Source organism: Hemiscyllium ocellatum, unplaced genomic scaffold, assembly GCF_020745735.1.
Source record: "Hemiscyllium ocellatum isolate sHemOce1 unplaced genomic scaffold, sHemOce1.pat.X.cur. scaffold_1026_pat_ctg1, whole genome shotgun sequence".
NCBI classification, from domain to species: domain Eukaryota; kingdom Metazoa; phylum Chordata; class Chondrichthyes; order Orectolobiformes; family Hemiscylliidae; genus Hemiscyllium; species Hemiscyllium ocellatum.
This window is the reverse complement of record NW_026867645.1, coordinates 1-139,625: the sequence shown is the minus strand read 5'-3', so window position 1 is coordinate 139,625 and position 139,625 is coordinate 1. Positions and strand designations below refer to the sequence as shown.

The 139,625-nt window shown below is 44.5% G+C and overlaps 25 non-coding genes across 25 annotated transcripts; all 25 read right to left on the bottom strand.

The window, feature by feature from the left end:
- Positions 1-29,259: 29,259 nt before the first annotated feature.
- On the bottom strand, positions 29,260-29,333 carry trnai-aau (transfer RNA isoleucine (anticodon AAU)). Its single transcript has one exon. It is a non-coding gene; the product is annotated as a tRNA-Ile (tRNA).
- A 30,920-nt stretch (positions 29,334-60,253) lies between these two features.
- Positions 60,254-60,335, bottom strand: trnal-aag (transfer RNA leucine (anticodon AAG)). The gene has a single exon. It is a non-coding gene; the product is annotated as a tRNA-Leu (tRNA).
- Positions 60,336-63,173: 2,838 nt separating this feature from the next.
- trnal-uag (transfer RNA leucine (anticodon UAG)) lies at positions 63,174-63,255 on the bottom strand. The gene has a single exon. It is a non-coding gene; the product is annotated as a tRNA-Leu (tRNA).
- A 2,823-nt stretch (positions 63,256-66,078) lies between these two features.
- Positions 66,079-66,160, bottom strand: trnal-uag (transfer RNA leucine (anticodon UAG)). Its single transcript has one exon. It is a non-coding gene; the product is annotated as a tRNA-Leu (tRNA).
- A 2,831-nt stretch (positions 66,161-68,991) lies between these two features.
- On the bottom strand, positions 68,992-69,073 carry trnal-uag (transfer RNA leucine (anticodon UAG)). The gene has a single exon. It is a non-coding gene; the product is annotated as a tRNA-Leu (tRNA).
- Positions 69,074-71,904: 2,831 nt separating this feature from the next.
- On the bottom strand, positions 71,905-71,986 carry trnal-uag (transfer RNA leucine (anticodon UAG)). The gene has a single exon. It is a non-coding gene; the product is annotated as a tRNA-Leu (tRNA).
- A 2,831-nt stretch (positions 71,987-74,817) lies between these two features.
- Positions 74,818-74,899, bottom strand: trnal-uag (transfer RNA leucine (anticodon UAG)). The gene has a single exon. It is a non-coding gene; the product is annotated as a tRNA-Leu (tRNA).
- Positions 74,900-77,730: 2,831 nt separating this feature from the next.
- Positions 77,731-77,812, bottom strand: trnal-uag (transfer RNA leucine (anticodon UAG)). The gene has a single exon. It is a non-coding gene; the product is annotated as a tRNA-Leu (tRNA).
- A 2,831-nt stretch (positions 77,813-80,643) lies between these two features.
- On the bottom strand, positions 80,644-80,725 carry trnal-uag (transfer RNA leucine (anticodon UAG)). Its single transcript has one exon. It is a non-coding gene; the product is annotated as a tRNA-Leu (tRNA).
- Positions 80,726-83,555: 2,830 nt separating this feature from the next.
- On the bottom strand, positions 83,556-83,637 carry trnal-uag (transfer RNA leucine (anticodon UAG)). The gene has a single exon. It is a non-coding gene; the product is annotated as a tRNA-Leu (tRNA).
- A 2,830-nt stretch (positions 83,638-86,467) lies between these two features.
- Positions 86,468-86,549, bottom strand: trnal-uag (transfer RNA leucine (anticodon UAG)). Its single transcript has one exon. It is a non-coding gene; the product is annotated as a tRNA-Leu (tRNA).
- A 2,830-nt stretch (positions 86,550-89,379) lies between these two features.
- On the bottom strand, positions 89,380-89,461 carry trnal-uag (transfer RNA leucine (anticodon UAG)). The gene has a single exon. It is a non-coding gene; the product is annotated as a tRNA-Leu (tRNA).
- Positions 89,462-92,292: 2,831 nt separating this feature from the next.
- trnal-uag (transfer RNA leucine (anticodon UAG)) lies at positions 92,293-92,374 on the bottom strand. The gene has a single exon. It is a non-coding gene; the product is annotated as a tRNA-Leu (tRNA).
- Positions 92,375-95,205: 2,831 nt separating this feature from the next.
- trnal-uag (transfer RNA leucine (anticodon UAG)) lies at positions 95,206-95,287 on the bottom strand. Its single transcript has one exon. It is a non-coding gene; the product is annotated as a tRNA-Leu (tRNA).
- A 2,831-nt stretch (positions 95,288-98,118) lies between these two features.
- Positions 98,119-98,200, bottom strand: trnal-uag (transfer RNA leucine (anticodon UAG)). The gene has a single exon. It is a non-coding gene; the product is annotated as a tRNA-Leu (tRNA).
- Positions 98,201-101,031: 2,831 nt separating this feature from the next.
- On the bottom strand, positions 101,032-101,113 carry trnal-uag (transfer RNA leucine (anticodon UAG)). The gene has a single exon. It is a non-coding gene; the product is annotated as a tRNA-Leu (tRNA).
- Positions 101,114-103,944: 2,831 nt separating this feature from the next.
- trnal-uag (transfer RNA leucine (anticodon UAG)) lies at positions 103,945-104,026 on the bottom strand. The gene has a single exon. It is a non-coding gene; the product is annotated as a tRNA-Leu (tRNA).
- Positions 104,027-106,857: 2,831 nt separating this feature from the next.
- trnal-uag (transfer RNA leucine (anticodon UAG)) lies at positions 106,858-106,939 on the bottom strand. The gene has a single exon. It is a non-coding gene; the product is annotated as a tRNA-Leu (tRNA).
- A 2,831-nt stretch (positions 106,940-109,770) lies between these two features.
- trnal-uag (transfer RNA leucine (anticodon UAG)) lies at positions 109,771-109,852 on the bottom strand. Its single transcript has one exon. It is a non-coding gene; the product is annotated as a tRNA-Leu (tRNA).
- Positions 109,853-112,684: 2,832 nt separating this feature from the next.
- On the bottom strand, positions 112,685-112,766 carry trnal-uag (transfer RNA leucine (anticodon UAG)). Its single transcript has one exon. It is a non-coding gene; the product is annotated as a tRNA-Leu (tRNA).
- A 2,831-nt stretch (positions 112,767-115,597) lies between these two features.
- trnal-uag (transfer RNA leucine (anticodon UAG)) lies at positions 115,598-115,679 on the bottom strand. The gene has a single exon. It is a non-coding gene; the product is annotated as a tRNA-Leu (tRNA).
- Positions 115,680-118,510: 2,831 nt separating this feature from the next.
- On the bottom strand, positions 118,511-118,592 carry trnal-uag (transfer RNA leucine (anticodon UAG)). The gene has a single exon. It is a non-coding gene; the product is annotated as a tRNA-Leu (tRNA).
- A 2,832-nt stretch (positions 118,593-121,424) lies between these two features.
- Positions 121,425-121,506, bottom strand: trnal-uag (transfer RNA leucine (anticodon UAG)). The gene has a single exon. It is a non-coding gene; the product is annotated as a tRNA-Leu (tRNA).
- Positions 121,507-124,336: 2,830 nt separating this feature from the next.
- trnal-uag (transfer RNA leucine (anticodon UAG)) lies at positions 124,337-124,418 on the bottom strand. Its single transcript has one exon. It is a non-coding gene; the product is annotated as a tRNA-Leu (tRNA).
- A 2,831-nt stretch (positions 124,419-127,249) lies between these two features.
- Positions 127,250-127,331, bottom strand: trnal-uag (transfer RNA leucine (anticodon UAG)). The gene has a single exon. It is a non-coding gene; the product is annotated as a tRNA-Leu (tRNA).
- Between the last annotated feature and the right edge of the window lie 12,294 nt (positions 127,332-139,625).

Genomic DNA, 139,625 nt, shown 5'->3' with positions numbered 1-139,625 from the left:
GACCCTGGTACCCGGAGGCAGCACACCATCTTGGGGTATCTTGTCTGTCCCCGACAAGTGAGGCTCCTATCAGTATCACTATTCATTAAGAGGATCTGGCAAACCTGAGACTGAGAGGACAATCTGCAGTGGTTCTATATTTGGAAATGAGAGTAATGTTCAATTGATACACTGAGAAATTCATGGCCAGTGTCTGGTCCTGAGCAATGGAATAGTAAAGGCAGCAAGACCAGCGGATACCGTAAAGCGAAATCGTGAGTTTGATAAAGAAAATACAGTGCAATAAACTCAGGTGAAGGCATTCAAAAGTATAGAGTGTGCAAGGAGGCTCCTTAAAAAAGAAGGACAAACAATGGCCATTATTCATCCTTGGAGATGGTGTTAAGGAAAAGCCACAAGGTATTTAGCAGTAAAGTTAGAACAAGAGAGTTACTGGGGAAACAGTGGGGTCTGTTAGAAACCAAAGGGACAATCGGCACATGGAGCCAGAGGAAGTAGGTGAGGTCTTCAATGAATACTTCCCATCTGTATTCACACAGGAGCAATGCATTGTTTCCGGGGATTTCAGTAGGTATGGTGAGATTCTCAAACATGTTAAGATCAATAAGGAGGAGGTATTAAATGTTTTCACAGGCATAAAGGTAGAGGAATCCCCAAAACCCAATGAAATGTATCCCACGCTGCTATGGGAGGTAAGGGAGGACATTGCTGGGGCCCTGGTATTTCATATTTCATACTTTGCTGGATGATTGGAGGATAGCTAATGTGGTTCCTATGTTCAAGAAGGGCAGCAGGGACAGGCCAGATAATTAAAGAGCAGATAGTCTGACAGCATGGGGAGGGAAATTATTGGGAACAATTCTGAGGAGCAGAATGAATCAAAATTTGGAAAGGCAGAGATCAATTAGGGATACGCATAATAGATTTGGTAGAGTAAGATCCTTTCCCAAATTCAGCTGAGATTTATATTTGAAATTACGATTGAGGATTTTGATGAGGGCTGTGCAGGTGATGGAGCTCATTACATCGTTTGACGAGGTCCCACATTGAAGGTTGGTCCAACAGACAGGATCCACAACTGGTGGAGGGCTGTTTTACGATTGAAATTCTTTCACCAAATTTGTACCACAGGGATCTGTGCGGGAGCGATTGCTGTTTATTATATATATTAATAACTCTGATGTGAAAGCAGAAGATGTCATTAGTAGGTTTGCAAATGACATGAAAGGTGAGGATGTTGTCCATAGTGAGGTGGATGGTGCCAGGTTGTAGTCTGAAGGTAGAAGCTGGGACAGAACATCAAGTTAGGAACTTAAGTAGAAACATCAGGAAAGAGCACAGCAGAGAGTGATGGAAAACTGATTGATTCAAGTGCATTTATTTCAAACTAAAAGGCCGAACAATGAAGGCAAATGAAATCGGCGTATGGATGAGAACATGGGACTGGAATACCATAGATATGGCAGAATCACAGCTGAGAGCGGGACAGGACTGGGAGCTAAATGTTCCAGGATACAGATTCCATAGGGAGGATAAAACTGGAAGTGAGAGATGAGAGGGTGGGGCTTTTGATCAGTGGAATACCACGGTAGCACTGAGGGAGGATATTCCTGGGGAAAGCCCATTGAAGCTATAGTAGTGCAATTGAGAAATGGGAATGCATCATCATCAGTTTGATATGACTGTACTACAGGCCCACAACAGTCAACGAGATTTTGGGGTTGGAATGGTCAGGGATTTTAACTTTCCAAACCTAGTCTGGGACTGCCAGAGTGCTCACAGCTTGAATGGGTGGGATTTGTTCGGCATGTACAAGAAAAATGTCTCAGTCAAAATGTAAATGGTTGGAATGCAGGAAGGGGTAAAACCCGCCCTCTCCTTGGGGAACATGGTAGGGAAAGGGACTGAGGCATTAGTGGGGCAACACTTTTGCAAAGTGAGCAGAATTGTATTAGTTTGAAAATAGCGATGGAAAAGCACAAGCTTGGTTCACAAGTTGAAGATCAAAATTCGTCTTGCCGCAATCCAGAAGGTCTTAGTGAAGAGGTTTTGGCAATTGATTGTGGAGGCTATTTGCAGGTAAAGGGACGTCAGGCAGGTGGGAAACTTTCAAAAGAGCGATAACATGCGAGTTCAGGGACACCATAGTTCTGTGAGTGTGAAGGACAATGCTAACACAAGTGAGATACACTGGATAAATGGGGGGTATTGAGGATCTGGTCAACAAAAAGTGGGTACATGTCACATATAGGCAGCTGGATTAAGGGAATCCATTGAAGAACATAGCGGGTGGAGTAATTCACTTAAGAGGGAAATCAGGAGTGCACAAATGGGACCACAAAAAGCATTGGCAGATCAGGCTGACGAAAATCCAAAGAGATTCTTCAAGCATATTTTCAGGAGATTAACGAGTGGCAGAGTATAGCTCCTTGACAACGAATGGAGCCATCCAAGTGTGGAAACACAGGAGATGGGTGAGATCCTGAACAAAACTTTCACATTTGAACTTAACTTGGAGAAATACTGGGAAAGTCAGGGAATAAGGAACAGTAACGTCTTCAAAAGACTCCACTTAACAGAACAGGAGGTACTGAAACTTCTGAAATGCATATAAGATGGACAAATCCTTGGGAATTAATCAGGTATATCCCAGGATATTGCGGGAAGCTCAGGATGAAATTGTCGGGTCCCATAAAAGAGATATTTCTATCACTGATAGCCATGGGTGATGAGCTGGAAGCCTGGAGGGGGGCTAAGGTTGTGCCAGTACTTAGGAAAGGCTGCAAGGAAAAGTCAGGGACATCAACGCCAAATCGTTTGATGTCAGCGATGCAGACGTTGTTGGAAGCAATTCTGCGGGACAGGAGTTACATGCATTTGCAACGACAAGGATTGATTAGGGATAGTCAGCACAGCTTTAGAACGCTGCATAGAATTCTGATCATCCTGATCTGGGAAGCATTTCCTGAAATTGCAAATGGAGCAAAGATTGACGAAGATGTTCCTGATACTGGATGGTTTGACAGAATCGGAAAGGCTGGATAAGCTGGAAAATACATGGGGGAATGAGATAGATTTGGCAGAGAAGTTTATGTAGAATGAGAAGAATTTTCTACAGCACACAAGTACAAAAAAGCAACTGGAGAGACACTAGGGCTCCTCAATGATCAGTGAGGCCATCCAAGTGTCGAACCACAGGAGATGGGCGAGAGCCTAAATGAGCGTTTCATGTCAGAATGTACTGTGGACAAAGACTAGGAAACAAAGGGAAAGAAACAGTGATGGCTTGTAAAGAGTCCCATTACAGAAGAGGTGGTGCTGGAGATCTTAGAACACAAAGGTAGAGAAAGCCCTAGCTCCTGAAGAAGTGTATACCAGAACATTGTGGCAAAGTAGCAGCAGGGATGCGAACAGAAATATTTCTTTCATTGTCCTTCACATTTCCACTGGGTGTAGGTGGCTGAGGGGTGACCTTATAACGCTTTATAAACCCATGAGGGGTACAGGTAGCCAATGTCTTTTCCCAAGGGTAGTGGAGTCCATAACTAGATGGGATGGAACTGCAGAAGGATAAGGTGTTAGCAATTCTGGAAAGTGTAAAAAGTGGGCCACTGGGCCAGATGGGATGTGTTCTTGGCTTCTCTGGGAGGCCAGTAAGAAGATTGCTGAGCCTTTGGCTTTGATATTTATGTCGTCATTGCCTTCAGGAATAGTGGCAGAAGGCCAGACGACAGCAAATATTGTCCCCTTGACCAGGAAGGGGAATAGAGACAACCCTGGGTAATTATAGAGCTGTGAGTCTCACTTCGATTCTTGGTAAAGTGTTGGAAAGGCTTGTAAAAGCTTGCATTTATAATCTGGAGATGAATACGTTGATGAGAGATAGTCAGAACGGTTTAGTGAAGGGTAAGTCATGCCTCACAAACCCTGTTGAATTCTTTGAGGTGACCAAACAGGTGGATGTGGGTAAAGCAGAACTTGGTAGTGCAGATGAGCAGAGAGATCACTGTGTCCATATACATGGATCATTGAAAGTTGCCACCCAGTTTGACAGGTTGTTAAGAAGGCATTCACCATGTGAGCTTTTATTGGTACAGGGATTGAATTTCGGAACCAGGAGATAATGCTGCAGCTGTACAAAACTCTAGTGCGGCCGCATTTGGAGTGTTGCCTATAGTCCAGGTCACCGCATTAGCAGAAGCATGTTAAAATATTTGGAAAGGGTTCCGAGGAGTTTTACTACGATGTTGCCTGGTACGGAGGGAAGGTATTATGAGGAAGGCTGAGGAACTTGAATCTGTTTGTGTTTGAGAGAAGAGTTTAAGGCCAATTTATTGAGACATATAAGATAATCAGAGGGTGACATGGGTTGGACAGTGAGAGCCTTTTCCCTCAGATGGCGATGCCTAGCACGAGGGCAAATAGCTTTAAATTGAGGTAGTAATAATATTAATAATAATTAATAAACCTGGGACAAATGCCAGAGGTAGATTCTTTACTCAGAATAGTCAGAGCATGGAATGCATGGCCTGAAACAGTGGCAGACTCGAGAACTTTGTGGGCATTTAAACGGTCATTGGACAGGCATATGGGTGAGAATGGAACAGGGAAGGTTAGATGGGCTTCAGATTGGCTCCACAGGTTGGCACACATTCTGGGCCGAACTGTACTGTCATGTTCTATGTTCTGTGTTCTGGAGGGCATTGTTGGAGATGGGAGAGGAAAAAACTGAAAAGGGTTAAGAGGAGAAGATTTTCCACACAGAGTATGGTGCAGGTATGGAATGGGTTTCCAGGGGAAGTGGTAGAGAAAAGTACAATAACAACATCTAAAAAACATTTGGGTAGGTACATGGAGAGGAGAAGGTTTAAAGAGATATGGGTCAAGTGCAGGGAAATGCGACTCGGTCAGGGAGTCTGGTCAGCATGGAATAGTTGGATCGAAGGAACCGTTTCCTTGCTGCATGACCCTGTCTCCTATTATTGGAGGAGGATACTATTGAGATAAGGCATGTTATAGACACTGAAGCAAGTTACAGCGATAGGGAAAGTAGTCTGGAATGCAGTACAATTCAAGTAAGTAGAGGGAGTATAGGGAGGGGAGGAGGTTACTGGGACAGGAACTGTTATAATAGTTACAATTTATTGAAGCTACTCGTCACCAAGACATGCCATAGATAGTGTGTTGCAGAGTAGTGAGTGTTATCACAACAGAACTTACTATAGGTGTGTTGATTGAGCTGAACGGTGCTCCCCCTCCATCACTGTATCTAGTTCGTGTTTTGTTAGCCGATGTTTGGAGTTCTCTCTTTGCTCACTGCTCTATTCACTGTGTGTGATCTTACCTCACTGCAGGATTTATTGAAGACTCCAAATCTCCCTTCCTTTTGTCTCCCTGGCTGATCAACCATCTTCAATGTGGCGATGGACGATATACCCAGCAACTGGGAAGTCTATTGAGTCAGGCCCTTCCTAATACCTACAGGAGTCTGAGGAATACACAGTATGGGAAAATAGACTGATCCCATGAGGGATACACATGGAGAATGGCACTAAGTCCAACAGAGATCTGAAAAACCCTGTCTCCATCCCTGGCCCGTGCTGCTGCGTCTCTCTGGAATGAGGACTTCAATTGGCTCAGGATCTGGAGTAGCTGCAAGAGTGAGAGATGCTGACAGAGGCAGCAATTAGACCCTCACAGTGAGGGATACCACATGGAGTGAGACTGAGTGATATCACCAGAGGGCAGGAAGATTTCATAATGAAACAATCATGTAGGAAGAGTAGGTTTAGTTACCTGATGACCTGGTATCAGTGCTCAGGAATGAGCAACCTTTGAGCAGGTGAAGTGATGGCCTCGTGGTATTATTGCGAGAGCATGTATCCGAAACCTCACCCAATGTTCATTGGAGGCAGGTTTGAATCCCACCATCAGAAATGGTGGAATTTGCAAACATCATTTTTTTAAAAATTGCAATTAACAATCCATGAATAAGTATGAAATCATTGCTGATGTCCAAAACAATGTTGTTCATCAAAAATACACTCGGGGATATCTGCTATCCTCACGTGGTCTGTACGACATCCCCACAGCAAAGTGTTTGCCTCTGAAATGGCTGAGCAAGTTACTCAGCTTAAGAGCAGCGAGGACTGGGCAAGAAAGGCTGGTCAGCCAGAGACACCAACATCCCATACCCGAGTTTAAAAATAAACCATTCGGATGGTCCCACTGGAAGTGTGCTGGGACCAGTGTCTTGGCCAATCACGTCGGTAGGTTTAGGGACAGGGCTTTAAACTGACAGAGAGGATGCAGGGACAGGGTTCAGGTGAAAGGAGCTTTCCAAATCCAAATAAAAAAGGTGAAGCTTTGGAACAGCATGGGAATGTGGCTGAAGACACGCAGAAAGGAACAGGATGGGAACAAGTCTAACTAAAACTGTACGTCAGCGAATCAATTTGTGACAGGAAATTGTAGGAAACAGTAAATTATGTTTTTTTTTGTGTAATGGACAAAGTCTCTGCCATAAGGTAGATGGATTTGTGACACAGAGATAAAAGAGAATTAGACACTAGGGTGACGTGGTACAGGGTGAAAAAAGGTGGACATAAATATTCAATAGTTCACAACCTTGTGCAAACTCAGGCATAGTGGACAACGCTAACAATAATTGATAACAAAGGCATTACAGAGAAAGCATTTGGCCGCAGATCATGAAGTAGAGTCAGTCTGAATGTAAATTCTGGCTACTACTTGCCAAGGACACAAGCTGCAGAACAGTTTTAGCCATCGAACAGCATTTCATTGCTCATCACTGCATTAAACAGGAACTCATTGGAATTTTTAATAAAGGCATAATGACAGTTCAGTGAAAATTCAAAATTCTTATAATCTTGACAATCACACTGACAACAGTGATATTGGAAGGGACGTTCGGATATTTTTTTTCTGTGTATCTTTAAATAATACATTGTGCAACTGGTGAGGGATGTCACTGTCTCAGAGCGACTGTTGTGTGATAAAACTTAGTGAATGAGTCATGTCACCTGGAGAGATCCTCTGGGGAATTGTGATAAAGTGCAGTTTAAAGAAATATAAAATTTTAAAGTGAATCACAGAAAGGACAAGCTACAACTAAAATCAAAAATTGCCAATTATATGAGTCTGAGAGGTGAACTGACCAAGTTAAACAAGCTAAACAGATTGAAACATGTGTGTGTGTAAATGGACAGTGGTAAACATTTGAAGGAACAGTGTAAATCACTCAACAAAAGGATATTCCATTGAAACAGACAAAACCTCAATAAGACACTCACACCCGTCCCTCACTCAGTACAAAATGGATCATATTAGATTATGAGACTGAGAAGATCATCAAAAATACTTAAAATTTAAAGTCTGGTTGAAGATTTGTAGCTCGGGTGTCCGTTGTTATGGTTCTGTTCGCCGAGCTGCAAGTTTTTGCTGCAAACGTTTCGTTCCCTGGCTAGGGAACATCATCAGTGCTATTGGAGCCTCCTGTGAAGCGCTGCTTGGATGTTTCTTCAGGTATTTATAGTGGTTTGTTCTTGCCGCTTCCGGGTGTCAGTTTCAGCTGTAGTAGCTAGAAGCGGCAAGAACAAACCACTATAAATACCGGAAGAAACATCAAAGCAGCGCTTCACAGGAGGCTCCAATAGCACTGATGATGTTCCCTAGCCAGGGAACGAAACGTTTGCAGCAAAAACTTGCAGCTCGGCGAACAGAACCACAACAAGTACTTAAAATCCTGAAGTGCGAGAGTGTTTTAGGAGTAAGTTTTAAAGAGGTTGCAAAGGGTCTGTTAGCAGGAGGAGGGCAGTTGGAAGAGGAATCCCTGTGAGGGTATAATGTCACAATAGGAACAGGGAGAGGTGAAGGTGCTGGAGGTGGTGAGAGTGTTACAGAGATGGTCAGGGCCTGAAGAGTGTTTCAAACTAAGTACGGGTTGTTGCAGCTGGAGGGGTTTGAAGAGGTAGGGAGGGACATATGTATTTTATTTATTCATTTATGGGATGTGGATGTCAGTGCCTGGACTAGCATTCTTTGACCCCACTTTTACTTACCCAGAGGACAGCTCAGAGTCAGCCCTCTTGCTGTGGGTCAGGAGTCACATGTTGGCCAGACCAGCTGAGAATGTTTGTTGTCCTTCCCTAAAGCAGGTAAGTGAACCTGATGATTTTTTCCTACTGATCAGCAATGCATTTATGGTGGCCTCGCCAATGTCTTGTACAGATACATGACATCCCAGCTCCTACTTTCAATATCCTGCCCAATGAAGGTAACCATCCCAAACGCCTACTTCACCAGCCAGCCTGCCTGTGATGCAACTTTCAAAGAACTGTGCACCTGCATCCCTGTGTCTCTGACTGACAACACCACCCAGGGCACAAACATTAGCTGTACAAGTCCCAACCTGGTTTGTTTCACCAAATGGAACACTTCACATTTATCTAATTAAACTCTATCTGCTATTCTTCAGCCCACTCTCCCAGCAGTACTGTTAATCTTGTATCATAGATTACCTTCTTCACTATCCACATTACCACCAATTCCAGTGTCACCCAATCACCTTACTTACCAGGAAACCAATATTCCCATCCAAACCATTTACCCAAATGACAAACAACAGGGGACCCACTGAACCGCTGTTCACATGCTTCCCTTCAGAAAAACAACATGTCTCCCATCACCGTCTGTCTCCAACCATGAAGCCCAATTTTGTATCCAGTTGACTCGCTCCTCCTAAAGGCCATATTCTTTTACACTGATCTAAGCTTATTACCCCATTTAACATACTAACACAGAATAGTACAGAACAAGATGCTTCGGCAATGATGCCATGTCAACCTTTTATCCGACTGTAAGACCAAACTAACTTCCATATCCTTGATTTTACTATCATCCATATGCCTATCCAAGAGTCTATTAAATATCCCGGAAGTATCTAATTTTACTACCACCATTGTCAGTGCATTCCAACCACCTATCATTCTCTATCCTTTTATCAATCCTCCATTCACCTTAAAGTTACACCCCTTGTAATAGCCATTTATGCCATAGGAGATAAAGTCTCTCACTATTCACTCTCTCTGTGCCTCTCATCATCTTGTTCACCTCTACCACGTCGTCCCACCCCTTTCTTCACACCAATGAGAAAAGCCTTAGCTCCCTCAATCTTTCTTCATAAGAAATGCCATCCATTCCAGGCAGCATCCTGATAAATCTCCTGTCATCCGTCCTGCAAAGAGGAGACCAGAACGGAACACAATATTCCAAGTGTAGTCTCACCAGGATGCTATAAAGATGCAAAAAAACCTTCCCTTGATAACGAAAGCCAACACAACATATGCATTTTAACAACACTATCAACGTGCGTGGTGATTTTGAGGGATCTATGGACATGGACCCCTTAATCTCTCTGATCTCCACACTGCCAAGCATTCTGCCTTCCGCCCTGAATTCTGTATTCAAATTCCACCTTCCAGAATAAATCACTTCACACTTTTCCAGCTTGAACTCCATCTGCCACTTCCAGCCCAGCTCTGCATCCTGTCAATGTCCCATTGAAACCTACAACAGCCCTCCACATTACCCACCACTCCACCAGATTGGGAAACTTACTAAACCACTCTCTAACATCCACATCCAAGTCACTTATAAAAATCACAGAGAGCAGAGTCCCAGAGCCGACTGTTACAGAACCCCACTGGTCACTGAGCTCCAGGCTCAATACTGTCCATTTACTGCCATACTCTGACTTTTCTGGGCCATCCAATCCTGTATCCAAACAGACAGATTTCCCTGTATCCCACACCTCCTTATTTTCTGAATGAGCTTCAACATATTCTGCCATATCGTCAAAGAATTCAAAAAGATTTGTGAGGCATGACCTGCCCTTCACAAACGCATGCCGACTGTCTAAAAGTTAACTACGGTTTTCCACGTAGTCATATATTCTGTCTGTCAGAGTCCTCTCCAATAATCTGCACACCACAGACATTAGACCAAATCTGTAATTCCCAGGATTCTACCTCCGTAACATGGCCCGGACTCCACAAATCTTCCCTCCTCTGCCACATTCCTCAAAAGGGCACTGGAAGGTGGTGGGGGTTACAGAGATAGGGAGGGATATCAGGACAGGAGGATTTTGCAGACATTATGAGATTTGCAGTGCCAAAAGTAAGATTCAGTAATTGTGAGGTTACATGTTTATGAACGCATTTGAGGGGGGAGGTAGGGAGGATTGCAGCGAAATGAAAGGTTTCACAGTTCAGGTGTTTTGTTAGGACTGCAAGAGGTTACTGAGTTGGGGAAGGTTTAAGCACTGGTGGATTTTACATAAACATGATTTTTATTGCAATGGCAGGACCAGGATTCAGGAAGCTGGAGAGTATGGGGTCTGAACGAGGTTACACAAATGGGAAGAGTTGTCAGGAGTGGAGGTGTTTACAGAGACAGCAATGGTCTGATCTGGAGCAGAGGACCCAGATTGGGAGGGATGTCTGGACTGCAAGTGGTTTTACAGGGAGGGAGGACCATAGAGCCACAGGAGGTTACAGAAATGTGGAGAGCTGTAGGGCCTGCAGGAGTTCATGGAGATGTGGAGGTTGGGAGGGATGGATCAATTTACAGAGATAAGAATAGTGGTAGGAGAGTGCTGATTTATAGAGACAGTGACTATTTAGGGAATGGAACAGATTACAGAGATAATGTAGGTAGTATAGATTGGAAGAAAAACCACACATATGGAGAGTAGTCGGGACGGAACGGGTTTAGAGATATCGAAATTCTTAGGTTCTGGTGTTATTTCGACATGGAGGATGTGGAATCGGACAGATTTCCCTGGGGATGAGAACAGCAATTTTGATTGGAGACAGTTAGGACCTCTCCTATCGTTTTCTGTAGTTATGTTCAAACTAATACCATTGCGGTCACTGGACCCAAAGTGCTCTCCAACTGACAGTTCAGTCACTTCCTCATCTCATGTTCTCTGGGGAGATCCAATGTTGCGCCCACCTGAGTAGAGTAGGACCATCTACATATTGGTCAAGGAAACTTTCTTGGGCCCATTTCTCAAATTGTTACCCATATGGGTCTTTTATTCTCTGAGTGCACAAGTCAATCCAGGGGAAATTCAAACGTCCCATCAATACTACTCTCTTATTCCTTCAGCTATCTACAATCTCTCTACACATCTGCTCTTCTCATACCGGCTGGCTATTTGCGAGTCTGTAACACAGTCCCAACAAAGTGACCGCTGCCTTCTTCTTTCTAACTTCTAACCATATGGCCTCATTTGATGACTTTTTAGGATTATCCTCTCTGACCACTGTTGTTATGTTGTCTCTTATCTAAAGGGCAACTCCCCATCCTCATTTACTTGTCTTTCTCTCACACTTGTACCTTCTGTATCCTGGAACACTGAGCTGCCAGTCCTACCCTTCTCTCAGCCATGTTTCTGTTATGGTTATACTATCCCAGTCCCCAGAGCCGATTCATGCTCTGAGCTCACCTGCCTTACCAGTCAGGCCTCATGTGTCAAAATAAATGTCCTTTAAACCAAAAGTCTTTTCCCTCCCTTGACTGTGCCCCTGGGTATCCCGAATAGGAAACTTGCTCTCGGTGGCTGGTATATTTTCCTCTGACTGGCTGATAGTCTCTCTCTTTTTCAGAATCCCAATCGCTTGGCAAACCAGGTTAAGCCCTCCAGGTAACACTAGCAAATCTCCCTCCCAGGTTGCTAGCACCCCTCTGGTTCAAGTCTAACCCGTCCATTTGTCTAGGTCACCTCTACTGCAGAAGAGATCCCAATCATCCAAAACGTAAACACCTTCCCCCTCCACCAGCTCCTGAGGCACTCATTCATCAGCTTATCTTTCTATTTCCGTATTCACTGGCGAGTGGCACTGGGAGTAATCTGGAGCTCACTGCCCTTGTCATCCTGCTTTTTAATTTCTTACCCAACTCCCAATACTCACTTGATCACAACACACCTAACTGTATCTATGTCATGTGTACTGATATGCACAATCACTGGGTGTTTGCCCTCCACCTGGAGAAAAGGGCAAAATCTGACCTCCCCTTGGGAAACAAGGTAGGGAAAGGGACTGAGGTGTTAGTTGGGGAGCACTTTGACAAAGTGAGCACAACTATATTAGTTTGAAAACAGTTATGGAAAAGGACAGGCCTGGCCCAGAAGTGAAACATCAAAATTGGCCTGCCCCAATCCAGAAGGTATTGGTCAAGAACTTTTAACAGTTGATTGTGGAGACTATTTGCAGGTAAATGGACCTCAGACAGGTGGGAAACTTTCAAAAGAAAGATAAAATGAGAGTTCAGGGTGAGGATACTTCTGTTAGTGTGAAGGACAATGCTGATTACAAGTAGAAAATTCTGGATGACTGGGGTTACTGAGGTTCTGATCAAGAAAAAGGCTTTCCATGTCATATATGGCCAGCTGGATTCCTCGAAGAACATTGTGGGTGCAGTAATACACTGAAGAGGGAGAGCAGGAAGGCAAACAGGAGACCTGAGAAAACTTTGGCTGGTAATGCTGAGGAAAATCCAAAGGGATTCTTCATGAATACTAACGAGAGAAGATTAACTAGGCACAGAATGTGTCCCCTTGAAGATCAATGGGATAATCCATGTGTGGAACCACAGTAGATGGGTGAGATCCTTAACGAAAATTTCACATCAGAACTGAAAGACTGGGGTAGTCAGGGAAATAAATTCTTCAAAAGACTCTGCATATCAGAACAAGAGTTGCTGGAGATTTTAAAATGCGCAAAGAATAGACAGATCCCCGGAGCTAATCATGTATATCTGAGGACATTGGGGGTAACTTAGGAAGAAGTGCCCCTTAAAGAGGTATTTATATCAGTGACAGCCACGGGGGATGACCTGGAAACCTGTTCAAGTAGTGTCTCACAAACTTGACTGAGTTTGTTGAATAGGTGACTAAGAACCTAGATGATAACAGAACAGGAGACTTTGTCTATACTGACCACAGCAATGCCTTGGACAGGGTTTACCATGGAACACTGGTTAGTAAGGTTAGATTACATGGGAGCAGGGAGAGCTATCCAACTGGATACAAAATTGGCTTGACAGTAGGAGAAAGAGGGTGGTGGGAGAGGCTTGCTGTGCAGACTACGGGCCTATCACTAGCGGTGTGCAAAAAGGAACAGTATCAAATCCACTATTATGCATCATTTACAGAAATTATTTCGGTAAGAGCATAGGAGTCATTGTTAGTAAGTTTGTTGATGAAAGTCCGGATAGAACACGGGTTATTGTGCGCAGGGAATATAGTTATCGAGGGGATCTCGAACAACAGCCAGTGGGCCAAGGAATGAAAGATGGAGTTGAATTCAGGTGCTGGATTTTGTTAAAACAAACTATGGAGGACTAACACTTTTAATGGTCGGACACTGGGCAGTGTTGGCGAACAGAGAGAAAGACCAAGGAGTACAGTTACATTGTTCCTTGGATGTGGCATCACACGCGGACAGGGTGGGGAAAGGGCATTTAGCAGACTTACTCTCATAGGTCACAGCAAAGACTACATGAGTTGGTACATCATGATAAGGCTATATAAGGCATTGCTGGGTACAGTTGGAGTATTGCATAGAATTCTGATCCTCCTGCTTTAGGAAGCATTTCCTGAAACTGTAAATGGAGCAAAGATTGACGAAGATGTTACTGATACTGGAGGGTTTGACAGAAACTGAGAGGCTGGATAAGTTGGAAAGTGACATAGGGAGATGAGTTAGAATTGACGTTTTAGGTTAATGAGAATGCAAGGAAATTCTACAGCACACAAGTACAAAAACAACTAGAGAGACACTAGGGCCGCGCAAATATCAATAAGGCCATCCATGAGTGGTATCACAGAAGATGGGTGAGACCCTAAATGACCATTTAATGTCAGAAATTACTGCGGACAAGTCAGTTAAAGACAGAGTGATGGCTTGACAAGAGTTCCATTTACAGAAGAGGTGGTGCTGGAGGTCTTAGAACACAAAGGTAGAGAAAGCACTACGTCCTGAACATGTGTATCCCAGTACATTGTGGCAAAGTAGTGGCAGAGACCCGAGCAGAACTATTTGTATCATTGTCTACGAGGAACAGAGGTAAGGTGATTCGCCACGTCTTTACCCCAGGGTAGTGGAGTCCATAACTAGATTGGATCGAAGTGCTGAAGTAGGAGGTGTTAGCAATTCTGCAAAGTCTAAAAATAGATAAGTCCCCAGGGCTGGATGTGATTTATCCTCGGATTCTCTGGGAATCCAGGAAGGAGATTGCCATGCTTTTGGCTTTGATGTTTCTGTCGTCATTGTTTACAGGAATAATGCCAGAAGGCTGGAGAAGAGCAAATTTTGTCCCCCTAGAATAGATTACTTGCAGTGTGGAAACAGGCCCTTCGGCTCAATAAGTCCACACCGACCCTCTGATGAGCAACCCACCCAGACCCATCCCCTTACATTTGTCCCTTCACCTAACACTATGGGCAATTTAGCATGGCCAATTCAATTAAACTGCACATTTTGTACTGTGGGAGGAAATCGGAACACCTGGAGCAAACCCACACAGACACGGGGAGAATGTGCAAACTCCACACAGACAGTTAGCTGAGGCAAGAATTGAAGTCGGGTGTCTGGTGCTGTGAGGCAGCAGTACTAACTGCTGCGCCACCGTGCCACCCCAAGCAGGGGAGTGGAGACCATCCTGGTAGTTATAGACGTAAGAGCCTTAACTTGATTCTGGCTAATGTGTTGGAAAGGCTTGTAAGGGATAGGATTTATATTCATCTGGAGATGAGTAAGTTGATTAGGGATAGTCAACACGATTTTGTGAAGGGTAGGTCGTACCTCAAAAACCTGATTGAGGTCTTTATGAAGGAGAATCAAGACAGAGTTGGATGAGAGTAAAGCGGTTGATGTGGTGTATATGTATTTCAGTAAGGCGTTTGTTAAGGTTCCCCATGTTAGGCTATTGCCGATAATACGGAGGCATGGGGTTGTGGGTGATTAAATAGTTTGGATCATTAATTGGCTCACTGAAAGAAGACAGAGGGTAGTGATTAATGAGAAGATTGATCCTGGAGTTCAGTACTATTAGATACTAACAGAATGTGTTTTGTGTCCACTGTTGCTGTCATTTACATAAATGACCGAATGAGGGCATTGAAGGATGGGTTAGTAAATTTGCAGAAGACACTAAGGTTGGTAGAGATGTGGATATTGACGAAAGATGTTGTAGGTTACAGAAAGGTATAGATAATCTGCACACCTGGACTGAAAGTTCGCAAATGGAGTTTAATATGGAAAGGCGTGAGGCGAATCACTCTGGAGGGAGTAACAGGAATACAGAGTACTGGGATAATAGTAAGATTGTTGGTAGTGTAGATGAACAGACAGATCTCTATGTCCATGTACATAGATCGTTGCAAGTTGCCACCCAGGTTTAAGGAGCATTTCAGTGTGTGAGCTTGTATTGGTAGAGGGATTGAGTTCCGGAACCATTAGATCATACTAAACCTGTACAAAAATCTGGCGTGGCCACATTTGTTCAGGTCATTGCATTACAGAATGGATGTGTAAGCTTTGGAAATGATTCAGAGGAGATTTACTAGGAAGTTACCTGGCATGGAGGGAAGGTCTTATGTGGAAAGGCTGAGGGAATTTAAGATGCTTTTGTTCAAGAGAATGTGTTTGAGGTCAATTAATTGAGATATATAAGATAATTGGCAGGAGAGATGGATTGGACAGTGAGAGCCTTTTCTCTTGGATGGCGATGCCTAGCACGAGGAGAGATAGCTTTAAATTGAGGCAGATATTAATCTTAATAAATAGATATGGGATAGATGCCAGCGGTAGGTTCTTTACTCAGAATAATTGGTGCCAACTTTAAAGGTATTTAAACGGTCTTTCTGTGGGCAAATGGACAGGAATTGGAATGGAGTTCATTCGATTGGCTTCAACTTTGGTCTACAGGTTGGCGCAAAATCGAAGGCAGAGGGGGCTGTATTGCGCTGTCATGTTCTGTGTTCTAGTGGGCATAAATATGAGATGGGAGTGGAAATAGATAAAAGAAATTTTAGGAGAAAAGTTTCTACACAGAGGATGGTGCAGTTATGGAATAAGCCACTAGAATGAGCTTTCTAGGGGAAATGGTAGAGAAAAGTACAATTACAACATGTAAAAGTTGGGCAGGTACATGGGGAGGAGAAGGTTTGAAGGGATACGGGTCAAATACAGTGAAACGCAACTCGTTCATGGACTCTGGTCAGCATGGACTGGTTGGGTTGAAGGAACAGTTTCCGTGCTGCATGCCTCTGTCTCCATTTATTGGAGGAGGAGACTACCGAGATAAGGAATGTTGTAAACAGTGAACCAAGTTACAGCGATAGGGATGGTAGTCCGGAATGCAGTACATTTCAAATATGTGGAGGGACTATTGGGCTAGGAGGAGGTTACAGAGATAGGAACTGTTATAGGAGTTACAAATTATTGAAGACATAGAGATCTGGAAAATCTGGAGAGAGAGAGAGAGAGAGAGAGAGACAGCAACAGAGACAAAGACAGAGAGACAGAGAGAAAGCGAGATCAAGAGCAAGAACGAGATACTATGTGATATCACTAGAGTCCTGGAAGATATCAGGAACACATCATTGTGTTGGAAGAATAGGTTTTGCTTCATGATGCATTGGTATAACTGGTTAGGAATAAGCAACCTGTGAGTAGGTGAAGTGATGGCCTCGTGGTATCATGGATAGAGCATGTATCCCAAACCTCAGCTAATGTTCAAGGGATGCAGGCTGGAATCCCACCATCAGAAACGGTGGAATTTGAAATCAATAATTTTAAAAATAGTAATTAACAATCCACAAATAATTGTGAGACCATTGCTGATGTACAAAAAACCCAAACACTTGTCCTTTCGAGAATGATATCTGCCCATCCTCACGTGGTCTGCACGACGTACCCACAGCAAAGTGTTTGCTTCTCAAGGACCCTTTGAAATGGCCAGCAAACTACTCAGCTCAAGGGCAGCTAGGTCTGGGCAAGAAAGGCTGGTCAACCAGAGATACCTACAACCCATACCTGATTTAAAAAAATAATCTATTCGGATGGTCATACTGGAACCGTGCTGGGACCAGTGTCCTGGCCAATCATGTTGGTATGTTTATGGACAGAGCTTTCAACTAACAGAGAGGAGGCAGGGATAGGGTTCAGGTGAAAGAGCTTTCCAAATCCAAAGAGAAAAGTGTAGCATCAGAACACAATGGCAATGTGGCTGAAGACAAGCAATAAAGAACAGGATGGGGCAGAGTTGAACTAAAATTGTACATTAGTGAATAGCTTCGTGACGGAAAATTGTGGGAACGAGTAAGTTATGTTTTATTTTGAATACAGAACGTCGCTTCAACGTCGACGGAGTTAAGACTCAGATAAAAGAGATTTAGACAACAGAGAGACATGGATACAGGGTGAACAAAAATATTCAATTGGTTCACAATCTTGTGCAAACTCAGGCAAAATGGGTAACACTAACAATAATGGATAACAAAGGCGAAAGCATCTCACCACAGATCATGAAGTAGAGTCTATCTGAATGTAAATACTGGCTACTACGTGCCAAGGACACAAGCAGCAGAGCAGTTTTAGCCAACGAACAGTATTCCATTGCTCATCACTGCATTAAACAGGAACTCAGTGATTGTTAACAAAGGCTGGGGGATAATTCAGTGAAACTTCAATTTTCGTATAATCTTGTCAATCACACTAACAACAGTGATATTGGAAGTGGGGTTGGGAGATTTCTTTCAGTGTTTCTTTCATAACAGATTGTGCAACTGGCTAGGGATGTAACTATGTCAGACCGACCGTTGTGTGCTGGAACTGAGTGACTGAGTAATGTCACCTGGTGAGATCCTCTGGGAAATGGTGGTAAAGTGCAGTTTAAAGGAATTTAAACTTTTAAAGTGAATCACAGAAAGGACAAATTACACCTAGAAACAAAAATAGCCAGATACATGAGGTTGAGAGGAGAACTGACCAAGATAAACAATCTAAACAAACTGAAAAATGTGTCTGTAAATGAACAATGGAAAACATTTGAGGGACAGTGAAAAATACTCAACAAAAGGACATTCCATTGAAACATGAAACCTCAGCAAGAAATTCCCACCCATCCCTCACTCAGGGCAAAATGGATCATATTAGATTATGAGGCTAAGACGATCACCAAAAACGTCTTAACATCATGAAGTAAGAGAATATTTGAGGAGTAAGTGGTAAAGGGATTGCAAAGGGTCTGCTAGCAGGAGGAGGGCATTTTGAATGGGAATCATGATCAGGGTTTAATGATGCGACAGGAACAGGGAGAAGTGAAGTTGCTGGAGGTGGTGAGAGTGTGACAGAGAGTGGTTCGGGTCTGAACCGTGTTACAAAGCCAGTACAGATTCCTGAAGATGGAGGGGTTTGCAGAGATAGGGAGGGACACGTGTATTTTAATTTATACATTGATGGGATGTGGGTGTCACTGATTGGACCAGCATTCCTTGTCCCACTGCGAATTGCCCAGAGATAGCACAGGATCAGCCATATTGCTGTGGGTCTGGAGTCACATGTTAGCCAGACCAGGTTAGAATGTCAGATATCCTTCACTAAAGGAGGTAAGTGAACCTGATGAGTTCTTCCTACATATCAGCAATGCTTTTACGGTGACCTCTTGTACAGATGTAACATGGTGAAAACAAGGGCAGCAGATGCTGGAAACCAGAGTCTAGATAATCGTGGTACTGGAAAAGCACAGCAGGTCAGGCAGCATCTTGACATCCCAGCTCTTACTCTCAATGCTCTGCCCAAAGAAGGTAACCATCCCAAATGCCTGTTTCACCAGCCTGTCTACCTGTGACACCACTTTCAAAGAACTGTGTACCTCATCCATGTGTCTCTGACTGACAACAGTATCCAAGACCCGAACATTAACTTTACAACCCACTCTGGGTTATTTTACCAAAATGGAACATTTTGCATTTATCTAATTAAACTCCATCTGCTATTCTTCAGCCCACTATCCCAGCAGTATTTTTCATCCTGTTGAACCACAGACAGCCTTCTTCACTGTCCATTTTACCACCAATTATCCAGTTTACCATACAGAACATAGAACACAGAAAGTACAGCACAAGACCCTTCGGCCATGATGCCATACCAACCTTTTACCCGACAGTAAGATCAAACTAACCTACACACCCTTCATTTTACTATAATTCACGTGCTTAACCTAGATTCTATCAAATGCACCATTACACCCATCGACCACTCTCTGTGTAAAGAACCTCGATCTGAAATCTCCCCATACACATCCTCCAATCACCTTAAAATTATGCCCCCTTGTACCATGCATGCCATGGGATAAAGCAGTTTCTCACTATTCACTATCTCTGCCTCACACCCTCTTATTCACCTATACCAATTCGTCCCTCAACCCTTCTTCACCCCCAATGAGAACAGCCTAAGCTCACTCAACCTTTCTTCATAAAACATGCTCTCCAGTCCAGGCAACATCCTGGTAAATCTCCTCTTCACCTTCTCTGAAGCTTCCACGTCCTTCCTGTAATAAGGGGATCTGAACTGAACATAATATTCTCAGTGGCGTCAAATTAGGGCTCTCTAGAACCGCAGAATAACCTCATGGCTTTAAAACTCAATCCCCCAGCTAATGAAAGCCAATAAAACATATTCCGTCTGAACAACGTTACCAGCTTGGGTGGCAAATTTGACAGATATCTGGTCATGAAATCCAAGATCGATCTGTTCCTCCACACTATCCAGTATTCTGTATTTATCCCCGTATTTGGCAAAATGAATCACTTCACAATTTTCCAGATTTGACTTCATCTGCCACTTCTCAGCCCAACTCTACATCCTGTCAATGTCCCATTGCAACCTCCAACAGACTTCCACACTACTCACCACTCCGCCAACCTTCGTCTCATTGGCAAAGTTTCTATCCCACTCTTCCACTCACGCATCCAATTCATTCTTAAAGTCACAAAGAGCAGAGATCCTGTAACCTCTCCCTATATAAAACCACTGGTCACCGAGCTCCAGGATGAATGCTTTCCATCTGTCATCACCCTCTGTCTTCTATGGGCCAGGAATTCTTTATCCAGGCAGACAGGTTTCCCTGCATCCTAAGCTCTGTACTTTTTCAATGAGATATAAATGCATTTTGTCACATTCTCAAAGGGCTCACTAAGATTTGTGAGGCATGATCTGTCCCTTACAAGTCATGCTGACTCTCTGTAATCAAACTATGGTTTGCCAAGAAATCATGAATCCTGTCTCTCAGCGTCCTCTCCAATAATCTGCACATCACAAACAGAAGACTGACAGGTCTGTAGTTCCCAGGATTATCTCTACTCCCTTTCTTGAAAAACGTACGGCTGATTCACCTAACATGCTCATCTTCAATTGGTGCGTGGAAACCGAAGCACCTGTCGGGAACCCATGGAGAGAATGTGCAACCTCCACACAGACAGTCGCCTGGGCCTGGAATGGAATTCGCGTCCCTAGTGCTGTGAGGCAGCAGAGCAACCCACTGAGCCTCCGTGCTGGCCCATGTAACTCGCTAAAGCCCTGTTTCTGCTCCTTGGTTCCTCTTCATCTTGACGAGATGTTCTACATCCCTTGGAACCTTGTCAAATGCTTTGCTGAAGTCCATATAGACAACGTAGACTGCTCTGCCTTCATCTGTCGCTTGGCCAACTCCTCAAAGAGTCAATCCAGTTTGTGAAACATGGTTTCCCACTCACAAAGCTGACTATCTCTAATCAGCCTTGCCTTTCCAAATCCATGCAGCTCCTTTCCCACAGAATCTCCACCAAAAAGTTACCCAGCACTGGGCTCACGGGGTTGTAATTTCCTGCTGTTTCCTGCAACCCTGAAGTGATGGAACAGCATTAGCTGCCCTGCAGTCTTCTGGTAACTCATTGTGTCTGTTGATAATATAAATATCTCTGTTAGGGACACTGCAATCTCTTACCTAGCTTCCCACAATATTCTAGGATAGATCGAATGAGCTATTGAGGATTGATCTACCTTTACTTATTTTAAGATTCTTGCAATTTGTCTTCTCTGTTGAGGATTAGTGAGCGGCACGTTGGCACAGTGATGTGCAGTACTGCCTATCATCCCCAGAGACCCGGGTTCAATTCAACGCCTCAGGCGACTGAATGTGTGGAGTTTGTGCGGTGTCTGCGTGGGTTTCCTCCCACCATCCAAAGATGTGCGGGTCAGGTGAACTGGCCATGCTAAATTGTCCGTAGTGTTAGGTTAGGGGTATGGGTGGGTTGCGCTTCGGAGGGTTGGTGTGGACTTGTTGGGTCGAAGGGCCTGTTTCCACACTGTAAGTAATCTAATCTAATCTCCTTACAATTCACCAAGACATAGCTATTTATTTCGCCGAGCTTCCATGTCTTTCTTCACATTAAATTCTGACAACACTACTTTGTCTAATTTCTCAATCACCTTCTGATAGTTAAGGTGCCCTTTTCTCTACCAAGTTAAACGATAGCCCTTCTTGAAACTTGTGTAAATGTTTCCGAAAATTCAAATAAACCGTATCCTTGGCACAGCCACTCCTACAACCGTATCTATTCTTCCATTTATACTCACAACAATAAAAATACAATCCAACAGGCTCAAAACCACGTTCACTTTTTATTAAATGCGTTTCTATTGACATACCCTTTCTAACACATTCCAGATCCCGACTGACTGTCAGGCTAACACGGTTTGGTTTCAGACTGATAGCAGAAAGGGTTATGGGGGTTCTTGTTTCTCAATCTGAAAAAGGTAGCTTACAGGGTCAACAGGTCATAGACGCTTTGGAAATTGGGAGGTTCATGGTCACTGAAGGACATTATGGAGATAGGCAGTAATGTGCGGACTGTATGAGATTATCGACGATAGAGAGTGCAGTGGTGACTGAAGGACATGATGGAGATAGGGAGTGATGTGGGGCCTGAAAGAGGGCAAAGAGATCTGGAGGGCTGTTGGGCCTGAAGGAGGTTGTACAGATCAGGAGGAGCATGGGGACTGAAGGAGATTACTCTGAATGGGATGGTCGTCGGGTCTGGATGAGATTATGGAGATAGGGAGGGCCGTGGTGTATATTGGAGGTTATGGAGTTAGGGAGGTTTGCCGTGAATGATTCAGGGTACATAGATAGGAAGAGTAGTGGGGACTAAAGGAATTTATGGACATAGGGAGAGCTGTGGGGACTGAAGGAGGTTATATAGATCGTACGTTTATAGAGAAGAGCAGGTATCAACCATTTGACTACAGAGTCGGTCCCACCATTTAATATGATCAGGACTGATCATCTAACCCAGTACAGTATTCCTGCTTTCACACTTACTCTGATATTATAGTGACTACTGGCATTTAGTGATACAGCGGGCTGTAGTAACTGGGACGGGTGGTTGGGGTCGGGGGGGGGGGGATGTCTTACAGACATAGGGAGGTTTGCGGAAGCTGGAACAGGTGACATATACACTGAGGGTTTTAGGAATGGGAGGACTTTACAGGGATTTGGAGGAATGCACGAATGGGACGTGGTAACAATCACAGGGAGGATTTTGGGAGCTCGATCTGTAACGGGTACAGCTGAGAACAGAATTGAGTCAAACAGTGAGGGCGGGCAGGGACAAGGTAGGACTAATCAATTAAGCTGCATTTATTTTAATGCAAGGGGCCGAACAGGGAAGGCAGATGAACTCAGGGCATGGTTAGGAACATGGGACTGGGATCTCATAGCAATTGCAGAAACATTGCTCAGGGATGGGCAGGACTCGCAGCTTAATTTTCCAGGATACAAATGCTACAGGAAGGATAGAAAGGGAGGCAAGAGAGGAGTGGAAGTGACATTTTTGATCGGGGATAGCATTACAGCTGTGCTGTGGGAGGATATTCCAAGAAATGCATCCAGGGAAGTTATTTGGGTGGAACTGAGAAATAAGAAAGGGATGATCACCTTATTAGGATTGTATTACAGACGCCCCAATAGTCAAAGGGAATTTGCCAAACAAACTTGTAGGGAGACCTCAGCTATCTGTAAGAATAATAGCGTAGGTATGGTAGGGGATTTTAACTTTCAAAACATTGACTGGCACTGCCATAGTGTTAAAGGTTGAGATGGAGAGGAATTTCTTAAGTGTGTATAAGACAATTTTCTGATTAAGTATGTGGATATACCTACTAGAGAAGGTGCAAAACTTGACCGACTCTTAGGAAATAAGGCAGAGCAGGTGAGTGAGGTGATAGTGAGGGAGCACTTTGGGGCCAGCGACCATAATTCTATTTGTTTTAAAACAGTGATGGCAAAGGATAGACCAGATCTACAAGTCGATGTTCTAAGTTGGATAAAGGCCAATTTTGGAGATATTAGGCAAGAACTTTTGATAATTGATTGGAGGCAGATGTTCACGGATAAAGGGACGGCTGGAAAATGCGAAGCCTTCAGAAATGAGATAAAAGAGTCCATAGAAGAATGTTCCTGTCAGAGTGAAAAGGAAGGCTAGTAAGTATAGGGAAATCTGGATGACTAAAGAAATTGGGTGTTTGGTTCAGAAAAAAGAAGGAAGCATATGTCAGGTATAGACAGGATAGATCGAGTGAATCCTGGGAAGAGTAAAAAGGAAGTAGGAGTACACTTAAGGGGAATTCAGGAGGGCAAAAGGCGGACATGAGATAGGTCTGACAAGTAGAATTAAGATGAATGCAAAGGGTTTTTACAAATATATTAAGGAAACAAGGGTAACTAGGGAGAGAATAGGGCCCCACAAAGATCAGCAAGGCGGCCTTTGTGTGGAGCCGCAGAAAACGGGGGAGACACTAAATGAATATTTTGCATCAGTATTTACTGTCGAAAAGCATATGAAAGATATAGACTGCAGGGAAATAAATGGTGACAGCTTGCAAAACATCCAGTTTAGAAGGGAGGAAGTGCTGGATGTCTTGAAACGGTTAAAGGCGAATAAATTCCCAAGAAATGATCAGGTGTAACCGAGAACTCTGTGGAAAGCTAGAGAGGTGATTGCTGGGCCTCTTGCTGAGGTATTTGTATCATCAGTAGTCACAGATGAAGTGCTAGAAAACAGGCGGTTGGCAAAAGTGGTGCCACTGTTTTAGAAGGGTGGTAAAGACAAGCCAGGGAACTATAGACCGGTGAGCCTAAACTCAGTGGTGGGCACGTTCTTGGAGGGAATCCTGAGGGACAAGATGCACATGTATTTGGAAAGGCAAGGACTGATTGGGAATAGTCGACATGGCTTTGTGCGTGGGAAATCATGTCTCACAAACTTGATTGAGTTTTTTGAAGAAGTAACAAAGAATATTGAGGAGGGCAGATTGATAGATGTGATCTATATGGACTTTAGTGAGGCATTCGACAAGGTTCCCCATGGGAGCCTGATAAGCAAGATGGAATACAGGGAGAACTAGACATTTGGATCCAGAGCTGGCTCAAAGGTAAAAGACAGAGAGTGGTGGTGGAGGGATGTTTATCAGACTGGAGATTGTGACCAGTGCAGAGACACAAGGATCACTGCTGGGCCCTCTACTGCTTGTCATTTACATAAATGATTTGGAGGCGAGCTTAAGAGATATAGTTAGTAAGTTTACAGATGACACCAAAATTGGAGGTGCAGTGAATAGCGAAGAGGGTTACAACAGGATCTGGACCAGATGGGACATTGGACTAAGTGGAAGATGGAGTTTAATTCAAATAAATGCGAGGTGCTGCATTTTGTGAAAGCAAATCTTAGCAAGGCTTATACTCGTAATGCTAAGGTCCTAGGGGGTGTTGCTGACCAAGAGACCTTGGAGTGCAAGTTCATAGCTCCTTGAAAGTGGAGTCGCAGGTAGATAGGATCGTGAAGGTGGCATTTGGTATGTTTTCCTTTGTTGGTCAGAGTATTGAGTACAGGAGTTGGGAGGTCATGTTGCGGCTGTACAGGGCATTGGTTAGGCCACTGTTGGAATATTTTGTGGCCTTCCGTTCTCCATCCTATCAGAAAGATTTTGTGAAACTTGAAAGGGTTCACAAAAGATTTACAAGGATGTTGGCAGAGTTGGAGGATTTGAGCTATAGGGAGAAGCTGAACAGGCTGGAGCAGTTTTCCCTGGTACTTCGGAGGCTGAGGGGTGACCTGACAGAGGTTTACAAAATTATGAGGGGCATGGATAGGATAAATAGACAAAAGTCTTTTCCGTGGGGTCAGAGAGTCCAGAACTAGAGGGCATAGATTTAGTTTGAGAGGGGAAAGATAGAAAACAGACCTAAGGGGCAACTTTTTCACGTAGAGGATGGTACATGTATGGAATGAGCTGCCAGAGGAAGTGGTGGAGAATAGTACAATTGCAACATTTAAGACGCATTTAGATGGGTATATGAATGGGAAGTGTTTGGAGGAATATCGGCTGGCTGCTGGCAGGTGGGATTAGATTGGGTTGGAATATCTGGTCGGCATGGACGGGTTGTACCTAAGGGTCTATTTCCGTGCTGTACATCTGTATGATTCTGTCACTCATGGAGGATATAGAAATAAGCTGTGCGGTTGCGTCTGGAGAAAATTAAGGGCATAAAGGTTTGTAGTTACCGAAGGAAATTACATCATTCGGGACCAACAGAGTTTACAGAGACTGAGTGCGTTCTAGAGACAGGAAGAGTTCATAGTCATCATTAGAAATGCAGAAACTAATTTATGAGAGAAGCAGGGTCACTCTGTTTTATGCACAGAGACGAGGAGGAGTCTAACAGCTGGAGGAGGTTACTAAGGTAGAGAGCTTTTTTCTTGTCATGACGGGAAGGTTACAGAGGTCATGAACGTAGTAGGAGTTCAAAAATTTCACAAATACAGGGAGGTCTTTTTTCTGGTCTGGAAAGGACGACACTGACCGGGATGGCTTCAGGAACTGAAGAGTTGTTTTTCGTCCGTTAAGGAGAGATGTGACAGAACCCAGGATTAAAGGCAACGGCAGAAACTTGAAGAGTTGTGCTGGTAGTAGGAGCTGACAGGGATAAACAGGGTTGTTGGGGCTGATAGAGATAGGGGAAGGTGGTATCTATGAAACAGACAGTGGAGAAACTGACCGACATAGGGAGGGTTCTGTGGAACAGATGAATTTACAGACAAGGTGGTGATAATGAAGCCTGAGATTTTTGTCATATTCCTTGCCCAGCATTGTTCCGACATCATGTCCTCAGGTTCTGAATTAAAGCCCATGAACTCCTCCCTGTGCTGCTGACTGCGTGAGTGATCTTACCGGCTGTAGGATTTACTGAAGGCTCCAGATCTCACTCTCCATCTGTCTCTGGATGACCAACCATCTTCAATGTGCTGATGGACGAGACAGGAATTGGGAATTCTGCTGAGTCAGTGACATCAAAAATACCTGCAGGAGACAGAGAAATAGACAGAATGGGAAATTATTCCAATGCAATCAAGGCAAAACATAGAGAATGGCACTGAGTCCCACAGAGATCTGGAAAATCCCAATCTCCATCAATGGCCTGTGCAGTTGCTTCCCTCTGGATTGGAGAATGTTGTTGGCCCAGGATCTGGAGTACCTGCAAGAGCGAGAGACACTGACAGAGGCAGTAATTAAACCCACACAGTGAGGGATATCACATGGAGAGAAACTGAGTGATATCAGCAGAGTGCAGGAATGTATCAGGATCACACAATAGTATCATCAGAAGTGGTTCTGACCAGTGAGCACTGCTACCAGTACTCAGGGAAGACTGAACTATTTTATTGGAATAGGCTCCTCTGGTACCAAGATTATGCAGTGTGCTATAAACGGACACAGATGAGGAGGGGGACAGGTCTGAGGTGAATGGAAATTCGGAAGTCCAAAGAGAAAGGTTGAAATATTGGAACACCATGGAGATGTAGATGAAGACCAAAACAGAGAAACAGTAAGGGAGTGAGTTTAATTAAAATACGACATTGTCAAACAGATTTGTGACAGGAAATTATTGGTTAACATAAAGTAAGTGCCATTTACGCACCTCACAATTCCTCATACGCCACAAGTGACAACACTTCCGCACCTCACATCATCGCTGATGTCACACACTCAGTGAATTCAGCGGCCCCCACTGCCGTGTTTGCCACCACGTCCACCCCCATCAACAACAATCACCTGCATTGTGCTGACACCCCCCAGGTCCCACTGTCAGCATCCCCGTCCCCAGAAACCTGAGGGGAACACCACCCTGCTCAAGACTCCACGCCCATTCCCCCTAACACCACACTCACTCCAGTTACAGGCTCGGTCTCTTCCCCAAGCTCCACACCACGCCAGATCCCAGCTCCCAGTCTTGGCGAGTTTTCACGATTCTCTCTGACCTCAACCAGAAGGAGGATGAATGACCAGTCCTCAGGAAAGGCCTCAAATTTATCACCCTCTGTCTAAGGGTTAATGAATTTAATACACGCCGTGACATCGAACACTTCTTCTGACGCCCACGAGCTTACTTTCACAATGTAGACACTCGCCAACCTCCGAGGATCCCATTGCTCACCTCCAATGCACTCCATCCACCAGGAGACCCCGTGATGTCCTATTACCTGCCTACAATTTCTTCATTTCCAACTACCGCTGAGACATGAACCACCTCAAACTGGATATCCATGGATTCTTACTGTTCCCGACCGAGGCAGTTGCTTTGGTGTCAGCAACAGCGCAGAACACACTTGCACGTTCTGCTCAATATCACATATTTCTAATGCAATCTTCATTTGGTGGGGCAGTGCAGAACGAGAGGGTACAAATCTGGTGTGGGAGGGTGAGAATTCGAAAGGCAATGAGGAGCAACGGCTTCACGCAGAGGGTGGTGCGTGTCTGCAATAAGTTGCCAGACGAGCTGGTGATGACTGGTACAATTCCAATACTTTTAAGGAATTTGGACGTGTATTTGAATAGGAAGGCTTTAGAGAGACATGGGTCAAGTGCATGCAATCGCGGCTGGATCAGTTGAGGATATCTGTTCGGAATGGACGAGTTCGATCAAAAACTGTGTTTCCAGTGCTGTCCATATCTATTGGCTCTATGATATTGCATGTGAAATGATAAAAAATTGTCGAAGTTGTTAAATTCAAACAACGTCAGATAGTTTTATTTTCAATTATTTTAATTACCTTTTTATTTGTATTTCTTTCATTGTTCTGTACTTTTTATTTCTTGATTGTCTCCCTTTCTGTCGCTTTCCACTCTGTCAATACATTTTTCCTCTCCTCTTCCCGCTTTGCTACGCTTCTCCCCTGTTTTCCATTTAGTCTGCTTCACACATCCCCCACATATTTTGCCACATAGCACTGGCTTCAGCCTTGGTCATTCGCAGCTCCTAATCACCCTTTAATCTCTCCGTGCTCTGTCATTATCACCTTTGCATCTGGAGCCCTGACTCACCTTCTCTCAGCATGGTGTAAATAGCTCCCTAATTCTCCCCTTTTTTAAATCTTTAACAAAGGGTCAGTTATACTCGAAACGTCAGCTCTTTTCTCTACTTGAAGATGGTGCCAGATCTGCTTAGATTTTCTAGCATTTTCTCTTTTGGTTTCAGATTCCAGCATCTGCAGTAATTCGCTTCCATTAATGGCTCTGTGATATTGCTGGGGATATGATAATTCCAGTGTCGATGCATAAGAGGTGAACAAGCGAATGAATTCCCTCTGGAAGTCGCGTGAAAAGTAGTAACAGAGATCCAGGAAAATAAGATGAACGAATCTTTGATTTCAATTGAAGCCTGACCTCTGCTTCTCCTCCGAGACTGTGCCAGGTCGACTTCATACTGCATATATTTCATGTTTTGCATTTCTTTGTGAAAACAATTGAGACTGATTGATTTGCTGCAGACAACATCCAAGAGTCATCATGGGTACGGCGATCGAGTTGTGCATCTATCCCTGTCAAATGTTTTATTGCGCTGGCGAGGTTTTCTGTTTGGTGATTTTATGGTTCACAATGTTTGGAAATACAGCAACGCAGCTGAGATCCGGCGTGGGACCAACGAGTTGCTGTTCCAAGACAGCGATGACTGGCTTTCGAATGAATACACATCTGAATCGATCATGTGACAAGTTCTTGCAGGAGGTGAAACTTAAAGCCGCAGCAAACTTGGGCACAGGGTAACTAACGACACAAGCGCTTCACCTGGCCAGTGTGGGGATTGAACTCACGACCTTGGCGTTATTAGCGCCACGCTCTAACCAGCTGAGCTAACCGACCAACGCAGCCGAGCTCCCAAAGCAAATGCCTACATTGCCCGTGCTCACAATCAAGGCGTCTATTCATTTTTTGATTTGATGTCGATCGCCCGCTCGTCTGAGGTATTTCCTTTCGTTGCAAAACTTTTCAACAAAAAAATAGCATTGACTTTTCGAACGCGTACACTCGAGCTAACCATTTGCTCTGATATCCAAAATTAAGCACAATGTCCGGACGCCTGCAATTTCAATTGCAATGCCACCGGCTCAGCTGCAGCTTGTCATGCTGACAAATATCGTCTGGAGAAACGTACATTCGACGATCGCTCACTGTGCTTCTGTAAATTCACATACCTTTGGAGTCAGGGTTTTGTGCTGCTTATAAACTGCTGCGAACCTTATGCCAAATGCATTTGAATTGTAATCTAACAGTGGGATTCTTTCTGCTCCCGAAGGCCGCAGTTGCTTTAGAGTGAGCAACAGCGCAGAACTCAATTGCTCGTTTTCCTCAATGACTCATGTTGCTTATGCAATCTTCGTTTGACAGCATAGTTAGCAAGTTATCATGCCTTCCTGCAGCGTTTGTCAGCGACAGATCAGCTGCTAAGATGACTGCTTCAGACAGCATGCTACATCCTACATTTGAAAATGGAAAAGGTGCAACGTTTACAGGCTGAACGCCCTCTCACTATTTTGTCTGGCGCGTCAGAGGCTGGGAGCTGATCTTATGGATGTTTCGCAATCATGAGGGGCATGAATCGGATAAGTAGATAAGTTCCTTTCGCTCAGGTGGGGCAGTGCAGCACGACAGGGTATACCTCTGTTGTGGGCGGGTGAGAATTCACGATCTTGGCGTTATTAGCACCACGCTCTAACTTCTAACCATTTTTACACAATTATATCACTGGGGTGGGTAAACTGAAGTCTACTCCAGTACTGGCAGACTTAGAATTTGTCACATGCAGTGACGGTGTGTGTGACAAAGACATGGAGGGTGTGTAAGATGTAGTGTGGGAGGATGTATGAAAAACATGGGGAGGTTGTGTGAGACTACAACAGGGATGATGTATGTGACCAGACAGGCAGCGTATGTGTGACAAAAACAGGCACTATGTCCTCAAATATGAGAGAGTTTTTAGATAATTTATTTATGTTCGGACTTGCCATTGAATGTTTTGATGGACAGTTTGCATGTCCAGCTGCTATATTATTTGTTTCTAGAAATGTTAGCCTGAAATAAATTAAGTATGATCCCTCAGCACTGATCCTCCGACAGCACCCACTCTCCCAACACTGAACGGGCGCCGATGGCACTTACTCTGCACTGGACCTGTGACAGTACCCTCTCTCTCAGTCCTGACCCCCCAACAGTGCCTGCTCCTTCAACACTAACCCTCTGAATGTGCCCACTCCCTTAGAATTTATTCTATTACAGTAACCGATCCTTCAGCAATAACCATCTGAGAGTTTCTGCATTCTCAGTTCTGATGCTCTGACAGCGTCATCTCTCACAGCACTGAATCTCCAAAAGCGCCTGCCCTTTCAGCACTCACCTTTTGCAATGGAAAGAGAAAGCGCCGTTCTGGCCCTCTGACAATGCATGCTTTCTTGGCTCCCGTTTAGAGCCTGGTTCTGGTGTACTATTTTACTCACTTGCACAGTGTTCAGAAGTTTCGAAGCAACCAAAGATATCATCTGTGAATTGCTGCGCCAAATGATAATAGCAGTCTCCTGCGAGTGAGGGAAACAGAGGGAGGTGAACAGAAAAACTATTTGACCCTATCAACGTTGATAAATCCTGCCTCATCCTCAACACAAGTCCATAACCTGCGGCCAGACGACCTTTTATTAACAGTCACAGGCCACATTGGATTTGTTACTAGGTAATGGATTGGCCCGGTGTTAGATGTGAAGGTAGGTGAACAATTCAGTGATCGTGAACACAGTTCTGTATGTTAACTTAAGCAATAGAAAGGGATAGTTATGTACTGCAGGGAAAGATGTATATCTGAGGGAAAGGCAATTAGGATGACATTTGGCAAGATTTAGTTTGCACTAGATGTGGAAAGAAACGGATGGTATGAGCACAATTGAAATGTGGAGCTTATTAAAGGAACTGATATTGCATGTACTTGATGAATATGTGCCTGTCAGTTATGAAGGAAGTTGTCGAGCGAAGCAGCCGTGGTTTACTAAAGAACTTAAAGCTCATGTCAAGAGAAAGTAGGAGGTTTATGTTAGGATTTGTCTTGAATGCTCAGTTAGGGCGATTGAGAGTTACAAGTTAGTGAGCAACGAGTTGTACAGAGAGTCCAGAAGAGACAGGAGAGGACATGAGAAGTCGCTTGCGGATAGAATCTTAGAAAACCCTAAGGCTTTAGACATGTATATGAGGAATCAAAGAACGACGAGAGTAAGATGAGGACTAGTCAAAAATAGGAGTGATGAATTGTGTGTGGAGTCAGAGGAGGTAGGAAGGCTCCAAACGAACATTTTTCGTTCGTATTCATATTGGTTTCAGACAACGGTGTAGAGGAGAATCTGAGATACATGCTACTAGACTGGATGGAAATGTGGTTTACAAGGAGGATTTGTTAACAATTCTGGAAAGTGCGAAAATAAGTATGCCCCCTCGGTCAGCTGGGATCTATCCAAGGATTTCCTGGGAAGCCAAGGGGGAGATTGCAGAGCCTTTGCCTTTGATCTTTATTTCCATATTGTCTACAGGAATAACATTCGAAGATTGGAGATAGCAAAAGTTGTTCCCTTGTTGAAGAAGGGTCATACAGATGACCCAAGTAATCATGACCAGTGAGCCTTACCTTTCTTGTAGGATAGAATATGGAACAGAGTATGAGAGATAGGATTTATAATCATTCGGCCAGCATTAACTTGATTTCAGAGGGTCAACATGGTTTCGTGAGTTTTTCGACAAGGTGACCAAGCATGTGGATGAGGCTAGGGGACTTGACGTGGTGTACATGACGTCTGTAAAGCCTTTGATAAGATTCCACATGTCAGGCTGTTGGAGAAAATGCAGACCCATGGGATTGACGATGATTTAGCAGTTTGGATTAGAAACTGGCTTTCTGTGAGAAGGCAGCAAGTGGTGGCTCATGAAAAATATTTAGCCTGGAATCCGGTAACGAGTGGTGTGGCACAAAGATCTGTTTTGGTACCAAAGTTGTTTGTCATTTTCATAAATGACTAAGACGCAGGCATAGGGTGAATGGGTTAGTAAGCTTGCAGATAACAGTAAAGGTGGTGGAGTAGTGAGCAGCGTGGAAAAATGTTGCAGGTTGCACGGGAGCTGGGATAATTTGCAAAATTGGTCTTAGAGGTGGCAAATAAAGTTCAATGCAGCCAAACGTGAGGTGATTCCCTTTGGGAACAATAACAGGAAGGCAAAATACTGAGTTAATGGAAAGATTCTTAGCAATGTGGATGCGCAGAGTAACGTTGGAGTCCATGTACGTAGTTTCCAGCCAGGTTGTTTTCTTTTTTTTTTGATTACTTACCGTGTGGAAACACGCCTTGCGGCCCAGCAAGCATTAACTGACCCTTCGAGACAGGACACACCTAGACCCATTTTTCTACACTGACCCCTTTACCTAACTTGCACATTTTTTGGATTGTGAGGGGAAAACAGAGTAACAGGCAGAAACCCACACAGACAGTTGCTTGTAGGAAGAATTGAACCCGGGTGGTTGTGGTAGCGATGCAGCTGAACTAACCACTGTGCTACTGCGAAAGAGTACGTCAGCGTTGGTTTTATTGGTAGAGGATTGAGTTCCTGGGCATTATACAAAACACTTGTGTGGCTCCACTTAGAATATTTTGAACTGCCTGGTCGCCCCATTCCAGGAAGAATGTGGAAGCATTGGAAAAGTTGCTGATGAGATTTAACAAGATATTGTCTGTTCTGGATGAATAGTCTTATCAGGAAAATCTGAGAGACTTGGGTCTATTTTCATTGAAAAGAAGTCTGAGAGCGGATTTGATACAGAGTTGCAAGGTTTATGAAGATGTGCAGCTCAGTTTGAGGTTTAGGGTGCAGGTCTGCTCGCTGCGCTGTTGTTTTGAATCAAATCTACAGCTCAGCGATCAAAACTACTCCAGGGAGTTATAAGAGGATTAGATAGGGTAGACTGTGGAAGCATTTTTCTGAGGAAGTTGTACGAGTGTTCATAACTACAAATTGAGGTTTTATAGGTTTAAGCCGGATGTCAGAGGCAGGTTCTTTGCTCAGTGAGTACTAACGGTGTTGAATGCCCTGCCTGTCAATGTCGTTAACTCAGCTAAATTATGGAGATTAAAACAATCCTTGGATAAACACATGGATGATGCTGGGATAATATTGGGGGATGAGTTCAGATTAGTTCACAGGTCGGCGCAACATCGAAAGCCAAAGAGCCTGTGCTGCATTGTATTGTTTCATTGTTCTATGTTCTAAAGCAAAATCTCCACATCGGGAGCTCGAAACCCATGGCATCAATTAGGATTTCACCAGTTTCCACATTTCCCCTCCCTCCACCTGACCTCACTTCAAAACTTCCAGCCCAGCACCGTCCTTCTGACTTTTCCCATCCGTCCCATTTCCTTCCAACCCATGTGCATCACCCTCCCCTCCAAACTATCAACTTTACAACCACCTCCGTGCACTTATTGCTTGCCCACCCACTCTGCTTGCCCACCCACTCAACCTGTCACTAACCATTTCCAGATTCCACTGTCCTCATTGCAAAATGTCCTCCCCCCTATTGTGTATCGTCAGTAAAACTGGGCACATTTCATTCTGCCAATTGCATCAAGTCATTAAGGCAGATATAAATCGTTGAAATCCTATGACTCACCATTCCAGCACTTTACTAATTACATTTTTACAACTTGAAAATATGCAATAATGCAGATTCTGTTTCTTGCATTAAATAAACAACAGACAATCCTGGCCTTTTTTTAACATTTCACCGTGAACTCCGACCTTGAACTATGGCTTTTGATAATGTCTCTTATGGAATGCGAGCAAATATTTGATCAGCTCTGCTCGAAATATTATCAAAGGATTCTGACAAATTTGTCAAGTGTGTTATCCATTCAACAAATGATGTTGACTCAGTTTGACTCCAATCATCTTTTCTCAACGTCCTGCAATTTCTTTCTTCACAATTGTCTCTCGCAGTTTCCAAATGACAGATAAGATATTGGAACATATGGAAACCATTCATCCCATCAGGTCTGCTCAACCTTTTAATGAGGTCATGTCTGATTTGGTTCATTCTTAACGGCACTTGTCCACCTTATCCCCACTCTTCTTGATCCCCAAACTGACTAATTGTGCGGCCGTCTCAGCCTTGATTATACTCAGCCTTGACAGCCCTTCATTGTAAAGAATTCTGCAGATTTGCTACTCTCTGAAAGACAGAATGTCCTCCTCATCTGTGTCTTAAACGATTAACAGTTCCCTTGAGAGTAGGCTCTATATACTCTCCGCAAATTTCGTTTTTCATTAAATATCTTTAGCCGCAGTCCTCTGGAAACTGACACTGATCGTTGGCAAAATTTTCTCGAGAACATCAACCCACCCATCCGCACTGCGCCCTCCACCATCATTATAAACAGACCATGAAAATCTCCAGTTAAACTTCTTTGTTCCAAAGAGAAGAATCCCAACCTCAGTAATTTATCGACAAAAGGGGTTTGCTCATCGCTGGACATAATGCAAGCGGAGGATTGCGAAGAGGTTTTGGGAAAATATCGCCAGTTGGCAGGTTAAAAAAAAAAGGAAAAATAACAATAAACGCATGTCCGCAGCTTTCGAATCTCTTTGGGAAGCGAAACCACAGGTGAACGAAGATGGAATATCCAACTTAACACAGCCAGTCTTTAAGAGGCCGCGACGTTGATTATGTTGTTCTCTCAACATCAACCAATCTGAGACATTGAAAGGATTTTCATTCCTGCGCGTCAGGAGTTCAAACCTCGCCACGGCTACAAGACCACCAGAAGACTCGGGTGCAAATAAGTTTGAAAAAATACTCGAAGAGAGCAGGAATCCTGTTGTAGAAACGTTGGTTGCTGTGACGTGGATGTGTTTCCAGCGGGTACAGGATTCACTGCAGTGAATGTCCCAGGATTTATTTTGCAAAAGAAAAACTGATACAGGACATCAATCACTTCGTGAAGGACAGGCTGAAGTTTGAATTCGTGAAAAGCCTGTTTTTGGATCGTGCAATGAGTAAGTTTACCCGTCTCAGTTGCGTAATGGGTCAACACTTTCATCCATTAACCGAAAGGTTGGTGTTTTGGGACGTTCCAGGGTCGGATCTCTCACTGCTCATACTTCATTGGCTTTCTTTCCTGCACAGCTCCGGGTTTTTAATGTGGTCAGGAAAATGTTCCCCAAACAGGAATCTTATCCAGAATCGCAAAGGAATTTCTGTATCGTTTTAATGACTAATGCAAAGGATTGTGGATGTTGGGAATCTGAAAAAAAAGAAAATTCTGTGGAATGTCAGCAGGTTTGTCTGTACTACTGGGAGAAAACGGAGTTCTGATTACGTTCTGAAAAAGTTTTGAAACGTTGAATCGCCTTTTCCCAACCCAGATCCGGTTCGACCTGCTGAGTATTTTTCTGTATTTTCCGCCGTAGTTTAAGCTGGTTATAGATCCCACCTATCGGGGTGAAACACCCAGACCCACTTTGTCCAGACATTTCATCGATTTGAAAGCTGTGGGTTTTGAATTCAAATAACCAAGCAATGATTCACTGCAGCTAAGCTCCCCAGGGACAGAGACCTGCAAATGAGAACCCAGTCCGTCCATTTGTACTTGTGGCCGAGTGGTTAAGGCGATGGACTTGAAATCCATTGGGGCATTCCCACGCAGGTTCGGAGTCCTGTAAACTACGGAGAATTTGGGTAGCCTTTCATTTCTGGCGACTCAGATCACTTCATGAATGGTGCAATTCTCCAGTTCACTCAATGAACTGCACAGATGTACACTTGTTTGGCCAAATTTGTTTAGACTCGTTACGACACAGCCTAAACCCTCCAGCTTACAATAAAACCAGTATCACAAAAATGATTTATGCTGTACAGGAATCTGCAACAATTCTATTGGCCAAGAACTACACGAAGTAAAAATTCAACACTTCATTTCTTAAGTAAAAGAGAGATAAATTAACAGACCAATGTATTTGTATTACCCATTTTGATGTTCCATTCGATAATGCTATTCAGATAAAACTCCCAGTTAAGGTTTACAGAACAGCACTTCTTTATCAAAACTAAGCAGCTGTAGGTTCTTGTCTTCGGATCTTCCTGTCTCTTCTTTGTCCCTGTTGGGAGATTCTGTGTCAAAGATCACGGATCGAAAAGTTATTTTCCAGATATATATTTTTTCAAGAAGATTGTTACATGCAAGGTCTTGGCAGTCCTCCTCTCACCAGTTCAATGTCCCCCGTCTCATACCCCAGAGCATCTGACTGGGTCCCTGTTTTTTTTTAAAGACTTTCAAGAGACACAATTAAAATTTGAATTGAAATTTATACATTTTCTGATTAAAATTTAAACTGAGTGGCCAAACTCGAACTATTTATGTCTCCAGGCAATGAACTAATAGAATTTTTCGACCCAGGATTACGTTGTTGTCTTATTGTGAACACTTGTTGCTGTGTCTGGTTGTTCTGCTGCTTTTAAATCTCTTAAACGTGCACTAATATGTTTAAAACACCTCGCCCCTACAGGAAACAATGAACCATCATAATGAAGATATGTTTTCATTTTAATTTTTAAATATTTTACCCGAACATATCGATAAATTTTATACACTTTCGACTTTGTTTTTTCCTATATATACATATAAAACATGAAATAAAGACAATCCCATCTGAACACCATCAGTTGAACCTGCGATAACGCGTCTGTGATTTCATTCTACTGACCCACAACATGTACGATTTTTAAAATGAACGTCTCTTCCATAAGAAGCCAACGGGATAGTCTCATATTATTACATATATACAACGTTTTAACGGGTTGTGGTCTGTGTACATAACCTCTCCGATCCATTGTTAATGGCACATACATTAAATTTGTAACAACATTACCAAACTCAATAGTTTTTTTTTCGATTGTGCAGCATTTCTTCTGATAGATGTTGATTTTCCATGAAAAGTTATCAACTGGCAGTTCTTCCCCATGCTCATTTTTCCCGTTGGAGTACACCTCCAACTCTAACGTCACGACCATCGATGGCTACTTAAAAGTTTTTTAGACGTTTGGCGTAGGTAATACTGGTTTAGTGGTTAATATCGACTTCAAATGGTCAATTGCCACGTGGCATGTTACTGTCAACCGAAAAGTAGTGTTCTTCTTCAGCAAATCGGTTTACGATGCCACTACACTAGTATAGTTTGGAACAGACTTCTGATAGAGTCCGCTGAGTCTGAAGAATTAAAGAAACTCTTTCTTCGATGTTGATCATGGCAATTCCTCAGAAGCCTTCGTCCTCACGTTCCGGAGGGTGCTCAACCTGCCATGACCGATGTTACATCCCAAGAACATCACCTTTGCCTTCGTGAATTCTGTTTTATTTATGTTTGTCATCAGTTTTGCTTCTCGTGGTGGTTCAAAGAGCTCTGCCAACAGACCCTTGTGATCATTCCTTGAATTGTTAAGGATCACTCCATCGCCTAAATAGATTACACAATTTGTCAACCCGGCCATAACTCTGTACAAGTGTCTTTGGGTGTGGTGGGCTTGTTCTTCATTCAAAAGTGCATCACTTTAAACTGACATAGCCTATATGGAGTTACAAGCGCAGAGATTTGTTCACCAACTTTGACAACGGTACCTGCCAGTAGCCACGCATTATGCCCGACTTGGTGATGCAACTGGCTTGTCCGACTTTCTGGATGCAGTCCTCCAATCTAGAAATTGGATATGAGTTCGATTTTGTAACGGCGTTGACCGTTCCATAATCCCCACAAAATTCAACACAAATCATCTAGTTTGGTGACTAAGACAATCAGCGAACTCCACGCGCTCTTGCTTGGTTCAATGATGTTCTCGTCAAGCATGGTGTTCATCTGCATCTTGTCCTGTCAGCCTTTGAGACGATTAAGTCGAGAGGGATACTGCTTTATCGCAGCAGAATTCCCTCCATCTACTTCGTGTTCAATTGCTTTCGTTCTCCCCATGTGATTCTTGCATGTGCCCTGACTCTGTAGGAATAAAAAATCTTTCAACACTTTTCTATGCTCCTGAGACAGACAGCTTTCTAATCCATCCCACTCCTCAAAGACTTCATTATTTTAGAATCCGTTTTGAGGTCCATCAAAATTCAAAGCAACTGAATTCGATTCCTCACTCTGCTGGGCAGTAACGAACAACTCTTCCTCCAGTTCTTCCTTTGTTGTGTAATACGTTTTCAACATGTTCACATGACATATCCAATACAGTTTTATTTTCTATCTGACATCTTTGCTAAATAGTTCAACTGACTCAACTTTTTTACAGTGACCACTAAACCTAACTTTAAAGGGATCACCTATGATTGGTAACAGTACTGACAAGTTATCCCCGTGGGAAAACTTCTGAGTCCCAGATTTTTATCTGCCACCTGTGTAATTCTACGCTGCGCCATCTTTGGGTGTTGTTTTGCTGAATCACCGACAAATTTAGTCTCTCCCTCAATTCCGTTACATGATTTAATTGTGTGATCTTCGACTTTGACCCTATCATTTGTTTCTTTAATTAATTCCAAAGGGCAATCACTTCATGTGCGAATATGAACTTAAAAGGAATTGACTAAGTGGATTCGTTTGGAACATTCTAAATGGCAAACAATACGAATGGGATATCATTTTCCCAATGATGCGGGTAATCTTGACAGTATGCTCTCTTCATGGTCTTCAAGGTCTTAAGCCATCTTTCTAAAGCTCCCGAGGATTCAGGAAGGTATGCACTAGATTTAAAGTGTTGTATCTCAGCTATCAATAACCACCTTAAACAGTCGAGCAGTAAAATTTGACCCTTAGTCCAACTGAATCTGACTAGTTAGGTCATAGCGTGTGAAGCAAGTTACTAACTCCTCTACCAGAATTGTGGCCTTGATACTCCGGGAAGGAATTGCCATTGGAAATATGGATAGCGCATCCATTGTAGTCAACAATCACTGGTTCTGACATTTAGTTCTCGGGAGGGGATGCACGCAATCAATTATAATCCACCAGAAAGATTCTCCAACTGTGGCAATTGGCAAAAAAGGCGCGTTTTTATTGTCGCCTGAGGCTTACCTGCCATTTGACATATGTGACACTGTCAGAAAAAGCCAACCACATCCCGTGTGCATTCCAGGCCAATAGAAATATTTAGTATTTAGCTTGCGTGTGTCGTTACCCTCGGTGACCCCCTGCAGGTAGTTCATGTGCTATGCATAACACTTCCCCTCTATGTGGTAGCTGCAACACAGTCTTGTGTGCTTCGGCCCACTACACGAATCATATCAAGTAGTGTATCAGCTGACCTCAACTCAACTCTTTCATCTTTCTTTTTACTTGTCACTTGGTGCTGTGACTATTGAGAGTGGGATCTGTTTAACACACAGTCTGGGAAAATAGAAAAATATTTCTGTTTTAACACCTCAGTTTCTTCGTCTTCCTTGGGTTTCTCCACAATAAGGGGAGTCACTTCCAAATTGGATCTTGCCAAATCATTTACAAGCACAAACTGAATTCATGGAACTGACACTCTGTCTATCACGCCCAGCGTAAATTTCCCCGGCATAAATTGGCGCTGCAACCAGATCTTACATAAGAGAACGCTAAATGTCTGCCCATATATCCCACAAATTATGACACTCATGGGAAAAAGATATGAAAGGGTACATATTCGCCCATCTCTTACTACCAGCGACTGGTTAGATCCTGTCCCTCTCAAAATTATAGCTTCTTGTTCTTCTCCCCCGTTCTTTCTGAGTAAACGTTACCACAGCGGCAGATTCTTTGTAGAGATCATGTAATAACTGCATAACCAGCCCCTGCCGAGGCGGCACATCCGTCTGCAGCTTCTCAGCTCTTCTTGCGGTCTCATGTATTACCTACATTAATGTCACCAGTTTAGCTTCTTCAAACACTTCTATTTTCCACAACACCTTTACTTAACGACAAGTACTGTGTCTTTCCGTATTCAACTTTGCCAGAATGGAAACAGCTGAGGCCTTTCACCTCCTTTCCACTCTCTTGGACTTCTTTTTTTCCTGCTCTCATATCTTCCAAGTGCACCCGGTTCTTGGTTTAGTAATGCAGAATCTCCACTTCTGCCAATTTCGATCCTTCACAGTACGAATATCTGTTCAAAAGCTTGTCTTATGCACCAGCATGTACTCATCTACTAATTCTGCTCCACTTCTGACTTTCCGAAATCTTTTTTCTTCCACGTGAATTCTTGCAATCTCTAAAAGTGTGTTTTTGAACTCCTCCAGCAGAATTATCTTTCTAGTAGCCTGAAATATCCTCTCTTTATCCAAATAAGAATCCATCCATCAAAAGTATTGTGTTTATTTCTTTTTAACTCAACATAAGTCTGACCAGTGTTTCAGAAACGCTCTCGATTTACTTCTGGTACCAGTTCAGAAGCACTGAAAGTAACCTATTTTAATCATTCATAATCTTTTCACACCTCACGTAATATCATACCAAATCCCTTCCTCGCTCTGACTTCGAGTTTAGCCTGAACTCGCATTACCCATAAATCTTCGGACTATTCCATCTGCCTAGCCATGTTTTTCCTTGAAATGAAGAAGGCTTCAACATCATCCTCATCAAAATGTTGTGGAGTTGTGACACATTTACATATATCACTAATTTCTCTTTTAATTTCCATCCTGTTAACTTGACTTTGCTGACAAAGTCCCAACTTCTCAAGTTCAAATTTTCTCTTTCCTTCTCTCTCTTCTCTGTTCCTTTCTTATCCCCCTTTGCTCATCCAAGGAATTTCTCTCTCTTTTTCCTCCCTCTCTATCTCCCTTCTCTCTGTTTCTCTGTCTCTCTCCTTCTCGTCTCTCACTTTTCTCATTCTTCTCCCCCCTTTCTTTCTTTCTCCCTCTCGCTTTCCTCTCTCTCGCTTTGTTTATCTTCTCACTCCATTTTCCTCGAGACTAACTTAATTTTTTCTACCTCAACTGCACTAAGTTGTTTTTCCGTCATAGCTTAGTGCTTGTGTAACTCCTTCAACTACTTTATTTTGTCTGTGGTTAATCACAAATCTAACTTATTTGCTAATACTAAAAGTATGGCATTTTCTTTCATTCTAAACTTTCTTGGCAAATTTGAGAAACATCTTCAAATCTCAGAACGTCTGTTGCAATTTTAAGACATTTCTCTCTCTTATATTTAATCAACCACAAGTCTCCAAATATAATCACTTTGTCTCACTTGCGTTTTATTTAAAGATCTAGTATACTAACCTGGAAGTGTTTCAATTTGCTGGGAATTTTCGTTTCCCATAATCTATTCAAAGTTGTCCAAACAGGTTCAAATCCAGGACGATCTCCAAGATTGTTAGGACACAAGGTAAACACTCCTGTGAAATTTTAAACCAGCAACACAGAAAATAATTATCCCTTGCAGGAATCTAAAATTTCGAGTGGCTGAGGGCTACTTAAAGTAAAAATTGACAACTTCATTTCTGAAAATATAACAGAGAATATTTAACGAAACACTATTGACAATTTCTTTCTCCAAACTATCTTTTAACTTCCCTTCGATAATACGAGTCCGATACATTCCCCACTAAGATTGACAAACAACACTTCTCATCTTAAAAACTAGCAGCAGTCGGTGCTTGTCTTTGGAGCTTCCAATGTCTTCTTTTCCCTTTGTTTGCAATTTTTGCGTCACCAATTACTGAACCAAAAGGTACTTTTAAGAGATATTTCTCAGCAGTCTTCTAAATGCTGGATCTTAGCAGTTCTCTTCTGAACTGTTCAATTTTTCCGGTCTTATACCCAAGAGCGTTTGATTGTTTCATTGGCTTTTAACATTGTCAATAAAATCAAATCAAACTTGTTTGGAATTAATCTTTTTCAGGGTATATTTTAAAATGGTTGGCCGAATGCAAATTTGTTTTTCATTTCCAGGCAATGATATAATTGAGTTCTTCAAACCAGTGTTACGTTGTGGCGTTTTGAGAACACTTCGTTCTGTGTCCGGAAGTTCTGCTACTATTAAGTCTCTGAAAGGTGCACCGATATCTTCATAAGACCAATGAGCCAAGTGTTGGTAAATGAGTCGAGAACAATGCGCAAATAGGCCTAAAGACATTCTCTGTGCTGGAGAAATCTGTGAACCTACGGTGAGCTCCTATGCTGAAGTGCAAGGACAACGTCTGCAAAATATACCTGAGCCATGAAGGAGTGGATTCGACTCTCCCCTGATCTTTCTGTCAGACATGATATCCTTTGGAACGTTCGGACTCGGTATACAGTGCACATTTTTTGAATTAGTCCCTTGGGTAATCAGGAAGTTAAAATCCTGATCATAGACCAGCTGAGTGCAATTCCCTCGCTTCTCAATAACCAACGTGTTATATAACCCTGGTCCATCCTTCATATACTGCCTGCGTTTGTGTAAAACAGATCTTTGTCCTCGCAGCCTGGCGCTCAGAGGGAGATGCACGTGCGACGGGACAAAACTAGAAAGAGACGCGACATGGAAGTGTGTCATCTGTCAATTGTTTAGCCTGATGATTTGTTTTTGCCGGCTGCTGTCCTATCAAATTGGGTTTGGGTTTGTGGGTTTTTTGGAATTTGCAAGTTACACATGAGTACCGTGTGTGACTATTTAAGCGCACTGTCCATGTTCACAACAACGGTTCACATTGTCTGGAGAAGTGTCTGGAGTTCCACCTAAAGCTGCCGTTTTCCGAGAAACTCACGGACGTGAAACACAAGGAACTGGTAGAACCTGAAGACCTCTTCCCCTCTGGAAGTAGGTTTGCCTACTTCCAGAAACTCAACCGGTGCTACAAATCTTCTCAAACCTCTGTCCCTGTTGGGATTGTGCTTGTGTGACTCCCTCTGTGGGTGAAAAAGTGGATCGATTCATCAAAGGTATTTCAACACAGTGAGACCATGTCAAACCTCTCTCCATTTGTTGTGTCATTTAAGATCACAGGGATAATCCCATTTACACTTGACCTGGAGACATCAGAAAACGCAAATCTATGGGTCAAATGGAAACGGGGACTAGAATACATGGATAAGTATCAACAAAACAGCATAGAGGGCTGAATGGACAATTGTCACGTTGTCACAAATAATGTAGGACAGGGAGAAACTGGTCTGCAGGGAAAATAATCAGAACTGAAATGTCAAAAGCAGTGTAGGTTTGCTCACTGAGCTGAAAGTTTGAGATCCAGACATATCATTACATGGCTAGGTAACATCATCAGTGGAACCTCTAAGTGTAGCGAAACTGTTGTCTCCTTGCTTTCTATTTATACATTTGTCCTGGATGGGGTTCGTGAGGTTTGTGGTGATGTCATTTCCCTTTCGTTTTCTGAGAGGTTGATAGATGATATCTAGATATATGTATTTGTTTATGGCATTGTGGATGGAGTGCCAGGAGGAAGAAACTGAAAGCAACCGACGTCACAGTCGAAAGAAACGACAACGGAGAACTACAAACTTGCAGATACAGAAAAACGACAAACACTGACCAAATACTTAACTGCACCAGCAACCATCCCAACACACACAAACGAAGTTTGTCAGAACACTATTCCAACGAGCCACCATACACGGCAGCACAGGCGAACTTCGGACAATAGAGGAGAACCACCTATACAACGTATTCAAGAAGAACAGACACTCAAAAAGTACAGTCCGCAGATTCCTCGAGAACAAACCACGGCAAGCAGACCAAACACAGCCAGAAACACTAACCACCTTACCATCCATCAAAGAAGTTTCAGAAATGACAGCCAGACTTCAGATCCCTCGGAATCCTAGTAGCAAACAAACACACCAACACTCTCAAATAAAAACGAACAAACTTAAAAGACCAAGTACAACTCATGGACAAAACCAACATCATCTACAAAATTCCATGCAAGGACTGCCACAAAGACAACGTAGGACAAACAGGAAGAAGGTTAGCCACCAGGATACACGAACACCAGCTATCCACAAAAAGACACGACCCTCTCTCCATCGTAGCCCTACACACGGATGAAAGAAAAACATTTCGCCTGAGACAACACATCTATCCTGGTACAGGCTAAGCAAAGATATGCCAGAGAATTCCTAGAGGCTTGGTACTCCAAACACAACGCCATAAACACACACGTAGATCTAGATACCATCTGTCAACCACTCGGAAAACGAACAGGAAATGACATCATTACAAATCCCGGGAACTCCATCCAGCACAAACATATAAATAGAAAGCTGGAGACAACAGCTTCGCTTCACTGCGAGGTCGTTACTGATGATGTTACCTAGCCAGGTAATGAAACGTCTGGATCTCAAACCTACATCTCAGTGAACAAACCTACACCCGAAACCTCAACCTGAGCTACAAACCTTACAACAGCAGTGTTATTGATGAAAGGGACGACCGGGTCTGTTGTTTTCTGTGGTTCTCTACTGTTTCTGATTCAGTGCTCCCAGCGCTCTGGCTCAACTTCGATTTCCAGTCGAGGAATGGGAATTTTCCTGTGCTCGTTTGTCGTAGTGGCAGCATTCCTAAAGCAGGAAATGATGGATGTGGCTGAGAAGTGGTCATGTTTTGTCAAGAAACACGATTCAGGTTAACATAAGACAAAGAGCTGCGGATGCTGGAAATGTGACACAAAAACATGGAATGCTGGAGAAACTCAGCGCCTGGCAGTATCCATGGAGCAAAGCAGAGCTAGTGTTTCAGATCGACAGAAGCAGGTTCGTTCGGTATTTCAACATTGTAATGCAGGCACATTTTCAGTATTATGTGTGGGATCATCATATTTATCAAAAATTCTCATTAGTTGACAACCGTCACTTTTACAAATTTAAAAGGTTTGTTTTGGCGGTAATGCTGCTTCCGTTTCCATGAGCTGGTGACAGGCTATGCTTTAATGGTTACCTTTTCTCTTTTCCTTTCTGTCACTTAGCAGCCATGTCAAGTGGACAATTGACCCTTTCAGTGTCTTCCACAATGTGAGTTTCCATTTGTCTTTCTATGTCTGTTCATTGTCACCTTCTTTCACAGTCTCTGCCCAAATCCCTCATTTCCCATTTCTGGTCTTTGGAAACTCTGACTGCAGAAGACAGTGTGAAAGTGCAGCTGATGAGGCAATTTCTCCTCCCGCTGACTGGAGTGTGGAGAACTGAGCTCACATTCTCTAGATAATATATCTGTCACTTAGGCCTGAGTCCTTCGACATGTTTTCTTTTAAGTTCCAAATGCAATTCATAATATTTTGCTTTTGGTGTAAAATTAATGAACAGTTACAGCAGAGAATGATCAGCGTGGGATATCCGCAGTGATTCCTGCCTCACCTCGTTCTTCCCAACAAACTGAGAATGAAGGACGGAGAATAAACGAGGAGGTGAAACAAAAGCGCTTCTAGAACCGAGGTAAGAAACTCCAAATAGAATTAGCAGAACAAAACAATGAGGTGTCAAAGAGGTCCTTACTCGACGTGATTGTTCGGTGTTCGAGATGGGGAAGCTATCCAGCCTGAGGCACCTTCATGACTCTTGTTGCTGACTGAATCAGAAAGAAGAGGTTTCACGAGACCTCCACTTGTCTCACTTTGCTGTCCCCACCTCCTCCCCTGACCAGGTTTACATTTTCCTGCTCTTCTATGAGGTAAATGATGCAACGCCATTTTGTGTCTATCACTTTCTCAGTTCCAGTTCCAACATTGCTTCGATTTCAGAGCACATGTGAAGGTTAGACTGCAAATCCATTCATTCCTGTTGCGAAATGACTGAGTCGCTAACATGCGAACTGCACCAAAGCATGATTCAGGATTTCTGATGTTGGTTCATTCGCGTTGAAAAACAGCAGACAAAATCAAAATGAGGCCTTTCAGAGACTATCTTGGGATTCATTTGACAAAGAGGCGACATCAACAATCCGTGGTGCACTGTGACACCAGCAAATAAATGTTACTTTGTTTTCAAACCGGGTTGCGTTCGCACTGTAAACAAACGCGGTACTATTGTTACAGAAAGGGTGAGGGCACGGAAACTGCACTCCTTATCAGGATGATAATTGCTGCTGTACACTCCGGCGCACGTTCAGTCCAAGGTATGAGAGCAGCTTAACAAAGTTTCAGACAGTAATTAATTGTAATTCCTTTCCATTTCACTTCTACAGCAGGTATGGATTGTTTGCATCCAATTAGAAGGAGTATGGTAGTAGATACACGGAGAAACTACCACGGCAAATCCCGCGCCAATCATCTCACTGTTTTTTCAGTGTTGTCGGGTCTAAATCCGAGCAATCCATCGTTAGCAGCAGCATGACGATTCGTCGTGCTCATGAGTTGAAAGGTTCAAGAAACTAACTCATTCCCTCCTTCTCCGGGGTATCTTTTGATGATCAGTGAATCATATCTCATTGATAGAGACATGTTTCTAAAAATGTCAGGTTCTAAGCAGACACCTGCAATCGGTCGTGAACAAGTAAAGAAGCGGAGTGAGGAAGTCAAATGAAAGTGCATGGCAATGATGACTGGAACGCATGAGGCAGGAAGTTATCGTGGAGCTGGTGGTGTTAGGCTCAGTGCTGATGCTAATGGGTCTGCCTACACTGCCCAATGTTGATTCTGGCTCACACTCACTCCAGGTCAATTCACCACAATAACCCTCTTCCTCTTGGTGTGAGGATCCCTCTGTGTGTGTGAACGCCGTCAATGGGCCAAGAAAGGATGGACACAATCTCCTTATTCTATCAGTTTAAACAGGTGAACAGTACAGTTTGAAACCAATGTAAGTGCACATTAACTTTCCCTGTACATTTTCAATGGAGAATGTTGAACTGTGAAATGTCTGTTCAAAAGCGGGCATTGATTGCAATTCTCAACAAAAAAGAAAAACATTTCCAAACTTTTGTGATGAAGTGGTTAAAGAACTACAAGTGTGGATGTGTAAACGCATTTCTAGTGGAGGCACTGTGACTCGGTTCGTTAAAGTGATTCTCTAGTAAACAAGAGAACTTGGGATTCAAATGCCAGTTGTGGATGTCCAATCTTTCAAAGGCTCATTGTTTCATCTTCTTCAAATGTCATATTGCTGATCCCGCAGCTTTCTGATTTGAGCTCAGCCTGTTGTGATTTGATGCTCCTAGAGTTATTCCCTCCTTTTTTCTCCACCAATGAATGTTGTTTCTTGCTGACTGTTAATACAAACTGGAACCTCTTTCCATTGTCCCACAAAAACTTCTTTTCTTCTCTTCTGTTACGCTTGCTCTTTCACTCCCAGATTTAGTGGGAATAACGAGATGAGGCAGCAGACACTGCAGATTTGTCGGGAAATGTTGTGGCCATAGCACAGACACCAAGAGCTGATCATCTTCATTCTCTGCAGTCACCGATCATTCATCTTTCACCAACACTAAATACATCATTGTCATCCTATATTTCGAATGAAACTGCTTTTATTTCCGGGGGAAAAGATGTTGTATTTAGAATTCGAAAGACTCATAACATGTTGAATAAATAACGTCTCCTTACCACAGCAACTCCCCTATTTCACTGCCTCCGAATGTGAGACATTTCAAAGACCAAAAACGGGAAACGAGGAATATGAACAGGTTGAACGTCAGAAAATGTGAAACAGAGTGGTGCATACATCACACAAAGAGACAAATACAGACTCCATTGATTTATACGAAGGGAGAACCAATTCCCCATTCGACATGGCTGCTGAGTGAGAGAAAGTAAAAGAAAAATGTAACAATATATGTCCAAACCTTCAGCAGCTGAACGGCTATGGAAACAGCATTACAGTCGATGAAACCATTTTAAATTTGTCTAAATGACGTGTGTCAGCGAATGAGAAATTCTGATAAAAATGTTGACAAAACTGGTCATTTCCCCGCCATCATGATATGGAAATCTGTAACTAATCTGTTTCTGTAGATCTGAAACATTAACTCTGTTTCTCTCTGCAAATGCAGCAAGGCGCATAATCTATCAGTCAATCCCTGATTTTGTTTTAGATTTGCATCAACCGTAGTTCTTTATTTTATGTTAGCATTAATCACGTTTGGTACAAAAGCGAATCATTTCTCAGCTCCCACTTCATTTCCTGTTTCACAAACACTGTCATCATAATGGGCGGGAACTGCCGTACTCCCATCTCCAGATTGGGAACTGAACGTGCGCCGTGGCAGTGAGTGAGTAGATACATAATGGTTACTTCACCAACGAGGGCGGCAGAAAACACTGTCTCCTATCTAAATGACACTGCTTTCGCATTTTGCTTTCGGATCAGTCTCACTGCAGATCGGTTTCCCCCGTCTTACATTTTTTACAGCTTTTAAAAATGACCACTTGGCCCATCACGCTTTGTGGCTCAGTGACATCATTCTATTAAAATCATAGTTTTCGTTTTGCCACATAATCTTGTTTATTCTGATATTTCCAGTGCAAATGCAATGAAATTCTCCCTGTGATCTTAAGTGATAGAATAATGGGACTGAAGTTTGACATGGTCATACCATGTTGTAGGAGAAAGTGAGATGCTGGAGATCAGAGCTGAAAGTGTGTTGCTGGAAATGCGCAGCAGGTCCTTGGATGCTGCCTGACCTGCTGCGCTTTTCCAGCAACACATTTTCATATTATGTTGTAACCCCCTTGAGAAACTCATCCTCATTTTCAGCCACAGTGGAAGATATACGGACACATCTCCCCAGAGGGGCAGAGGTCCCAGGATTATATACGTTCCATCTACTTCATGTTTAAACTTTCTTCGACAAAACGCAGCTTTAGGTTGAACGCAAGCCCATTTTCCAGTTAATATAAAACGTTGCAGTGTGCTGTGATATAAAATCGACAGTGAGCTGTAATAATCCCACAGGTTGTTCATGTGTAATGTTCAATTTCCCAAAATCCACCGACCTGTGGCACCTGGGAATCTGAAAGAACAGCGACAAGCAAATAACCTTCATTTAAATCAACGGACACACGGCAAACTCGAAACACTTTCACGTCGGGTCTCGTTTTGCTTTTCTGCCTGTCTCATCTCCATCTCCTTCTGACCATCCAATTCCGAAGTCACTGAGCTGTTTGATATAAACACAGGAAGATCGTAAATCCAATGATTACCTGAAAGCGGGGCTATGGAATATCAAACAACGAGTATTGAGAAGGTATGTGCTTGCACACAGCAGGGTAAAGAGATACCAGGATCTTATCTTCCCGATTCTCATAGAATGCAGTTTGGCAGTTATACCCAATCCCAATGTTCCAATCGATGCCATATCTGGAACACAGATCGGGTAGAATCAGTTCCACCCCTTGCCATCTCAGGTACATTTTGCAAAAGTTGTCCAGTAACTGCAGTTGGTCACAGGTCTACAGAACAGAAAATGTCTTTTGGCACTTGCACTGTTCACGTCTCTTTTCCAATTTTGTGGTCCACAAGTTCAAACGTATTTGCACATGTACATTTGCAACTGAACGGTTTGATGAGTGCGCTGGAGATTTGCACCAATCCTTACCTGGATCAATTGAATCCTCACGCCCTGATTTGATCCCAAACAATAGGATGGCTGGAAACTTCGGTTTTCTCTGCACTCAGTCGTAGTCGGCAGGATTCCAGCCTCCCTGGGGAATTCCCAATGCATTTCAAGTCGAACACTTTAACTATTCGCCCCCGGCGGCTGAACCACGCCAGCGGTATACCTTTCCAGTTCTCTCTTCCCGCGTGGAGCTGAGGCAGAGTTAATCATTGCTGGGTTCATTTGAATTCAAAGATCAAAGCTTCCGAAAGGGCTAAATGTCGGTATATGGTGGGACTGGATCCTCCATGCCAATAGATGGAATGGACATAGAGGTAAAAACAAAAGCAGAAATTGCAGGAAAAATAACTCAACAGGTCTTGCAGCATCTGTGGAGACAGATTCAGAGACAATGTTTCAAAGTTTCTTCAGATCATTATCAGAAGTTTGCTTTCCCCCACAGGTAATGCAAAACCTGGTGGATTTCCCCAGAAGTTTCTGTTTTTGTTTCAGTGTCCTGAAATCCGCAGTCGATAACATTAGTCATTAAAAGAATACAGAAACACGTTTGTGGTTCCGGATAAGATTACTGTTTTAGGGAACATTTTGCTGACCCAATTTAAAACCAAGAACTGTGCAGGAAAGAAGGCGGATGAAGTGAGAACAGTCATAGATCTGCGCCTTCCGTTTACCAGCCGCAAGTGTTGACCAATTTCGGCAGAGAGACTGTTGAATCCAGAGCTTGCATGGCCCTCTAAAACTGGCTGTTACTGATTTCAAGTTTGGCCTGCCACTCCCTGAATGTCAATTTTCCTCTATGAGTATTACTTGCCCAAAATAAAGTCTGATATATTCATTGTGGAGACAAGGTCACAGTCTGATCGCACCCTCTGCAGACACATTCATGTCACCAGTAACCGGCTCTTCTATAACCAGGACTGTATCCGTTTGAAACATTCTGTGTCTTGTCTGTACCAGAGCTTTCTCAGTGTTCCAAAACCGAGATGATGTTTAAATTCCTGATGTCTAGGAATGAGGATCCTTTCAATATCTCAGATCTGAGCATGTCTGAAGAACATCTGAGTCAATGGCCCGGCCTCTTAACGAAGGGAAAGATGTCTGGACTGTCTCTGCTCAGTTGGGCGGTTCACACTGCATTTCCCTCTAATTCTGCTTCGCAATCTGGTCGTAAAGATTCACAAAAGTGCACATTAGATTTCCTGTTGTATTTCGTTACAAAAAATCCACCTGCCAACTGACAATGTTTTCCCAAATTCACTTCACAAACCTCCGCCTTACAACATTACCAGGCATGAGGAAATCCCCTTTTCTGGACAGATTGCCGAGGGAGGTAAGGTCTTTTTTTGGAGGAAAGGTGAGCCGGATATTTCCACTGACTGTTCATAATGACGTTGGAAGGACTAGTGAGGATGGGCAATTTGATAAACAGTAGGAAGTGTTGTCACTCACCAGGGCCAGTTACCTGAGCACTGGGATTGAAGATTTTTGAATGGAAGGCAGCACGTGCGCAGAATAAATGCAAGGATTACTGCAGATATTCGACAATCGAGCAGTATCCGTCGAAAGAGAAACAGGAGTGTATTTGTGGTTCAGACCTCGAGTTTCCTAAATGTAGACAAATGTCCAGAACTGTTTGATGCGACTGGGTTTTGAAGTTTGAAAAATAATTCGTACTGCAGGAGGTAAGTCGAAACTCAAGTTGCGAAGTTGTAGCCGATAGAATTCGAACCAATGCAGAGAAACCCCGGAAGGATTGCTAACGCATCACCTTATCCCCTCAGCCGCAGCTACGTGGGGCGTGGTGACCCTTAGCATTGTTTCTGGAATGGAGGCTTCCAACCTGAAAGACTGCTTCCTGGCTTGCTCTGTCTGCACAATGATCTCAATATTTGCTTTCCATATATATTTGTTAAGAACAGAGGAGGCTGATGAGAGGTGAACTGAACGACACACATTGATGTTGGATAGAGCGGATGGGAAGAATCCATTTTCATGCGCAGTGAGATTAATAAACTTGGTAACGGATCGAGAAAGAAAGATGTCGTTTCATTTGTATAGTGTCTGCCAGCGACAAATGGATCACAGATGATGAAGTATTTTTGAAGCAGAATCGTCATCGACAAATCGAATTCGTAAATCAGTGCAGATTGTTTAACCAGAGGTCAAAAACAAAAATAATTCCAATGCTCAGAATTGCCACTGGACACAAGAGTGAGTGCAGACCAACTTTAGAGATTTGTTTTGCTTTGATTTAAACGGGGGATAGTGCAGGACCAGAGGATCTAATGTTCGAGGAAGGGGTTGCCCATTTAAGACAAAAATGAGGAGGATATTCTCTCTTTCAGAGGGCAGCAAATTTGTTGATTTCCTTACAACAGAGGACTGACAAGGCTGGGTACATTCACGACTGAGGTAAAGAGACATTTACGCACTTTGGGAATCAAGTACCATGGGGTTAAGGCAGAACGGTGGAGTTGAGGATTAAATCTTCGAGTAAAAAGTGAGGTCTGCAGATGCTGGAGATCAGAGCTGAAAATGTGTTGCTGGTTAAAGCATAGCAGGTTAGGCAGCATCCAAGGAACAGGAAATCCGACGTTTCGGGCCAGAGCCCTTCATCAGGAATGAGGAGAGTGTGCCAGACAGGCTAAGATAAAAGGTAGGGAGGAGGGACTTGGGGGAGGGGCGATGGAGATGTGATAGGTGGAAGGACGTCAAGGTGAGGGTGATAGGCCGGAGTGGGGTGGGGGCGGAGAGGTCAGGAAGAAGATTGCAGGTTAGGAGGGCGGTGCTGAGTTGAGGGAACCGACTGAGACAAGGTTGGGGGAGGGGAAATAAGGAAACTGGAGAAATCTGAGTTCTTTCCTTGTGGTTGGAGGGTTCCCCGGCGGAAGATGAGGCGCTCTTCCTCCAGCCGTCGTGTTGTTATGTTCTGCCGATGGAGGAGTCCAAGGACCTGCATGTCCTCGGTGGAGTGGGAGGGAGAGTTAAAGTGTTGAGCCACGGGGTGGTTGGGTTGGTTAGTCCGGGCGTCCCAGAGGTGTTCCCTGAAGCGTTCCGCAAGTAGGCAGCCCGTCTCCCCAATATAGAGGAGGCCACATCGGGTGCAGCGGATGCAATAGATGATGTGTGTGGAGGTGGAGGTGCAGGTGCAGGTTTGGAGGTCCACCTCCAAACGGACCCCACCACCAGGGATATATTTCCCTCCCCTCCCCTATCAGCATTCCGCAAAGACCACTCCCTTCATGACTCCCTCGTCAGGTCCACACCCCCCACCAACCCAACCTCCACTCCCAGCACCTTCCCCTGCAACCGCAGGAAATGTAAAACTTGCGCCCACACCTCCTCCCTTACTTCTCTCCAAGGTCCCAAGGGATCCTTCCATATCCGCCACAAATTCACCTGCACCTCCACACACATCATCTATTGCATCCGCTGCACCCGATGTGGCCTCCTCTATATTGGGGAGACGGGCCGCCTACTTGCTGAACGCTTCAGGGAACACCTCTGGGATGCCCGGACCAACCAACCCAATCACCCCGTGGCTCAACACTTTAACTGTCCCTCCCACTCCACCGAGGACATGCAGGTCCTTGGACTCCTCCATCGGCAGAACATAACAACACGACTGTTGGAGGAAGAGCGCCTCATCTTCCGCCTGGGAATCCTCCAACCACAAGGAATGAACTCAGATTTCTCCAGTTTCCTCATTTCCCCTCCCCCCACATTGTCTCAGTCGGTTCCCTCAACTCAGCACCGCCCTCCTAACCTGCAATCTTCTTCCTGACCTCTCCGCCCCTACCCCACTCCGGCCTATCACCCTCACCTTGACCTCCTTCCACCTATCACATCTCCATCGCCCCTCCCCCAAGTCCCTCCTCCCTACCTTTTATCTTAGCCTGTCTGGCACACTCTCTTCATTCCTGATGAAGGGCTCTGGCCCGAAAAGTCGGATTTCCTGTTCCTTGGATGCTGCCTAACCTGCTGTGATTTAACCAGCAACACATTTTCAGAGTTGAGGATTAAACAAATCAGCCAGGATCTCATTGAACATTGACGCTGACGGGATGGCCCAAATGGCTTCCATCTGCACCAATGCCATTTCTGTGAATTTGAAAATGCTGGAGACCATTGTAACGGAAGTAAAGCAGATAGTTTAGAAAAGATGATTGTAAACTCAGTCAACATCTTTCGTTGAAAGGAAAATCACACTTTGGCAATTTGCCAGAGATTTTTTGCTGACGTGAGATGAGAATTTTATCAAGGAAGCAGATAGATGAACTCTATTTCTATTTCTAGCAGAGACTCAATATGGGGCCAAATAATAAAACGTCGTTGAACAAGTTAAGAGTTCATGGTGTTGTGTAATAAATGCCTTTTGACTGTCCATTATTTACTGAACACACGCCACCGAATCATGTGTAATTTTTAAAGTTGTAAAATGTAAATCGTGAAATGCAGTAATGTCAGGCATATGGCTTCAATGATCTTTCTCTGTATTAACGACCTGATGAAGTGGCAGAGTGAAATTTGTCCAGTTTTGCTGATGAGGCACAATAGATTGCAGGACATCTTGTGATGAGGTTGGGGAATCTGCAATGCGCTATACTGTATGTAGGTCGTCTGGGTAAGGAAAAAAAAATGACAGATGCAGTTTCCTGTCGGGTATGTGAGGCCATGAATTCGGTAGGAAGAGTCAAAGTCCGAAAACTATTAAAATCGAGAGAAACTGCAATAAAATGTGTTGCAGAATAATCTGGATGTTCTTACGCATGAAACAAAGATGAGCAACTGATTTATTATTTTCTGGCAAAAAGATCCATACCCTTCTCTAATTTTTGCAATGAGATGGTTTTCCAGGAAATCACTGGAACTAAGGAATCTGTAAATTAATCGAAGACCATGATAAGTTTCGTTTTGTTCGATGGGACATATTTGATGCATCATTTAATGTTCTCTGAACTTTTTTTTACAAAAGAGCCGAGACTGGGCGAGTAAAATTAAGATCACTGAAGATTATTGCCATCCTTTATTTATCACACACAATTTTTTTTCTCATATGTTTTATTTCACATCATAGTTGCTGTGAGTGGGCTTGCAAACTACACCCGCTGGTGACTTGTTTCCTCACAATTTCTCATATCTAAACAAACAGATTCTACATTCTTACAATTGGACTATTTTCGATAGTCTTGTGTCCCATATCTCAGGAGGAATCCACTGCACTTTTATCGTGTTCAGAGGATGTTCATGAGAATGTTCTCAGGACTGAGGCATGGATGTGGAGTTAGGTTCGCACGCTTGAGCTGGGAGGTTCATTTCAGAAGTTTCGTCACTCTGTTGGTAAATCTTCAGTGGGCCTCAGGCGAATCACTGAACATGATTCCTGTTTTCTATTTATATGTTTGGGTTTCTTTGGGTTGGTGATGTTATTTCCTGTTGTGATGTCATTTCTTGTTATTTTCCTCAGGGGGTGGTAGATGGGGTATAACGCGATTTGTTTGTTGATAGTGTTCTGGCTGCAATTCCAAGCTTCTTGGAATTCCCGATTGCGTCTGTTTGTCTTGTCCTAAGATGGATGTGTTGTTCCAGTCGATGTGGTATCCTTCCTCATCTGTAAGGATACTAGTGAGAAGGTCATATCGTTTTGTGGATAGTTGGTGTTCATGTATCGTCGGGCTACTTTTGTGCCTGGTGTCCAATATATTGTTTGTTACAATTCTTGCACGTTATTTCGTAAATTGTATTAGTTTTGCTTGTGGTCTGGTTGTGGTCTTCTAACTTCATTAGTTGCTGTTTTACTGTTTGGTTAATGTGATTCTATTCTCGGTGGAGTTTGGAGAGATGAACAGGCATCTAACTGAAAAGTGCAGAATACTGAATGTCCTGGGCAGAGTGGATGTTGGGAAAATGTTTCCATTAGTTGGAGATACTCGGACCTGAGGGCATAGACTTAGAGTTAAGCGAAGACCAAATTGGACAGAGATAAGGATAAAAGTCTTCATCAAATGAGTGGTGAGATTATGGAATTCATTGCCACAGAAGGCCGTGGAGGCCAGGCCGATGAGTATGTATAAGACTGAGATAGATAGATAGGTCCTTGAGAATCAAGGGATACGAGGAGAAGCGGGAGAAGAGGTGAGGAAACGTATCATGCAAGATTGAAATGTATAGACGACTTGATGATCTGAATGGACTAATATCTGCTCCTATATGTTATGGTCAAATATGCTAACTAAGTGCCCAAACTGTGTGTTCTGCAATGTTTGTTGTGTCAAGTTGCATTTTGCCTCAGTTTAGATACACAGCTTGTTATCACCTGCAGATTTCATTTCTAGTTACTTGATCTTAAATCCACACCTTGATTACCTGAAAACGCTGGAAAATAATCAGACACTCAGAGGGCGAGGGGGGTAGGTGGAGGGAGAGGGGGTGCAGAGTGAAAGAGAGAGAGAGAGACGTCAAGATGATTTCAATAGATCTGGGAATGCTAGACATTGAACAGGCTTTAACAATAACTGGTTGGTATCAAGAAAAAAACAAAGCTCTAAGTTAGGGTGGAACACAGGAGCAATGGAATATCAGAGCCATTAAGCCCGGAGAAGAGAAATAAAGTGTGTGCCGGGGCCAGCTTCCAACTGAAAGAAAATAAAGGACATAAACAATTGGAAACAAAACAGTGGAAAGTATGTAAATTCTGAATTTGTTGCACATGGTTTTGAATCCATGAAGCGAGGAAGTGTGGAGGAAGGAAGCTAGAGAACTCATTAGTTTGTCACCTGGACCCACTCTCTATCCTGTTTCAAGCAACACATTATAAATTAGACCACGTGGCCCAAAGGTCGAGGTGCTCACTGGCTGTCAGTCTCTCTTCTCCGGTTGTGCCTGAACACTTGCAACCTTTGAGACAGAACGTTCTGGGGAATCTTTTTTCCTGAGTTTGGCTTCTGCTCAATTAATCTGTTCTCCTCTAAGGTTCTCAGACTTTCTTTCGTTAATTTCTTTCCTGAGCTGACAATGTCACTTATATCTTCTTTCGCAGGGGATTGGATAGAGACCTCAACGAAACAGCACATCAAAATTTGAAAGAGTGACCCTTCTGCAGGGGCTGAAAATAACCAGCCTTCAACTGTCAAAGGAAAAACTGTCAAGTGATAACCAGATTTGACCTACAAAGAATGAAACCTGAAAGCAACAACACCCCCAGATTTTATGGACTACATAAAGTGCACAAACTAGACATCCCACTCAGACCCAATTTATCACTACCAGGGACACCATCACACAAACTGGCTAAAGAACTGCAACAGAAATAAAAACACCTGATCAGCGGATCCAGACACTCTATACAGTCAACGCTGGAATTCTTGGACATCATCAGAAATATCCATATAGACAAGGAAGAAACTATGGTCTCATTCGATGTAACGGCATTGTTCACTTCTATCGACAAAACCCTAGCCAGAGAAACAATAGCCAACCTGCTGGACATACAGAACAGACAACAGGGCGTTGAATCTTTCACACGGATGGCATACTTAAACTACTAGGCCGGTGCCTCACAACACGCTTCATATTCAACAACCAAATATATGAACGGTACACCAATGGGCTCACCCATCTCTGGACTCATAGCAGAAGCGGTAATGCAAAGCTTAGAACAAACTGTCTAACCGCAAATTCAACTCTGGGTCAGATATATGGATTGCACCTTTGTAATCATTAAAAACACAGAAATAGAGAACACACACCCGATCATCAACTCCATCCTCACAGGAATCCGATTCACGAGAGAAGAAGAAAAGGACAATCAACTCCCATTCCTAGACGTGATGGTACAGAGAACACCGAACAGAGAATTCACTACAAAGGTATACAGGAAAGTCACTCACACAGACCAAGTCCTGAACTATGAAAGCAACCACCCCATCACACACGAAATAAGTTGCATCAAAACACACTTCAAAAGGGCAACAACACACTTCAGTACACCAGGACTGCAAAAACACACTGATACAATGTTTTCACCAAAAACGGATAACCCCGCAATTTCATCAACAGATGCCTAAGGGAAAGGCAACGGAACGAGGACATGCCACAACGCAAATGACTAGCCACACTACCATACATCAAGAGTGTTTCAAAACTGACAACCAGATTACTGCGACCACGCGGACTCATAGCAGCACACAAACCCACAGCCACTCTCAGACAAAGACTCACCAGAACGAAGAACCCGATACCCAGCATGAGCAAAACCAACACAGTGTACAAACTCTCAGGCAAGGACTGCACAAAACACTACACAGGACAAACAGGAAGACAAATAACGATCCGCATCCATGAACACCAATTAGCCACGAAACAACGCGACCAGCTATCCTGAGTAGCTACACACGCAGATGACAAGCAACATGAGTTTGACTGGGACAACACTACTATTATAGGACAAGCCAAACAGAGATCAGCCAGGGAATTCCTAGAGGCAATGCACTCATCCACAGATTCAATCAATAAGCACATCGACCTGGATCCAATACACCGACCACTGCAAAGGACAGCTGGAACTGACAACCGGAAGTGGCAGAGACAAACCACTATAAATTCCGGAGGAAACATCACAGGAGCGCTTCACAGGAGGTTCCCAAGCACTGAGGATGTCACATAGACAGGGGATGAAACGTATGCAACAAAAATTCGCAGCCTGGCCAACAGAACCACAACAACGAGCACCCGAGTTACAAATCTTCTCGCGAAGTTTTAACCCCAGTCCTGTTTCTCAAGGATGTGGAGGGGACCGGGTTTGAGAGTTGGGTTTGAGTTTCGCTGTCTTTGCTCTCGCTTCTGGTCTTACACATCCTCCGCCGTTTTCCTTCACTCACTCTTCATCTTGCACTCTCTCTATCTACCAATCTCCATGTCTCTGAATTACCTGAGGCTTGGTTTTGCTTCTGTCATGAAGAGATCACAGGCATTTGTTCGTGGAAAACAGCAGGGATGAAGACACAAGCTGCTGTTAGGGCAACATATGGAGTGATGTGTTCGCAGATTGTTTCCAAGACAACAGATTGGGAATGGGGTTGTAGGTTTTTGATAGGGAACAGAATGATTTAACAGGCCATCAGTCGTAGAACAGAGTGGGGAATGTTTCACAGGTAATTCCTGGGGAGGCAGAGTGGGGATTGAGTTACACAATGTTGCGACGTAAGCAAAATGGGGCTGGGATCACATCATATTGCTACGAAAACAGTCACGAAACGGGATCACAGGCCAATGCCTGGATTACAGGTCGATGATGGGAGAAAAACGTGCGGTTGGGTTCAGAAAATTGATAGGGAAGCAGGTAGAGAATGGGTTCACAGACCGTGTCTCTGAAAACAATCGTGCATATGGATACACAGACCATGGACATCACAGTGCGGATGGGATCACACGTCGTTGGTGGTAGAAGAGAGTTGAAATGGATTTCCAAGCCGTTGCTGCGAGAAAAAAATGGGAATGGGTTCACAGGCCGTTGCGAGGGGTAGAGTATGGGGAAGGTTCTTGTGATCGATATGCAGCGGGGATGCTGTCACAGGCAGTTGGGAGGAGAACAGAGTCGGGGTGAGGTTTCAGCCGTTACTAGGGAAATAGGGAGGACTGAGTCACAAGTCATTGCTAGGAGCACAGAACTCGGCCAGAGAACAGTCACGAGATGTGGCTACAGGTCTTTCATGTGAGAAAAGAGTGGGGAACGATGCACAGTTTGTTGTTAGGGGAGCAGAATTGGAATGTGTTCGCAGACTGTAGACAGGGAACGGATCAATTATGATTTCACACGCCGATGTCTCCAGGGCGGAAATGAAGGAAATGGGAGAAACTCAATAACATATTCACTGGAATGATTTTCCAATTCATCAGAAAGCCAAATCACGATGAATCAACTCACCGCAGGAGTTTGTTTAACAACAGCGATGAAATGACAGTTTCCATTCTTGTCGAGAAACAACTCAACTTGCCTGGGACATAAAGCATCAGTCGAGCTGTTTGTGGCCTTCTGCCCGGGAGGTGAACACAGTCATGACAGCTGAGAAACTACGCAAAACTCAGCACGGTTCCACACCACAGTTAATTCCCCGGGAAGCAAATCAAACATTTTTGTGAACAGAAGTGCAGCGGGAATGGAAACAGCATTTTAAGAATGCAGTGACGTTGCAGCTGATGAGTAGAAATGGCAGTGGCAGGATTCGAACCCACGCCCCTGTCGAGACTGGAGCCTTAATCCAGCGCCTTAGACCGCTCGGCCACACAACCAGCTGCGCCGACAGCCCATTTTCTTGCATTTCCAATTGAGCTCCTGCATGACAACAGATGGAAAGTCACGTGAAATGGGTTCCATGATCCCTCTCCGACTCGCACGGCTGCTTGGATGTGCGGGCTACAATATCAATTTCGCAACAAATAATGATAGCTCATCAATCCGGATAAAAATCAATGGTAAGCTGAGGCTATCTTCTCAGACTCTTTTCAGCTACAAATGTATCTGTGAGTGCGTGAGCATACATGTTCGCTTATGATTTGGTCAGATAACCATGAACTGCTTGACATTACTGCAATTTCGATTCTTACTTTGCTAAATGATTTCACCCATTGCTCGAAACAGGACAACTTTCACGTTTACACGGAACATGAAACACACCGGACTACAGGGAGAATGCACAAAGCTGAGCAGGCCGTGTTCCACATCATACCGTGCAGCATAGTTTCTGTCACTGTGTCTGTTTTGCAGAATAAGAGTCCCAAAGAATGTTCTCCAGCCTAAAACCGGAGGTAGCATTACAATCCGAGAACGACAGATCACATTGTGAGGATGCTCTGACCTCGGGGCCAGTTCGAGATGCCATTTTCCTTGCCTTTTACCTAAACCGTGCAATTGGCTGCAGGGATGTTCACACCTGGACATGAGCCACATCGATACAACTGAGTTGGAAACCTGCGTGGGAATCGACGAGAAGCGACTCAAAAAATCTTGCTAAATTCCATGGTGCTTATTAGAAATGCAGTTTCTGTTCACCTCAATTTAAAAGGCAGTTTCTGAACAGAGGAACTGAAATCAAAAGCTAATTATCTCACCCCACCCCCATTCCGGGAGTGGTGCTAACTGCACTTGATTGCTTTTTGTTCTCGATGTGAAGAGCTCTCACGCCTGAGTCACCTTCACGCCTCTTGTTGCTGAGTGACTCAAAAAGAAGGAGTTTCAACAGAGCTGCAACTGCCTCACTTTCCCAGTCGCTCTCCCCGTTTACATTTTCCTGCTCATCAGTGATTTAATGAAAACCAAAAGGATGCGATGTTATTCTGCAGCCTCTTTGTCGATTCCTCCGTTTAAATTCCAACATGGCTTAGATCTCGGGGCGCACCTTAATGCTAGCTTTGAAAGCACAGGTCCAGAGCTTCCTCTGAGAGTGCAATTTCTTTCATTGCTGTTGCTGATTGAATGAGCCACTAACGTGCGAACTGCTCCAAAACATGATGCAGGACCTCTGGTGCCAATTCTCGCACTTTGAATAACGACAGACAGCTTCCAAATGAGGCCTTTCAGATACGACTTTGGGGTACATTTGGCAGACAGAATAGTTCAGGAATCCGTGGTGCACTGTGACACCAGCGCATCACCTTCTTCCCTGTCTTTGAACCGGGCCGCCTCAGCAAGGAATGCAAATGCAGTATTGCTCTTCGTGGAAGGATCGGTAACTACACTCTCAAACTGAATGGCACATGATCAGAAGCAGTTTGTAGAATATCTTTACAATGCTCTGCACAGTAATCAAATGGAAATGCATTGCATTTCACTACGAGAGCAGATTTGTTCAAGCAAATTCGAAGGCAGGTTTGCAGATGGGAAAGCAAGCAGGAAAGCTCCGTTCTTGTCCATGTAAAAGGCTGCAGATGAAGAACAAAACAGTTTCGACCGCGGGAACCTATCTTGCGGAAGGTGAACGTGCTGATCACTATGCTACAGAAACAAGCCCACAGCCGCCCCTGCTGCAGCTCAGTGGTATCCGACACTGAAAGTTGAAGACGTTCTACCTTTCACCTTTCTGTTTCCAAATGCTCGTTGTTTCATGGGAGTTGTTTCATTTTGGCTGTGTGGTATGCATGGACGAGATACACCGAAGTATCTGTTTTCACGCGGTGTAGCCCAATAACGTTGTGTTGCTTACACCGGCTTTAAAAGGATAACTTTTTAGCCGAGCTGGCCGTCGCAGTCTGTGGCACAATCATTTAGTCTGTTCGACTGCTCACTGCAAAGGTAGTATTGTGAAACACTGCAGAAACGAAGGACTTCCTTACTTTTGCTCCGACTGACCATACTCTGTGAAATTTTCCCAGATTCTCAGTTGAGGAGTTTTTGCAGCTGGAAATTACCTCAGAAAGCCTGTTAATTCGTAATGTATTGAACGAATCGCAAAACAGAAAACATTTGGCACGCAACACAAACAAAACTGGCAAACCAAATGCATTTTCAGATACAGTGAGCATGAATGCTAAATGTGAGACACTCCGAGGGCATGAGCCGTAAAGTAATCTCACAACTAACAACAGGGCAATTCCAAATTACTTTTCAATGATACTTGAGCCTCAGTGCACCACCATATCACAGACAATGCTGAAAAGAGAGAAAGAAAGAACATAATAAGAATGGGCCACAAAAAGTGAATTTCACCAATCACAGTCTCGATTAGATTACCTTTCCCTTCAGGGGTCTCCGGGACAGAAACGAAGGAAATTGGAGAAATTCAATAGCATATGACATCAAAATTCATCGGAACGATTTTCCCACTCGCCAGAAAGCCAAATAACGATGAATCGACTCACCGCAGGACTTTGTTTCACAACAGCGATGAAATAGCAGTCACCATTCGGTTCCAGTAAAATCTCAACATGCTTGGAACGTAAAGCAACAGTAGAGATGTTTGCAATTTTCCACGCGGGAGACGAACACGATCGTGACAGCAGAGGAAATTTGGCACTTTCCCACTCGACAGTTAATTCCCAGGGAAACAAATCGAATTTTGTTCCGAACGAAACAACATCAGTGGTGGCAACAGCATTTCAACAAGCTGCACCGTTGCAGTCGATCAGTAGTAATGGCAGTGGTGGGATTCGAACCCACGCCCCTGTCGAGACTGGAACCTAAATCCAGCGCCTTAGACCGCTCGGCCACACTACCAACTGCGCCAGTTCCCCATTTTCTTTCACTTCCAATTGAGCTCCTGCATAACAACAGATGGAAAGTCAAGTGAAAAGGGTTCCATGATCCCTCTCGGACTCGCACGGCTGCGTGGATGTGCCCGGCTACAATATCAATTTCGCAGCAGATAATGATAGCCCATCAATCCGGATAAAAATCAATGGTAAGCTGAGGCTATCTTCTCAGACTCTTTTCAACTACAAATGTATCTGTGAGTGCGTGAGCATACATGTTCGCTTATGATTTGGTCAAATAACCATGAACTGCTTGACATTACTGCAATTTCGATTCTTACTTTGCTAAATGATTTCACCCATTGCTCGAAATAGGACAACTTTCACGTTTACACGGAACATGAAACACACCGGACTACAGGGAAAATAAACAAAGCTGAGCAGGCCGTGTTCCACATCATACCGTGCAGCATAGTTTCAGTCACTGTGTCTGTTTTGTAGAATAATAGTCCCAAAGAATGTTCTCCACACTAACACCGGAGGTAGCATTACAATCCGAGAACGACCGATCACATTGTGAGGATGCTCTGACCTCGGGGCCAGTTCGAGATGCCACTTTCCTTGCCTTTTATGCAATTGGCTGCAGGGATGTTCACACCTGGACATGAGCCACATCGACATCAACTGAGTTGGAAACCTGCGTGGGAATCGACGAGAAGCGACTCAAAAAATCTTGCTAAATTCCATGGTGCTTATTAGAAATGCAGTTTCTGTTCACCTCAATTTAAAAGGCAGTTTCTGAACAGAGGAACTGAAATCAAAAGCTAATTATCTCACCCCACCCCCACTCCGGGAGTGGTGCTAACTGCACTTGATTGCTTTTTGTTCTCGATGTGAAGAGCTCTCACGCCTGAGTCACCTTCACGCCTCTTGTTGCTGAGTGACTCAAAAAGAAGGAGTTTCAACAGAGCTGCAACTGCCTCACTTTCCCAGTCGCTCTCCCCGTTTACATTTTCCTGCTCATCAGTGATTTAATGAAAACCAAAAGGATGCGATGTTATTCTGCAGCCTCTTTGTCGATTCCTCCGTTTAAATTCCAACATGGCTTAGATCTCGGGGCGCACCTTAATGCTAGCTTTGAAAGCACAGGTCCAGAGCTTCCTCTGAGAGTGCAATTTCTTTCATTGCTGTTGCTGATTGAATGAGCCACTAACGTGCGAACTGCTCCAAAACATGATGCAGGACCTCTGGTGCCAATTCTCGCACTTTGAATAACGACAGACAGCTTCCAAATGAGGCCTTTCAGATACGACTTTGGGGTACATTTGGCAGACAGAATAGTTCAGGAATCCGTGGTGCACTGTGACACCAGCGCATCACCTTCTTCCCTGTCTTTGAACCGGGCCGCCTCAGCAAGGAATGCAAATGCAGTATTGCTCTTCGTGGAAGGATCGGTAACTACACTCTCAAACTGAATGGCACATGATCAGAAGCAGTTTGTAGAATATCTTTACAATGCTCTGCACAGTAATCAAATGGAAATGCATTGCATTTCACTACGAGAGCAGATTTGTTCAAGCAAATTCGAAGGCAGGTTTGCAGATGGGAAAGCAAGCAGGAAAGCTCCGTTCTTGTCCATGTAAAAGGCTGCAGATGAAGAACAAAACAGTTTCGACCGCGGGAACCTATCTTGCGGAAGGTGAACGTGCTGATCACTATGCTACAGAAACAAGCCCACAGCCGCCCCTGCTGCAGCTCAGTGGTATCCGACACTGAAAGTTGAAGACGTTCTACCTTTCACCTTTCTGTTTCCAAATGCTCGTTGTTTCATGGGAGTTGTTTCATTTTGGCTGTGTGGTATGCATGGACGAGATACACCGAAGTATCTGTTTTCACGCGGTGTAGCCCAATAACGTTGTGTTGCTTACACCGGCTTTAAAAGGATAACTTTTTAGCCGAGCTGGCCGTCGCAGTCTGTGGCACAATCATTTAGTCTGTTCGACTGCTCACTGCAAAGGTAGTATTGTGAAACACTGCAGAAACGAAGGACTTCCTTACTTTTGCTCCGACTGACCATACTCTGTGAAATTTTCCCAGATTCTCAGTTGAGGAGTTTTTGCAGCTGGAAATTACCTCAGAAAGCCTGTTAATTCGTAATGTATTGAACGAATCGCAAAACAGAAAACATTTGGCACGCAACACAAACAAAACTGGCAAACCAAATGCATTTTCAGATACAGTGAGCATGAATGCTAAATGTGAGACACTCCGAGGGCATGAGCCGTAAAGTAATCTCACAACTAACAACAGGGCAATTCCAAATTACTTTTCAATGATACTTGAGCCTCAGTGCACCACCATATCACAGACAATGCTGAAAAGAGAGAAAGAAAGAACATAATAAGAATGGGCCACAAAAAGTGAATTTCACCAATCACAGTCTCGATTAGATTACCTTTCCCTTCAGGGGTCTCCGGGACAGAAACGAAGGAAATTGGAGAAATTCAATAGCATATGACATCAAAATTCATCGGAACGATTTTCCCACTCGCCAGAAAGCCAAATAACGATGAATCGACTCACCGCAGGACTTTGTTTCACAACAGCGATGAAATAGCAGTCACCATTCGGTTCCAGTAAAATCTCAACATGCTTGGAACGTAAAGCAACAGTAGAGATGTTTGCAATTTTCCACGCGGGAGACGAACACGATCGTGACAGCAGAGGAAATTTGGCACTCGACAGTTAATTACCAGGGAAACAAATCGAATTTTGTTCCGAACGAAACAACATCAGTGGTGGCAACAGCATTTCAACAAGCTGCACCGTTGCAGTCGATCAGCAGTAATGGTAGTGGTGGGATTCGAACCCACGCCCCTGTCGAGACTGGAACCTAAATCCAGCGCCTTAGACCGCTCGGCCACACTACCAACTGCGCCAGTTCCCCATTTTCTTTCACTTCCAATTGAGCTCCTGCATAACAACAGATGGAAAGTCAAGTGAAAAGGGTTCCATGATCCCTCTCGGACTCGCACGGCTGCGTGGATGTGCCCGGCTACAATATCAATTTCGCAGCAGATAATGATAGCCCATCAATCCGGATAAAAATCAATGGTAAGCTGAGGCTATCTTCTCAGACTCTTTTCAACTACAAATGTATCTGTGAGTGCGTGAGCATACATGTTCGCTTATGATTTGGTCAAATAACCATGAACTGCTTGACATTACTGCAATTTCGATTCTTACTTTGCTAAATGATTTCACCCATTGCTCGAAATGGGACAACTTTCACGTTTACACGGAACATGAAACACACCGGACTACAGGGAAAATAAACAAAGCTGAGCAGGCCGTGTTCCACATCATACCGTGCAGCATAGTTTCAGTCACTGTGTCTGTTTTGTAGAATAATAGTCCCAAAGAATGTTCTCCACACTAACACCGGAGGTAGCATTACAATCCGAGAACGACCGATCACATTGTGAGGATGCTCTGACCTCGGGGCCAGTTCGAGATGCCACTTTCCTTGCCTTTTATGCAATTGGCTGCAGGGATGTTCACACCTGGACATGAGCCACATCGACATCAACTGAGTTGGAAACCTGCGTGGGAATCGACGAGAAGCGACTCAAAAAATCTTGCTAAATTCCATGGTGCTTATTAGAAATGCAGTTTCTGTTCACCTCAATTTAAAAGGCAGTTTCTGAACAGAGGAACTGAAATCAAAAGCTAATTATCTCACCCCACCCCCACTCCGGGAGTGGTGCTAACTGCACTTGATTGCTTTTTGTTCTCGATGTGAAGAGCTCTCACGCCTGAGTCACCTTCACGCCTCTTGTTGCTGAGTGACTCAAAAAGAAGGAGTTTCAACAGAGCTGCAACTGCCTCACTTTCCCAGTCGCTCTCCCCGTTTACATTTTCCTGCTCATCAGTGATTTAATGAAAACCAAAAGGATGCGATGTTATTCTGCAGCCTCTTTGTCGATTCCTCCGTTTAAATTCCAACATGGCTTAGATCTCGGGGCGCACCTTAATGCTAGCTTTGAAAGCACAGGTCCAGAGCTTCCTCTGAGAGTGCAATTTCTTTCATTGCTGTTGCTGATTGAATGAGCCACTAACGTGCGAACTGCTCCAAAACATGATGCAGGACCTCTGGTGCCAATTCTCGCACTTTGAATAACGACAGACAGCTTCCAAATGAGGCCTTTCAGATACGACTTTGGGGTACATTTGGCAGACAGAATAGTTCAGGAATCCGTGGTGCACTGTGACACCAGCGCATCACCTTCTTCCCTGTCTTTGAACCGGGCCGCCTCAGCAAGGAATGCAAATGCAGTATTGCTCTTCGTGGAAGGATCGGTAACTACACTCTCAAACTGAATGGCACATGATCAGAAGCAGTTTGTAGAATATCTTTACAATGCTCTGCACAGTAATCAAATGGAAATGCATTGCATTTCACTACGAGAGCAGATTTGTTCAAGCAAATTCGAAGGCAGGTTTGCAGATGGGAAAGCAAGCAGGAAAGCTCCGTTCTTGTCCATGTAAAAGGCTGCAGATGAAGAACAAAACAGTTTCGACCGCGGGAACCTATCTTGCGGAAGGTGAACGTGCTGATCACTATGCTACAGAAACAAGCCCACAGCCGCCCCTGCTGCAGCTCAGTGGTATCCGACACTGAAAGTTGAAGACGTTCTACCTTTCACCTTTCTGTTTCCAAATGCTCGTTGTTTCATGGGAGTTGTTTCATTTTGGCTGTGTGGTATGCATGGACGAGATACACCGAAGTATCTGTTTTCACGCGGTGTAGCCCAATAACGTTGTGTTGCTTACACCGGCTTTAAAAGGATAACTTTTTAGCCGAGCTGGCCGTCGCAGTCTGTGGCACAATCATTTAGTCTGTTCGACTGCTCACTGGAAAGGTAGTATTGTGAAACACTGCAGAAACGAAGGACTTCCTTACTTTTGCTCCGACTGACCATACTCTGTGAAATTTTCCCAGATTCTCAGTTGAGGAGTTTTTGCAGCTGGAAATTACCTCAGAAAGCCTGTTAATTCGTAATGTCTTGAACGAATCGCAAAACAGAAAACATTTGGCACGCAACACAAACAAAACTGGCAAACCAAATGCATTTTCAGATACAGTGAGCATGAATGCTAAATGTGAGACACTCCGAGGGCATGAGCCGTAAAGTAATCTCACAACTAACAACAGGGCAATTCCAAATTACTTTTCAATGATACTTGAGCCTCAGTGCACCACCATATCACAGACAATGCTGAAAAGAGAGAAAGAAAGAACATAATAAGAATGGGCCACAAAAAGTGAATTTCACCAATCACAGTCTCGATTAGATTACCTTTCCCTTCAGGGGTCTCCGGGACAGAAACGAAGGAAATTGGAGAAATTCAATAGCATATGACATCAAAATTCATCGGAACGATTTTCCCACTCGCCAGAAAGCCAAATAACGATGAATCGACTCACCGCAGGACTTTGTTTCACAACAGCGATGAAATAGCAGTCACCATTCGGTTCCAGTAAAATCTCAACATGCTTGGAACGTAAAGCAACAGTAGAGATGTTTGCAATTTTCCACGCGGGAGACGAACACGATCGTGACAGCAGAGGAAATTTGGCACTTTCCCACTCGACAGTTAATTCCCAGGGAAACAAATCGAATTTTGTTCCGAACGAAACAACATCAGTGGTGGCAACAGCATTTCAACAAGCTGCACCGTTGCAGTCGATCAGCAGTAATGGCAGTGGTGGGATTCGAACCCACGCCCCTGTCGAGACTGGAACCTAAATCCAGCGCCTTAGACCGCTCGGCCACACTACCAACTGCGCCAGTTCCCCATTTTCTTTCACTTCCAATTGAGCTCCTGCATAACAACAGATGGAAAGTCAAGTGAAAAGGGTTCCATGATCCCTCTCGGACTCGCACGGCTGCGTGGATGTGCCCGGCTACAATATCAATTTCGCAGCAGATAATGATAGCCCATCAATCCGGATAAAAATCAATGGTAAGCTGAGGCTATCTTCTCAGACTCTTTTCAACTACAAATGTATCTGTGAGTGCGTGAGCATACATGTTCGCTTATGATTTGGTCAAATAACCATGAACTGCTTGACATTACTGCAATTTCGATTCTTACTTTGCTAAATGATTTCACCCATTGCTCGAAATAGGACAACTTTCACGTTTACACGGAACATGAAACACACCGGACTACAGGGAAAATAAACAAAGCTGAGCAGGCCGTGTTCCACATCATACCGTGCAGCATAGTTTCAGTCACTGTGTCTGTTTTGTAGAATAATAGTCCCAAAGAATGTTCTCCACACTAACACCGGAGGTAGCATTACAATCCGAGAACGACCGATCACATTGTGAGGATGCTCTGACCTCGGGGCCAGTTCGAGATGCCACTTTCCTTGCCTTTTATGCAATTGGCTGCAGGGATGTTCACACCTGGACATGAGCCACATCGACATCAACTGAGTTGGAAACCTGCGTGGGAATCGACGAGAAGCGACTCAAAAAATCTTGCTAAATTCCATGGTGCTTATTAGAAATGCAGTTTCTGTTCACCTCAATTTAAAAGGCAGTTTCTGAACAGAGGAACTGAAATCAAAAGCTAATTATCTCACCCCACCCCCACTCCGGGAGTGGTGCTAACTGCACTTGATTGCTTTTTGTTCTCGATGTGAAGAGCTCTCACGCCTGAGTCACCTTCACGCCTCTTGTTGCTGAGTGACTCAAAAAGAAGGAGTTTCAACAGAGCTGCAACTGCCTCACTTTCCCAGTCGCTCTCTCCGTTTACATTTTCCTGCTCATCAGTGATTTAATGAAAACCAAAAGGATGCGATGTTATTCTGCAGCCTCTTTGTCGATTCCTCCGTTTAAATTCCAACATGGCTTAGATCTCGGGGCGCACCTTAATGCTAGCTTTGAAAGCACAGGTCCAGAGCTTCCTCTGAGAGTGCAATTTCTTTCATTGCTGTTGCTGATTGAATGAGCCACTAACGTGCGAACTGCTCCAAAACATGATGCAGGACCTCTGGTGCCAATTCTCGCACTTTGAATAACGACAGACAGCTTCCAAATGAGGCCTTTCAGATACGACTTTGGGGTACATTTGGCAGACAGAATAGTTCAGGAATCCGTGGTGCACTGTGACACCAGCGCATCACCTTCTTCCCTGTCTTTGAACCGGGCCGCCTCAGCAAGGAATGCAAATGCAGTATTGCTCTTCGTGGAAGGATCGGTAACTACACTCTCAAACTGAATGGCACATGATCAGAAGCAGTTTGTAGAATATCTTTACAATGCTCTGCACAGTAATCAAATGGAAATGCATTGCATTTCACTACGAGAGCAGATTTGTTCAAGCAAATTCGAAGGCAGGTTTGCAGATGGGAAAGCAAGCAGGAAAGCTCCGTTCTTGTCCATGTAAAAGGCTGCAGATGAAGAACAAAACAGTTTCGACCGCGGGAACCTATCTTGCGGAAGGTGAACGTGCTGATCACTATGCTACAGAAACAAGCCCACAGCCGCCCCTGCTGCAGCTCAGTGGTATCCGACACTGAAAGTTGAAGACGTTCTACCTTTCACCTTTCTGTTTCCAAATGCTCGTTGTTTCATGGGAGTTGTTTCATTTTGGCTGTGTGGTATGCATGGACGAGATACACCGAAGTATCTGTTTTCACGCGGTGTAGCCCAATAACGTTGTGTTGCTTACACCGGCTTTAAAAGGATAACTTTTTAGCCGAGCTGGCCGTCGCAGTCTGTGGCACAATCATTTAGTCTGTTCGACTGCTCACTGGAAAGGTAGTATTGTGAAACACTGCAGAAACGAAGGACTTCCTTACTTTTGCTCCGACTGACCATACTCTGTGAAATTTTCCCAGATTCTCAGTTGAGGAGTTTTTGCAGCTGGAAATTACCTCAGAAAGCCTGTTAATTCGTAATGTCTTGAACGAATCGCAAAACAGAAAACATTTGGCACGCAACACAAACAAAACTGGCAAACCAAATGCATTTTCAGATACAGTGAGCATGAATGCTAAATGTGAGACACTCCGAGGGCATGAGCCGTAAAGTAATCTCACAACTAACAACAGGGCAATTCCAAATTACTTTTCAATGATACATGAGCCTCAGTGCACCACCATATCACAGACAATGCTGAAAAGAGAGAAAGAAAGAACATAATAAGAATGGGCCACAAAAAGTGAATTTCACCAATCACAGTCTCGATTAGATTACCTTTCCCTTCAGGGGTCTCCGGGACAGAAACGAAGGAAATTGGAGAAATTCAATAGCATATGACATCAAAATTCATCGGAACGATTTTCCCACTCGCCAGAAAGCCAAATAACGATGAATCGACTCACCGCAGGACTTTGTTTCACAACTGCGATGAAATAGCAGTCACCATTCGGTTCCAGTAAAATCTCAACATGCTTGGAACGTAAAGCAACAGTAGAGATGTTTGCAATTTTCCACGCGGGAGACGAACACGATCGTGACAGCAGAGGAAATTTGGCACTTTCCCACTCGACAGTTAATTCCCAGGGAAACAAATCGAATTTTGTTCCGAACGAAACAACATCAGTGGTGGCAACAGCATTTCAACAAGCTGCACCGTTGCAGTCGATCAGCAGTAATGGCAGTGGTGGGATTCGAACCCACGCCCCTGTCGAGACTGGAACCTAAATCCAGCGCCTTAGACCGCTCGGCCACACTACCAACTGCGCCAGTTCCCCATTTTCTTTCACTTCCAATTGAGCTCCTGCATAACAACAGATGGAAAGTCAAGTGAAAAGGGTTCCATGATCCCTCTCGGACTCGCACGGCTGCGTGGATGTGCCCGGCTACAATATCAATTTCGCAGCAGATAATGATAGCCCATCAATCCGGATAAAAATCAATGGTAAGCTGAGGCTATCTTCTCAGACTCTTTTCAACTACAAATGTATCTGTGAGTGCGTGAGCATACATGTTCGCTTATGATTTGGTCAAATAACCATGAACTGCTTGACATTACTGCAATTTCGATTCTTACTTTGCTAAATGATTTCACCCATTGCTCGAAATGGGACAACTTTCACGTTTACACGGAACATGAAACACACCGGACTACAGGGAAAATAAACAAAGCTGAGCAGGCCGTGTTCCACATCATACCGTGCAGCATAGTTTCAGTCACTGTGTCTGTTTTGTAGAATAATAGTCCCAAAGAATGTTCTCCACACTAACACCGGAGGTAGCATTACAATCCGAGAACGACCGATCACATTGTGAGGATGCTCTGACCTCGGGGCCAGTTCGAGATGCCACTTTCCTTGCCTTTTATGCAATTGGCTGCAGGGATGTTCACACCTGGACATGAGCCACATCGACATCAACTGAGTTGGAAACCTGCGTGGGAATCGACGAGAAGCGACTCAAAACATCTTGCTAAATTCCATGGTGCTTATTAGAAATGCAGTTTCTGTTCACCTCAATTTAAAAGGCAGTTTCTGAACAGAGGAACTGAAATCAAAAGCTAATTATCTCACCCCACCCCCACTCCGGGAGTGGTGCTAACTGCACTTGATTGCTTTTTGTTCTCGATGTGAAGAGCTCTCACGCCTGAGTCACCTTCACGCCTCTTGTTGCTGAGTGACTCAAAAAGAAGGAGTTTCAACAGAGCTGCAACTGCCTCACTTTCCCAGTCGCTCTCCCCGTTTACATTTTCCTGCTCATCAGTGATTTAATGAAAACCAAAAGGATGCGATGTTATTCTGCAGCCTCTTTGTCGATTCCTCCGTTTAAATTCCAACATGGCTTAGATCTCGGGGCGCACCTTAATGCTAGCTTTGAAAGCACAGGTCCAGAGCTTCCTCTGAGAGTGCAATTTCTTTCATTGCTGTTGCTGATTGAATGAGCCACTAACGTGCGAACTGCTCCAAAACATGATGCAGGACCTCTGGTGCCAATTCTCGCACTTTGAATAACGACAGACAGCTTCCAAATGAGGCCTTTCAGATACGACTTTGGGGTACATTTGGCAGACAGAATAGTTCAGGAATCCGTGGTGCACTGTGACACCAGCGCATCACCTTCTTCCCTGTCTTTGAACCGGGCCGCCTCAGCAAGGAATGCAAATGCAGTATTGCTCTTCGTGGAAGGATCGGTAACTACACTCTCAAACTGAATGGCACATGATCAGAAGCAGTTTGTAGAATATCTTTACAATGCTCTGCACAGTAATCAAATGGAAATGCATTGCATTTCACTACGAGAGCAGATTTGTTCAAGCAAATTCGAAGGCAGGTTTGCAGATGGGAAAGCAAGCAGGAAAGCTCCGTTCTTGTCCATGTAAAAGGCTGCAGATGAAGAACAAAACAGTTTCGACCGCGGGAACCTATCTTGCGGAAGGTGAACGTGCTGATCACTATGCTACAGAAACAAGCCCACAGCCGCCCCTGCTGCAGCTCAGTGGTATCCGACACTGAAAGTTGAAGACGTTCTACCTTTCACCTTTCTGTTTCCAAATGCTCGTTGTTTCATGGGAGTTGTTTCATTTTGGCTGTGTGGTATGCATGGACGAGATACACCGAAGTATCTGTTTTCACGCGGTGTAGCCCAATAACGTTGTGTTGCTTACACCGGCTTTAAAAGGATAACTTTTTAGCCGAGCTGGCCGTCGCAGTCTGTGGCACAATCATTTAGTCTGTTCGACTGCTCACTGGAAAGGTAGTATTGTGAAACACTGCAGAAACGAAGGACTTCCTTACTTTTGCTCCGACTGACCATACTCTGTGAAATTTTCCCAGATTCTCAGTTGAGGAGTTTTTGCAGCTGGAAATTACCTCAGAAAGCCTGTTAATTCGTAATGTCTTGAACGAATCGCAAAACAGAAAACATTTGGCACGCAACACAAACAAAACTGGCAAACCAAATGCATTTTCAGATACAGTGAGCATGAATGCTAAATGTGAGACACTCCGAGGGCATGAGCCGTAAAGTAATCTCACAACTAACCACAGGGCAATTCCAAATTACTTTTCAATGATACTTGAGCCTCAGTGCACCACCATATCACAGACAATGCTGAAAAGAGAGAAAGAAAGAACATAATAAGAATGGGCCACAAAAAGTGAATTTCACCAATCACAGTCTCGATTAGATTACCTTTCCCTTCAGGGGTCTCCGGGACAGAAACGAAGGAAATTGGAGAAATTCAATAGCATATGACATCAAAATTCATCGGAACGATTTTCCCACTCGCCAGAAAGCCAAATAACGATGAATCGACTCACCGCAGGACTTTGTTTCACAACAGCGATGAAATAGCAGTCACCATTCGGTTCCAGTAAAATCTCAACATGCTTGGAACGTAAAGCAACAGTAGAGATGTTTGCAATTTTCCACGCGGGAGACGAACACGATCGTGACAGCAGAGGAAATTTGGCACTTTCCCACTCGACAGTTAATTCCCAGGGAAACAAATCGAATTTTGTTCCGAACGAAACAACATCAGTGGTGGCAACAGCATTTCAACAAGCTGCACCGTTGCAGTCGATCAGCAGTAATGGCAGTGGTGGGATTCGAACCCACGCCCCTGTCGAGACTGGAACCTAAATCCAGCGCCTTAGACCGCTCGGCCACACTACCAACTGCGCCAGTTCCCCATTTTCTTTCACTTCCAATTGAGCTCCTGCATAACAACAGATGGAAAGTCAAGTGAAAAGGGTTCCATGATCCCTCTCGGACTCGCACGGCTGCGTGGATGTGCCCGGCTACAATATCAATTTCGCAGCAGATAATGATAGCCCATCAATCCGGATAAAAATCAATGGTAAGCTGAGGCTATCTTCTCAGACTCTTTTCAACTACAAATGTATCTGTGAGTGCGTGAGCATACATGTTCGCTTATGATTTGGTCAAATAACCATGAACTGCTTGACATTACTGCAATTTCGATTCTTACTTTGCTAAATGATTTCACCCATTGCTCGAAATAGGACAACTTTCACGTTTACACGGAACATGAAACACACCGGACTACAGGGAAAATAAACAAAGCTGAGCAGGCCGTGTTCCACATCATACCGTGCAGCATAGTTTCAGTCACTGTGTCTGTTTTGTAGAATAATAGTCCCAAAGAATGTTCTCCACACTAACACCGGAGGTAGCATTACAATCCGAGAACGACCGATCACATTGTGAGGATGCTCTGACCTCGGGGCCAGTTCGAGATGCCACTTTCCTTGCCTTTTATGCAATTGGCTGCAGGGATGTTCACACCTGGACATGAGCCACATCGACATCAACTGAGTTGGAAACCTGCGTGGGAATCGACGAGAAGCGACTCAAAAAATCTTGCTAAATTCCATGGTGCTTATTAGAAATGCAGTTTCTGTTCACCTCAATTTAAAAGGCAGTTTCTGAACAGAGGAACTGAAATCAAAAGCTAATTATCTCACCCCACCCCCACTCCGGGAGTGGTGCTAACTGCACTTGATTGCTTTTTGTTCTCGATGTGAAGAGCTCTCACGCCTGAGTCACCTTCACGCCTCTTGTTGCTGAGTGACTCAAAAAGAAGGAGTTTCAACAGAGCTGCAACTGCCTCACTTTCCCAGTCGCTCTCCCCGTTTACATTTTCCTGCTCATCAGTGATTTAATGAAAACCAAAAGGATGCGATGTTATTCTGCAGCCTCTTTGTCGATTCCTCCGTTTAAATTCCAACATGGCTTAGATCTCGGGGCGCACCTTAATGCTAGCTTTGAAAGCACAGGTCCAGAGCTTCCTCTGAGAGTGCAATTTCTTTCATTGCTGTTGCTGATTGAATGAGCCACTAACGTGCGAACTGCTCCAAAACATGATGCAGGACCTCTGGTGCCAATTCTCGCACTTTGAATAACGACAGACAGCTTCCAAATGAGGCCTTTCAGATACGACTTTGGGGTACATTTGGCAGACAGAATAGTTCAGGAATCCGTGGTGCACTGTGACACCAGCGCATCACCTTCTTCCCTGTCTTTGAACCGGGCCGCCTCAGCAAGGAATGCAAATGCAGTATTGCTCTTCGTGGAAGGATCGGTAACTACACTCTCAAACTGAATGGCACATGATCAGAAGCAGTTTGTAGAATATCTTTACAATGCTCTGCACAGTAATCAAATGGAAATGCATTGCATTTCACTACGAGAGCAGATTTGTTCAAGCAAATTCGAAGGCAGGTTTGCAGATGGGAAAGCAAGCAGGAAAGCTCCGTTCTTGTCCATGTAAAAGGCTGCAGATGAAGAACAAAACAGTTTCGACCGCGGGAACCTATCTTGCGGAAGGTGAACGTGCTGATCACTATGCTACAGAAACAAGCCCACAGCCGCCCCTGCTGCAGCTCAGTGGTATCCGACACTGAAAGTTGAAGACGTTCTACCTTTCACCTTTCTGTTTCCAAATGCTCGTTGTTTCATGGGAGTTGTTTCATTTTGGCTGTGTGGTATGCATGGACGAGATACACCGAAGTATCTGTTTTCACGCGGTGTAGCCCAATAACGTTGTGTTGCTTACACCGGCTTTAAAAGGATAACTTTTTAGCCGAGCTGGCCGTCGCAGTCTGTGGCACAATCATTTAGTCTGTTCGACTGCTCACTGGAAAGGTAGTATTGTGAAACACTGCAGAAACGAAGGACTTCCTTACTTTTGCTCCGACTGACCATACTCTGTGAAATTTTCCCAGATTCTCAGTTGAGGAGTTTTTGCAGCTGGAAATTACCTCAGAAAGCCTGTTAATTCGTAATGTCTTGAACGAATCGCAAAACAGAAAACATTTGGCACGCAACACAAACAAAACTGGCAAACCAAATGCATTTTCAGATACAGTGAGCATGAATGCTAAATGTGAGACACTCCGAGGGCATGAGCCGTAAAGTAATCTCACAACTAACAACAGGGCAATTCCAAATTACTTTTCAATGATACTTGAGCCTCAGTGCACCACCATATCACAGACAATGCTGAAAAGAGAGAAAGAAAGAACATAATAAGAATGGGCCACAAAAAGTGAATTTCACCAATCACAGTCTCGATTAGATTACCTTTCCCTTCAGGGGTCTCCGGGACAGAAACGAAGGAAATTGGAGAAATTCAATAGCATATGACATCAAAATTCATCGGAACGATTTTCCCACTCGCCAGAAAGCCAAATAACGATGAATCGACTCACCGCAGGACTTTGTTTCACAACAGCGATGAAATAGCAGTCACCATTCGGTTCCAGTAAAATCTCAACATGCTTGGAACGTAAAGCAACAGTAGAGATGTTTGCAATTTTCCACGCGGGAGACGAACACGATCGTGACAGCAGAGGAAATTTGGCACTTTCCCACTCGACAGTTAATTCCCAGGGAAACAAATCGAATTTTGTTCCGAACGAAACAACATCAGTGGTGGCAACAGCATTTCAACAAGCTGCACCGTTGCAGTCGATCAGCAGTAATGGCAGTGGTGGGATTCGAACCCACGCCCCTGTCGAGACTGGAACCTAAATCCAGCGCCTTAGACCGCTCGGCCACACTACCAACTGCGCCAGTTCCCCATTTTCTTTCACTTCCAATTGAGCTCCTGCATAACAACAGATGGAAAGTCAAGTGAAAAGGGTTCCATGATCCCTCTCGGACTCGCACGGCTGCGTGGATGTGCCCGGCTACAATATCAATTTCGCAGCAGATAATGATAGCCCATCAATCCGGATAAAAATCAATGGTAAGCTGAGGCTATCTTCTCAGACTCTTTTCAACTACAAATGTATCTGTGAGTGCGTGAGCATACATGTTCGCTTATGATTTGGTCAAATAACCATGAACTGCTTGACATTACTGCAATTTCGATTCTTACTTTGCTAAATGATTTCACCCATTGCTCGAAATAGGACAACTTTCACGTTTACACGGAACATGAAACACACCGGACTACAGGGAAAATAAACAAAGCTGAGCAGGCCGTGTTCCACATCATACCGTGCAGCATAGTTTCAGTCACTGTGTCTGTTTTGTAGAATAATAGTCCCAAAGAATGTTCTCCACACTAACACCGGAGGTAGCATTACAATCCGAGAACGACCGATCACATTGTGAGGATGCTCTGACCTCGGGGCCAGTTCGAGATGCCACTTTCCTTGCCTTTTATGCAATTGGCTGCAGGGATGTTCACACCTGGACATGAGCCACATCGACATCAACTGAGTTGGAAACCTGCGTGGGAATCGACGAGAAGCGACTCAAAAAATCTTGCTAAATTCCATGGTGCTTATTAGAAATGCAGTTTCTGTTCACCTCAATTTAAAAGGCAGTTTCTGAACAGAGGAACTGAAATCAAAAGCTAATTATCTCACCCCACCCCCACTCCGGGAGTGGTGCTAACTGCACTTGATTGCTTTTTGTTCTCGATGTGAAGAGCTCTCACGCCTGAGTCACCTTCACGCCTCTTGTTGCTGAGTGACTCAAAAAGAAGGAGTTTCAACAGAGCTGCAACTGCCTCACTTTCCCAGTCGCTCTCCCCGTTTACATTTTCCTGCTCATCAGTGATTTAATGAAAACCAAAAGGATGCGATGTTATTCTGCAGCCTCTTTGTCGATTCCTCCGTTTAAATTCCAACATGGCTTAGATCTCGGGGCGCACCTTAATGCTAGCTTTGAAAGCACAGGTCCAGAGCTTCCTCTGAGAGTGCAATTTCTTTCATTGCTGTTGCTGATTGAATGAGCCACTAACGTGCGAACTGCTCCAAAACATGATGCAGGACCTCTGGTGCCAATTCTCGCACTTTGAATAACGACAGACAGCTTCCAAATGAGGCCTTTCAGATACGACTTTGGGGTACATTTGGCAGACAGAATAGTTCAGGAATCCGTGGTGCACTGTGACACCAGCGCATCACCTTCTTCCCTGTCTTTGAACCGGGCCGCCTCAGCAAGGAATGCAAATGCAGTATTGCTCTTCGTGGAAGGATCGGTAACTACACTCTCAAACTGAATGGCACATGATCAGAAGCAGTTTGTAGAATATCTTTACAATGCTCTGCACAGTAATCAAATGGAAATGCATTGCATTTCACTACGAGAGCAGATTTGTTCAAGCAAATTCGAAGGCAGGTTTGCAGATGGGAAAGCAAGCAGGAAAGCTCCGTTCTTGTCCATGTAAAAGGCTGCAGATGAAGAACAAAACAGTTTCGACCGCGGGAACCTATCTTGCGGAAGGTGAACGTGCTGATCACTATGCTACAGAAACAAGCCCACAGCCGCCCCTGCTGCAGCTCAGTGGTATCCGACACTGAAAGTTGAAGACGTTCTACCTTTCACCTTTCTGTTTCCAAATGCTCGTTGTTTCATGGGAGTTGTTTCATTTTGGCTGTGTGGTATGCATGGACGAGATACACCGAAGTATCTGTTTTCACGCGGTGTAGCCCAATAACGTTGTGTTGCTTACACCGGCTTTAAAAGGATAACTTTTTAGCCGAGCTGGCCGTCGCAGTCTGTGGCACAATCATTTAGTCTGTTCGACTGCTCACTGGAAAGGTAGTATTGTGAAACACTGCAGAAACGAAGGACTTCCTTACTTTTGCTCCGACTGACCATACTCTGTGAAATTTTCCCAGATTCTCAGTTGAGGAGTTTTTGCAGCTGGAAATTACCTCAGAAAGCCTGTTAATTCGTAATGTCTTGAACGAATCGCAAAACAGAAAACATTTGGCACGCAACACAAACAAAACTGGCAAATCAAATGCATTTTCAGATACAGTGAGCATGAATGCTAAATGTGAGACACTCCGAGGGCATGAGCCGTAAAGTAATCTCACAACTAACAACAGGGCAATTCCAAATTACTTTTCAATGATACTTGAGCCTCAGTGCACCACCATATCACAGACAATGCTGAAAAGAGAGAAAGAAAGAACATAATAAGAATGGGCCACAAAAAGTGAATTTCACCAATCACAGTCTCGATTAGATTACCTTTCCCTTCAGGGGTCTCCGGGACAGAAACGAAGGAAATTGGAGAAATTCAATAGCATATGACATCAAAATTCATCGGAACGATTTTCCCACTCGCCAGAAAGCCAAATAACGATGAATCGACTCACCGCAGGACTTTGTTTCACAACAGCGATGAAATAGCAGTCACCATTCGGTTCCAGTAAAATCTCAACATGCTTGGAACGTAAAGCAACAGTAGAGATGTTTGCAATTTTCCACGCGGGAGACGAACACGATCGTGACAGCAGAGGAAATTTGGCACTTTCCCACTCGACAGTTAATTCCCAGGGAAACAAATCGAATTTTGTTCCGAACGAAACAACATCAGTGGTGGCAACAGCATTTCAACAAGCTGCACCGTTGCAGTCGATCAGCAGTAATGGCAGTGGTGGGATTCGAACCCACGCCCCTGTCGAGACTGGAACCTAAATCCAGCGCCTTAGACCGCTCGGCCACACTACCAACTGCGCCAGTTCCCCATTTTCTTTCACTTCCAATTGAGCTCCTGCATAACAACAGATGGAAAGTCAAGTGAAAAGGGTTCCATGATCCCTCTCGGACTCGCACGGCTGCGTGGATGTGCCCGGCTACAATATCAATTTCGCAGCAGATAATGATAGCCCATCAATCCGGATAAAAATCAATGGTAAGCTGAGGCTATCTTCTCAGACTCTTTTCAACTACAAATGTATCTGTGAGTGCGTGAGCATACATGTTCGCTTATGATTTGGTCAAATAACCATGAACTGCTTGACATTACTGCAATTTCGATTCTTACTTTGCTAAATGATTTCACCCATTGCTCGAAATGGGACAACTTTCACGTTTACACGGAACATGAAACACACCGGACTACAGGGAAAATAAACAAAGCTGAGCAGGCCGTGTTCCACATCATACCGTGCAGCATAGTTTCAGTCACTGTGTCTGTTTTGTAGAATAATAGTCCCAAAGAATGTTCTCCACACTAACACCGGAGGTAGCATTACAATCCGAGAACGACCGATCACATTGTGAGGATGCTCTGACCTCGGGGCCAGTTCGAGATGCCACTTTCCTTGCCTTTTATGCAATTGGCTGCAGGGATGTTCACACCTGGACATGAGCCACATCGACATCAACTGAGTTGGAAACCTGCGTGGGAATCGACGAGAAGCGACTCAAAAAATCTTGCTAAATTCCATGGTGCTTATTAGAAATGCAGTTTCTGTTCACCTCAATTTAAAAGGCAGTTTCTGAACAGAGGAACTGAAATCAAAAGCTAATTATCTCACCCCACCCCCACTCCGGGAGTGGTGCTAACTGCACTTGATTGCTTTTTGTTCTCGATGTGAAGAGCTCTCACGCCTGAGTCACCTTCACGCCTCTTGTTGCTGAGTGACTCAAAAAGAAGGAGTTTCAACAGAGCTGCAACTGCCTCACTTTCCCAGTCGCTCTCCCCGTTTACATTTTCCTGCTCATCAGTGATTTAATGAAAACCAAAAGGATGCGATGTTATTCTGCAGCCTCTTTGTCGATTCCTCCGTTTAAATTCCAACATGGCTTAGATCTCGGGGCGCACCTTAATGCTAGCTTTGAAAGCACAGGTCCAGAGCTTCCTCTGAGAGTGCAATTTCTTTCATTGCTGTTGCTGATTGAATGAGCCACTAACGTGCGAACTGCTCCAAAACATGATGCAGGACCTCTGGTGCCAATTCTCGCACTTTGAATAACGACAGACAGCTTCCAAATGAGGCCTTTCAGATACGACTTTGGGGTACATTTGGCAGACAGAATAGTTCAGGAATCCGTGGTGCACTGTGACACCAGCGCATCACCTTCTTCCCTGTCTTTGAACCGGGCCGCCTCAGCAAGGAATGCAAATGCAGTATTGCTCTTCGTGGAAGGATCGGTAACTACACTCTCAAACTGAATGGCACATGATCAGAAGCAGTTTGTAGAATATCTTTACAATGCTCTGCACAGTAATCAAATGGAAATGCATTGCATTTCACTACGAGAGCAGATTTGTTCAAGCAAATTCGAAGGCAGGTTTGCAGATGGGAAAGCAAGCAGGAAAGCTCCGTTCTTGTCCATGTAAAAGGCTGCAGATGAAGAACAAAACAGTTTCGACCGCGGGAACCTATCTTGCGGAAGGTGAACGTGCTGATCACTATGCTACAGAAACAAGCCCACAGCCGCCCCTGCTGCAGCTCAGTGGTATCCGACACTGAAAGTTGAAGACGTTCTACCTTTCACCTTTCTGTTTCCAAATGCTCGTTGTTTCATGGGAGTTGTTTCATTTTGGCTGTGTGGTATGCATGGACGAGATACACCGAAGTATCTGTTTTCACGCGGTGTAGCCCAATAACGTTGTGTTGCTTACACCGGCTTTAAAAGGATAACTTTTTAGCCGAGCTGGCCGTCGCAGTCTGTGGCACAATCATTTAGTCTGTTCGACTGCTCACTGGAAAGGTAGTATTGTGAAACACTGCAGAAACGAAGGACTTCCTTACTTTTGCTCCGACTGACCATACTCTGTGAAATTTTCCCAGATTCTCAGTTGAGGAGTTTTTGCAGCTGGAAATTACCTCAGAAAGCCTGTTAATTCGTAATGTCTTGAACGAATCGCAAAACAGAAAACATTTGGCACGCAACACAAACAAAACTGGCAAATCAAATGCATTTTCAGATACAGTGAGCATGAATGCTAAATGTGAGACACTCCGAGGGCATGAGCCGTAAAGTAATCTCACAACTAACAACAGGGCAATTCCAAATTACTTTTCAATGATACTTGAGCCTCAGTGCACCACCATATCACAGACAATGCTGAAAAGAGAGAAAGAAAGAACATAATAAGAATGGGCCACAAAAAGTGAATTTCACCAATCACAGTCTCGATTAGATTACCTTTCCCTTCAGGGGTCTCCGGGACAGAAACGAAGGAAATTGGAGAAATTCAATAGCATATGACATCAAAATTCATCGGAACGATTTTCCCACTCGCCAGAAAGCCAAATAACGATGAATCGACTCACCGCAGGACTTTGTTTCACAACAGCGATGAAATAGCAGTCACCATTCGGTTCCAGTAAAATCTCAACATGCTTGGAACGTAAAGCAACAGTAGAGATGTTTGCAATTTTCCACGCGGGAGACGAACACGATCGTGACAGCAGAGGAAATTTGGCACTTTCCCACTCGACAGTTAATTCCCAGGGAAACAAATCGAATTTTGTTCGAACGAAACAACATCAGTGGTGGCAACAGCATTTCAACAAGCTGCACCGTTGCAGTCGATCAGCAGTAATGGCAGTGGTGGGATTCGAACCCACGCCCCTGTCGAGACTGGAACCTAAATCCAGCGCCTTAGACCGCTCGGCCACACTACCAACTGCGCCAGTTCCCCATTTTCTTTCACTTCCAATTGAGCTCCTGCATAACAACAGATGGAAAGTCAAGTGAAAAGGGTTCCATGATCCCTCTCGGACTCGCACGGCTGCGTGGATGTGCCCGGCTACAATATCAATTTCGCAGCAGATAATGATAGCCCATCAATCCGGATAAAAATCAATGGTAAGCTGAGGCTATCTTCTCAGACTCTTTTCAACTACAAATGTATCTGTGAGTGCGTGAGCATACATGTTCGCTTATGATTTGGTCAAATAACCATGAACTGCTTGACATTACTGCAATTTCGATTCTTACTTTGCTAAATGATTTCACCCATTGCTCGAAATGGGACAACTTTCACGTTTACACGGAACATGAAACACACCGGACTACAGGGAAAATAAACAAAGCTGAGCAGGCCGTGTTCCACATCATACCGTGCAGCATAGTTTCAGTCACTGTGTCTGTTTTGTAGAATAATAGTCCCAAAGAATGTTCTCCACACTAACACCGGAGGTAGCATTACAATCCGAGAACGACCGATCACATTGTGAGGATGCTCTGACCTCGGGGCCAGTTCGAGATGCCACTTTCCTTGCCTTTTATGCAATTGGCTGCAGGGATGTTCACACCTGGACATGAGCCACATCGACATCAACTGAGTTGGAAACCTGCGTGGGAATCGACGAGAAGCGACTCAAAAAATCTTGCTAAATTCCATGGTGCTTATTAGAAATGCAGTTTCTGTTCACCTCAATTTAAAAGGCAGTTTCTGAACAGAGGAACTGAAATCAAAAGCTAATTATCTCACCCCACCCCCACTCCGGGAGTGGTGCTAACTGCACTTGATTGCTTTTTGTTCTCGATGTGAAGAGCTCTCACGCCTGAGTCACCTTCACGCCTCTTGTTGCTGAGTGACTCAAAAAGAAGGAGTTTCAACAGAGCTGCAACTGCCTCACTTTCCCAGTCGCTCTCCCCGTTTACATTTTCCTGCTCATCAGTGATTTAATGAAAACCAAATGGATGCGATGTTATTCTGCAGCCTCTTTGTCGATTCCTCCGTTTAAATTCCAACATGGCTTAGATCTCGGGGCGCACCTTAATGCTAGCTTTGAAAGCACAGGTCCAGAGCTTCCTCTGAGAGTGCAATTTCTTTCATTGCTGTTGCTGATTGAATGAGCCACTAACGTGCGAACTGCTCCAAAACATGATGCAGGACCTCTGGTGCCAATTCTCGCACTTTGAATAACGACAGACAGCTTCCAAATGAGGCCTTTCAGATACGACTTTGGGGTACATTTGGCAGACAGAATAGTTCAGGAATCCGTGGTGCACTGTGACACCAGCGCATCACCTTCTTCCCTGTCTTTGAACCGGGCCGCCTCAGCAAGGAATGCAAATGCAGTATTGCTCTTCGTGGAAGGATCGGTAACTACACTCTCAAACTGAATGGCACATGATCAGAAGCAGTTTGTAGAATATCTTTACAATGCTCTGCACAGTAATCAAATGGAAATGCATTGCATTTCACTACGAGAGCAGATTTGTTCAAGCAAATTCGAAGGCAGGTTTGCAGATGGGAAAGCAAGCAGGAAAGCTCCGTTCTTGTCCATGTAAAAGGCTGCAGATGAAGAACAAAACAGTTTCGACCGCGGGAACCTATCTTGCGGAAGGTGAACGTGCTGATCACTATGCTACAGAAACAAGCCCACAGCCGCCCCTGCTGCAGCTCAGTGGTATCCGACACTGAAAGTTGAAGACGTTCTACCTTTCACCTTTCTGTTTCCAAATGCTCGTTGTTTCATGGGAGTTGTTTAATTTTGGCTGTGTGGTATGCATGGACGAGATACACCGAAGTATCTGTTTTCACGCGGTGTAGCCCAATAACGTTGTGTTGCTTACACCGGCTTTAAAAGGATAACTTTTTAGCCGAGCTGGCCGTCGCAGTCTGTGGCACAATCATTTAGTCTGTTCGACTGCTCACTGGAAAGGTAGTATTGTGAAACACTGCAGAAACGAAGGACTTCCTTACTTTTGCTCCGACTGACCATACTCTGTGAAATTTTCCCAGATTCTCAGTTGAGGAGTTTTTGCAGCTGGAAATTACCTCAGAAAGCCTGTTAATTCGTAATGTCTTGAACGAATCGCAAAACAGAAAACATTTGGCACGCAACACAAACAAAACTGGCAAACCAAATGCATTTTCAGATACAGTGAGCATGAATGCTAAATGTGAGACACTCCGAGGGCATGAGCCGTAAAGTAATCTCACAACTAACAACAGGGCAATTCCAAATTACTTTTCAATGATACTTGAGCCTCAGTGCACCACCATATCACAGACAATGCTGAAAAGAGAGAAAGAAAGAACATAATAAGAATGGGCCACAAAAAGTGAATTTCACCAATCACAGTCTCGATTAGATTACCTTTCCCTTCAGGGGTCTCCGGGACAGAAACGAAGGAAATTGGAGAAATTCAATAGCATATGACATCAAAATTCATCGGAACGATTTTCCCACTCGCCAGAAAGCCAAATAACGATGAATCGACTCACCGCAGGACTTTGTTTCACAACAGCGATGAAATAGCAGTCACCATTCGGTTCCAGTAAAATCTCAACATGCTTGGAACGTAAAGCAACAGTAGAGATGTTTGCAATTTTCCACGCGGGAGACGAACACGATCATGACAGCAGAGGAAATTTGGCACTTTCCCACTCGACAGTTAATTCCCAGGGAAACAAATCGAATTTTGTTCGAACGAAACAACATCAGTGGTGGCAACAGCATTTCAACAAGCTGCACCGTTGCAGTCGATCAGCAGTAATGGCAGTGGTGGGATTCGAACCCACGCCCCTGTCGAGACTGGAACCTAAATCCAGCGCCTTAGACCGCTCGGCCACACTACCAACTGCGCCAGTTCCCCATTTTCTTTCACTTCCAATTGAGCTCCTGCATAACAACAGATGGAAAGTCAAGTGAAAAGGGTTCCATGATCCCTCTCGGACTCGCACGGCTGCGTGGATGTGCCCGGCTACAATATCAATTTCGCAGCAGATAATGATAGCCCATCAATCCGGATAAAAATCAATGGTAAGCTGAGGCTATCTTCTCAGACTCTTTTCAACTACAAATGTATCTGTGAGTGCGTGAGCATACATGTTCGCTTATGATTTGGTCAAATAACCATGAACTGCTTGACATTACTGCAATTTCGATTCTTACTTTGCTAAATGATTTCACCCATTGCTCGAAATAGGACAACTTTCACGTTTACACGGAACATGAAACACACCGGACTACAGGGAAAATAAACAAAGCTGAGCAGGCCGTGTTCCACATCATACCGTGCAGCATAGTTTCAGTCACTGTGTCTGTTTTGTAGAATAATAGTCCCAAAGAATGTTCTCCACACTAACACCGGAGGTAGCATTACAATCCGAGAACGACCGATCACATTGTGAGGATGCTCTGACCTCGGGGCCAGTTCGAGATGCCACTTTCCTTGCCTTTTATGCAATTGGCTGCAGGGATGTTCACACCTGGACATGAGCCACATCGACATCAACTGAGTTGGAAACCTGCGTGGGAATCGACGAGAAGCGACTCAAAAAATCTTGCTAAATTCCATGGTGCTTATTAGAAATGCAGTTTCTGTTCACCTCAATTTAAAAGGCAGTTTCTGAACAGAGGAACTGAAATCAAAAGCTAATTATCTCACCCCACCCCCACTCCGGGAGTGGTGCTAACTGCACTTGATTGCTTTTTGTTCTCGATGTGAAGAGCTCTCACGCCTGAGTCACCTTCACGCCTCTTGTTGCTGAGTGACTCAAAAAGAAGGAGTTTCAACAGAGCTGCAACTGCCTCACTTTCCCAGTCGCTCTCCCCGTTTACATTTTCCTGCTCATCAGTGATTTAATGAAAACCAAAAGGATGCGATGTTATTCTGCAGCCTCTTTGTCGATTCCTCCGTTTAAATTCCAACATGGCTTAGATCTCGGGGCGCACCTTAATGCTAGCTTTGAAAGCACAGGTCCAGAGCTTCCTCTGAGAGTGCAATTTCTTTCATTGCTGTTGCTGATTGAATGAGCCACTAACGTGCGAACTGCTCCAAAACATGATGCAGGACCTCTGGTGCCAATTCTCGCACTTTGAATAACGACAGACAGCTTCCAAATGAGGCCTTTCAGATACGACTTTGGGGTACATTTGGCAGACAGAATAGTTCAGGAATCCGTGGTGCACTGTGACACCAGCGCATCACCTTCTTCCCTGTCTTTGAACCGGGCCGCCTCAGCAAGGAATGCAAATGCAGTATTGCTCTTCGTGGAAGGATCGGTAACTACACTCTCAAACTGAATGGCACATGATCAGAAGCAGTTTGTAGAATATCTTTACAATGCTCTGCACAGTAATCAAATGGAAATGCATTGCATTTCACTACGAGAGCAGATTTGTTCAAGCAAATTCGAAGGCAGGTTTGCAGATGGGAAAGCAAGCAGGAAAGCTCCGTTCTTGTCCATGTAAAAGGCTGCAGATGAAGAACAAAACAGTTTCGACCGCGGGAACCTATCTTGCGGAAGGTGAACGTGCTGATCACTATGCTACAGAAACAAGCCCACAGCCGCCCCTGCTGCAGCTCAGTGGTATCCGACACTGAAAGTTGAAGACGTTCTACCTTTCACCTTTCTGTTTCCAAATGCTCGTTGTTTCATGGGAGTTGTTTAATTTTGGCTGTGTGGTATGCATGGACGAGATACACCGAAGTATCTGTTTTCACGCGGTGTAGCCCAATAACGTTGTGTTGCTTACACCGGCTTTAAAAGGATAACTTTTTAGCCGAGCTGGCCGTCGCAGTCTGTGGCACAATCATTTAGTCTGTTCGACTGCTCACTGGAAAGGTAGTATTGTGAAACACTGCAGAAACGAAGGACTTCCTTACTTTTGCTCCGACTGACCATACTCTGTGAAATTTTCCCAGATTCTCAGTTGAGGAGTTTTTGCAGCTGGAAATTACCTCAGAAAGCCTGTTAATTCGTAATGTCTTGAACGAATCGCAAAACAGAAAACATTTGGCACGCAACACAAACAAAACTGGCAAACCAAATGCATTTTCAGATACAGTGAGCATGAATGCTAAATGTGAGACACTCCGAGGGCATGAGCCGTAAAGTAATCTCACAACTAACAACAGGGCAATTCCAAATTACTTTTCAATGATACTTGAGCCTCAGTGCACCACCATATCACAGACAATGCTGAAAAGAGAGAAAGAAAGAACATAATAAGAATGGGCCACAAAAAGTGAATTTCACCAATCACAGTCTCGATTAGATTACCTTTCCCTTCAGGGGTCTCCGGGACAGAAACGAAGGAAATTGGAGAAATTCAATAGCATATGACATCAAAATTCATCGGAACGATTTTCCCACTCGCCAGAAAGCCAAATAACGATGAATCGACTCACCGCAGGACTTTGTTTCACAACAGCGATGAAATAGCAGTCACCATTCGGTTCCAGTAAAATCTCAACATGCTTGGAACGTAAAGCAACAGTAGAGATGTTTGCAATTTTCCACGCGGGAGACGAACACGATCATGACAGCAGAGGAAATTTGGCACTTTCCCACTCGACAGTTAATTCCCAGGGAAACAAATCGAATTTTGTTCGAACGAAACAACATCAGTGGTGGCAACAGCATTTCAACAAGCTGCACCGTTGCAGTCGATCAGCAGTAATGGCAGTGGTGGGATTCGAACCCACGCCCCTGTCGAGACTGGAACCTAAATCCAGCGCCTTAGACCGCTCGGCCACACTACCAACTGCGCCAGTTCCCCATTTTCTTTCACTTCCAATTGAGCTCCTGCATAACAACAGATGGAAAGTCAAGTGAAAAGGGTTCCATGATCCCTCTCGGACTCGCACGGCTGCGTGGATGTGCCCGGCTACAATATCAATTTCGCAGCAGATAATGATAGCCCATCAATCCGGATAAAAATCAATGGTAAGCTGAGGCTATCTTCTCAGACTCTTTTCAACTACAAATGTATCTGTGAGTGCGTGAGCATACATGTTCGCTTATGATTTGGTCAAATAACCATGAACTGCTTGACATTACTGCAATTTCGATTCTTACTTTGCTAAATGATTTCACCCATTGCTCGAAATAGGACAACTTTCACGTTTACACGGAACATGAAACACACCGGACTACAGGGAAAATAAACAAAGCTGAGCAGGCCGTGTTCCACATCATACCGTGCAGCATAGTTTCAGTCACTGTGTCTGTTTTGTAGAATAATAGTCCCAAAGAATGTTCTCCACACTAACACCGGAGGTAGCATTACAATCCGAGAACGACCGATCACATTGTGAGGATGCTCTGACCTCGGGGCCAGTTCGAGATGCCACTTTCCTTGCCTTTTATGCAATTGGCTGCAGGGATGTTCACACCTGGACATGAGCCACATCGACATCAACTGAGTTGGAAACCTGCGTGGGAATCGACGAGAAGCGACTCAAAAAATCTTGCTAAATTCCATGGTGCTTATTAGAAATGCAGTTTCTGTTCACCTCAATTTAAAAGGCAGTTTCTGAACAGAGGAACTGAAATCAAAAGCTAATTATCTCACCCCACCCCCACTCCGGGAGTGGTGCTAACTGCACTTGATTGCTTTTTGTTCTCGATGTGAAGAGCTCTCACGCCTGAGTCACCTTCACGCCTCTTGTTGCTGAGTGACTCAAAAAGAAGGAGTTTCAACAGAGCTGCAACTGCCTCACTTTCCCAGTCGCTCTCCCCGTTTACATTTTCCTGCTCATCAGTGATTTAATGAAAACCAAAAGGATGCGATGTTATTCTGCAGCCTCTTTGTCGATTCCTCCGTTTAAATTCCAACATGGCTTAGATCTCGGGGCGCACCTTAATGCTAGCTTTGAAAGCACAGGTCCAGAGCTTCCTCTGAGAGTGCAATTTCTTTCATTGCTGTTGCTGATTGAATGAGCCACTAACGTGCGAACTGCTCCAAAACATGATGCAGGACCTCTGGTGCCAATTCTCGCACTTTGAATAACGACAGACAGCTTCCAAATGAGGCCTTTCAGATACGACTTTGGGGTACATTTGGCAGACAGAATAGTTCAGGAATCCGTGGTGCACTGTGACACCAGCGCATCACCTTCTTCCCTGTCTTTGAACCGGGCCGCCTCAGCAAGGAATGCAAATGCAGTATTGCTCTTCGTGGAAGGATCGGTAACTACACTCTCAAACTGAATGGCACATGATCAGAAGCAGTTTGTAGAATATCTTTACAATGCTCTGCACAGTAATCAAATGGAAATGCATTGCATTTCACTACGAGAGCAGATTTGTTCAAGCAAATTCGAAGGCAGGTTTGCAGATGGGAAAGCAAGCAGGAAAGCTCCGTTCTTGTCCATGTAAAAGGCTGCAGATGAAGAACAAAACAGTTTCGACCGCGGGAACCTATCTTGCGGAAGGTGAACGTGCTGATCACTATGCTACAGAAACAAGCCCACAGCCGCCCCTGCTGCAGCTCAGTGGTATCCGACACTGAAAGTTGAAGACGTTCTACCTTTCACCTTTCTGTTTCCAAATGCTCGTTGTTTCATGGGAGTTGTTTAATTTTGGCTGTGTGGTATGCATGGACGAGATACACCGAAGTATCTGTTTTCACGCGGTGTAGCCCAATAACGTTGTGTTGCTTACACCGGCTTTAAAAGGATAACTTTTTAGCCGAGCTGGCCGTCGCAGTCTGTGGCACAATCATTTAGTCTGTTCGACTGCTCACTGGAAAGGTAGTATTGTGAAACACTGCAGAAACGAAGGACTTCCTTACTTTTGCTCCGACTGACCATACTCTGTGAAATTTTCCCAGATTCTCAGTTGAGGAGTTTTTGCAGCTGGAAATTACCTCAGAAAGCCTGTTAATTCGTAATGTATTGAACGAATCGCAAAACAGAAAACATTTGGCACGCAACACAAACAAAACTGGCAAACCAAATGCATTTTCAGATACAGTGAGCATGAATGCTAAATGTGAGACACTCCGAGGGCATGAGCCGTAAAGTAATCTCACAACTAACAACAGGGCAATTCCAAATTACTTTTCAATGATACTTGAGCCTCAGTGCACCACCATATCACAGACAATGCTGAAAAGAGAGAAAGAAAGAACATAATAAGAATGGGCCACAAAAAGTGAATTTCACCAATCACAGTCTCGATTAGATTACCTTTCCCTTCAGGGGTCTCCGGGACAGAAACGAAGGAAATTGGAGAAATTCAATAGCATATGACATCAAAATTCATCGGAACGATTTTCCCACTCGCCAGAAAGCCAAATAACGATGAATCGACTCACCGCAGGACTTTGTTTCACAACAGCGATGAAATAGCAGTCACCATTCGGTTCCAGTAAAATCTCAACATGCTTGGAACGTAAAGCAACAGTAGAGATGTTTGCAATTTTCCACGCGGGAGACGAACACGATCGTGACAGCAGAGGAAATTTGGCACTTTCCCACTCGACAGTTAATTCCCAGGGAAACAAATCGAATTTTGTTCTGAACGAAACAACATCAGTGGTGGCAACAGCATTTCAACAAGCTGCACCGTTGCAGTCGATCAGCAGTAATGGCAGTGGTGGGATTCGAACCCACGCCCCTGTCGAGACTGGAACCTAAATCCAGCGCCTTAGACCGCTCGGCCACACTACCAACTGCGCCAGTTCCCCATTTTCTTTCACTTCCAATTGAGCTCCTGCATAACAACAGATGGAAAGTCAAGTGAAAAGGGTTCCATGATCCCTCTCGGACTCGCACGGCTGCGTGGATGTGCCCGGCTACAATATCAATTTCGCAGCAGATAATGATAGCCCATCAATCCGGATAAAAATCAATGGTAAGCTGAGGCTATCTTCTCAGACTCTTTTCAACTACAAATGTATCTGTGAGTGCGTGAGCATACATGTTCGCTTATGATTTGGTCAAATAACCATGAACTGCTTGACATTACTGCAATTTCGATTCTTACTTTGCTAAATGATTTCACCCATTGCTCGAAATAGGACAACTTTCACGTTTACACGGAACATGAAACACACCGGACTACAGGGAAAATAAACAAAGCTGAGCAGGCCGTGTTCCACATCATACCGTGCAGCATAGTTTCAGTCACTGTGTCTGTTTTGTAGAATAATAGTCCCAAAGAATGTTCTCCACACTAACACCGGAGGTAGCATTACAATCCGAGAACGACCGATCACATTGTGAGGATGCTCTGACCTCGGGGCCAGTTCGAGATGCCACTTTCCTTGCCTTTTATGCAATTGGCTGCAGGGATGTTCACACCTGGACATGAGCCACATCGACATCAACTGAGTTGGAAACCTGCGTGGGAATCGACGAGAAGCGACTCAAAAAATCTTGCTAAATTCCATGGTGCTTATTAGAAATGCAGTTTCTGTTCACCTCAATTTAAAAGGCAGTTTCTGAACAGAGGAACTGAAATCAAAAGCTAATTATCTCACCCCACCCCCACTCCGGGAGTGGTGCTAACTGCACTTGATTGCTTTTTGTTCTCGATGTGAAGAGCTCTCACGCCTGAGTCACCTTCACGCCTCTTGTTGCTGAGTGACTCAAAAAGAAGGAGTTTCAACAGAGCTGCAACTGCCTCACTTTCCCAGTCGCTCTCCCCGTTTACATTTTCCTGCTCATCAGTGATTTAATGAAAACCAAAAGGATGCGATGTTATTCTGCAGCCTCTTTGTCGATTCCTCCGTTTAAATTCCAACATGGCTTAGATCTCGGGGCGCACCTTAATGCTAGCTTTGAAAGCACAGGTCCAGAGCTTCCTCTGAGAGTGCAATTTCTTTCATTGCTGTTGCTGATTGAATGAGCCACTAACGTGCGAACTGCTCCAAAACATGATGCAGGACCTCTGGTGCCAATTCTCGCACTTTGAATAACGACAGACAGCTTCCAAATGAGGCCTTTCAGATACGACTTTGGGGTACATTTGGCAGACAGAATAGTTCAGGAATCCGTGGTGCACTGTGACACCAGCGCATCACCTTCTTCCCTGTCTTTGAACCGGGCCGCCTCAGCAAGGAATGCAAATGCAGTATTGCTCTTCGTGGAAGGATCGGTAACTACACTCTCAAACTGAATGGCACATGATCAGAAGCAGTTTGTAGAATATCTTTACAATGCTCTGCACAGTAATCAAATGGAAATGCATTGCATTTCACTACGAGAGCAGATTTGTTCAAGCAAATTCGAAGGCAGGTTTGCAGATGGGAAAGCAAGCAGGAAAGCTCCGTTCTTGTCCATGTAAAAGGCTGCAGATGAAGAACAAAACAGTTTCGACCGCGGGAACCTATCTTGCGGAAGGTGAACGTGCTGATCACTATGCTACAGAAACAAGCCCACAGCCGCCCCTGCTGCAGCTCAGTGGTATCCGACACTGAAAGTTGAAGACGTTCTACCTTTCACCTTTCTGTTTCCAAATGCTCGTTGTTTCATGGGAGTTGTTTAATTTTGGCTGTGTGGTATGCATGGACGAGATACACCGAAGTATCTGTTTTCACGCGGTGTAGCCCAATAACGTTGTGTTGCTTACACCGGCTTTAAAAGGATAACTTTTTAGCCGAGCTGGCCGTCGCAGTCTGTGGCACAATCATTTAGTCTGTTCGACTGCTCACTGGAAAGGTAGTATTGTGAAACACTGCAGAAACGAAGGACTTCCTTACTTTTGCTCCGACTGACCATACTCTGTGAAATTTTCCCAGATTCTCAGTTGAGGAGTTTTTGCAGCTGGAAATTACCTCAGAAAGCCTGTTAATTCGTAATGTCTTGAACGAATCGCAAAACAGAAAACATTTGGCACGCAACACAAACAAAACTGGCAAACCAAATGCATTTTCAGATACAGTGAGCATGAATGCTAAATGTGAGACACTCCGAGGGCATGAGCCGTAAAGTAATCTCACAACTAACAACAGGGCAATTCCAAATTACTTTTCAATGATACTTGAGCCTCAGTGCACCACCATATCACAGACAATGCTGAAAAGAGAGAAAGAAAGAACATAATAAGAATGGGCCACAAAAAGTGAATTTCACCAATCACAGTCTCGATTAGATTACCTTTCCCTTCAGGGGTCTCCGGGACAGAAACGAAGGAAATTGGAGAAATTCAATAGCATATGACATCAAAATTCATCGGAACGATTTTCCCACTCGCCAGAAAGCCAAATAACGATGAATCGACTCACCGCAGGACTTTGTTTCACAACAGCGATGAAATAGCAGTCACCATTCGGTTCCAGTAAAATCTCAACATGCTTGGAACGTAAAGCAACAGTAGAGATGTTTGCAATTTTCCACGCGGGAGACGAACACGATCGTGACAGCAGAGGAAATTTGGCACTTTCCCACTCGACAGTTAATTCCCAGGGAAACAAATCGAATTTTGTTCTGAACGAAACAACATCAGTGGTGGCAACAGCATTTCAACAAGCTGCACCGTTGCAGTCGATCAGCAGTAATGGCAGTGGTGGGATTCGAACCCACGCCCCTGTCGAGACTGGAACCTAAATCCAGCGCCTTAGACCGCTCGGCCACACTACCAACTGCGCCAGCTCCCCATTTTCTTTCACTTCCAATTGAGCTCCTGCATAACAACAGATGGAAAGTCAAGTGAAAAGGGTTCCATGATCCCTCTCGGACTCGCACGGCTGCGTGGATGTGCCCGGCTACAATATCAATTTCGCAGCAGATAATGATAGCCCATCAATCCGGATAAAAATCAATGGTAAGCTGAGGCTATCTTCTCAGACTCTTTTCAACTACAAATGTATCTGTGAGTGCGTGAGCATACATGTTCGCTTATGATTTGGTCAAATAACCATGAACTGCTTGACATTACTGCAATTTCGATTCTTACTTTGCTAAATGATTTCACCCATTGCTCGAAATAGGACAACTTTCACGTTTACACGGAACATGAAACACACCGGACTACAGGGAAAATAAACAAAGCTGAGCAGGCCGTGTTCCACATCATACCGTGCAGCATAGTTTCAGTCACTGTGTCTGTTTTGTAGAATAATAGTCCCAAAGAATGTTCTCCACACTAACACCGGAGGTAGCATTACAATCCGAGAACGACCGATCACATTGTGAGGATGCTCTGACCTCGGGGCCAGTTCGAGATGCCACTTTCCTTGCCTTTTATGCAATTGGCTGCAGGGATGTTCACACCTGGACATGAGCCACATCGACATCAACTGAGTTGGAAACCTGCGTGGGAATCGACGAGAAGCGACTCAAAAAATCTTGCTAAATTCCATGGTGCTTATTAGAAATGCAGTTTCTGTTCACCTCAATTTAAAAGGCAGTTTCTGAACAGAGGAACTGAAATCAAAAGCTAATTATCTCACCCCACCCCCACTCCGGGAGTGGTGCTAACTGCACTTGATTGCTTTTTGTTCTCGATGTGAAGAGCTCTCACGCCTGAGTCACCTTCACGCCTCTTGTTGCTGAGTGACTCAAAAAGAAGGAGTTTCAACAGAGCTGCAACTGCCTCACTTTCCCAGTCGCTCTCCCCGTTTACATTTTCCTGCTCATCAGTGATTTAATGAAAACCAAAAGGATGCGATGTTATTCTGCAGCCTCTTTGTCGATTCCTCCGTTTAAATTCCAACATGGCTTAGATCTCGGGGCGCACCTTAATGCTAGCTTTGAAAGCACAGGTCCAGAGCTTCCTCTGAGAGTGCAATTTCTTTCATTGCTGTTGCTGATTGAATGAGCCACTAACGTGCGAACTGCTCCAAAACATGATGCAGGACCTCTGGTGCCAATTCTCGCACTTTGAATAACGACAGACAGCTTCCAAATGAGGCCTTTCAGATACGACTTTGGGGTACATTTGGCAGACAGAATAGTTCAGGAATCCGTGGTGCACTGTGACACCAGCGCATCACCTTCTTCCCTGTCTTTGAACCGGGCCGCCTCAGCAAGGAATGCAAATGCAGTATTGCTCTTCGTGGAAGGATCGGTAACTACACTCTCAAACTGAATGGCACATGATCAGAAGCAGTTTGTAGAATATCTTTACAATGCTCTGCACAGTAATCAAATGGAAATGCATTGCATTTCACTACGAGAGCAGATTTGTTCAAGCAAATTCGAAGGCAGGTTTGCAGATGGGAAAGCAAGCAGGAAAGCTCCGTTCTTGTCCATGTAAAAGGCTGCAGATGAAGAACAAAACAGTTTCGACCGCGGGAACCTATCTTGCGGAAGGTGAACGTGCTGATCACTATGCTACAGAAACAAGCCCACAGCCGCCCCTGCTGCAGCTCAGTGGTATCCGACACTGAAAGTTGAAGACGTTCTACCTTTCACCTTTCTGTTTCCAAATGCTCGTTGTTTCATGGGAGTTGTTTCATTTTGGCTGTGTGGTATGCATGGACGAGATACACCGAAGTATCTGTTTTCACGCGGTGTAGCCCAATAACGTTGTGTTGCTTACACCGGCTTTAAAAGGATAACTTTTTAGCCGAGCTGGCCGTCGCAGTCTGTGGCACAATCATTTAGTCTGTTCGACTGCTCACTGGAAAGGTAGTATTGTGAAACACTGCAGAAACGAAGGACTTCCTTACTTTTGCTCCGACTGACCATACTCTGTGAAATTTTCCCAGATTCTCAGTTGAGGAGTTTTTGCAGCTGGAAATTACCTCAGAAAGCCTGTTAATTCGTAATGTCTTGAACGAATCGCAAAACAGAAAACATTTGGCACGCAACACAAACAAAACTGGCAAACCAAATGCATTTTCAGATACAGTGAGCATGAATGCTAAATGTGAGACACTCCGAGGGCATGAGCCGTAAAGTAATCTCACAACTAACAACAGGGCAATTCCAAATTACTTTTCAATGATACTTGAGCCTCAGTGCACCACCATATCACAGACAATGCTGAAAAGAGAGAAAGAAAGAACATAATAAGAATGGGCCACAAAAAGTGAATTTCACCAATCACAGTCTCGATTAGATTACCTTTCCCTTCAGGGGTCTCCGGGACAGAAACGAAGGAAATTGGAGAAATTCAATAGCATATGACATCAAAATTCATCGGAACGATTTTCCCACTCGCCAGAAAGCCAAATAACGATGAATCGACTCACCGCAGGACTTTGTTTCACAACAGCGATGAAATAGCAGTCACCATTCGGTTCCAGTAAAATCTCAACATGCTTGGAACGTAAAGCAACAGTAGAGATGTTTGCAATTTTCCACGCGGGAGACGAACACGATCATGACAGCAGAGGAAATTTGGCACTTTCCCACTCGACAGTTAATTCCCAGGGAAACAAATCGAATTTTGTTCTGAACGAAACAACATCAGTGGTGGCAACAGCATTTCAACAAGCTGCACCGTTGCAGTCGATCAGCAGTAATGGCAGTGGTGGGATTCGAACCCACGCCCCTGTCGAGACTGGAACCTAAATCCAGCGCCTTAGACCGCTCGGCCACACTACCAACTGCGCCAGCTCCCCATTTTCTTTCACTTCCAATTGAGCTCCTGCATAACAACAGATGGAAAGTCAAGTGAAAAGGGTTCCATGATCCCTCTCGGACTCGCACGGCTGCGTGGATGTGCCCGGCTACAATATCAATTTCGCAGCAGATAATGATAGCCCATCAATCCGGATAAAAATCAATGGTAAGCTGAGGCTATCTTCTCAGACTCTTTTCAACTACAAATGTATCTGTGAGTGCGTGAGCATACATGTTCGCTTATGATTTGGTCAAATAACCATGAACTGCTTGACATTACTGCAATTTCGATTCTTACTTTGCTAAATGATTTCACCCATTGCTCGAAATAGGACAACTTTCACGTTTACACGGAACATGAAACACACCGGACTACAGGGAAAATAAACAAAGCTGAGCAGGCCGTGTTCCACATCATACCGTGCAGCATAGTTTCAGTCACTGTGTCTGTTTTGTAGAATAATAGTCCCAAAGAATGTTCTCCACACTAACACCGGAGGTAGCATTACAATCCGAGAACGACCGATCACATTGTGAGGATGCTCTGACCTCGGGGCCAGTTCGAGATGCCACTTTCCTTGCCTTTTATGCAATTGGCTGCAGGGATGTTCACACCTGGACATGAGCCACATCGACATCAACTGAGTTGGAAACCTGCGTGGGAATCGACGAGAAGCGACTCAAAAAATCTTGCTAAATTCCATGGTGCTTATTAGAAATGCAGTTTCTGTTCACCTCAATTTAAAAGGCAGTTTCTGAACAGAGGAACTGAAATCAAAAGCTAATTATCTCACCCCACCCCCACTCCGGGAGTGGTGCTAACTGCACTTGATTGCTTTTTGTTCTCGATGTGAAGAGCTCTCACGCCTGAGTCACCTTCACGCCTCTTGTTGCTGAGTGACTCAAAAAGAAGGAGTTTCAACAGAGCTGCAACTGCCTCACTTTCCCAGTCGCTCTCCCCGTTTACATTTTCCTGCTCATCAGTGATTTAATGAAAACCAAAAGGATGCGATGTTATTCTGCAGCCTCTTTGTCGATTCCTCCGTTTAAATTCCAACATGGCTTAGATCTCGGGGCGCACCTTAATGCTAGCTTTGAAAGCACAGGTCCAGAGCTTCCTCTGAGAGTGCAATTTCTTTCATTGCTGTTGCTGATTGAATGAGCCACTAACGTGCGAACTGCTCCAAAACATGATGCAGGACCTCTGGTGCCAATTCTCGCACTTTGAATAACGACAGACAGCTTCCAAATGAGGCCTTTCAGATACGACTTTGGGGTACATTTGGCAGACAGAATAGTTCAGGAATCCGTGGTGCACTGTGACACCAGCGCATCACCTTCTTCCCTGTCTTTGAACCGGGCCGCCTCAGCAAGGAATGCAAATGCAGTATTGCTCTTCGTGGAAGGATCGGTAACTACACTCTCAAACTGAATGGCACATGATCAGAAGCAGTTTGTAGAATATCTTTACAATGCTCTGCACAGTAATCAAATGGAAATGCATTGCATTTCACTACGAGAGCAGATTTGTTCAAGCAAATTCGAAGGCAGGTTTGCAGATGGGAAAGCAAGCAGGAAAGCTCCGTTCTTGTCCATGTAAAAGGCTGCAGATGAAGAACAAAACAGTTTCGACCGCGGGAACCTATCTTGCGGAAGGTGAACGTGCTGATCACTATGCTACAGAAACAAGCCCACAGCCGCCCCTGCTGCAGCTCAGTGGTATCCGACACTGAAAGTTGAAGACGTTCTACCTTTCACCTTTCTGTTTCCAAATGCTCGTTGTTTCATGGGAGTTGTTTAATTTTGGCTGTGTGGTATGCATGGACGAGATACACCGAAGTATCTGTTTTCACGCGGTGTAGCCCAATAACGTTGTGTTGCTTACACCGGCTTTAAAAGGATAACTTTTTAGCCGAGCTGGCCGTCGCAGTCTGTGGCACAATCATTTAGTCTGTTCGACTGCTCACTGGAAAGGTAGTATTGTGAAACACTGCAGAAACGAAGGACTTCCTTACTTTTGCTCCGACTGACCATACTCTGTGAAATTTTCCCAGATTCTCAGTTGAGGAGTTTTTGCAGCTGGAAATTACCTCAGAAAGCCTGTTAATTCGTAATGTCTTGAACGAATCGCAAAACAGAAAACATTTGGCACGCAACACAAACAAAACTGGCAAACCAAATGCATTTTCAGATACAGTGAGCATGAATGCTAAATGTGAGACACTCCGAGGGCATGAGCCGTAAAGTAATCTCACAACTAACAACAGGGCAATTCCAAATTACTTTTCAATGATACTTGAGCCTCAGTGCACCACCATATCACAGACAATGCTGAAAAGAGAGAAAGAAAGAACATAATAAGAATGGGCCACAAAAAGTGAATTTCACCAATCACAGTCTCGATTAGATTACCTTTCCCTTCAGGGGTCTCCGGGACAGAAACGAAGGAAATTGGAGAAATTCAATAGCATATGACATCAAAATTCATCGGAACGATTTTCCCACTCGCCAGAAAGCCAAATAACGATGAATCGACTCACCGCAGGACTTTGTTTCACAACAGCGATGAAATAGCAGTCACCATTCGGTTCCAGTAAAATCTCAACATGCTTGGAACGTAAAGCAACAGTAGAGATGTTTGCAATTTTCCACGCGGGAGACGAACACGATCATGACAGCAGAGGAAATTTGGCACTTTCCCACTCGACAGTTAATTCCCAGGGAAACAAATCGAATTTTGTTCTGAACGAAACAACATCAGTGGTGGCAACAGCATTTCAACAAGCTGCACCGTTGCAGTCGATCAGCAGCAATGGCAGTGGTGGGATTCGAACCCACGCCCCTGTCGAGACTGGAACCTAAATCCAGCGCCTTAGACCGCTCGGCCACACTACCAACTGCGCCAGCTCCCCATTTTCTTTCACTTCCAATTGAGCTCCTGCATAACAACAGATGGAAAGTCAAGTGAAAAGGGTTCCATGATCCCTCTCGGACTCGCACGGCTGCGTGGATGTGCCCGGCTACAATATCAATTTCGCAGCAGATAATGATAGCCCATCAATCCGGATAAAAATCAATGGTAAGCTGAGGCTATCTTCTCAGACTCTTTTCAACTACAAATGTATCTGTGAGTGCGTGAGCATACATGTTCGCTTATGATTTGGTCAAATAACCATGAACTGCTTGACATTACTGCAATTTCGATTCTTACTTTGCTAAATGATTTCACCCATTGCTCGAAATAGGACAACTTTCACGTTTACACGGAACATGAAACACACCGGACTACAGGGAAAATAAACAAAGCTGAGCAGGCCGTGTTCCACATCATACCGTGCAGCATAGTTTCAGTCACTGTGTCTGTTTTGTAGAATAATAGTCCCAAAGAATGTTCTCCACACTAACACCGGAGGTAGCATTACAATCCGAGAACGACCGATCACATTGTGAGGATGCTCTGACCTCGGGGCCAGTTCGAGATGCCACTTTCCTTGCCTTTTATGCAATTGGCTGCAGGGATGTTCACACCTGGACATGAGCCACATCGACATCAACTGAGTTGGAAACCTGCGTGGGAATCGACGAGAAGCGACTCAAAAAATCTTGCTAAATTCCATGGTGCTTATTAGAAATGCAGTTTCTGTTCACCTCAATTTAAAAGGCAGTTTCTGAACAGAGGAACTGAAATCAAAAGCTAATTATCTCACCCCACCCCCACTCCGGGAGTGGTGCTAACTGCACTTGATTGCTTTTTGTTCTCGATGTGAAGAGCTCTCACGCCTGAGTCACCTTCACGCCTCTTGTTGCTGAGTGACTCAAAAAGAAGGAGTTTCAACAGAGCTGCAACTGCCTCACTTTCCCAGTCGCTCTCCCCGTTTACATTTTCCTGCTCATCAGTGATTTAATGAAAACCAAAAGGATGCGATGTTATTCTGCAGCCTCTTTGTCGATTCCTCCGTTTAAATTCCAACATGGCTTAGATCTCGGGGCGCACCTTAATGCTAGCTTTGAAAGCACAGGTCCAGAGCTTCCTCTGAGAGTGCAATTTCTTTCATTGCTGTTGCTGATTGAATGAGCCACTAACGTGCGAACTGCTCCAAAACATGATGCAGGACCTCTGGTGCCAATTCTCGCACTTTGAATAACGACAGACAGCTTCCAAATGAGGCCTTTCAGATACGACTTTGGGGTACATTTGGCAGACAGAATAGTTCAGGAATCCGTGGTGCACTGTGACACCAGCGCATCACCTTCTTCCCTGTCTTTGAACCGGGCCGCCTCAGCAAGGAATGCAAATGCAGTATTGCTCTTCGTGGAAGGATCGGTAACTACACTCTCAAACTGAATGGCACATGATCAGAAGCAGTTTGTAGAATATCTTTACAATGCTCTGCACAGTAATCAAATGGAAATGCATTGCATTTCACTACGAGAGCAGATTTGTTCAAGCAAATTCGAAGGCAGGTTTGCAGATGGGAAAGCAAGCAGGAAAGCTCCGTTCTTGTCCATGTAAAAGGCTGCAGATGAAGAACAAAACAGTTTCGACCGCGGGAACCTATCTTGCGGAAGGTGAACGTGCTGATCACTATGCTACAGAAACAAGCCCACAGCCGCCCCTGCTGCAGCTCAGTGGTATCCGACACTGAAAGTTGAAGACGTTCTACCTTTCACCTTTCTGTTTCCAAATGCTCGTTGTTTCATGGGAGTTGTTTAATTTTGGCTGTGTGGTATGCATGGACGAGATACACCGAAGTATCTGTTTTCACGCGGTGTAGCCCAATAACGTTGTGTTGCTTACACCGGCTTTAAAAGGATAACTTTTTAGCCGAGCTGGCCGTCGCAGTCTGTGGCACAATCATTTAGTCTGTTCGACTGCTCACTGGAAAGGTAGTATTGTGAAACACTGCAGAAACGAAGGACTTCCTTACTTTTGCTGCGACTGACCATACTCTGTGAAATTTTCCCAGATTCTCAGTTGAGGAGTTTTTGCAGCTGGAAATTACCTCAGAAAGCCTGTTAATTCGTAATGTCTTGAACGAATCGCAAAACAGAAAACATTTGGCACGCAACACAAACAAAACTGGCAAACCAAATGCATTTTCAGATACAGTGAGCATGAATGCTAAATGTGAGACACTCCGAGGGCATGAGCCGTAAAGTAATCTCACAACTAACAACAGGGCAATTCCAAATTACTTTTCAATGATACTTGAGCCTCAGTGCACCACCATATCACAGACAATGCTGAAAAGAGAGAAAGAAAGAACATAATAAGAATGGGCCACAAAAAGTGAATTTCACCAATCACAGTCTCGATTAGATTACCTTTCCCTTCAGGGGTCTCCGGGACAGAAACGAAGGAAATTGGAGAAATTCAATAGCATATGACATCAAAATTCATCGGAACGATTTTCCCACTCGCCAGAAAGCCAAATAACGATGAATCGACTCACCGCAGGACTTTGTTTCACAACAGCGATGAAATAGCAGTCACCATTCGGTTCCAGTAAAATCTCAACATGCTTGGAACGTAAAGCAACAGTAGAGATGTTTGCAATTTTCCACGCGGGAGACGAACACGATCATGACAGCAGAGGAAATTTGGCACTTTCCCACTCGACAGTTAATTCCCAGGGAAACAAATCGAATTTTGTTCTGAACGAAACAACATCAGTGGTGGCAACAGCATTTCAACAAGCTGCACCGTTGCAGTCGATCAGCAGCAATGGCAGTGGTGGGATTCGAACCCACGCCCCTGTCGAGACTGGAACCTAAATCCAGCGCCTTAGACCGCTCGGCCACACTACCAACTGCGCCAGTTCCCCATTTTCTTTCACTTCCAATTGAGCTCCTGCATAACAACAGATGGAAAGTCAAGTGAAAAGGGTTCCATGATCCCTCTCGGACTCGCACGGCTGCGTGGATGTGCCCGGCTACAATATCAATTTCGCAGCAGATAATGATAGCCCATCAATCCGGATAAAAATCAATGGTAAGCTGAGGCTATCTTCTCAGACTCTTTTCAACTACAAATGTATCTGTGAGTGCGTGAGCATACATGTTCGCTTATGATTTGGTCAAATAACCATGAACTGCTTGACATTACTGCAATTTCGATTCTTACTTTGCTAAATGATTTCACCCATTGCTCGAAATAGGACAACTTTCACGTTTACACGGAACATGAAACACACCGGACTACAGGGAAAATAAACAAAGCTGAGCAGGCCGTGTTCCACATCATACCGTGCAGCATAGTTTCAGTCACTGTGTCTGTTTTGTAGAATAATAGTCCCAAAGAATGTTCTCCACACTAACACCGGAGGTAGCATTACAATCCGAGAACGACCGATCACATTGTGAGGATGCTCTGACCTCGGGGCCAGTTCGAGATGCCACTTTCCTTGCCTTTTATGCAATTGGCTGCAGGGATGTTCACACCTGGACATGAGCCACATCGACATCAACTGAGTTGGAAACCTGCGTGGGAATCGACGAGAAGCGACTCAAAAAATCTTGCTAAATTCCATGGTGCTTATTAGAAATGCAGTTTCTGTTCACCTCAATTTAAAAGGCAGTTTCTGAACAGAGGAACTGAAATCAAAAGCTAATTATCTCACCCCACCCCCACTCCGGGAGTGGTGCTAACTGCACTTGATTGCTTTTTGTTCTCGATGTGAAGAGCTCTCACGCCTGAGTCACCTTCACGCCTCTTGTTGCTGAGTGACTCAAAAAGAAGGAGTTTCAACAGAGCTGCAACTGCCTCACTTTCCCAGTCGCTCTCCCCGTTTACATTTTCCTGCTCATCAGTGATTTAATGAAAACCAAAAGGATGCGATGTTATTCTGCAGCCTCTTTGTCGATTCCTCCGTTTAAATTCCAACATGGCTTAGATCTCGGGGCGCACCTTAATGCTAGCTTTGAAAGCACAGGTCCAGAGCTTCCTCTGAGAGTGCAATTTCTTTCATTGCTGTTGCTGATTGAATGAGCCACTAACGTGCGAACTGCTCCAAAACATGATGCAGGACCTCTGGTGCCAATTCTCGCACTTTGAATAACGACAGACAGCTTCCAAATGAGGCCTTTCAGATACGACTTTGGGGTACATTTGGCAGACAGAATAGTTCAGGAATCCGTGGTGCACTGTGACACCAGCGCATCACCTTCTTCCCTGTCTTTGAACCGGGCCGCCTCAGCAAGGAATGCAAATGCAGTATTGCTCTTCGTGGAAGGATCGGTAACTACACTCTCAAACTGAATGGCACATGATCAGAAGCAGTTTGTAGAATATCTTTACAATGCTCTGCACAGTAATCAAATGGAAATGCATTGCATTTCACTACGAGAGCAGATTTGTTCAAGCAAATTCGAAGGCAGGTTTGCAGATGGGAAAGCAAGCAGGAAAGCTCCGTTCTTGTCCATGTAAAAGGCTGCAGATGAAGAACAAAACAGTTTCGACCGCGGGAACCTATCTTGCGGAAGGTGAACGTGCTGATCACTATGCTACAGAAACAAGCCCACAGCCGCCCCTGCTGCAGCTCAGTGGTATCCGACACTGAAAGTTGAAGACGTTCTACCTTTCACCTTTCTGTTTCCAAATGCTCGTTGTTTCATGGGAGTTGTTTAATTTTGGCTGTGTGGTATGCATGGACGAGATACACCGAAGTATCTGTTTTCACGCGGTGTAGCCCAATAACGTTGTGTTGCTTACACCGGCTTTAAAAGGATAACTTTTTAGCCGAGCTGGCCGTCGCAGTCTGTGGCACAATCATTTAGTCTGTTCGACTGCTCACTGGAAAGGTAGTATTGTGAAACACTGCAGAAACGAAGGACTTCCTTACTTTTGCTGCGACTGACCATACTCTGTGAAATTTTCCCAGATTCTCAGTTGAGGAGTTTTTGCAGCTGGAAATTACCTCAGAAAGCCTGTTAATTCGTAATGTCTTGAACGAATCGCAAAACAGAAAACATTTGGCACGCAACACAAACAAAACTGGCAAACCAAATGCATTTTCAGATACAGTGAGCATGAATGCTAAATGTGAGACACTCCGAGGGCATGAGCCGTAAAGTAATCTCACAACTAACAACAGGGCAATTCCAAATTACTTTTCAATGATACTTGAGCCTCAGTGCACCACCATATCACAGACAATGCTGAAAAGAGAGAAAGAAAGAACATAATAAGAATGGGCCACAAAAAGTGAATTTCACCAATCACAGTCTCGATTAGATTACCTTTCCCTTCAGGGGTCTCCGGGACAGAAACGAAGGAAATTGGAGAAATTCAATAGCATATGACATCAAAATTCATCGGAACGATTTTCCCACTCGCCAGAAAGCCAAATAACGATGAATCGACTCACCGCAGGACTTTGTTTCACAACAGCGATGAAATAGCAGTCACCATTCGGTTCCAGTAAAATCTCAACATGCTTGGAACGTAAAGCAACAGTAGAGATGTTTGCAATTTTCCACGCGGGAGACGAACACGATCATGACAGCAGAGGAAATTTGGCACTTTCCCACTCGACAGTTAATTCCCAGGGAAACAAATCGAATTTTGTTCTGAACGAAACAACATCAGTGGTGGCAACAGCATTTCAACAAGCTGCACCGTTGCAGTCGATCAGCAGCAATGGCAGTGGTGGGATTCGAACCCACGCCCCTGTCGAGACTGGAACCTAAATCCAGCGCCTTAGACCGCTCGGCCACACTACCAACTGCGCCAGTTCCCCATTTTCTTTCACTTCCAATTGAGCTCCTGCATAACAACAGATGGAAAGTCAAGTGAAAAGGGTTCCATGATCCCTCTCGGACTCGCACGGCTGCGTGGATGTGCCCGGCTACAATATCAATTTCGCAGCAGATAATGATAGCCCATCAATCCGGATAAAAATCAATGGTAAGCTGAGGCTATCTTCTCAGACTCTTTTCAACTACAAATGTATCTGTGAGTGCGTGAGCATACATGTTCGCTTATGATTTGGTCAAATAACCATGAACTGCTTGACATTACTGCAATTTCGATTCTTACTTTGCTAAATGATTTCACCCATTGCTCGAAATAGGACAACTTTCACGTTTACACGGAACATGAAACACACCGGACTACAGGGAAAATAAACAAAGCTGAGCAGGCCGTGTTCCACATCATACCGTGCAGCATAGTTTCAGTCACTGTGTCTGTTTTGTAGAATAATAGTCCCAAAGAATGTTCTCCACACTAACACCGGAGGTAGCATTACAATCCGAGAACGACCGATCACATTGTGAGGATGCTCTGACCTCGGGGCCAGTTCGAGATGCCACTTTCCTTGCCTTTTATGCAATTGGCTGCAGGGATGTTCACACCTGGACATGAGCCACATCGACATCAACTGAGTTGGAAACCTGCGTGGGAATCGACGAGAAGCGACTCAAAAAATCTTGCTAAATTCCATGGTGCTTATTAGAAATGCAGTTTCTGTTCACCTCAATTTAAAAGGCAGTTTCTGAACAGAGGAACTGAAATCAAAAGCTAATTATCTCACCCCACCCCCACTCCGGGAGTGGTGCTAACTGCACTTGATTGCTTTTTGTTCTCGATGTGAAGAGCTCTCACGCCTGAGTCACCTTCACGCCTCTTGTTGCTGAGTGACTCAAAAAGAAGGAGTTTCAACAGAGCTGCAACTGCCTCACTTTCCCAGTCGCTCTCCCCGTTTACATTTTCCTGCTCATCAGTGATTTAATGAAAACCAAAAGGATGCGATGTTATTCTGCAGCCTCTTTGTCGATTCCTCCGTTTAAATTCCAACATGGCTTAGATCTCGGGGCGCACCTTAATGCTAGCTTTGAAAGCACAGGTCCAGAGCTTCCTCTGAGAGTGCAATTTCTTTCATTGCTGTTGCTGATTGAATGAGCCACTAACGTGCGAACTGCTCCAAAACATGATGCAGGACCTCTGGTGCCAATTCTCGCACTTTGAATAACGACAGACAGCTTCCAAATGAGGCCTTTCAGATACGACTTTGGGGTACATTTGGCAGACAGAATAGTTCAGGAATCCGTGGTGCACTGTGACACCAGCGCATCACCTTCTTCCCTGTCTTTGAACCGGGCCGCCTCAGCAAGGAATGCAAATGCAGTATTGCTCTTCGTGGAAGGATCGGTAACTACACTCTCAAACTGAATGGCACATGATCAGAAGCAGTTTGTAGAATATCTTTACAATGCTCTGCACAGTAATCAAATGGAAATGCATTGCATTTCACTACGAGAGCAGATTTGTTCAAGCAAATTCGAAGGCAGGTTTGCAGATGGGAAAGCAAGCAGGAAAGCTCCGTTCTTGTCCATGTAAAAGGCTGCAGATGAAGAACAAAACAGTTTCGACCGCGGGAACCTATCTTGCGGAAGGTGAACGTGCTGATCACTATGCTACAGAAACAAGCCCACAGCCGCCCCTGCTGCAGCTCAGTGGTATCCGACACTGAAAGTTGAAGACGTTCTACCTTTCACCTTTCTGTTTCCAAATGCTCGTTGTTTCATGGGAGTTGTTTAATTTTGGCTGTGTGGTATGCATGGACGAGATACACCGAAGTATCTGTTTTCACGCGGTGTAGCCCAATAACGTTGTGTTGCTTACACCGGCTTTAAAAGGATAACTTTTTAGCCGAGCTGGCCGTCGCAGTCTGTGGCACAATCATTTAGTCTGTTCGACTGCTCACTGGAAAGGTAGTATTGTGAAACACTGCAGAAACGAAGGACTTCCTTACTTTTGCTGCGACTGACCATACTCTGTGAAATTTTCCCAGATTCTCAGTTGAGGAGTTTTTGCAGCTGGAAATTACCTCAGAAAGCCTGTTAATTCGTAATGTCTTGAACGAATCGCAAAACAGAAAACATTTGGCACGCAACACAAACAAAACTGGCAAACCAAATGCATTTTCAGATACAGTGAGCATGAATGCTAAATGTGAGACACTCCGAGGGCATGAGCCGTAAAGTAATCTCACAACTAACAACAGGGCAATTCCAAATTACTTTTCAATGATACTTGAGCCTCAGTGCACCACCATATCACAGACAATGCTGAAAAGAGAGAAAGAAAGAACATAATAAGAATGGGCCACAAAAAGTGAATTTCACCAATCACAGTCTCGATTAGATTACCTTTCCCTTCAGGGGTCTCCGGGACAGAAACGAAGGAAATTGGAGAAATTCAATAGCATATGACATCAAAATTCATCGGAACGATTTTCCCACTCGCCAGAAAGCCAAATAACGATGAATCGACTCACCGCAGGACTTTGTTTCACAACAGCGATGAAATAGCAGTCACCATTCGGTTCCAGTAAAATCTCAACATGCTTGGAACGTAAAGCAACAGTAGAGATGTTTGCAATTTTCCACGCGGGAGACGAACACGATCATGACAGCAGAGGAAATTTGGCACTTTCCCACTCGACAGTTAATTCCCAGGGAAACAAATCGAATTTTGTTCTGAACGAAACAACATCAGTGGTGGCAACAGCATTTCAACAAGCTGCACCGTTGCAGTCGATCAGCAGCAATGGCAGTGGTGGGATTCGAACCCACGCCCCTGTCGAGACTGGAACCTAAATCCAGCGCCTTAGACCGCTCGGCCACACTACCAACTGCGCCAGTTCCCCATTTTCTTTCACTTCCAATTGAGCTCCTGCATAACAACAGATGGAAAGTCAAGTGAAAAGGGTTCCATGATCCCTCTCGGACTCGCACGGCTGCGTGGATGTGCCCGGCTACAATATCAATTTCGCAGCAGATAATGATAGCCCATCAATCCGGATAAAAATCAATGGTAAAGCTGAGGCTATCTTCTCAGACTCTTTTCAACTACAAATGTATCTGTGAGTGCGTGAGCATACATGTTCGCTTATGATTTGGTCAAATAACCATGAACTGCTTGACATTACTGCAATTTCGATTCTTACTTTGCTAAATGATTTCACCCATTGCTCGAAATAGGACAACTTTCACGTTTACACGGAACATGAAACACACCGGACTACAGGGAAAATAAACAAAGCTGAGCAGGCCGTGTTCCACATCATACCGTGCAGCATAGTTTCAGTCACTGTGTCTGTTTTGTAGAATAATAGTCCCAAAGAATGTTCTCCACACTAACACCGGAGGTAGCATTACAATCCGAGAACGACCGATCACATTGTGAGGATGCTCTGACCTCGGGGCCAGTTCGAGATGCCACTTTCCTTGCCTTTTATGCAATTGGCTGCAGGGATGTTCACACCTGGACATGAGCCACATCGACATCAACTGAGTTGGAAACCTGCGTGGGAATCGACGAGAAGCGACTCAAAAAATCTTGCTAAATTCCATGGTGCTTATTAGAAATGCAGTTTCTGTTCACCTCAATTTAAAAGGCAGTTTCTGAACAGAGGAACTGAAATCAAAAGCTAATTATCTCACCCCACCCCCACTCCGGGAGTGGTGCTAACTGCACTTGATTGCTTTTTGTTCTCGATGTGAAGAGCTCTCACGCCTGAGTCACCTTCACGCCTCTTGTTGCTGAGTGACTCAAAAAGAAGGAGTTTCAACAGAGCTGCAACTGCCTCACTTTCCCAGTCGCTCTCCCCGTTTACATTTTCCTGCTCATCAGTGATTTAATGAAAACCAAAAGGATGCGATGTTATTCTGCAGCCTCTTTGTCGATTCCTCCGTTTAAATTCCAACATGGCTTAGATCTCGGGGCGCACCTTAATGCTAGCTTTGAAAGCACAGGTCCAGAGCTTCCTCTGAGAGTGCAATTTCTTTCATTGCTGTTGCTGATTGAATGAGCCACTAACGTGCGAACTGCTCCAAAACATGATGCAGGACCTCTGGTGCCAATTCTCGCACTTTGAATAACGACAGACAGCTTCCAAATGAGGCCTTTCAGATACGACTTTGGGGTACATTTGGCAGACAGAATAGTTCAGGAATCCGTGGTGCACTGTGACACCAGCGCATCACCTTCTTCCCTGTCTTTGAACCGGGCCGCCTCAGCAAGGAATGCAAATGCAGTATTGCTCTTCGTGGAAGGATCGGTAACTACACTCTCAAACTGAATGGCACATGATCAGAAGCAGTTTGTAGAATATCTTTACAATGCTCTGCACAGTAATCAAATGGAAATGCATTGCATTTCACTACGAGAGCAGATTTGTTCAAGCAAATTCGAAGGCAGGTTTGCAGATGGGAAAGCAAGCAGGAAAGCTCCGTTCTTGTCCATGTAAAAGGCTGCAGATGAAGAACAAAACAGTTTCGACCGCGGGAACCTATCTTGCGGAAGGTGAACGTGCTGATCACTATGCTACAGAAACAAGCCCACAGCCGCCCCTGCTGCAGCTCAGTGGTATCCGACACTGAAAGTTGAAGACGTTCTACCTTTCACCTTTCTGTTTCCAAATGCTCGTTGTTTCATGGGAGTTGTTTAATTTTGGCTGTGTGGTATGCATGGACGAGATACACCGAAGTATCTGTTTTCACGCGGTGTAGCCCAATAACGTTGTGTTGCTTACACCGGCTTTAAAAGGATAACTTTTTAGCCGAGCTGGCCGTCGCAGTCTGTGGCACAATCATTTAGTCTGTTCGACTGCTCACTGGAAAGGTAGTATTGTGAAACACTGCAGAAACGAAGGACTTCCTTACTTTTGCTGCGACTGACCATACTCTGTGAAATTTTCCCAGATTCTCAGTTGAGGAGTTTTTGCAGCTGGAAATTACCTCAGAAAGCCTGTTAATTCGTAATGTATTGAACGAATCGCAAAACAGAAAACATTTGGCACGCAACACAAACAAAACTGGCAAACCAAATGCATTTTCAGATACAGTGAGCATGAATGCTAAATGTGAGACACTCCGAGGGCATGAGCCGTAAAGTAATCTCACAACTAACAACAGGGCAATTCCAAATTACTTTTCAATGATACTTGAGCCTCAGTGCACCACCATATCACAGACAATGCTGAAAAGAGAGAAAGAAAGAACATAATAAGAATGGGCCACAAAAAGTGAATTTCACCAATCACAGTCTCGATTAGATTACCTTTCCCTTCAGGGGTCTCCGGGACAGAAACGAAGGAAATTGGAGAAATTCAATAGCATATGACATCAAAATTCATCGGAACGATTTTCCCACTCGCCAGAAAGCCAAATAACGATGAATCGACTCACCGCAGGACTTTGTTTCACAACAGCGATGAAATAGCAGTCACCATTCGGTTCCAGTAAAATCTCAACATGCTTGGAACGTAAAGCAACAGTAGAGATGTTTGCAATTTTCCACGCGGGAGACGAACACGATCATGACAGCAGAGGAAATTTGGCACTTTCCCACTCGACAGTTAATTCCCAGGGAAACAAATCGAATTTTGTTCTGAACGAAACAACATCAGTGGTGGCAACAGCATTTCAACAAGCTGCACCGTTGCAGTCGATCAGCAGCAATGGCAGTGGTGGGATTCGAACCCACGCCCCTGTCGAGACTGGAACCTAAATCCAGCGCCTTAGACCGCTCGGCCACACTACCAACTGCGCCAGTTCCCCATTTTCTTTCACTTCCAATTGAGCTCCTGCATAACAACAGATGGAAAGTCAAGTGAAAAGGGTTCCATGATCCCTCTCGGACTCGCACGGCTGCGTGGATGTGCCCGGCTACAATATCAATTTCGCAGCAGATAATGATAGCCCATCAATCCGGATAAAAATCAATGGTAAGCTGAGGCTATCTTCTCAGACTCTTTTCAACTACAAATGTATCTGTGAGTGCGTGAGCATACATGTTCGCTTATGATTTGGTCAAATAACCATGAACTGCTTGACATTACTGCAATTTCGATTCTTACTTTGCTAAATGATTTCACCCATTGCTCGAAATAGGACAACTTTCACGTTTACACGGAACATGAAACACACCGGACTACAGGGAAAATAAACAAAGCTGAGCAGGCCGTGTTCCACATCATACCGTGCAGCATAGTTTCAGTCACTGTGTCTGTTTTGTAGAATAATAGTCCCAAAGAATGTTCTCCACACTAACACCGGAGGTAGCATTACAATCCGAGAACGACCGATCACATTGTGAGGATGCTCTGACCTCGGGGCCAGTTCGAGATGCCACTTTCCTTGCCTTTTATGCAATTGGCTGCAGGGATGTTCACACCTGGACATGAGCCACATCGACATCAACTGAGTTGGAAACCTGCGTGGGAATCGACGAGAAGCGACTCAAAAAATCTTGCTAAATTCCATGGTGCTTATTAGAAATGCAGTTTCTGTTCACCTCAATTTAAAAGGCAGTTTCTGAACAGAGGAACTGAAATCAAAAGCTAATTATCTCACCCCACCCCCACTCCGGGAGTGGTGCTAACTGCACTTGATTGCTTTTTGTTCTCGATGTGAAGAGCTCTCACGCCTGAGTCACCTTCACGCCTCTTGTTGCTGAGTGACTCAAAAAGAAGGAGTTTCAACAGAGCTGCAACTGCCTCACTTTCCCAGTCGCTCTCCCCGTTTACATTTTCCTGCTCATCAGTGATTTAATGAAAACCAAAAGGATGCGATGTTATTCTGCAGCCTCTTTGTCGATTCCTCCGTTTAAATTCCAACATGGCTTAGATCTCGGGGCGCACCTTAATGCTAGCTTTGAAAGCACAGGTCCAGAGCTTCCTCTGAGAGTGCAATTTCTTTCATTGCTGTTGCTGATTGAATGAGCCACTAACGTGCGAACTGCTCCAAAACATGATGCAGGACCTCTGGTGCCAATTCTCGCACTTTGAATAACGACAGACAGCTTCCAAATGAGGCCTTTCAGATACGACTTTGGGGTACATTTGGCAGACAGAATAGTTCAGGAATCCGTGGTGCACTGTGACACCAGCGCATCACCTTCTTCCCTGTCTTTGAACCGGGCCGCCTCAGCAAGGAATGCAAATGCAGTATTGCTCTTCGTGGAAGGATCGGTAACTACACTCTCAAACTGAATGGCACATGATCAGAAGCAGTTTGTAGAATATCTTTACAATGCTCTGCACAGTAATCAAATGGAAATGCATTGCATTTCACTACGAGAGCAGATTTGTTCAAGCAAATTCGAAGGCAGGTTTGCAGATGGGAAAGCAAGCAGGAAAGCTCCGTTCTTGTCCATGTAAAAGGCTGCAGATGAAGAACAAAACAGTTTCGACCGCGGGAACCTATCTTGCGGAAGGTGAACGTGCTGATCACTATGCTACAGAAACAAGCCCACAGCCGCCCCTGCTGCAGCTCAGTGGTATCCGACACTGAAAGTTGAAGACGTTCTACCTTTCACCTTTCTGTTTCCAAATGCTCGTTGTTTCATGGGAGTTGTTTAATTTTGGCTGTGTGGTATGCATGGACGAGATACACCGAAGTATCTGTTTTCACGCGGTGTAGCCCAATAACGTTGTGTTGCTTACACCGGCTTTAAAAGGATAACTTTTTAGCCGAGCTGGCCGTCGCAGTCTGTGGCACAATCATTTAGTCTGTTCGACTGCTCACTGGAAAGGTAGTATTGTGAAACACTGCAGAAACGAAGGACTTCCTTACTTTTGCTGCGACTGACCATACTCTGTGAAATTTTCCCAGATTCTCAGTTGAGGAGTTTTTGCAGCTGGAAATTACCTCAGAAAGCCTGTTAATTCGTAATGTCTTGAACGAATCGCAAAACAGAAAACATTTGGCACGCAACACAAACAAAACTGGCAAACCAAATGCATTTTCAGATACAGTGAGCATGAATGCTAAATGTGAGACACTCCGAGGGCATGAGCCGTAAAGTAATCTCACAACTAACAACAGGGCAATTCCAAATTACTTTTCAATGATACTTGAGCCTCAGTGCACCACCATATCACAGACAATGCTGAAAAGAGAGAAAGAAAGAACATAATAAGAATGGGCCACAAAAAGTGAATTTCACCAATCACAGTCTCGATTAGATTACCTTTCCCTTCAGGGGTCTCCGGGACAGAAACGAAGGAAATTGGAGAAATTCAATAGCATATGACATCAAAATTCATCGGAACGATTTTCCCACTCGCCAGAAAGCCAAATAACGATGAATCGACTCACCGCAGGACTTTGTTTCACAACAGCGATGAAATAGCAGTCACCATTCGGTTCCAGTAAAATCTCAACATGCTTGGAACGTAAAGCAACAGTAGAGATGTTTGCAATTTTCCACGCGGGAGACGAACACGATCATGACAGCAGAGGAAATTTGGCACTTTCCCACTCGACAGTTAATTCCCAGGGAAACAAATCGAATTTTGTTCTGAACGAAACAACATCAGTGGTGGCAACAGCATTTCAACAAGCTGCACCGTTGCAGTCGATCAGCAGCAATGGCAGTGGTGGGATTCGAACCCACGCCCCTGTCGAGACTGGAACCTAAATCCAGCGCCTTAGACCGCTCGGCCACACTACCAACTGCGCCAGTTCCCCATTTTCTTTCACTTCCAATTGAGCTCCTGCATAACAACAGATGGAAAGTCAAGTGAAAAGGGTTCCATGATCCCTCTCGGACTCGCACGGCTGCGTGGATGTGCCCGGCTACAATATCAATTTCGCAGCAGATAATGATAGCCCATCAATCCGGATAAAAATCAATGGTAAGCTGAGGCTATCTTCTCAGACTCTTTTCAACTACAAATGTATCTGTGAGTGCGTGAGCATACATGTTCGCTTATGATTTGGTCAAATAACCATGAACTGCTTGACATTACTGCAATTTCGATTCTTACTTTGCTAAATGATTTCACCCATTGCTCGAAATAGGACAACTTTCACGTTTACACGGAACATGAAACACACCGGACTACAGGGAAAATAAACAAAGCTGAGCAGGCCGTGTTCCACATCATACCGTGCAGCATAGTTTCAGTCACTGTGTCTGTTTTGTAGAATAATAGTCCCAAAGAATGTTCTCCACACTAACACCGGAGGTAGCATTACAATCCGAGAACGACCGATCACATTGTGAGGATGCTCTGACCTCGGGGCCAGTTCGAGATGCCACTTTCCTTGCCTTTTATGCAATTGGCTGCAGGGATGTTCACACCTGGACATGAGCCACATCGACATCAACTGAGTTGGAAACCTGCGTGGGAATCGACGAGAAGCGACTCAAAAAATCTTGCTAAATTCCATGGTGCTTATTAGAAATGCAGTTTCTGTTCACCTCAATTTAAAAGGCAGTTTCTGAACAGAGGAACTGAAATCAAAAGCTAATTATCTCACCCCACCCCCACTCCGGGAGTGGTGCTAACTGCACTTGATTGCTTTTTGTTCTCGATGTGAAGAGCTCTCACGCCTGAGTCACCTTCACGCCTCTTGTTGCTGAGTGACTCAAAAAGAAGGAGTTTCAACAGAGCTGCAACTGCCTCACTTTCCCAGTCGCTCTCCCCGTTTACATTTTCCTGCTCATCAGTGATTTAATGAAAACCAAAAGGATGCGATGTTATTCTGCAGCCTCTTTGTCGATTCCTCCGTTTAAATTCCAACATGGCTTAGATCTCGGGGCGCACCTTAATGCTAGCTTTGAAAGCACAGGTCCAGAGCTTCCTCTGAGAGTGCAATTTCTTTCATTGCTGTTGCTGATTGAATGAGCCACTAACGTGCGAACTGCTCCAAAACATGATGCAGGACCTCTGGTGCCAATTCTCGCACTTTGAATAACGACAGACAGCTTCCAAATGAGGCCTTTCAGATACGACTTTGGGGTACATTTGGCAGACAGAATAGTTCAGGAATCCGTGGTGCACTGTGACACCAGCGCATCACCTTCTTCCCTGTCTTTGAACCGGGCCGCCTCAGCAAGGAATGCAAATGCAGTATTGCTCTTCGTGGAAGGATCGGTAACTACACTCTCAAACTGAATGGCACATGATCAGAAGCAGTTTGTAGAATATCTTTACAATGCTCTGCACAGTAATCAAATGGAAATGCATTGCATTTCACTACGAGAGCAGATTTGTTCAAGCAAATTCGAAGGCAGGTTTGCAGATGGGAAAGCAAGCAGGAAAGCTCCGTTCTTGTCCATGTAAAAGGCTGCAGATGAAGAACAAAACAGTTTCGACCGCGGGAACCTATCTTGCGGAAGGTGAACGTGCTGATCACTATGCTACAGAAACAAGCCCACAGCCGCCCCTGCTGCAGCTCAGTGGTATCCGACACTGAAAGTTGAAGACGTTCTACCTTTCACCTTTCTGTTTCCAAATGCTCGTTGTTTCATGGGAGTTGTTTAATTTTGGCTGTGTGGTATGCATGGACGAGATACACCGAAGTATCTGTTTTCACGCGGTGTAGCCCAATAACGTTGTGTTGCTTACACCGGCTTTAAAAGGATAACTTTTTAGCCGAGCTGGCCGTCGCAGTCTGTGGCACAATCATTTAGTCTGTTCGACTGCTCACTGGAAAGGTAGTATTGTGAAACACTGCAGAAACGAAGGACTTCCTTACTTTTGCTGCGACTGACCATACTCTGTGAAATTTTCCCAGATTCTCAGTTGAGGAGTTTTTGCAGCTGGAAATTACCTCAGAAAGCCTGTTAATTCGTAATGTCTTGAACGAATCGCAAAACAGAAAACATTTGGCACGCAACACAAACAAAACTGGCAAACCAAATGCATTTTCAGATACAGTGAGCATGAATGCTAAATGTGAGACACTCCGAGGGCATGAGCCGTAAAGTAATCTCACAACTAACAACAGGGCAATTCCAAATTACTTTTCAATGATACTTGAGCCTCAGTGCACCACCATATCACAGACAATGCTGAAAAGAGAGAAAGAAAGAACATAATAAGAATGGGCCACAAAAAGTGAATTTCACCAATCACAGTCTCGATTAGATTACCTTTCCCTTCAGGGGTCTCCGGGACAGAAACGAAGGAAATTGGAGAAATTCAATAGCATATGACATCAAAATTCATCGGAACGATTTTCCCACTCGCCAGAAAGCCAAATAACGATGAATCGACTCACCGCAGGACTTTGTTTCACAACAGCGATGAAATAGCAGTCACCATTCGGTTCCAGTAAAATCTCAACATGCTTGGAACGTAAAGCAACAGTAGAGATGTTTGCAATTTTCCACGCGGGAGACGAACACGATCATGACAGCAGAGGAAATTTGGCACTTTCCCACTCGACAGTTAATTCCCAGGGAAACAAATCGAATTTTGTTCTGAACGAAACAACATCAGTGGTGGCAACAGCATTTCAACAAGCTGCACCGTTGCAGTCGATCAGCAGCAATGGCAGTGGTGGGATTCGAACCCACGCCCCTGTCGAGACTGGAACCTAAATCCAGCGCCTTAGACCGCTCGGCCACACTACCAACTGCGCCAGTTCCCCATTTTCTTTCACTTCCAATTGAGCTCCTGCATAACAACAGATGGAAAGTCAAGTGAAAAGGGTTCCATGATCCCTCTCGGACTCGCACGGCTGCGTGGATGTGCCCGGCTACAATATCAATTTCGCAGCAGATAATGATAGCCCATCAATCCGGATAAAAATCAATGGTAAAGCTGAGGCTATCTTCTCAGACTCTTTTCAACTACAAATGTATCTGTGAGTGCGTGAGCATACATGTTCGCTTATGATTTGGTCAAATAACCATGAACTGCTTGACATTACTGCAATTTCGATTCTTACTTTGCTAAATGATTTCACCCATTGCTCGAAATAGGACAACTTTCACGTTTACACGGAACATGAAACACACCGGACTACAGGGAAAATAAACAAAGCTGAGCAGGCCGTGTTCCACATCATACCGTGCAGCATAGTTTCAGTCACTGTGTCTGTTTTGTAGAATAATAGTCCCAAAGAATGTTCTCCACACTAACACCGGAGGTAGCATTACAATCCGAGAACGACCGATCACATTGTGAGGATGCTCTGACCTCGGGGCCAGTTCGAGATGCCACTTTCCTTGCCTTTTATGCAATTGGCTGCAGGGATGTTCACACCTGGACATGAGCCACATCGACATCAACTGAGTTGGAAACCTGCGTGGGAATCGACGAGAAGCGACTCAAAAAATCTTGCTAAATTCCATGGTGCTTATTAGAAATGCAGTTTCTGTTCACCTCAATTTAAAAGGCAGTTTCTGAACAGAGGAACTGAAATCAAAAGCTAATTATCTCACCCCACCCCCACTCCGGGAGTGGTGCTAACTGCACTTGATTGCTTTTTGTTCTCGATGTGAAGAGCTCTCACGCCTGAGTCACCTTCACGCCTCTTGTTGCTGAGTGACTCAAAAAGAAGGAGTTTCAACAGAGCTGCAACTGCCTCACTTTCCCAGTCGCTCTCCCCGTTTACATTTTCCTGCTCATCAGTGATTTAATGAAAACCAAAAGGATGCGATGTTATTCTGCAGCCTCTTTGTCGATTCCTCCGTTTAAATTCCAACATGGCTTAGATCTCGGGGCGCACCTTAATGCTAGCTTTGAAAGCACAGGTCCAGAGCTTCCTCTGAGAGTGCAATTTCTTTCATTGCTGTTGCTGATTGAATGAGCCACTAACGTGCGAACTGCTCCAAAACATGATGCAGGACCTCTGGTGCCAATTCTCGCACTTTGAATAACGACAGACAGCTTCCAAATGAGGCCTTTCAGATACGACTTTGGGGTACATTTGGCAGACAGAATAGTTCAGGAATCCGTGGTGCACTGTGACACCAGCGCATCACCTTCTTCCCTGTCTTTGAACCGGGCCGCCTCAGCAAGGAATGCAAATGCAGTATTGCTCTTCGTGGAAGGATCGGTAACTACACTCTCAAACTGAATGGCACATGATCAGAAGCAGTTTGTAGAATATCTTTACAATGCTCTGCACAGTAATCAAATGGAAATGCATTGCATTTCACTACGAGAGCAGATTTGTTCAAGCAAATTCGAAGGCAGGTTTGCAGATGGGAAAGCAAGCAGGAAAGCTCCGTTCTTGTCCATGTAAAAGGCTGCAGATGAAGAACAAAACAGTTTCGACCGCGGGAACCTATCTTGCGGAAGGTGAACGTGCTGATCACTATGCTACAGAAACAAGCCCACAGCCGCCCCTGCTGCAGCTCAGTGGTATCCGACACTGAAAGTTGAAGACGTTCTACCTTTCACCTTTCTGTTTCCAAATGCTCGTTGTTTCATGGGAGTTGTTTAATTTTGGCTGTGTGGTATGCATGGACGAGATACACCGAAGTATCTGTTTTCACGCGGTGTAGCCCAATAACGTTGTGTTGCTTACACCGGCTTTAAAAGGATAACTTTTTAGCCGAGCTGGCCGTCGCAGTCTGTGGCACAATCATTTAGTCTGTTCGACTGCTCACTGGAAAGGTAGTATTGTGAAACACTGCAGAAACGAAGGACTTCCTTACTTTTGCTGCGACTGACCATACTCTGTGAAATTTTCCCAGATTCTCAGTTGAGGAGTTTTTGCAGCTGGAAATTACCTCAGAAAGCCTGTTAATTCGTAATGTATTGAACGAATCGCAAAACAGAAAACATTTGGCACGCAACACAAACAAAACTGGCAAACCAAATGCATTTTCAGATACAGTGAGCATGAATGCTAAATGTGAGACACTCCGAGGGCATGAGCCGTAAAGTAATCTCACAACTAACAACAGGGCAATTCCAAATTACTTTTCAATGATACTTGAGCCTCAGTGCACCACCATATCACAGACAATGCTGAAAAGAGAGAAAGAAAGAACATAATAAGAATGGGCCACAAAAAGTGAATTTCACCAATCACAGTCTCGATTAGATTACCTTTCCCTTCAGGGGTCTCCGGGACAGAAACGAAGGAAATTGGAGAAATTCAATAGCATATGACATCAAAATTCATCGGAACGATTTTCCCACTCGCCAGAAAGCCAAATAACGATGAATCGACTCACCGCAGGACTTTGTTTCACAACAGCGATGAAATAGCAGTCACCATTCGGTTCCAGTAAAATCTCAACATGCTTGGAACGTAAAGCAACAGTAGAGATGTTTGCAATTTTCCACGCGGGAGACGAACACGATCATGACAGCAGAGGAAATTTGGCACTTTCCCACTCGACAGTTAATTCCCAGGGAAACAAATCGAATTTTGTTCTGAACGAAACAACATCAGTGGTGGCAACAGCATTTCAACAAGCTGCACCGTTGCAGTCGATCAGCAGCAATGGCAGTGGTGGGATTCGAACCCACGCCCCTGTCGAGACTGGAACCTAAATCCAGCGCCTTAGACCGCTCGGCCACACTACCAACTGCGCCAGTTCCCCATTTTCTTTCACTTCCAATTGAGCTCCTGCATAACAACAGATGGAAAGTCAAGTGAAAAGGGTTCCATGATCCCTCTCGGACTCGCACGGCTGCGTGGATGTGCCCGGCTACAATATCAATTTCGCAGCAGATAATGATAGCCCATCAATCCGGATAAAAATCAATGGTAAGCTGAGGCTATCTTCTCAGACTCTTTTCAACTACAAATGTATCTGTGAGTGCGTGAGCATACATGTTCGCTTATGATTTGGTCAAATAACCATGAACTGCTTGACATTACTGCAATTTCGATTCTTACTTTGCTAAATGATTTCACCCATTGCTCGAAATAGGACAACTTTCACGTTTACACGGAACATGAAACACACCGGACTACAGGGAAAATAAACAAAGCTGAGCAGGCCGTGTTCCACATCATACCGTGCAGCATAGTTTCAGTCACTGTGTCTGTTTTGTAGAATAATAGTCCCAAAGAATGTTCTCCACACTAACACCGGAGGTAGCATTACAATCCGAGAACGACCGATCACATTGTGAGGATGCTCTGACCTCGGGGCCAGTTCGAGATGCCACTTTCCTTGCCTTTTATGCAATTGGCTGCAGGGATGTTCACACCTGGACATGAGCCACATCGACATCAACTGAGTTGGAAACCTGCGTGGGAATCGACGAGAAGCGACTCAAAAAATCTTGCTAAATTCCATGGTGCTTATTAGAAATGCAGTTTCTGTTCACCTCAATTTAAAAGGCAGTTTCTGAACAGAGGAACTGAAATCAAAAGCTAATTATCTCACCCCACCCCCACTCCGGGAGTGGTGCTAACTGCACTTGATTGCTTTTTGTTCTCGATGTGAAGAGCTCTCACGCCTGAGTCACCTTCACGCCTCTTGTTGCTGAGTGACTCAAAAAGAAGGAGTTTCAACAGAGCTGCAACTGCCTCACTTTCCCAGTCGCTCTCCCCGTTTACATTTTCCTGCTCATCAGTGATTTAATGAAAACCAAAAGGATGCGATGTTATTCTGCAGCCTCTTTGTCGATTCCTCCGTTTAAATTCCAACATGGCTTAGATCTCGGGGCGCACCTTAATGCTAGCTTTGAAAGCACAGGTCCAGAGCTTCCTCTGAGAGTGCAATTTCTTTCATTGCTGTTGCTGATTGAATGAGCCACTAACGTGCGAACTGCTCCAAAACATGATGCAGGACCTCTGGTGCCAATTCTCGCACTTTGAATAACGACAGACAGCTTCCAAATGAGGCCTTTCAGATACGACTTTGGGGTACATTTGGCAGACAGAATAGTTCAGGAATCCGTGGTGCACTGTGACACCAGCGCATCACCTTCTTCCCTGTCTTTGAACCGGGCCGCCTCAGCAAGGAATGCAAATGCAGTATTGCTCTTCGTGGAAGGATCGGTAACTACACTCTCAAACTGAATGGCACATGATCAGAAGCAGTTTGTAGAATATCTTTACAATGCTCTGCACAGTAATCAAATGGAAATGCATTGCATTTCACTACGAGAGCAGATTTGTTCAAGCAAATTCGAAGGCAGGTTTGCAGATGGGAAAGCAAGCAGGAAAGCTCCGTTCTTGTCCATGTAAAAGGCTGCAGATGAAGAACAAAACAGTTTCGACCGCGGGAACCTATCTTGCGGAAGGTGAACGTGCTGATCACTATGCTACAGAAACAAGCCCACAGCCGCCCCTGCTGCAGCTCAGTGGTATCCGACACTGAAAGTTGAAGACGTTCTACCTTTCACCTTTCTGTTTCCAAATGCTCGTTGTTTCATGGGAGTTGTTTAATTTTGGCTGTGTGGTATGCATGGACGAGATACACCGAAGTATCTGTTTTCACGCGGTGTAGCCCAATAACGTTGTGTTGCTTACACCGGCTTTAAAAGGATAACTTTTTAGCCGAGCTGGCCGTCGCAGTCTGTGGCACAATCATTTAGTCTGTTCGACTGCTCACTGGAAAGGTAGTATTGTGAAACACTGCAGAAACGAAGGACTTCCTTACTTTTGCTGCGACTGACCATACTCTGTGAAATTTTCCCAGATTCTCAGTTGAGGAGTTTTTGCAGCTGGAAATTACCTCAGAAAGCCTGTTAATTCGTAATGTCTTGAACGAATCGCAAAACAGAAAACATTTGGCACGCAACACAAACAAAACTGGCAAACCAAATGCATTTTCAGATACAGTGAGCATGAATGCTAAATGTGAGACACTCCGAGGGCATGAGCCGTAAAGTAATCTCACAACTAACAACAGGGCAATTCCAAATTACTTTTCAATGATACTTGAGCCTCAGTGCACCACCATATCACAGACAATGCTGAAAAGAGAGAAAGAAAGAACATAATAAGAATGGGCCACAAAAAGTGAATTTCACCAATCACAGTCTCGATTAGATTACCTTTCCCTTCAGGGGTCTCCGGGACAGAAACGAAGGAAATTGGAGAAATTCAATAGCATATGACATCAAAATTCATCGGAACGATTTTCCCACTCGCCAGAAAGCCAAATAACGATGAATCGACTCACCGCAGGACTTTGTTTCACAACAGCGATGAAATAGCAGTCACCATTCGGTTCCAGTAAAATCTCAACATGCTTGGAACGTAAAGCAACAGTAGAGATGTTTGCAATTTTCCACGCGGGAGACGAACACGATCATGACAGCAGAGGAAATTTGGCACTTTCCCACTCGACAGTTAATTCCCAGGGAAACAAATCGAATTTTGTTCGAACGAAACAACATCAGTGGTGGCAACAGCATTTCAACAAGCTGCACCGTTGCAGTCGATCAGCAGCAATGGCAGTGGTGGGATTCGAACCCACGCCCCTGTCGAGACTGGAACCTAAATCCAGCGCCTTAGACCGCTCGGCCACACTACCAACTGCGCCAGTTCCCCATTTTCTTTCACTTCCAATTGAGCTCCTGCATAACAACAGATGGAAAGTCAAGTGAAAAGGGTTCCATGATCCCTCTCGGACTCGCACGGCTGCGTGGATGTGCCCGGCTACAATATCAATTTCGCAGCAGATAATGATAGCCCATCAATCCGGATAAAAATCAATGGTAAAGCTGAGGCTATCTTCTCAGACTCTTTTCAACTACAAATGTATCTGTGAGTGCGTGAGCATACATGTTCGCTTATGATTTGGTCAAATAACCATGAACTGCTTGACATTACTGCAATTTCGATTCTTACTTTGCTAAATGATTTCACCCATTGCTCGAAATAGGACAACTTTCACGTTTACACGGAACATGAAACACACCGGACTACAGGGAAAATAAACAAAGCTGAGCAGGCCGTGTTCCACATCATACCGTGCAGCATAGTTTCAGTCACTGTGTCTGTTTTGTAGAATAATAGTCCCAAAGAATGTTCTCCACACTAACACCGGAGGTAGCATTACAATCCGAGAACGACCGATCACATTGTGAGGATGCTCTGACCTCGGGGCCAGTTCGAGATGCCACTTTCCTTGCCTTTTATGCAATTGGCTGCAGGGATGTTCACACCTGGACATGAGCCACATCGACATCAACTGAGTTGGAAACCTGCGTGGGAATCGACGAGAAGCGACTCAAAAATCTTGCTAAATTCCATGGTGCTTATTAGAAATGCAGTTTCTGTTCACCTCAATTTAAAAGGCAGTTTCTGAACAGAGGAACTGAAATCAAAAGCTAATTATCTCACCCCACCCCCACTCCGGGAGTGGTGCTAACTGCACTTGATTGCTTTTTGTTCTCGATGTGAAGAGCTCTCACGCCTGAGTCACCTTCACGCCTCTTGTTGCTGAGTGACTCAAAAAGAAGGAGTTTCAACAGAGCTGCAACTGCCTCACTTTCCCAGTCGCTCTCCCCGTTTACATTTTCCTGCTCATCAGTGATTTAATGAAAACCAAAAGGATGCGATGTTATTCTGCAGCCTCTTTGTCGATTCCTCCGTTTAAATTCCAACATGGCTTAGATCTCGGGGCGCACCTTAATGCTAGCTTTGAAAGCACAGGTCCAGAGCTTCCTCTGAGAGTGCAATTTCTTTCATTGCTGTTGCTGATTGAATGAGCCACTAACGTGCGAACTGCTCCAAAACATGATGCAGGACCTCTGGTGCCAATTCTCGCACTTTGAATAACGACAGACAGCTTCCAAATGAGGCCTTTCAGATACGACTTTGGGGTACATTTGGCAGACAGAATAGTTCAGGAATCCGTGGTGCACTGTGACACCAGCGCATCACCTTCTTCCCTGTCTTTGAACCGGGCCGCCTCAGCAAGGAATGCAAATGCAGTATTGCTCTTCGTGGAAGGATCGGTAACTACACTCTCAAACTGAATGGCACATGATCAGAAGCAGTTTGTAGAATATCTTTACAATGCTCTGCACAGTAATCAAATGGAAATGCATTGCATTTCACTACGAGAGCAGATTTGTTCAAGCAAATTCGAAGGCAGGTTTGCAGATGGGAAAGCAAGCAGGAAAGCTCCGTTCTTGTCCATGTAAAAGGCTGCAGATGAAGAACAAAACAGTTTCGACCGCGGGAACCTATCTTGCGGAAGGTGAACGTGCTGATCACTATGCTACAGAAACAAGCCCACAGCCGCCCCTGCTGCAGCTCAGTGGTATCCGACACTGAAAGTTGAAGACGTTCTACCTTTCACCTTTCTGTTTCCAAATGCTCGTTGTTTCATGGGAGTTGTTTAATTTTGGCTGTGTGGTATGCATGGACGAGATACACCGAAGTATCTGTTTTCACGCGGTGTAGCCCAATAACGTTGTGTTGCTTACACCGGCTTTAAAAGGATAACTTTTTAGCCGAGCTGGCCGTCGCAGTCTGTGGCACAATCATTTAGTCTGTTCGACTGCTCACTGGAAAGGTAGTATTGTGAAACACTGCAGAAACGAAGGACTTCCTTACTTTTGCTCCGACTGACCATACTCTGTGAAATTTTCCCAGATTCTCAGTTGAGGAGTTTTTGCAGCTGGAAATTACCTCAGAAAGCCTGTTAATTCGTAATGTATTGAACGAATCGCAAAACAGAAAACATTTGGCACGCAACACAAACAAAACTGGCAAACCAAATGCATTTTCAGATACAGTGAGCATGAATGCTAAATGTGAGACACTCCGAGGGCATGAGCCGTAAAGTAATCTCACAACTAACAACAGGGCAATTCCAAATTACTTTTCAATGATACTTGAGCCTCAGTGCACCACCATATCACAGACAATGCTGAAAAGAGAGAAAGAAAGAACATAATAAGAATGGGCCACAAAAAGTGAATTTCACCAATCACAGTCTCGATTAGATTACCTTTCCCTTCAGGGGTCTCCGGGACAGAAACGAAGGAAATTGGAGAAATTCAATAGCATATGACATCAAAATTCATCGGAACGATTTTCCCACTCGCCAGAAAGCCAAATAACGATGAATCGACTCACCGCAGGACTTTGTTTCACAACAGCGATGAAATAGCAGTCACCATTCGGTTCCAGTAAAATCTCAACATGCTTGGAACGTAAAGCAACAGTAGAGATGTTTGCAATTTTCCACGCGGGAGACGAACACGATCATGACAGCAGAGGAAATTTGGCACTTTCCCACTCGACAGTTAATTCCCAGGGAAACAAATCGAATTTTGTTCTGAACGAAACAACATCAGTGGTGGCAACAGCATTTCAACAAGCTGCACCGTTGCAGTCGATCAGCAGCAATGGCAGTGGTGGGATTCGAACCCACGCCCCTGTCGAGACTGGAACCTAAATCCAGCGCCTTAGACCGCTCGGCCACACTACCAACTGCGCCAGTTCCCCATTTTCTTTCACTTCCAATTGAGCTCCTGCATAACAACAGATGGAAAGTCAAGTGAAAAGGGTTCCATGATCCCTCTCGGACTCGCACGGCTGCGTGGATGTGCCCGGCTACAATATCAATTTCGCAGCAGATAATGATAGCCCATCAATCCGGATAAAAATCAATGGTAAAGCTGAGGCTATCTTCTCAGACTCTTTTCAACTACAAATGTATCTGTGAGTGCGTGAGCATACATGTTCGCTTATGATTTGGTCAAATAACCATGAACTGCTTGACATTACTGCAATTTCGATTCTTACTTTGCTAAATGATTTCACCCATTGCTCGAAATAGGACAACTTTCACGTTTACACGGAACATGAAACACACCGGACTACAGGGAAAATAAACAAAGCTGAGCAGGCCGTGTTCCACATCATACCGTGCAGCATAGTTTCAGTCACTGTGTCTGTTTTGTAGAATAATAGTCCCAAAGAATGTTCTCCACACTAACACCGGAGGTAGCATTACAATCCGAGAACGACCGATCACATTGTGAGGATGCTCTGACCTCGGGGCCAGTTCGAGATGCCACTTTCCTTGCCTTTTATGCAATTGGCTGCAGGGATGTTCACACCTGGACATGAGCCACATCGACATCAACTGAGTTGGAAACCTGCGTGGGAATCGACGAGAAGCGACTCAAAAAATCTTGCTAAATTCCATGGTGCTTATTAGAAATGCAGTTTCTGTTCACCTCAATTTAAAAGGCAGTTTCTGAACAGAGGAACTGAAATCAAAAGCTAATTATCTCACCCCACCCCCACTCCGGGAGTGGTGCTAACTGCACTTGATTGCTTTTTGTTCTCGATGTGAAGAGCTCTCACGCCTGAGTCACCTTCACGCCTCTTGTTGCTGAGTGACTCAAAAAGAAGGAGTTTCAACAGAGCTGCAACTGCCTCACTTTCCCAGTCGCTCTCCCCGTTTACATTTTCCTGCTCATCAGTGATTTAATGAAAACCAAAAGGATGCGATGTTATTCTGCAGCCTCTTTGTCGATTCCTCCGTTTAAATTCCAACATGGCTTAGATCTCGGGGCGCACCTTAATGCTAGCTTTGAAAGCACAGGTCCAGAGCTTCCTCTGAGAGTGCAATTTCTTTCATTGCTGTTGCTGATTGAATGAGCCACTAACGTGCGAACTGCTCCAAAACATGATGCAGGACCTCTGGTGCCAATTCTCGCACTTTGAATAACGACAGACAGCTTCCAAATGAGGCCTTTCAGATACGACTTTGGGGTACATTTGGCAGACAGAATAGTTCAGGAATCCGTGGTGCACTGTGACACCAGCGCATCACCTTCTTCCCTGTCTTTGAACCGGGCCGCCTCAGCAAGGAATGCAAATGCAGTATTGCTCTTCGTGGAAGGATCGGTAACTACACTCTCAAACTGAATGGCACATGATCAGAAGCAGTTTGTAGAATATCTTTACAATGCTCTGCACAGTAATCAAATGGAAATGCATTGCATTTCACTACGAGAGCAGATTTGTTCAAGCAAATTCGAAGGCAGGTTTGCAGATGGGAAAGCAAGCAGGAAAGCTCCGTTCTTGTCCATGTAAAAGGCTGCAGATGAAGAACAAAACAGTTTCGACCGCGGGAACCTATCTTGCGGAAGGTGAACGTGCTGATCACTATGCTACAGAAACAAGCCCACAGCCGCCCCTGCTGCAGCTCAGTGGTATCCGACACTGAAAGTTGAAGACGTTCTACCTTTCACCTTTCTGTTTCCAAATGCTCGTTGTTTCATGGGAGTTGTTTCATTTTGGCTGTGTGGTATGCATGGACGAGATACACCGAAGTATCTGTTTTCACGCGGTGTAGCCCAATAACGTTGTGTTGCTTACACCGGCTTTAAAAGGATAACTTTTTAGCCGAGCTGGCCGTCGCAGTCTGTGGCACAATCATTTAGTCTGTTCGACTGCTCACTGGAAAGGTAGTATTGTGAAACACTGCAGAAACGAAGGACTTCCTTACTTTTGCTGCGACTGACCATACTCTGTGAAATTTTCCCAGATTCTCAGTTGAGGAGTTTTTGCAGCTGGAAATTACCTCAGAAAGCCTGTTAATTCGTAATGTATTGAACGAATCGCAAAACAGAAAACATTTGGCACGCAACACAAACAAAACTGGCAAACCAAATGCATTTTCAGATACAGTGAGCATGAATGCTAAATGTGAGACACTCCGAGGGCATGAGCCGTAAAGTAATCTCACAACTAACAACAGGGCAATTCCAAATTACTTTTCAATGATACTTGAGCCTCAGTGCACCACCATATCACAGACAATGCTGAAAAGAGAGAAAGAAAGAACATAATAAGAATGGGCCACAAAAAGTGAATTTCACCAATCACAGTCTCGATTAGATTACCTTTCCCTTCAGGGGTCTCCGGGACAGAAACGAAGGAAATTGGAGAAATTCAATAGCATATGACATCAAAATTCATCGGAACGATTTTCCCACTCGCCAGAAAGCCAAATAACGATGAATCGACTCACCGCAGGACTTTGTTTCACAACAGCGATGAAATAGCAGTCACCATTCGGTTCCAGTAAAATCTCAACATGCTTGGAACGTAAAGCAACAGTAGAGATGTTTGCAATTTTCCACGCGGGAGACGAACACGATCGTGACAGCAGAGGAAATTTGGCACTTTCCCACTCGACAGTTAATTCCCAGGGAAACAAATCGAATTTTGTTCTGAACGAAACAACATCAGTGGTGGCAACAGCATTTCAACAAGCTGCACCGTTGCAGTCGATCAGCAGCAATGGCAGTGGTGGGATTCGAACCCACGCCCCTGTCGAGACTGGAACCTAACTCCCGCGCTTTAGACCGCTCGGCCACACTACCAACTGCGCCAGTTCCCCATTTTCTTTCACTTCCAATTGAGCTCCTGCATAACAACACTCTGGTGATATCACTCAGGATCTCTCCATGTGGTATCCTCACTGTGTGGGTCTAATTGCTGCCTCTGTCAGCGAGTCTCGCTCTTGCAGCTACTCCAGATCCTGAGGCAACAAAATGGTTCACTCCACAGAGACGCAGCAGCACAGGCCAGGGATGGAGACTGGGACTTTCCATATATCTATGGGACTCTGTGCCGTTCTCCATATGTAACCCTCATTGTATCAGCCTAATTTCCCATTCTCTCTCTCTCTCTGTCTCCTGTAGGTTCCCAGAAAGTTCCTGACTCAATTGACTTCCCAAATGCTGGGTGTCTCGTACATTACCACATTGAAGATGGTTAGTCAGCCAGAGAGACAAAGGGCAGGGAGATCTGGAGTCTTCAATAAATCCTGCAGAGAGGTAAGATCACTCACAGTGCACAGAGCAGGGAGCAATGAGAGGGCTCCTAACATCGCTAACAAGACATGACACAGATACAGTGCTGGAGGGGGAGCACAGTACAGAGACACACCTGAGGCTCAATCACTGCCCCCACTGTTAGTTTTGTTGTTTTGAGAAAGCATATAGAGTTCACAATTATCCATCCAGGTCTGTGCTGTCTTAGTGAGCATCAGTACAACAGAGGGAAAAGCAGGCCTCCCACAAGAGGGAGGGAATGCTGCATGGGATCTTTCTGTTCTGTATTCCCTCTCCAACACTGTATCTACAGCATGTCAGTGTCTTCAATAATTTTTAACTCCTATAACAGCTCCTGTCCCTGTAACCTCCTCCCTTCCCCTACATTCCCTCCACATATTTGAAATATGCTGCATTCCGGACTATCATCTCTATTGCTGCAACTTGGTTCAGTCTCTGCAACATGCCTTATCTCGATACTCTCCCCCTCCAATGATAAAGTCATACAGCATGAAAACAGAACCTTCAATGCAACTAGTCCATGTCCATGTTGACCATGGTTCCTGAACGAGTGACATTTCCCTGCATTTGATCCATATCCCTTCAAACCTTCTCCTCTCCATGTTCCTACCTAAATATATTTTCCATGGTGTACTTGCACTTTTCTCTCCCATTTCTCTGACAGCTCATTCAATACGTGCACCATCCTCTGTGTGGGAAATGTTCTCCTCCGGTCCATTTTAAGCATTTCCTCTCTCACCTCATATTTATGCCCTCTAGTATGGGATCCCCTACCCGGGGATAGAGACCTTCACTATTCACCCTACGTATACGCCCTGTGGTTTTATAATCCTTTATAATCCTTTATAAGCTCACCCCTCAGCCACCTACGCCCAAGGGAAATGTGAAGGACGACACAAATATCTCTGCCACTTTCTCTGCTGCAACTTTGCCACAATGTTCTGGGATACACTTGTTCAGGACCTGGGGCTTTCTCTACCTTTGTGTTCTAAGATCTCCAGCACCACCTCTTCTGTAATGGGGACTCTTTATAAGGCATCACTGATTATTTCCCTTTGTTTCCAAGTCTTTGTCCATAGTACGTTCTGACATGAAATGTTCATTTAGGCTCTCCACCACCTCCTGTGGTTCCACGCATGGATGGCCTCGTTGATCTGTTGTCTCTCCAGTTGCTCTTTTGTTCGTGCATGCTGTAGGATCTCTTTGCATACTCTTAACCTTATCTGTCAAATATATCTCATCCCAACGTTTTGTTTTCCAACTTATCCATCCTCTCCTTTCAAGTCAAACCCTCCAGTATCAGTAACATCTTTGTCAATCTTTCCTCCATTTTCAGTTTGAGAATATGCTTCCCAAAGCAGGAGGATCAGAATTCTACACAGTCCTCCATCTGGAGACCCAGCAATGTCTGAAACTGCCATATCATGATGTATCAACTCATGTACTCAATGCTCTGTTCCATGAGGGGAAATGTGTCACATGCTGCTTTCCCTGGCCTGTCCACCTGCGATGCCACTTCCAAGGAACAATGTGACTGAAGCTCTTGGACTTTCTGCCTCTCTCTCTCTCTCTCTCTCTGTTTGACAACACGGCCCAGAGCTATTCCATTGATTGTTTTAGTTGTCTCTGGTTTGTTATAACAAAATCCAGCTCCTGAATTCAACTCCACCTTTCATTTGAACAACTGGCTCAGTGGGTTAAGATCACCTTTGATAACTGTATTCACTGCCCACTATAACACTTATTTTACTATCCACAAACTTACTAAAATTAATTCCTATACTCTCGCTTATGTCAATAATGCACATGCGTGACCCCAGCACCAATCCTTATGGCACACCGCTGGTCAGAGGCACCCAGTCTGCACAACAACCCTCTGCCACCATCCTCTGTCTCCTACTATCAAGCCCATTTTGTGTCTGTTTGTCTCGGTCTCCCTGATCCCATGTGATCTAACCTTACTAACCAGTGCACCATGATAAACCCTGTCAAACGCCTTGCTGAAGTTAGGATAGACAACATCTACTGCTCTGCCTTCATCCACCTCCTTGGTCACCTCTTAAACAACCTCTATCAGGTTTGAGAGACACTCCTTTATACGCACAAAGCTTTGCTGACTTACTCTAATCAATCATTGCCTTTCCAAATGCATGTTACGCCTGTCCCACAGAATCACTTCCAACATCACTCACACCACTGACATCAAGCTAATTTGTGTTTATGTCCCTGGCTTTGCCTCACAGCCTTTCCTAAATGCTGGCACAACATTAGCCATAATCCAGGCTCCCAACTCACTCCCCGTGGCTGTCAGTGATAGAAATGTCTTTGTAAGTTTGTTTCCTAATTTACCCCAATGTCCTGGGATGTACTTGACTAGTTCCCAAGGAGTTGTATAATTGCAATGCATTTTAACACCTTTAGCATCTCCTGTGTACATCACTGTTTATTTCCCGGCTTCTCCAGTGTTTTTTCCACAGTCAGTTCTGACATGAAATTTTTGTTTCTGATCTCGCCATTTTCTGTTGTTCCAGACATGGATGGCTTCACTGAACTTTAAGGAATCACATTATGTCTCGAGGTAATCTTCTGTTGTTATTATACTTGTACAATCTCTCTGGATTTTTCTGAACCTTCTCTGCCAAAGCTCTGTCAGGTCCCCTTTGGGCCCTCATGGTTTCCCCTTAAGAGTATTACTACACCCACAATGTTCTTCAAGGGATTGAGTTAATCCAGCTGGCTGTATATGACATGTATCCCCTTTTGTCTTGACCAGAGCCTCAATATCCCCAGTCATCCAGTATTTCCCACTTATGTCTGCATTGTCCTTCACACTAAAAGGAATATGCTGGCCCTGAAATCTTAATTTATCTCTCTTTTGAAGAATCCCACTTTACTTGCAAATAGCCTCCACGAATCAACTTTTGGATGGTCTTGTCTAATACCTTCTGGATTGGGGCAAGGTTAGTTTTGACCTTCGACTTGTGGACCAGGCTGTTCTTTTCCATCTCTATTTTCAAACTAATGAAATTATGGTGACTTTGCAAATGTGCTCCCCACAAACACTTCAGCCCCTTTCACTACCTTGTCTCCCAAAGGGAGGTCAGATTTTATCCCTATCTCCAGTCGGACCAGTTCCATGGATAGAGACAGTTTTCTTGAACACACCGAACAGATTCCTTCAATCCAAGCTCTGAACACTCTTGCAGTCCGAGTCTAGCTTTGGAAAGTTAAAATCCCGACCATTACAACCCTACCACTCTTACAGATATCTGAGATCTCCGACATATTTGCTGCTCAATTTCCCACTGACTACTGCGGGCCTGTCGTACAGTCATATCAAACTGATTATTCATTCTTATTTCTCAGTTCCACTAACATAGCTTCACTGGGAGATCCCCAGGAATATCCTCTCTCAGTGCTGCAGTGATGTTTTCACTGATCAAAAACTCCATTCCCCCATTCTCTTGCCTCTCCTTCTATCCCTCCTGCTGAAACTGTCCCCTGGAACAGTGATCTGCGAGTCCTGTCCCTCCCTCAGCTGTGTTTCTGGAACTCCTGTGATTTCCCAGTCCCAGGTTCCCATCCATGTCTTGCTTTAATCAGCCTTACCTGTCAGGCATTTTACATCAAAGTAAAAGCAGTTTTCCCTCATTGCCTGCTGTGCTCTTGCCTGGTTATCAATTGAAATTACTCTGTTGAAATCCCGTCCCAGCCTCAACCTTCAGACTGTAGCCTGAGACCATCCTCCTCACTGTGTAGAACACTCTCACCTTTCAAGTCTTTGCAAACCTACTAATGATTCCTTCTGCTTTCATATCCAAGTGATTAATGCCCATAAGTAGCAGCAATGACTCCTGCACAGGCCCCTGTGGTACACCCGCGGGCAAAGGCTTTCAAACAAAAAGATAACCCTCCACCAATTGTGGATTCAATTTGCCAACTTGCTTTGGATCCCATGGGCTCTTCCCTTTTGGACCAGCCTCCCATGTGGGCCCTTGTCAAAGACCTTAATGAACTCCATGGAACTCACATCATTTGCACTGCACTCATCAATATTTTCAGACACCAATTTAAAAAAAAAACTGAACTGATTTATTCAGACAAGATTTTTCAGTTCTTAGGTCAATGGGATCTCTTCTGGGGTAGAGGTGACCTGTACCAGGGGGATGGTTTGCACTCGAAGCAGGGGTACCAGTATCCCAGAGTGGAGATTTGCTCGTGTTACCGGGCAGGAATTAAACGAGTCTGGCAGGGAGTTGAGACTCTGAATAAGAGAGGGGCCATCAACTCGTCAGGAGAAAATACATCAGCCATCGAGAGCTAGTTTCCTATTCAGGATATCCAGGACACAGTAAAGGGAGGGAAGAGACTTCTGGTTTAAAGGGTATTTATTACAACGCACGAGGCCTGACTGGTAAGGCAGACGAGCTCAGAGCATGGATTGACTCTGGGAACTGGGATATTATAGCCATAACAGAAACATGGCTGAGAGAAGGGCAGGACTGGCAGACCAGTGTTCCAGGATGCAGAAGCTACAGGCTGGACAGAAGGACAAGTAAGTGAGTAGGGGAAGTTGTCCCTTTCATTAGGGAGGACATAGCAACAGTGCTTAGGGACAATATTGTTAAGTGGTATTTGAATGAGGCCATATTTTTACAAGTTAGAAACAAAAAGGGGATGGTCAGTCTGCTGGGATGGTGTTCTAGATCCCCACATAGCCAAAGGATACGAGTGGAGCAATTGCATTGTGAGATTGCAGGTACCTATAAAAATAATAGAGTAGTATTGGATGGAGATTTTAACTTCCCCTGGATTGACTGGGTCACCCAGAGTGTAAAAGGTCCATACGGGGTGGAATTTGTCAAATATGTCTAAGAACGTTTCCTAAACCAAGATGTAGAGTGCTCTACGCTACACAGGCGGATGCAACACGAGACCTCCCCTCAGAAACCGAGGTCGGCCAAGTGACTGAAATTTCATTCGGAGAGCACATTGCATCCAGTGACCACAACTGTCTTCGTTTTAACATCGCCAGGGGAAAATGATCAGTCAGGTCCACAAATTAAGGTCTTAAACTGGAAGAGGGCCAATGTTGGGGCCATTCAGAAGGATCAAGCAGGGGTTGATTGGGTGCAGGTAAAATCACACAACACCAGGTTATCATCCAGCTGGTTTACACAGGAACCTCGATTATCTGAATGAAATGGGCGGGCAAAAGTTCATTCAGATAATTGATTATTCAATTAATCAATTCAATGCCTTTCCTCTGGAGATCGGAATTTTTGGTAATGGCAGACCCCGTTGAGGTGACTCGGCAGCAGCAAACCATGTGTGAGCCCTCACACCCCGCCAGCCCCAAAAACCCATCCAACACCGACCCACACCCGCCCCGCCAACAAAACCGTCCAACACCACCCTCCACTGACCACCTGCCACTGCCGCCAAACCATCCAACACCACCCTCCACCCGCCTCCAAACCCGTCAAACACTGCACCCACCGGTCCCAAACCCATCCAACACTGCCCCCCACCATTCGCGCCCATACTCCCAGCTGCCCTGCCATCTGTGCGCCCCTGCCATCCAATCTCCTCCCCTCCTGGGCAGCCGGAGTGGACACCAACAGTAAGAGAGCTGCTGCCTTTGGTGGTTAAGTCTCCAAATAGCGCACACGCACATGTACACATACATGAGCACACAGCCACATGTACACACGTACACACTTTATACTGCAACATTCGAAAAGTTCCATCTGTGCACTGTACAGGAAAATGTTCGAGAGAATATCTGGGGAAGGGTTCTTTAGGATTTACCCCTGTGTAGAACTTCAGGCTAAGTGTGGGGAGAGGGTGGGAGGTCAGTCAATTGGAGATGGTATCTGGGCTCGATGTCCAGGACTATTCATGGCAACGGTTCAGTCAGCTGAGATCGGTTTTAATCAGTGTGAACAAAAAAAAACGCAATCAGGGTTGAAACATCTTGTTGATATAATGTTTCTCTCAGGACCTCGAGATCTCCTTTGGATAATCAGATATTTGGATAATTGGTATTTGGATAATCGAGGACCCTCTGTGTTTAGAAGTGCTAGACTTAGAAGCGTTGGGGATCATTCTAAAAGATGAAAGACTTAATCAAAACTTGTTTAATATTTCATTCCATGACACTGCCATCCTGTTGCTATAAATTCTGTGACTGTGCTCCACAACTACCTGATGAAGATGCAGCACTTGGAAAGCTAGTGCGTCCAAATGAACCTAGTGCACCTATAAGCTGGTGTTGTCATTTTTAACTTTGCCCATCCCAGTCCAACAATGGCACGTCCAAATCATGGGTCAGTCTGTTTGAAGGAAAAGGAATAACTAGCAAATGGGAGACTTTTAAAAGTGTGACCTCAAGAATCCAGTATGTCCCTGTTAGTGTGAAGGGAAAATCCCATACAACCCTTCCCACTTTGACCATTCTGGAGGAGGTTACTAATGCTCCCTTATCTGAAAAACTGTCTCCAACCAAAATTACTGCCGTTCTGGAAAATCTGTCAGACTCCACCCTCCATATCTAAATAATCTGCAGAGTCTAAACCTTCCTGTATCTATAAACATCTTCAGCCATGACTACCCTCCATATCTCTGTTTCTTCCTCCAGTCAATACAACCCACTTTATTGCTGTAATCTGCTCGATTTGCCTAAAACATTCTGCCTGTGTACACCGCTCCATCCAACCAATATCCTTATCCCTGTCAACTGGCCCATCCCTCCTAAACTCCCAACTCCATGAACTCCTGCAGGCCATACAGCTCTCCGCATCTCTGTTCCTCCTGTGACTGTTTGGTCCTCCCTCCCTGTTAAAACACCTCCAATCCCCACACCCATCCCAGGCTGTGTCATCTGCTTCAGATCAGGTGTTTCTGTTATCTCTGGCACTCCGAGCAAACCTTCCTAATTATGTCTATTCATTCAGATCCCATCCTCTCCAGCCTCCTGAAACCTCTTCCTGCCATTGTAATCCTCCTTGTTTGGAACACAGAACAGTACAGCACAGTTTCTCCTGTAACCACATCTTACTAGTGACAAATCTTTTCGATACTTTGACAATTCCAAAAAAAACCTGTAATTGACGTTTTCCCAGAATTTCCTGTCAGAGCCTAATTCACTGTCCATTCCTGTTCCTTTCTGCTTGTCTTCAGTCACATTCCCATGCTGTTCTGATTGTGACACCTTTTCTCTTTGGATTTGGAAACTCCTTTCACCTGAACTCTGTCCCTGCATCCACTCTGTCAGTTTAAAGCCCTGTCCATAAAACCTAACGACATGATTGGCCAGGACACTGCTCCAGCAGTGTTGTTTTTAATTCACTCGTTGCATATTGGTGTCTCTAGCTGGCCAGCATTTCATGCCCACCCCCGAGCTGCCCATGAGCTGAGTGGCTTGCCAGATCATTTCAGGGGACAGTTGAGAGTCAACCTCCCTGTTCTGGGTTGGATTCATATGTACGCCAGACCGGCAGCCTATAAAAGATTTCCTTACTTAAAGGGTATTAAGCAGTCAGATGGGTATCCCTGCTACCGGCATTAAATTCTGGATGAACAGTCGAGTGAGAGTAACATGAGATCATTGCCTGGGCCCACTGATTGCTCCCTCATCTCTGAGTACTGCTCCCAGTGCACCTTCTTCCTGACCGTGATTTGATTGTGATACCTTCCTGCACTCTGGTGATATCACGCGGTATCTCTCCATGTGGTATCCCTCACTGTGAGGGTCTAATTGCTGCCGGTGACCTGCACCTTTTGCAGCTACTCCAGATCCTGAGCCAACAGAGTTCTCATTCCTGGGAGATGGGCAGCACAGACCAGGGATGGAGACTGGGATTTTCCAGATCTCTGTGGGACTCATTGCCATTCTCCATGTGTAAACCTAACTGCATCAGTCTAGTTTCCCATTCTGTCTGTTTCTCTGTCTCCTGTTCGTACTCGGGATGCTCCTGACTCAGCAGAATTCCCAACTCCTGTTTTGTTCATCACCACATTGAAGACAGTTGGTCAGCCAGAGAGATGGAGAGTGAGATCTGGAGCCTTCAGTAAATCCTGCAGTGATCACTCACAGTGCACAGAACAGAGTGTATTTAATACGTCGAACTTTGGTCCAGAAGACATGACATAGATACAGTGTTGGAGAACGAACACAGAGCATGGTGGTCCCAGGCTCAAACCCCACCCTCTTGTTAATTTTCATCTCTGCTGTACTGAACTGTGGTCAATATAGGAAGTTCTGTACTGTGTCAATATAGGAAGTTCACAGTTATCAATCCAAGCCTGTGCAGTCTCAGTGAGGATCAGTACAACAGGGGGGAAAGCAGGTCTCCACCAAGGAGATGGCAATGAAACCTGGAATCTTCTGTTCTATATTCCCCCCTCACGCTGTCTCTTGTCATGGGATAGAGTCATTCAGCAAGGAATCATTCCATTCGATCCAACTTGTTTTGTGCCAGTGTCTTGAATGCTGGTAATTCCCCAGAATATTTCTGTTACTATAATCTCACCCTTCTCATATTCCGTCTGTGTATTTGAAACCTACTCCAATGCTGTTGGACTCTTCCCTGTGTGTAAATTGCTCCAGTGTCGATAACATGCCCAATCTCAATAATTCCCCATCCTGCACTCAGTCCAATACTCCCTACTTCGGTTGGCTTGCACAATACTTACAGTGTTCCCCCGTCTCTGTAAAATCCTCCAGCCCGGACCAAAACACCCACCTGTGTTCCTTCCTCAAGCCCCAGGAGAACATGATTTCACTGAAACCTTCTGCAGGCCCTATAACACTCCTGCCTCCTGGCCTATAGCACCACACGACCACAGTAACTTCTCCAATCCATACCGAGGCTCCTTATCTGTTTTCAAGCCACAACAGCACT